General features: G+C 43.1%; 1 long non-coding RNA gene across 1 annotated transcript; it reads left to right on the top strand.

Annotated features, from left to right (window-relative positions):
• The first annotated feature begins 38,800 nt into the window (after window positions 1-38,800).
• On the top strand, window positions 38,801-106,264 carry LOC138414987 (uncharacterized). Its single transcript, XR_011247037.1, has 4 exons — window positions 38,801-39,080; window positions 39,518-39,643; window positions 42,771-42,874; window positions 105,039-106,264. It is a non-coding gene; the product is annotated as an uncharacterized lncRNA (long non-coding RNA).
• The last annotated feature ends 37,915 nt before the right edge of the window (window positions 106,265-144,179 follow it).

Genomic DNA, 144,179 nt, shown 5'->3' with positions numbered 1-144,179 from the left:
CATCTTCCATGTATTAGATGCTTAGATACTACAGCTGAATAGACTACAGTCCCTTTACGGAAATCTCTTAATAAGCCTTATTTTTCTCCTGAAAGTACAGCAAATTTTTTATGGTAGTATTTGCACTAGGTAGTCAGCTCTTTCAGGATAGAAGCTAAGTTCTGTTGTATTCATGTTCTAAACATATCAGCTTGTGTTTGGCACACGAGCCTAAGAAATACAGTACTTTGAATGTTGTTAGTTGATGTAATCAATGCAGGAGTCTTTTCAGGTAGGTAAGAGTACTAAATGGTATTGACTCACCTCTATATTTTATCAACATTTCTCAATTCCAAGTTGCCTTGTAGCCCAGGACAGGAGCGAGCAGGCTGGATAAAAACATGAATGGAAATTCTGAGTGCTGCATGCTGCTATCAACTGATCATCGATTGTTAGGTGGATTTCCCAATTTTTCTTAGCTTGAGGGCTTCTTGTTTGAAGATCTCTCTGGGTCTGTCTTATGGATTTACATGATGAAATGTAGGGGTCTGGATAACGCGAAGTGCTAAAATGGCAACAGCAGGATGAATGAATTGAGTGTACGTGCTCATGTGGTTTCTTGACGTTAATCTTTCATTCAATTATTTAACCTTTAATTCAGCAACTATTCACTAGAGCAAGAACAGGCCTGGTGTTGAGGACAAGATGCTCTCTTTTTATTATTCTTTTGATTGAAGAATAGTTGATTTACAACACTGGATTGATTTCTGCTGTACAGCGTGATTCAGTTATACATGAGCACATATACATACATATATGTGAATATATACATATATATACACATTCTTTTTCTTTATTCTTTTCCATTATTGTTTGTGTTAGTTGCTCAGTCAAGTCCAACTCTTTGTGACCCCATGGGCTGTATCCTGCCAGGCTCCTCTATCCATGGGATTCTCCAAGCAAGGATACTGAAGGTGATAGCCTTTCCTTTCTCCAGGGGATCCTGGCAACCCAGGGATTGAACACAAGTCTCCTGCATTACAGGCAGATTCTTTACCATCTGAGCCACCAAGAAAGCAGGACACTGAATAGAGTTCCCTGTGCTACACAGTACAACATTGTTTATCCATCCTATATATAATAGCTTGCATCTGCGAATCCCAAACTCCCATTCCTCCCTCCCCCCTCTTCCCTTGGTAACCCTGAGTCTGTTCTCTATGTGAATCTGTTTCTGTTTTGTGCACAAGTTCATTTGCGTCCTAGTTTAGATCCCACATGTAAGTGACATCATATAGCATTTGTCTCTCTGACTTACTTTGCTTCGTATAATCTCTAGGTGCGTCGGTGTTGCTGCAGGTGGCATTATTTCGTTCTTTTTATGGCTGAGTTGTATTCCGCTGCATATATGTGCCACCTCTTTATCTGTTCATCTGTTGATGGACATTTAGGATATTTCCACATCTTCATTATTGTGAACAGTGTTCTATGAACATAGAGGTTCTTGTGTCTTCTCAAATGAGAGTTCTGAGGACATGATGCTCTTAAATATGCCCCAGGATAAATAGAATCCAGAATTCATGTCCAGCAATGGCAGGACATTAGAAAAAAAAAAAAAAAACCAATGTGAATGGAGTTATAATCAGCAACTGGACAATTTGCTATCAGCAAGAACTGTCTTGTTTAGTGATAAAACAAGAGGGAACAAGAGGAAGCGGTATGTGCTATTTGATACAGCCTATGCCATCTGTGAATTTCCTGGTTACACTAATTTATACAGGGAATATTCTTCATGATAATTCAGCTAGTCTATGTCTCTTCCACCCCTTGCTTATTGATGCTAAAATAAATGTATTGGGGGAGAAATGACCTTTAAAGGGTCAAATAAGGAGTAAGCTCCTTCAAAGATTAAAGATCTCTCCATTTAAAAAAATCTTTCCCTCTGCAGATATCAGTTCAAAGGAGAGATATGTTAACAAAACAGACTCGTAAGAGATATGATTGAGGTGAAACTGCTTGTTCTGTAGGCAGTGGAGCAAGACGAGGATTTCAGATGAAAGAAATTCAGGGGTATTTTGGCGGATGAGTTTAAAAGAGAGGAAAAAAACAAATTGTTCCTCATTTTAGAAAATGACAAATCTTTTTTGTCTGAGTCTGTAACCTCATTAAGACGAAGAATGTTTTGAATCCTTTCAGGGTGTAGGGGTGTCAGGTCTGGCTTTGGGGACATTTTTGTGGGTACAACCTCATTGTTTGTAACTTACATCATAATCTCTCCCTAATGGTACAAAAGGGGAGGTTTTCTTAGGGTATATTTTAAAAAAATTAGTTTCTGCTGTACAGCAAAGTGAATCAGTTATACGTATACATACACCTTCCTTTTCAGATTTCCTTCCCATTTAGGCCACCATAGAGCATTGAGTAGAATACCCTGCACTATACAGTAAGTTCTCATTTGCTATCTACTTCATACACAGTGTTAGTAATTGACATATATATGGTCAATCCCAATCTCCCAATTCATCCCACCGCCAACTTCCCTCCTTGGTATCTGTAAGTTTGTTCTCTACATCTGTGTCTCTATTTCTTCTTCCTTTGTAGAGGTTTTCCTTATAGAGAAATGGAAATGCTTTCAGCACTACTTTTCAGCGTTGGCAAGCCTAGGAAGTCTATTTATCATTGAGATCTCGGTTCCTGTCCTCTGTCAGCCCTGCTCACCATTCCTCACCCCACTGCAGTGGCACCAGCCCCTCCCCATGCCTCCAGCCTAAGCATTTATTAATGCTACAGCATTTTTGATATTTCTTGCTGCTCTAGACAAGTGTGGTTCCTTTGGGGTGTTACTTTTCTGGGGTGCATGGTGAATTTGGGGATTTGTTGGTGGGGAAGAGGTTATTTTTGATTGTCACAGTGATCTGGAGAGTTGGGAGATGTACCTTCTTGTAATGCAAGAAATGAACCCACAAAAAGGATAGTTCCTCATCTCTCAATTTTTTAATGTTCAGCTGGACATTTACATTTGATGAAAGCCCAGTTTAAACTTCTCTGAACTTAGAATCTAACTCCACATTATATACAAGGTAGATTGCCACACCTGCATATATCCTGAATTCTCTAGGAAAAGAGCTACTAGGTAAGTCAAGGAAAGATCATAATTTTCTTTTAAAGAACTAGTTAACTGTTCACTATTTCAGTGACAGCGGTTTTCATGACAATTGATTTAACAACAAAAACTATGAGCCTACCCTTGTAACTGTCATGGCCAAGGTGATTCTATGCAGAGGGCAGGCATCTGATGACTATATTATGGTGGGTCATGCTTGAGTATTTACATATTGAAATGCATATTTCTCATGCAGCACTTTCAGTTTTTTCATTTCTATTACGAAAAGGTGTTCTATTGATTTCTTTGATACATGCGACGATAGATTTTATTACTTGGATAAATAAAATTCAGGAGAGTAATAGGAGTGATTACAAAATTGTTATGAAGAAGAAAGTGCTGGGTCTGATAGAGGTAAGAACTACTATAGCAGACCATAACTTCCTTGAAGATCTTCCTATCATTCAAGGGGAACATCATATTTACATCTTTATCACTGGTTCATAACAGAAGGCCTCCCGCTAGGAGACACCAATATATTTTAATGTTATTTCTTGTGTGTAACCTGCACTTCCTGTTTCTTGCTAATGGAAAGCCTTCAAATATTAATACAAAGCTACAGTCCTCTGCAAAATCATTTCCTCTCAGCTATTTCAAGGAGTTATTGGGGAGTGCCTAATGGCAAATAAGATCAGCTTTGTAAGATATCAATCACTTTTATAACAAAAACACAGCTACGTGTATCTGGGAGCTTGGTGTATGAGAGCGGTCACTTGACAATTGGATAAAGAATAAATGACTTAATAAATGTTGTTGAGAAAATTGGCTCTCCATATTGAAAAAAAGTAGATCCCTGCCTCAGACAAGGCACAAAACCCTCTCCAGATGAATAAAGACAAATCTGTAAAGCAAAACATGAAAACGATGAGAAGAACACATAGAAGCATGTTTTTATGAACTTGGAAGAGGGAAGAATTTCCTAAACAAGACCCAAAAAGTACAAATCACAAAGAAGAGACTGAAAAATTTAACCATATTAAATGTTAAGATCTCTTAATTTCAAGAGATCATCAAGTATTGCGTTTCTTAATGAAAAAAAAAATAGCAGTGTATCTAACTCAAGTGTTCAGAATATATTTTCAAGTTCCTATAAGTCAAGAAAGGATAAAAAAATGCAAAAGTAGACAAAAGACGTGAACAAATAAAAAAGAGAAAACTCAAATGGCTGGTAGATCCATGAAAATTTCAACTTTGGTAGCAATCAAAAAGTGAAAATGGTAAGCTGTTTAATGGCAAACCCTTTACCTGGAAAAAATAGCACTTCTGAAAAAAAGGTGTTAGTGAATATTCAGATTTTCAAGTGTGGTGATGAGCCTGTAAGTTGATACCCCTACTGCAGAGAAAAGCTTGCCATACTTCCTGAGTCACAGTATGTAACTCATCAAATCCATCGCTAGGTACTACTGTCAGTCTAGTGAATTTAAAACTGTTTTTAAAAAACCCACAGTAGAAAGTACCCTTTACAGGACAACTTGCACACATACATGCACAGTTGTAAATAAAATAAGACATTTCATACAGCATTCGTGACCCTTAATTACGTGTGATACACATTTGTATTTTTTTACTATAGACTCTATCATGTTTCTGCAAAAATTTTGGTAATGACTTGCTAGATTTGTTTCATAATCCCCTAATGAACTGCAACAAATACTCCCCAAGATTAGCTCTCAAACACACGCAAGGAGATGTGTAAAAGGATGACCAAAGAGAATCTCGTTCTCCTTCTTACAACCAGTTTCCACTTGCCGATTATCTACTCTCCTCTTTGAAAACTAGGAAACCATGAAAACATTGATGGTTGTTTCAAAGCCAAATATGTGACTTTTTGGCTGTAATAAAATACTTTTGCCTTGGAGCCTTTGAAGTTCTTTGAACTCCTTGGAATAAAAGTGTCAGCATAGTGAGGTGACATTGGCCCTTTTAAAGCTGAGCTCCACGTTTTAGGTGATAATCTCTGGTCCAGCTTCATGTGGGTTTCAGATCCTCAGTGTTTCTCTTATCATCCATTAGATGTTCTTTCCTACCATAGAGATCTGAACATGTACCTGAGGCCAAGCTGTAGTTGTCACTATAAATTTCTCTTGCAATAGCTCAGTTGAATCACTGGCTAATAAAATGTCTCAGCTGGCAAACTCTAATGGTGATAGAATTACACCATGAAAACAGGTCATGTGCAGCAGTAAATCCAAAGAATCAGTTGAAGAATCTGGATGAAAAGACACAGACACACAAAGCAGACGATCAGCTCAAAAGGAGGGTTGGAAAATAGGTTCAACATATAGTGTTAGAAGACTTGAAGGTGAGCAATGACTTCCTAAAGTAGAAAAGAGAAGAGAGAAGTCACTCAGTCGTGTCCAACTCTTTGCGACCCCATGGACAGTAGCTGACCAGGTTCCTCTGTCCGTGGGATTTTCCAGACAAGAATACTGGAGTAGGTTGCCTTCTCCAGGGGATCTTCCTGATCCAGGATCGAACCTGGGTTTCCTGCACTGCAGGCAGCCTCTTTACCATCTGAGCCACTGAGAAGCCCCAGAGTAGGAGAAAAGTGAAAGCGAAAGTGAAGTCGCTCAGTCGTGTCCGACTCTTTGCGACCCCATAGGCTGTAGCCTGCCAGGCTCCTCTGTCCATGAGATTTTCCAGGCAATAGTACTGGAGTGGATTGCCATTTCCTTCTCCAGGGGATCTTCCAACCCAGGGCTCGACAGATGCTTTACCCTCTGAGCCAAAGTAGGAGAGGTGAGTTCCAAATCGTTAGGAGCGCACTTCCCAAACTGCTGGGAAGTGCACCACAAACTATGGTTCTATCTATCTCTCTAGCACAAACCATCTAGCATGTCGCTAGATATCTTAACAATAAAATACATTCTGAGTTCAAATAAGGTGAACTTTGTGAACTTTGATTAAGCATTGTTAAACAGATTGCTTTAATAGCTGAGATTCTTAGAAACTCCACATTTTAAAGTATTTATTGTGGTCCCCCCAGATGACCCCTAAATGTTTTCCTGCCTTGTTTCATCATGGAATGTCTAACATATTTTTTTTTCCCCAGAGCATCCATTAGCTTCCCCTCAAACTGTTATTTTTTGCCCCAGTTGTTTTTGAAAAACATTATACAAGTTGGGGGAGCAGGGAGTACATAAGTAGGAAAATGAGCAACATAGAAAAAAGAAACATAAACAGTGAAAGCATAAAACAAAATAACAGAAGAAATTATGGTATTTGTAACATCAAATATAGATGAATAAACATCCATATTGACATAAGTTTCTCATATTAGATACATAAATTAAACAAATTTTAATTTCAGAAGACCCAAGGGAAAAAATAGTAAGTTAGAACAAAAATGAGAAGTGTCTTTATATTACAAAATATAAACTTTGTAGTTTATAAAGAAACTTTAAATAACATTTGAAAAAGAAGGAGTGGAAAGAAGGAAGGAGAAAGAAAAAAGACTGGCGAAACTGACATCAAGAATAACAGGATTCATAACAAAACTGCATTTTTAAAAAGGAAGAAAGAAATAAGCCACAATAAAGTAATCATGGTTACAAGCCTATATAACCCAAGGAACGTAGAACTGAAGTTTACAAATAAAGCTTATTACTAGCTGTACAAATAATATTATGATCAAAAGCAGAACTGTGATCATTGGACTAAACTGTTGGATTACAAATACATGACAGACACGATTTAAATAATACAACTAATAAGGTTATTTTATCAAATATGTTTATATATCATTTACACCCAAGAGAACACAATTTGTTTAAAAAATCCGTCAAACACTTTACAAAAAGTTTTAAATTTTGTTGTTGTTCAGTTGCTCAGTTGTGTCCAACTCTTTGAGACCCCATGGACTGTAGCACACTAGGCTTCCCTGTCCTTCATTATCTCCCAGAATTTGTTCAAACTCATGTCCACTGAGTTGGTGATGCCATCCAATCATTTCATCCCCTGTTGTCCCCTTCTCCTCCTGCCCTCAATCTTTCCCAGCGTTAGGGTCTTTTCCAATGAGTTGGCTCTATGCATCAGGTGGACAAAGTATTGGAGCTTCTGCTTTAGCACAGTCCTTCCAATGAATATTCAGGGTTGATCTCCTTTAGGATTGATTGGTTTGATCTTCTTGCAGTTCAAGGGACTCTGAAGTGTCTTCTCCAGCACCACAATTCAAAAGCATCAATTCTTTGGCGTTCAGCCTTCTTTATGGTCCAACTCTCACATCTGTGCTTGACTACTGGAAAAACCATAGCTTTGATTATATGGACCTTTGTCCTGGGAAAAGATAGAAAGTTTGCCAATTCAGTTCATCGGTCAACTTCATCTGTCATTTATTAAGGTGAGTTTCAAGAGAACAGGTACAAAGAACTGTGGGGACAGCTATTATCTAGAAGGAAGAGAATTGAGACAGCACGGCTGATAAAGAGAGGTTGAAAAAGCACATTGTCTGCCATAAAACTTGACTGTGAAGGGAGCCAGTGGGCTTCCCTCGTGACTCAGACAGTAAAGAATCTACCTGCAATACAGGAGACCTAGGTTAGATCCCTGGTGGAGAAGATCCCCTGGAGTAGGAAATGGCAATCCACTCCAGTATTCTTGCCTAAAAAATCTGATGGACAGAGGAGCCTGGTGGGCTACAGTCCACGGGATTGCAGAGTCGGGCATGACTGAGTGACTAACACACAGACACACAGAGGACCAAAACTTTGGGAAGCCTTTCCTGGGTCATAGTTATCATTCATGGGCCCTGTTGACTTAGAGCATTTAGGTCTCCACACACATTTTCTCATTTATAAAAATGTTCCTATACTGAGTTGCAGAGTGTAACTCTCCCTCAAAGTCATGTCCTCCCAGAACCTTGCAGACATCATTAGTTAAGATGAGGCCATACCAGATTAGGGTCAGCCCTCAACACAATGACTGCTGTCCTTATAAGAAGGCCATGTAAGGACATGGACAGCCATAACTCATCAGGGAGAGGGCCAAGCGGCCAGGGTAGGGTGGTGGGGGGCAGAAATGGGAGGGATGTAGCCACCAGCCAAGGAATGCCAGCAACCCCCAGAATCTAGAAGGAAGCAAAGTAGGACTCTTTCTTAGAATCTTCAGAGGGGGAGTGGTCCTGCCCACACCTTGATTTCAGAATTCTAGCCTCCACAACTGGGAGAGACAACATTTCTGTTGTTTAAAGCCACATCATTTTGATTGTGGTAAAAATGTGATCATTTTGAAATGGAACAAGAAGACACTATGGTCCTTCCCCCCACTTCCCTGTCCTCCGAGACTTTTGTCTGTAGAAAAACTTCAGTCAAAGAATAAATTTAATCAGAGGAGTGGGAAAATGCAGATGCAGAGGGCAGCAGTCAAATAGGACAAAATAATAATAGTTTAGTCATTAAGCAAAGTCAAAGACCTTTAATTCCTTCTCAAGAGTGGTAGATAATATTCTGAGCCATATCCTGTGAGCTATTAGTATAGATACTAAGACCCCCACCAGGTGGAAGACGTTAACTACATGATGCCCAGGCTGCAGCTCTGACGTTGTTGTTGTTCACTCGCTAAGTCATGTCCAACTCTTTGCGACCCCATGGACTGCAACACGCCGGGCTTCCATGTCCTTCACTGTCTCCCACAGTTTGCCATGACATAAGCTGCCACAGGAGACCCCAGATGAGTTCCTGGGTCGGGAAGATCCCCTGGAGAAGGGATAGGCTACCCATTCCAGTATTCTTGGGTTTCCTTTGTGGCTCAGCTGGTAAACAATCCGCCTGCAATTCAGGAGACCTGGGGTTTGATCCCTGGGTTGGAAAGATCTCCTGGAGAAGGGAAAGGCTACCCACTCCAGTATTCTGGCCTGGAGAATTCTATGGACTGTATAATCCATGGGGTCACAAAGAGTCAGACATGACTGAGTGACTTTCACTTTCAAGATGCCACAATTCTGAGAACAGGCCTCAAGGAAATGGGAATGAACTGACCCTGGAACTGAAGACTAACTGTATCTAAAGCAATCAAGATGATGTTGGTCAGACCGCTGATGATCAATTTCAAGATGACTGGCAGAGCTGACTGTGCTGCTGCTGCATGGAGCCCCCTCCTTCTGTCTATAAAATCTCTTGCCCCCTTGATTTTCATGGGTGGAGTCGGCTTTTGGGCAGGAGTCCGCCAGGGCCTCTGTGCTTTCAGGTCATAGTGCGCTGTGTTTTATTTTTTCCATTTCTAAGTCAGTGTTCTCAAGTGGTCACTGAACTTATAGAAGAGTGATAAATAGCACAATTCCACAGGTTCAAGCATAAAGTGATGCCAAAAGTAACATTTCCCCCAATTGTTCAAGAATTGTTCTTATAAATGATTTCACACATTTGGACTCAATTGACTTTTTAGAGGAATGAAATTAATTGCTCTTAATAAAATTTCAATTTATAGTCAAGTCTTGCCTAATTCATTAAAGGAGAGTAATTCTTGATCTTCCCCTTCCTTCCTCAGTAATCCTTAAAGAGAGAACTTGAAAAGATAAGTCAGCTGCGTAATGAATCCTCTCAGCTCTCTAACTAGCAAGTGTTGTATCGCTGACTTCTGTATTTACTCTCCTCTATTTACTGAATCAATAAAGTTTTCGGAGCTCTTTTTCCTTGTTCAAACAAAACCCACACATTCTCCACCCTCACACCCTCATTTCACGAAGGAATTTGCTTTAATCATAATTAAATGAAAGCTCCTGAAGTTCTTATTCCACGACCCATGTTACAAGGATTCTGAGCAAATAGTTTGCCAAAGCCTGTAATTTGTGTAGTAATGCCATCAGTTCATCTCTGGGATTTGCAGCAATGACTACTTTTTAGCTCAGCCTCATGCCTAAAAAGCATTTTAATGGGCTCAAAATGACCATAAGTGCTATTTGCAAAGGCCAGAAAATTGTGGATAATAATATTCTGTGCAGGAAATCATTCTCTTAAACTAATCCCCACATTCTGCTCATTCCGTCTGCCTAGGTTTCGCACAACTCTGCTTAGAATTGAATAATGTCTCCTGGGGTCACAAGCCAATGACATTGGTGGAATTCTTTGTGTTTTCCTGGAAGATGCTTAATACCATCTCATCAGGTAAGGCCAAGCGGAGAGTGGAATCTCTTTTCTGAATAACTTGAAACAAATGACCCATATTATTATCCTTATGCCCCACTTCACTTTAGGTGTAAAGAGCAAAAAAGATGTCTGCACATCAAACCAGCTGGATCTTGAGCTTGGTGTTGCCTTTCAGACGAGTCCACGGGTAAGTGTAAGTTGTCGAACTGCTTTGATCAGTTATTCTTCTATTAGTCAATATGACTGTTCATAGACTGTGCCAGCCTGCCATGGGATTTACACAAGGCCCCTCTTCCAGGAGATACTGTCATTGGAAAAGCCAAACCAAGCTGGGGAGTCAGAAATATCCCTGGGTGTTCATGTTCCTGCTAATTACAGACGGCAAGTGTCCTGGGCACAGGGCTTAACCTCTACAGTCTGACATGGTCAATTAATTCAAATGAGGTCCATCCAGGGTCCATGTGAAAATATCTTTTTCTTTAAAAGAGTCAACCAGGGAATGACCTTGAGGGATGAGATGGGGAGGGAGGTGGGAAGGAGGTTCAGGATGGGGAACACATGTACACCCATGGCTGATTCATGTGAATGTATGTCAAAAACCATCACAATATTGTAAAGTAATTAGCCTCCAATTAAAAAAAAAACCAAATACATAATGCATGCTAAAAAAAAAAAAAGTCAACCGGGGAAGATTGTGTGTTTGTGGAGGAGTGGGCGAGCATAGCTTGTGGAAGCAAAACCAGTCGAGTTGAGAGTTGAACTGTGAGTCTGAAAGTCTCATAAACCTAGGAAGCGAATGCAGAGTCATCATTTCCCTGCACGTACCCATAACTTAATTCCCTGATTGTTTCAGAGCCTCTTTAAGCAGAGATTAAACCTACAACTAGCTCTAGCCGCAAGAATCAACGAGTTAATTAACTGATTAGGAGGTATGCCGTTTTCTAATTTTTAGCTCATTTTAAAAGGATAAAGGGATCCCTTGGTAAGCTCTGGGACTGGTGAGCGAAGGGTACCCTCTGGCTCGTTTTGTTTATTCTTTGATTTTGGCTCAAGACTCTGCAGAGTGGACAGCGGGGCAGGTCTGTGGGTACTGGGGTGCCCAGCTGACCAGTTGACAGGTATCCCCCCACTTCTAAGGCTGTTACCAAGGAGGGCCCAGGAACTGGAAGATGTCAGTCATATCAAGTAAAGTTTCTGGTGGGGGATGGGGTAGCAGAGAAGGATGAGAATGAAGCAGCGGCATGGAGGCAACGGGATGCAAGCGGTATAAACCACGCTTCTCTTTCTTTCACCAGATTTCTCTTAGGTGATCTTGAAGTTGAAGAGTCCCTGTGAAAGTCACCAAGCCTCTTGAAGATAATAGATTCTCTCTTTCCTCCACGATCACACCCTCTGATATGGCCATGGCACTCAGTTTGAGCAGTGAGGTACCAGTGGATGCAAGGCAGGCTACCTCCACTCAGAAGCATGAGGAGCCAGTGCACCATGGGCCATGGTGCCCTCTCCTCCGCCTCTGCGGTCATCGTGTGTGTGTGTGTGCGTGCGAAGTCGCTTCAGTCGTGTCTGACTCTGCAACCTTGTGGACTGTGGCCTGCATCTCTTATGTCCCCTGCGTTGGCAGGCAGATTCTTTTCCACTGCACACCTGGGAAGCCCTTCTGTGGCTATTACCAATTACCAGCCCCACAGTTGCTCCATTGACCTGGGGCCCAGAGTGGGTAAAGGCATGGAGTAGGGTCCCCAGCCAACTTGTACTGGACATATAACCTGAGACAGAATAACCTTTATTTTTTATCCCTGCCCTTAGGTAAATCAATAGGTAATGGTACATTTCAGCCCTAGTTGATTATGATGAGGTGAACTGAGGTCAGTAAAACAACTAGAACTGGAAAGAGAAACATGCCAAAAAAAAAGTTAGATTGGAAAGGCGCATTCCTTCATTTTAATATCCTCTGATTACTTTTAAAATCAAAACATTAAAATGTGTTACCAATGGAAGCAGAAATGTATAAAACATGGAAGGAGCACAGGGTTTGCACTCATTGACCAGTGTTCCTTTTGTGATGGGCTTCCCAGGTAGCATAGTGGTGAAGACTCCATCTACCAACACAGGAGACAGAAGAGATGCGGCTTTGATCCCTGGATCAGGAAGATCCCCTGGAAAAGGAAACGGCAACTCACTCTAGTATTCTTGTCTGGAGAATCCCACGGACGGAGGAGCCTGATGGTCTACAGAACAGAGGGCTGCAAAGAGTGGGATATGACTAAGCAACTGAGCACACCTTTTGTGAAGTGATTCAAGGGGCTTGACCTGGGAGTCCAGTCAATCTTCATCATTTCAAATCTCCATGTAACACTGTCTTTTCAGTCCCTGAAAATGCTGAGATGCTGGGAGGCAGCTTCACTAAAACTCATTCATTAAAAATCTGAGGGTGGAGGCAGATTTGGTCACCTGTCTAGTCCCCAGAGCTAGTTAGAAACAGAGTCTGATCCACACACACCTCTTCCGACAGCTCTTCAGTGTGTCCATCAGAATGTGCACTTAGAGTAATGAACTTGTGTTGTTAATATTTTGGGCATGTTCCATGGTTGTAAAGAATCCCACAAGGGGAAAGTCATTGCTGAGGACAGCAGTGTTTTATAGCTGCTGCTGATTTACAGGCCGGTAAAGCCAGTTTTCAGTTGCCCTTGAGGATACAAAAGGCCAAAAAAGACAGTATGTGAAATCACCCAGACACATCTTGATCTACCCTGATATGAGGATGGGATTCAAAGCCAGTGAGCACCTTAGGTACACATATTTCTTTCTTAGGTGTCTTTAGTTTACCCACCTTATTCTTTTTTAAAAAATACTTATTTATTGGGTTGCATCATGCAGGATCTCTCATTGTGGCTCATCGGCTCCAGAGTGTGTGGGTTCAGTAGTTGCAGCTCTTGGGCTTAGTTGCCCTGTGGCATGTTGGATCCTACTTCCCTGCCCTGGGGTTGAACCTGTAGCCTCTGTATTGCAAGGTGGAGTCTTAACCACTGGACCACCAGGGAAGTCCCAACCCATGCCCTTCTAAGAGCTCATTTCTCCTGGTGCCTGCTAGGTGTGGGGTTCTGAGATAGACACAGAGCAAAAAAGGACAATAAGGACCAACATGGCAGACAGAAGAAGTAAGGGACCAGCTAGGGGCCAATGAAAGCAGTCCCATGTGTGAATAAGGTAGGGCTCCGAAAATGATCCAAAAGGGGGTCATAAAATAGAAAAAATAGATGTTTTCATGTTAAGATAGTGAGAAGGCATTCAGAAGATGATGTGTCCTTGCTTATGCTTGAAGACAGAAATCTAGGCAGGTAGGAACAGCAGGTTTTACTTGGTGAGCAGGGCGAGAAAGGAGCATCTGAATCCCAGAGTCCAGCTGACTAGGAGAGGTAGGTAGACACACTGCAAGGAGTTTGAATCAGAGAAAAGTCATCCCAAGTTAGCAGGGGACTCAAGTCATTAACCCTCCACCTCCGTTCAAACTGCCTGCTTACTGAGTGTCCAGGGCTGGTGGGAACAGTCAAACTGGCGGAGAACAAGAAAACACAGAGGACAGTGATGGGAATTAAGAGACAATTCTTCAATGAAGGGACTACATTTTTTCCCTTCCAGATTGAGTTGGTATAGTATATTCCTGGTTATCAAGATACTCATAGCTTTGGGACTTTGAAATGGTAAATATTCATGATGTGTGAAAAAGCAGGATACATAACTGTATGGTCCTGTGTGTTAGTCGCTCAGTGTCCAACTCTTTGCGACCCCATGGACTGTGGCCCGCCAGGCTCCTCTGTCCACTGTGGTAAACAATCCACCTGCAGAAATTGCAAGAGACTTGGGTTCAAACCCTGGATTGGGAAGATCCCCTGGAGGAGGAAATGGCAATCCACTCCAGTGTCCTTGCCTGGAGAATCCCATGGACAGAGGAGCTTGGTGGGCTATGGTCCGTGGGGTTGCAAAAGAATCAATCAGACACGATTTAGTGACTAAACAACAACAATTCATGTTTAATCTATAAGATTGTCTAAATATCATTTGCTGCGGAATCAAGTAGTGGGTTTAGTTTATGAAGTAAACTCTAATCCAGTGTCATTCTGGGTGCCACCTAAAGGATATGGAGATTGAGCAGTCAAATTGACCTGGGCATTGCGTGTTTTACAAGTTACTATTACAATATTTTCATCCTTTAAGTGAAATCACCCAGCTTGTTCATTTTAGTTTTCATGGGGAATTAAAGTTCTTTTTGGCATTATTCTCAGAGCCCTCGAACTTTCAGCCAGGTTTGGATTGCTTGTTTTTGCAATCTACTACGAACAATTTTTTCTAGAATTTAAAAAATTGTATCCCTGGATTTGTTTTCCCTTCACAGTTTACCAAACTCTTGATCTTACCAGTCTCCAAATTACTTTTGCCAATCTGATGGGCATGAAATTGTTGATGTTTTAATACCCATTTCCCTGATCACCCGTGAAGCAGAGAACTTTTTCATAGGTTTACAGAATGTTTATTCTCCTATTTTTGTTAATTCCTTGTTAATGTCATCTGACTTTTTTTCTTTTGGAGTATCTACCTTTTCCTTTTTCATTTGTAGGAGTTCTCTGTCCTGAATATGACTCCTTTGCTAAAGATTCTTCCCTGAGACTTGATTTTTTACCTGTTTTTGGAATCTTCTGAAGCACATAAAATTGTTAAACTTGGAATTAACTTATTTATTTTATTTTAAAATAAAAGAAACACTTTTAAAATAATGAAATTTGACAAAATCAGATGTATCAACATTTTCCTGAGTGAGTCAGTTTTTATTTCCTGTTGAAGTAATCCCTTCTTCCTTAGCATACATGTGCTGCTCTCCAAGTATCCTTTTGCAATAACAGGAAACATTCCCCTAGAGAAATTGCTGATTCCATATCCAGGGCTGAAAATGTAGAAGATGTTCTTGGAACATCTTAGACCTGAAAGCAAAGAAATTATCAAAGTATAAAGAGAGTGTGAAAAGGACATGGGAACAAACTCGAAGGGACTCTCAAGCCAAAGTGGAGACAATTTGATGATCACGATAGTACTGTGGAAAATAAAAAGCAGTTTGTTGTTGTTCAGTTGCTAAGTCATGTCTGACTCTGCGATCACATGGATTGCAACAGTTAATAGATATAAAACATATATATAAATAAATATATTATAAAAGCAGTTAAATATATAAAAATCCATGAGCCCTTAATAATACAAGCAAGTAAGTGGAATTCATGATACAATTCTCTCAAATTTTATGTATGCTTGAAAATACCCATAGTCAATATTTTTAAAATATCTAAATGGCACAAAGGACAGTAATTCTTGCAATAAATAAACAATGAATTTTTAAAAATTTATGTTACTGAAGTATAGTTGATTCACAACGTGCAGTTAATTTCTGCTGTACATTGCCTTGTTGTATGGCAGAAATCAACACAACATTGTAAACCAATTTCCCTCCCATTAAAAAATGAATTAAAAAAATTTCTACTGTACAGTGAAGTGATTCAGTTATACATATCAACACATTCTTTTTCATGTTCTTTTCCATTACAGTTTATCCCAGGATATTGAATGTAGTTCCCTGTGCTATACAGCAGGACCTTGTTCATCCATCCCATATATGACAGTTTGCATCTGCTTATCCCAAACTCTCCATCTGTCTATCCCTCTCCCATCCTCCATCCTTCTTGGCAACCACAAGTCTCGCACAACAAATTTTAATAATAAAAAGAAATCCTTTCTGACACCGCACCCCTCCTCCCCGACTGCCAATGTTATTCACTCATCAATTGTTTTACATTTTCACATTTAGAGTTTTGCTACTGAAGGAGGAAACAGACAGAGCTGGACTCCATCTTAGGCCAGGCTGCGAACATTAGGCTACATGCAATGGTCACCCTCCCAGTGGACTCTGAACTTTGTGCCCGGTGTCTATAGGAGTGGCATACCAATGGGAAACCAGACCCTCCAGATAAAACAGCTTCAGGACTTGTACCTGGACTCTCCGTTGCCTAAAAGAATATGCTAATTATCTCTGTAACAGAACAAAGTAGTAAACTCCATTATGTTTATCGGGATATGACCACAGTCCTATCTGTTCATCTAGTCTTGTGACACAGGAATCATGAGTTAACTTTGATCGTATCTTTTTCTACCTTGTCCAGATTAGTTTCAAGGAATTTGGGGAGGTGGGTTTGAGCAAGTACACTTAGGGTATATAAGGTTTTCACACAAACTGGTCGGGGTCCTTGGCTAAGAGGAGGCTCTGCCTTGGGCCCGCCAGTATAATAAACTGCACTCCACTATCTGCATTGTCCTTCTGAGTGAGTTTGTTTCCCGGAATGCGTGGCTGCAACATTTGGTGCATTGGCCAGGAAACGCCTCACTTTGAGGAGACAAGTCCCATTTGGGACTACAAGGCCTTGCGGCTTGACTCTTCTAGAGGGGGCAAGGCGCCTCACCCTTCTGGAAGGATTCTGCATCTCAATGCCCGGACCTTTCACGTTAGCAGGTAGTGGACGGCAGCAGGGGAACTGAGTGCTCAGGTGAGAAGGAACCCACCTGGCAGGGTGGAAGAGCAGGCCTGATCACCCCTCAGGAGCGACTAGAAGGAGCAGGGACCCACAGGAGCCTGGAATAGGCAGGCGGCGATTTCTTTGTACACAGGTCGATGAACATCAGGGTTTAGGAAGGAAATTTGTAAAGGTCATTTAGGAGGTGTGTCCACGCCATCTCAGGGAAAATTATTACCAAACGATCACCAGGGGATTTTAGGATAGGAAACTGGTCCTTGTATGCTCGTATTCTGTCCTCCCCCAGGAGGTGTCCCATCTGCTATGAAATTCTTGACCCTCTCAGAATTGTTAGGCTAGAAGGAAGGGGATACATAAGTGAGTATGAGCTGGCTTTCCTGGAGATGGCCTGGGACATGGGATATTTAACCCATCTGTGTTTTCATCTGCACTGATCAAGCCCACCAAGGCAGAACGGATTTTAAGGGAGAAACAGTCTTGGACGACATGGTGTTCTGGTTCGGCTGTGCTGACCAGCAGGTGAAGACACACCGATCTCCCTTCTCCCTCTGGGATCTGGCAGGTAAGGCTCTTCTCACCCCAATTAGGAAGGAGGCAGAATGGCAATTTAAGTGCCATTGAGTGGAAATATCAGAAGTACACAGGGTACTGAGAACTTCATAGAACGAAAAGGAAAAGTAGAAGAAGGTCCGAGAAGGTAAGCAAGATGGGGGGAAGCGAACCTAAGGCAACTGTGTTGGAGTGCATGATTAAAAATTTAAAGAAGAGATTAGGAGGAGACAGTGGGGTGAAGATGAAGCCTAACCGCCTCTACATACTCTGTGAGGTTGAATGGCCCTCTGTGGGAGTAGGATGGCCACCGGAGAACACCTTGAACTTAAAACTAGGGGAAGCAGTCTATACAGTAGTCACAGGAGAGCCAGGACCCATGGATCAATATCCATATATTGACTCATGGCTAGGGTTAGCTCAAGACCCTCCTACCTGGACAAGGTTCTGTATCCATAAGGGAAAAGGAAAAATATTAATGGCACAAAAATTGACGATGATAAAAAAGGAAATTCTACAGGATTTGGACGGGGATGACCTGACCCCTCCCCCATATTGGATAAAGACACACCTGCCTCCCAGTGCTCCACCAGGACCGGAGGCCGCCTTAATGCCTGATCCAGGGCCAGGTGAAGTTCCTGCAGCAGCCACTCCTATTCTTCCAGCTCTCCCGGAGTTCGTAGAGCTGCCGTTCTGGTGGACTCTGATCCCGGTGACAGAAGCCTCTGGCCAACACTTCCAGGATCTGGCTCCAGCTGAACCGCCCAAGCTATACCCACCTCTCCTGGTGAGTATTGATGAGAAGGGGAGGGAGACTTTGGAATTAAGCAGAGACTGCACTCTGCCGGAGAGCTGGAGGGAATGAAAGAGAACAGACAAGAGATTTACAATGCTAGCTGCTGCTCTGGGAAAGTCTATCTCGGGCTCTCCAGAAAACCTCCTCTGCCCCAGGGGTAGGACAGTCCTTCAACCAGTCCCAACGGAGGCTCTGGGCCCCATTACAGCCAAACCACTGTGCCCAGTGCCAAGCTTTTGGCCACTGGGAGAATGAATGCCCTAAGGCAAGGAAGGAAGAGGACGCTCCCGCAGTTGTGGGGCTTGCTGACTTGGAAATTAAATAGGGTTGCCGGGGCTCAGAGATATCAGGTCCCCGAGAGCCCATGGTAAACTTAAAAGTAGGGGACCAAAACATTGACTTCATGGTGGATATAGGAGCTGAACTGTTGCTAGTAACAAAACCTGTGGCACCACTCTCCAAAAAGACTACCACTGTAACTGGGGTATTGGGAGAAGACATGATTAAATCATTTTGCCAGCCCAGAAAATGTCAGATGGTGGGGGGGCACCAAGTGGTTCATGAATTCCTCTAGATTCCTGAGTGTCCAGTAGCCATGTTGGGAAGAGACTTGCTCTCCCAACTAGGAGCACAAGTGACTTTCTCCCCTGAGGGGAGGCCCACCTTCCGGATGGACACTCTGACTTATTTGCTCTCTCTCTCAAATCCCCCCAAGATGAGTGGAGGTTGCATGAGCCTCCGAAGGAAGAACCGGGTGGGCTGGAAGAGCATGAGAGAGAGCTAACTCAATTATTCCCTGAGGTCTGGGTGGAAGACAACCCCCTCTCCCCCTAGGCTGGCTAAACATCAAGCCCCAGTGATAATAGAACTCAAATCAGGCACCATCCCGGTTAGAAAGCGCCAATACCTGCTACCGATAGAGGCCTGGGCCGGCATACTGCCCCACATCAATAGACTGAAACAAGCGGGCACTCTGGCAGTGTGCCAGTCGGCTTGGAATACGCTGATCCTGTCAGTCAAAAAGAAAGGAGGACAGGACTATAGGCCTGTACAAGATCTCAGGCTAGTCAACCAGGCTACTGTGACTTTACACCCCACTGTTCCAAGCCCCTATACCTTACTTAGGCTCCTCCCGCTGAGGACCAAAGTTTATACTCGCCTATATCTCAAGGATGTCTTCTTCTGCGTGTGCCTCGCCCCAGCATCACAGCCCATCTTTGCCTTTGAATTGGAAGATCCAGTCGGGGGCACCAAGCAACAGCTCATCTGGACTCCCACACAAGGGTTTAAGAACTCCCCAGCCACTGGGGAAGCCTTGGCTTCTGACCTGGACTCTTTCCATCCAGAAGAGTATGGATGTTGGCTCCCACAATATGGGGATGACCTGCTGCTGACTGCGGAGACCAAGGGAAAATGCTGGAAAGGGACAAATCACTGCTCCAGCTGCTGATGGAAGCAGGTTACTGGGTGTCGAAGAAGAAGGCACAGATCTGCAAGGGGGAGGTAGGGTATCTGGGGTTTGTTTTAAAGAAGGACACAAGGTTCCAGACCCTAATTGGGTCTTATATATACTGATGGTACTGGCCTGATAAAACAAGGACAACGGCTGTCACATTAGCCAAAGCGGAAGGGGCCATCAAGACTGAAAAGGGATGGTGGGAATTGCCAAGTGGCAAATTATTGGTACCGGAGGAGCTGGCACACACTCTGCTAAGCCAAACACACTGAGCGACCCACCTAGGCCATGCTGCCTGCTCACAGGTTAATGCTGCCTCTCAGGTATTCAGGCAAAAACCTCTGGGTATTCAGCTGAAAGGCACGCTGCTCTTTGAACACCTGGGAGTGGACTTTACTGAAATGAAACCTCACTGACACTACTGTTACCTGCTGGTCATGGTATGTATGTTCTCAGGATGGGTAGAAGCTTTTCCTACCTGCACTGAAAGAGTATCAGAAGTAGCTCGGTGCCTGCTTAGGGAAATGGTTTCCAGATTTGGACTTCCTACCAGCATTGGTTCAGACAATGGCCTGGCTTTTGTAGCTGATTTAGTACAGTAAGCAAAACTTTAAACATCAAATGGAAACTGCACACTGCATATAGGCCCAGAGTTCTGAGATGGTGGAATGAACCAAGCGGACACTTAAAGAGACTCTCCAAGTGGAACATAGAGACTGACTGCTCCTGGGTGGACTTGCTTCTGGCTGCTCTGCTCAGACTCAGGATGACCCACAGTCCCAAGGCTATTCTCCATAAGAAATTGTGTATGGGAGGCCCCCTCCCATAATAAAACAGGTGTCAACAAATTTGCCTCAGGTAAGGGGGGATAGGATTTCACAGCAGATGGAACTGGGTAAGGTAATAAATCGGGTAACTAAGTTTGTACAAGAAAGGATGCCGTTCCCCCTTGGGGAACAGATTCATGAGCTTACACCTGGTGACCAAGTATGGGTCAAAGATTGGAAACATGATTTGCTAGCCCCTTGGTGAAAGGGCCCTTATGTTATTCTAACTACCCTTCGGCAGTTAAAGTTGCAGGTATTGTCCCTTGGATCCATCATACGAGGGTGAAGGGAACATACAACGCAGACCCAAGAAACGCTGAGTGGACTGCACAGAGGGACCCCGCTGACCCTCGAGAGACTAAGACCATCCTTAAAAGAAGAAAAGAAGATTCCGGACGAGTCCTTTCAGGATGAAGCCACACAATCAACTCCTGCCACTTGGCCTCATCAATGCGATTTTGAATTCAACTTCCGTTCAACTCAGGACAACGTTTTCATCTCATGGGCACATTCCTATGTGGACTTCCACAGCACTCCCAACTGCTGGGCATGCGGGGCTGTGCCTCTGTCAGTGATGAATGGACTTCCTTGGTGGGTGTCACCGCTCTGCCAAGGAGATTTTAAACCACTCTGCTCTTTTCTGGGATGATAAAAAGAGACTTTCCTCTCTCTTGTCAATCATAACCTCTCCTTGCTCTCTTGGTGTAAGACCTACAGTCAATAGACTCGGGTCATGGGGTTACATTTGATATAAATGCCAGTGTAACAAAAGCCTAACCTACAACAAGCCCTGGTAAATCTACCTTATTTACATGCTAGGTGGACAAGATCTGTGTTTCAATGGTATGAGTATATTGCTGCCTTATTTGTACCCTCTATAGGGACAACAGATATTATGATTAAAGTAGAGGCCTTGACTAATTTCACAAAACAGGCCCTCCTAGATAGAACAAAAGCCATCCAAGCCTTAAATGAAGAGAAAATCCAAATGAGAAAAGTGGTAATTCATGATAGAATGGCTTTGGACATACTCACAGCTGCTCAAGGAGGGATCTGTGCTATAATTAAGGTTGAATGTTGTGTATACATTCCTGACTTATCTGGCAATGTATCGACTGCTTTAGATGACATGAAAAGCCAGGTAAAAGCAATGTCAAATGAAAACATTCCTTCCTGGACTTTGGTCCTATCTTGGGTGAAGGGTGGCGATTCGTGGAAAACTACATTTACCAGTGTTATAGTTGCCTTGATAGTTCTGCTTTGTGGACCCTGAATTTTACAATGTATTATGAACTTTGTAACCCGACCGCAGCCATGAAATTAAAAGACGCTTACTCCTTGGAAGAAAAGTTATGACCAACCTAGATAGTATATTCAAAAGCAGAGACATTGCTTGGCCGACTAAGGTCCGTCTAGTCAAGGCTATGGTTTTTCCTGTGGTCATGTATGGATGTGAGAGTTGGACTGTGAAGAAGGCTGAGTGCCAAAGAATTGATGCTTTTGAACTGTGGTGTTGGAGAGGACTGTTGAGAGTCCCTTGGACTGCAAGAAGATCCAGCCAGTCCATTCTGAAGGAGATCAGCCCTGGGATTTCTTTGGAAGGAATGATGCTGAAGCTGAAGCTCCAGTACTTTGGCCACCTCATGCGAAGAGTTGACTCATTGGAAAAGACTCTGAGCTGGGAGGGATTGGGGGCAGGAGGAGAAGGGGACGACAGAGGATGAGATGGCTGGATGGTCACTGACTCGATGGATGTGAGTCTGAGTGAACTCCGGGAGATGGTGATGGACAGGGAGGCCTGGTGTGCTGTGATTCATGGGGTTGCAAAGAGTTGGACACGACTGAGCGACTGAACTGAACTGAACTGAACCTGAAGGTTGATGTCATTCTCCCAAACTGGCGGTTGGAGAGCCAGGGTGCAATATATCCTTATGAATGATGCTCATAATGTGAGTTAGAGCATCAAGAGAGGGGAATGAAGGAGGAAACAGACAGAGCTGGACTCCATCTTAGGCCAGGCTGCGAACATTAGGCTACACGCAATGGTCACCCTCCCAATGGACTCTGAACTTTGTGCCCGGTGTCTATAGAAGTGGCATACCAATGGGAAACCAGACCCCCCAGATAAAATAGTCTCAAGACTTGTACTTGGACTCTCTATTGCCTAAAAGAATATGCTAATTATCTCTGTAACAGAACAAAATAGTAAACTCCATTATGTTTATCGGGATATGACCACAGTCCTATTGATAAATGTCCACTGTTCATCTAGTCTTGTGACACATGAATCATGAGTTAACTTTGATCGTATCTCTTTCTACCTTGTCCAGATTCGTTTCAAGGAATTTGGGGAGGTGGGTTTGAGCAAGTACACTTAGGGTATATAAGGTTTTCACAAAAACTGGTCGGGGTCCTTGGCTAAGAGGAGACTCTGCCTCGGGCCCGCCGGTGTAATAAACTGCACTCCACTATCTGCATTGTCCTTCTGAGTGAGTTTGTCTCCCAGAACGCATGGCTACAACACTACAACTTCGGTTTATTTCTGAGGCAGGGATATATATCTACAAAACATTTATTGATTTGTCCATCGTTTCCTCCATTTAATTATAACGTCTCCTCAATCATACAACAATGTCTCATAAAGGTTTAGATCTATTTTATATGCTATCTTTGGATCCATTGATCTGTTTATCTATCCCTCTGCTGAAATTATAATAGGTCTTAGCAGGAGGTAAGTCAAGCCTCTTCTTTTCCCCCAAATTTCCAGACTATAAGAAGCAGCACCTGGAGATGGATATAGAGGCTATAGACTCTGGACTTTGCTAAGAAGCACAAATAGTTGAAACTTTGTTTTTACCCCCTTGGGGAGGGATGTGAATGTGTTGCGAGCATCATATAACTTTGGTCCATCAGCCAAAATGCTCAACAATGCCAGGAAATCAGTTTCTGTTCTCTCTTTCTTCTCAGATTTTGGCTGCGCTTTCATTTCCCAGTTTTCTTATGGTTATGCATAGCATATTTGAATTCTGGTTGATGATATGTGAGTGAAGCAAGTTTCAAGAAATGTCTCTACATGATTGCTGACATGTGATTTTGCCCTTTTTCTTTTTTGTCTATTCTTCCCTCTTCCGGCCTCCCCGCCTATTAAATTATGCTTTAATACTCTATTTTTTTAAATGTTCAGCTGATTTTTTATTTTTCTTTTATTTTTTGTCAGTCTACTTTAAAGCAAATTATTTACTGTTTTATTGAAGTATGGTTGATTTTTCTCTTCTTCCATTTTGATACCTGGAGCTCAGATATGATGGTTGGAGTTTGGGCCTTTATGTTTGATCATGAGTGCAAGGTCTCATTGAGACAGGCTGGGATCTGAGATAGATCTGGAACACTTTGCTTCAGTAATTGCACATGGACAAATGTGTCCTTGGAGCAACGAAATACAAAATAACTATGAGGGATGAAAAATAACTGCATGCATGTGCAGTTGGGGCAAATTAGGGACAAAAGATACAAAAAGACCAAAAACCCAACTACCACTTCTGAAAAGCCCAGAGTAAAAGCAGAGTACTGGACATGCCCCCTGCACCCAACACCACCAAAGGGGTGGACTAACCACCAAAACCACCCCACCCCTGGGCACATCCCTACCCTCATCTGGGTTTTAAAAAACCAGCTCAATCCCTCTTGGTGAACAAGTGAGCAAGGGAACTCGTTCTCACCCCACCCCACCCCATGGATACAGCAGGGGCTCTAATAAAACATTGCTTGAATTTCTTGTCTGGACTCTTCTCAATTTCTATTGATTAAGGAAAGCCCAAGAACCCTGACCAATAACATGATCATAGAAATTATGGACCAAAAACAGGGTCTACTAGTGACTCCCAGGACCTCCCTCAGAGCCTGGAGCTGACTGCCTCATTTACATAAGAAGCTACCTCATTTACATAAGGGATCCCCGGAGGAGCCCTGCCTTATGCTAAGGTGAGTGGGTGGGGGAGGGAAGAGAGGACTTGGGAAGGCTGAAGTGGTGCTGAGGAGTCATTTAATTTGTCCCTGACACCTCGCATCCCCTTAATTAAATCCAGAAAGCCCGGTGCAGAAACACACAAAGCACACCCTCCTCTGCGTAACAAAGTTTGCCCAGATAGACGCCATCTTCTGGGAAACCCGAGGCCAGATGCTTCGCGCGAAGGCTCACTCTAGAGAATTGAGCGAGGCAGTGACGTAGCCAGTTAGGACATCCAGCTCCAGAGCTGAGCTCCTTCAGTCTGGGGGGTCTCTGGGTGGGCTGGAAGTCGTTTTCTCCAGATGCTGTCTGGTGTTTCAAAGGCACATTTTGAAGCCTCAGCAAGTGATCAAAATGACTACTGAATATTATTGTCCATGTGTGGAAACTACAGTCGGGTGGAGAGCTGCAGGAAGCGCTCTGTTGACTTCTGAAGTTGGTCTTACACACAGCTTTCCTTCTGGGACTCTCTTTTCTAATTGCAGCCTCCTTCCTTCCTCCTTCCTTATCCACCTAACAACACCACCCCCCTCAACTCTCTCCCGCACCCGCCCCTATCAGTTCTCCCCCAAACTTGAAGCTCTGGTTCTGGTTTCCCTTGGTAGTAAAAGATTCAGAACTTCTCACTGAATACTGGTCAGAGACGGAAACAAATTCAAAATGAATGCTTGTTTGCTGAGTGTTTAAGGGGAAGAAAAACAAAAGCGTGAAAGCAGCTAGCATTGTTTGCTCTGGACTGGTCTGTAAATTATCTAGATTGTTGTCCAATTTAATATGAATTTGAGTCCCAGCTGGAGAAGGGAGACTTGCACAATGAATCCAGTATCATCAGACCATTTCAATGAAGTGTCTGAAGATTCCTCTCATCCCCACACCAGTCCTCATTCTCCAATCCCCTTGTTTATTGACTTTAATGGGAAAGGCCTGAGGATGGAATTCTATTGAGAAAGTACAGAATTTCCCATCAAACTCTCATCCAGTGGCTGAATTGCTAAGAGACCTTCCGAACTAGAGCATTCTCCAGGGTCACCGGACTTTTGGTCCATCCTCCTCAGTTCGGCTGAAATGACCTTTTCAAAATCATATATATGATCAAGTGGTTCCCTAACCTGTAAGAGAATCTCTCTGCTGCTTTCTGTGGTCAAAAACACCTTCTAAGGAGTAAACCCCACCTGCTTTGTCAGGGGCATCTCCACCCAAGGAAATCTGCACTGTAATCCACAGAATTTCTTGTCTCTCCTAAAATAAGCATACTCCTTCATGGCTCCATTTTGAAAAAAATGCTTTCAAAGATCAACTAATGTGTCCAAAGCCACATAGCTTGGAAGGGATAGAGTTAGGATTCAAATACAGGCAATGGCAGTAGATCTCACACACTTTTCCACCAGTATTTTTATTTTTTAAGCTGTGTATTGAAATGTCTTCTTTAAAAATTGAGACATTCAAGGAAGGAAATAAATGTACATCTTCTGACTTTTAGCTTTGATGCCATAGCCATAGACGTGACTCTCCTAACCTACAGTTCCACATTCTTCCTCCACGATCCTGCACAGTTTAATCCCCAACAAAGAATTTCTCGATGATCCTCACCTGGTTTTACCACTTCTCCTTTAAACAGAAATTCCGTTTAAGTAATTCTGTGTTACAATCTTTGGTACCTCTCTTTCTTTGGCTGTGTAAGAAGTAAATGAGGACTAAATCTTGGTTAAATGAATAAAAAGATGAATGTCTTTCATGAATTTCCCCTTTCTTCCCCTCCTGTAGGGAAGGCAGCAAATTAATTTTTTTCCTTCCTCCTCACAGTAACTGAGGTTGTAACTAACACTCAATAAATGCTTTTTATCAAACTTGACCCGATCAGTGATGGAAGAGCGTCTAAATAATCCGCAATTCTATCATCAAACTGTCAGGCCCAATAAGTGCCAATAAAATGGGGAAGAGGAATTCAATTCCATGGCTGAGTCCCAATGACATTTTCTCACAAAGATTCATAATAATAATCATCGCTGGGAGCCTTGGCGATTCATTTCCTATTGTTCTTTGTCGGGGGGCTGTTAGCTTTGGGTTTTGCTTTGTTTTGTTTTGTTTTTTCAAAAACAAAGAATAATACTCTGTGACTTTTGAGAAAAGCACAGAGTTAATGAAATGGTACCAAAAAGGATAGAAGAGAGGAACTACAAAGGACAAATTAAATTCTGTCCTTTTGAAACTTCAAGGGTGCCAAGTTTTGTATTTTAACAAGCATAAACCATCCTTTGTCATGTCCAAAGCAGGGAGAAGCTCACGGCAGAAGGAAAACAAAGTGATTCTTGTGGCAGAACTGAGCTCCCCTTCTCTCTTAAAAAGAGATCTGTGATCCTTGTGAAATATTAGAAAATGTATATGTGAAAAAGGGAGGAAATTTCCATAATCTTGGACAAATAGGAAAGAGGGGAAATATATATTATTTTAGATTTGGGTGGTCTCTTTTGTATTTGCGGAGAGTGGGGGGAAATGGTCTTAACAGGGGAGAGGGATTTATCCAATGGGCTAAGAAGTTGGGCAGCTAGGGTGTTCCAGGAAATGTATTACTAAACTGAGTGATATTTAGCTGAGATGATACCATTCGTCTCCCTTTTGAGGGTGTACACTGTCATGTGCCCCTGATTTCTCTGAGCTGGTCCTTATCCTGCCAAGGCTGAAGGTTCTGCCTTCTGACCCAGTGTGCACACAGTGATTAATGCAGAAGCCCTAGGCTTCTCTTATCAATAGATGCCCTAGGAATGGAGGTGACACAAAGGCTGTCTTAGTGTTGGGGGTCCATGTGCCCACGTTTTTCCTGCCTTCAGAAGAATATCCTTGCTTTCTTACAATTTCATCTTTGAATTTAAAAGGTTCCTAATAAATATTTTCTCTAGAGTTTGTATTTGGCAATGAGAGGATTTCAGGATTGCTCGTCTTTCATATTTCCAAAAATGAAAGCATTACTAGATTTCTAGAAATCACATACTTGATGCTTGAATGTCTGTCTTGTTCCCCTCATGCGTCAGTGGTAAAGAATCTGCCTGCAATGCAGGAGACACAGGAGATGCGGGTTTGGTCCCTGGGTCGATATGATCCCTTGGAGAAGGAAATGGCAACCCACTCCTGTATTCCTTACCTGAAAAATCCCATGGACAGAGGAGCCTGATGGCCTACAGTCCAAAGGGTAGCAAAGAGTCAGACATCCTGAATGACTAAGCACAGCACTTCTTCCCCAACTACTCTCATAACCAAACAGAGGAGATCGACCCAAAAAATGCCCTTTTGGAGATCAAGACTCTTTACCATTTCCACAAAAGTATCTTTCTTCTGGAAAACAAGTGGATTTATAGACAACGTTTTGTATTATTATTAAGTGAGCTGGGCAAACTGTGAGTCCCCTTAACAGAAAATGGGCTTCATAGCCGCAACCAAGGAGAAGAATAGGTCGTATCTGTAATTTCCATATTTAAAGTCTTTGGAAATCGTGCTTGCATGGTCTCATGAGCTCTTCCCTGCTCCCAAGTAAGTGAAGAGATGTAATTGTTTATAGCCACAATTTCTGCCCCAAGTAAGAAAATTGAATGAGTCAGAACATCTCCCAACTTTCAGAACAATTGCCCAGTTTCCCCCAGAAAGATCAACTATGTGGTTGCAGGAGAAAGTTCTCTGTGTCTCCGGCCCTGTCACTGAGAACTCCAAACCATCCCCAAAGCCTGATCCATTCCTGTTATGTGGTCTCCCTTTTGGCTGAAAGCTGAACGTGTAGTTGATTTCTGAATTGAATGTTGAGTAGCATTTCACAGGAGTTGACAAAGGGAATTTTAATAAGTAATAAAGGGTACCTGCTGACCAGTTAGAGACTAGTCGATGGTTTTCTCTTAGAATTCTGAATTTTCCCAACTTTTTAAGATGGAAGAGTTTAAAAAAAAAAAAAGATTTAATCCTAGAGAGGAGGATTATCCCTAATTTTTAAGGTACTGCATTCGCTCCTGTCCTTTAAATAACATGCACGTGACTTTGTGCTTGTTGATTTGTTTGTGTCTGACTCCTTGAGACCCCATGAATTGTAGCCCACCAGACTCCTATGTCTATGGGGTTTCCCAGGCAAGAATACTGGAGCGGGTTGCCGTTTCTTCTTCAGGGGATCTTCCTGACCCAGGAATCAAACTTGTGTCTCTTCTATCTGCTGCACTGGTAGGCAAGTTCTTTACCACTAAGGCCACTATACACACCAACACAAAGTAATGATCATCAGTTGCCTTATCTTCATGCCGAGATTCGTGACAAAAGGTCCAAACCCACATAAACATGTGTCTCTGGATCTGTTCCACAGCTTATGCTGCTGCTAAGTCGCTTCAGTTGTGTTCAACTCTGTGCGACCCCATAGATGGCAGCCCACCAGGCCCCCTCGTCCCTGGGATTCTCCAGGCAAGAACACTGGAGTGGGTTGCCATTTCCTTCTCCAGTGCATGAAAGTAAAAAGTGAAAGGGAAGTCACTCAGTCGTGTCCGATTCTTAGCGACCTCATGGACTGCAGCCTACCAGGCTCCTCTGTCCATGGGATTTGCCAGCAAGAGTACTGGAGTGGGGTGCCAAACATGTCTCATATGGTGCATTTTTCTCATTACAAGGGGATAATCCTGTCATTATCATTTCATCTGATCATTATGTGTAGAACATCCATGTTCCCAGTCCCTCTCTTTTCTGCAGATTTGGTTGTTAGGACAAAAGCAGTTCTCAGAATGTTTCCTCTTGTTCACCTCTGACCTGCAGTATTCTCATGTATGTCCTGGGTCCTGAGGTCTCTGCCACTGTCAGTATGCAATGCCATCACTGGCATTTTTATAATAAATGTTCCCATCTGCATGGGATAGTTATTGTTCTCTTTGGCTACCCAACATCCAAACCCCATTCTTGTCTCTATAGAATTTTGCTCCATATGAGTGTTGGTTATAAGTAATTTGCAACTAGGATTCAGATCTATGACTCAGGTTCTGTGTCTTAGAAATATGACCTTCTTAGACCAAAGAAAGGACGACCTATCTCTGTAACCAGCTCAACACTTCACAAGTGTTGGGAGCCTTCCTATTTTGTTTAGTCAAAGGACAAATGCATGTTGAAGTCAGATGTCCGGAGTTGCTTTCTGTATGGCCTTAAAATGACAGATATTCCACAGCTGGTCCTTGACATCCACTGGGCTAAGTGGCTGCCATATGCTTCAGCTAAGTTCAGTTCAGTTCAGTCGCTCAGTTGTGTCTGACTCTTTGTGACCCCATGAATCGCAGCACGCCAGGCCTCCCTGTCCATCACCAACTCCCAGAGTTCACTCAGATTCACGTCCATCGAGTCAGTGATGCCATATATGCTTATCATTCTCCAAAGATCCAATGATTCCAATCCCTCATATCTGTCAACCTTTTTCTTCCTCCTGATACTCAGTTTATCAAGTGATCCATGAAGGGCTTTGTTCCGGAGATATTACAGAGAAGGATAAAAACCAACTGAAATCTTTAGGAAGGTTAGATGTCTTTGAGTGAAGCTGTAAGATGGAAGGATGTGAATTAAAAACAGAAAGAACTGCTGCTTCCAGATCTATCGAACATGAGAAGCTGGGAGGAGTGGTATTTGACAAAGAGGAGATACTCAGAAATCACTGCATCACTTTGTGAGAGCCGCCCTCCTTCTTTGGGACCTCTGGGTCCACCTAGGAATGATGGCTGAACATTCAGATCTTTCTTAAAGATCCCTGTCCAGCTCTGACACTGCACTTTCAGAAAAAGGAAAAACAAAAGTCAACCCATGATTTGTCTTTCACCCAGTGAAAAATCCTTGAACAGAAACCAAACAACAGGGCACAGGCAAGTATGGAGCCCTGTGATCATGGCTGGGGAGCTGGGCCAAAACCAGCTAAGGATTCAGCTGCTGGAACCCTATTAGCAGCAGCTCAGATTTCCTGGTTCCAATGGTTGCAACACACTCAGGATTAGCTTTGCCCGCAGCCTGTGGTTAATGACTGTTTGTACAGTAACCGTCTGCTGTTATGCCGACAAAATGCCTGTAAAGATGATGCTCGGAGTTTTAGGAGAGGCCACATATTTCCCCATGGATGGCAAAGCCGTATAGAGAATGAAAAGCCTCTGGAATACATCGCCTAGCACCCAATCCCACATCAGGCTCTGAATATCCATCGTGACAATGCTAGAGGCAGTTGGCACCCAGCACCGTGAAACAGAACGTTCGTACCCACCAGGAAGGCCTAGTTCTACTCTCTCTGCCCATCACTGATCTCCTTTTTTATTTACTATTTTTTGATTGAAGCATAGTTGGTTTACAATGTTGTGTAATTTCTGCTGTACAGCAAAGCGATTCAGTTATACACACACACAGAGACACACACACACATGCAAATATAAATATAATATACAGTCTTTTAAAGGTATTATTTTTCACTACGGTTTATCATAGGATGCTGAGTGTAGCTCTCTGCGCTGTACAGTAGGACCTTGTTGTTTAGCCATTCTATACGTAATAGTTTCTACCTGCTCATCCTCAACTCTCACTCTACCGCTCCCCCTACTCAAGCTTAAAAAGGCCTCCTCCATCCTCAGAGGGAAGGAGCCAATCATATTCTGACAAGATTCTACACCAGAGGTGATATGGAACCTTTGATTGCCAATGAATTGCTACCAAATTGCTTCTGAAAATTTCAGTGGCTTCTTACTGACAAAAAAGAAAGTTCAAAGTACATCATTCAAGTCCCCCTTTAAATGACTCCAAGCTAGGTTTTTAGATTCATCCTTCCCTCCTGGACTTCATTCCAGTCTTGCTCCAGTGAAACAGAATGTTTTAACTCTTTTAGACCATGACTGGGATTTTTAGGTCTTGATCATCTTCACATTTCTGCTGCAGCCAGAATGCCTGTCCATCACTTCTGTTCACTGACGTCTCTGTGGTTTCATGTACAGACTAAATCTGCTTTCTTTGCTGAGTTCCCCCCAGTCTTTTACCTATTTCCTTTACATTCTGCTTGGTAACTCAATGATTTGGGTTTCACTTCAAGGAGATCCAACCAGTCCATTCTAAAGGAGATCAACCCTGGGATTTCTTTGGAAGGAATGATGCTAAAGCTGAAACTCCAGTACTTTGGCCACCTCATGTGAAGAGTTGACTCATTGGAAAAAACTCTGATGCTGGGAGGGATTGGGGGCAGGAGGAGAAGGGGACGACAGAGGATGAGATGGCTGGATGGCATCACGTACTCGATGGACGTGAGTCTGAGTGAACTCCAGGAGATGGTGATGAACAGGGAGGCCTGGTGTGCTGCGATTCATTGGGTCACAAAGAGTCGGACACGACTGAGTGACTGAGGGGATCTTCCTGACCCAGGGACTGAACCTGGGTCTCCCACATTGCAGGCAGCTTCTGAACCACCAGGGAAGGCCTCGAATGTTATTGAACTCTGTTATGTTTACGTTTCTTTTCCTTCTGATGCCAACGACAGGACCTCAGAGAGTTGCACTCAATTTCTGTTGAATCATCACTGTTTGCTTTTTTTAAAATATAAAATCTGATACTGATTGAAGAAACCAAAGGGAATTTAATGTAAACCTCTCTTGGCAGATTTGTAACTCAGGGATGCTAAAAATATATGGAATTCACTTTCATTCTTTTGACTGATACTGTGTGGGCAAACACCTCAACTTCCTTTTTTAGTACCTGTATGTATATTCAGACTAAATAAGCTTTAAAAGTAATTATGTTATTGTAGGCTTACAGTTTAGTAAGTTAGTACCTTAACGCGGTTGAGTCAGAAGCAAGTTGTGAATTTTAGAGGGGGCTTAGGTGTAAAGAAAATTACTCCTTTCTGATTGAGAATATAATTATAAATATTCACACACCGATACAGAAAAAAAGACCATGATCTTCAGTCTACTGGGGCTTCTGCCAAGCTCCATGAAAGAGAAAAGCTGACACAGTAGATGGATGCTCCTGAGGAATCAGAGAGGAAAAGGGAACCAGAGAGAGACAACAATATGTGATTCTGACTGAGAGGAACCAGAGGGACCCAGGGTGGCCACAAAAGAATTTTAACACCAATGCAGGCCACTTAAAGATCAAGGAGAAAGCTCCCTATTTGTACCTGGATATCCTCATTTCTCTACAACTGGCCTAGGAATGTGTCTTTTTCAAAACAATGTCCTTTCATTTTTATTGGTAGCCTTCTTACGAATGTTCTTTTTTCTTACCTATTGGAAAATCTGTCCTAAAATTCACCTCCCAAGAATATAAGTTTAAATGACTTGGCTGTTTCTAGAATTTGGATGAATGCAGAAATGAGAAAGGGGCTTCCCTGGTGGCTTGGTGGTAAAGAGACCCAGGTTTGATTTCTGGGTTGGTAAGATCCCCTTTAGAAGGGCATGGCAACGCACTCCAGTATTCTTGCCTGGAAAATTCCATGGACAGAGAAGCCTGGCGGGCTACAGTACACAGAAATGACAAAAGGAAAAGAGCCATCTGTGATAATATTTTGAAGATCTATATTTCCCTTTCCCCTGTAATTATGTATCAAGTGTTTAACGGAAGTGGAATTAGAACTGCCTGGTATATACAAACACATACTGGGAACCCTGTTATGGAAACATGGTGACACCCCTTACTAACAGAGATGTGTAGATGACAAAAACAAAAAAGATTAAAAAAACTCAAAAAATCCTTATGAGCCAAAATAATGATTCTAAAGGTAGAAATACTAAAGGAGGTATGTGGATCCTTTCCAGAATATCAGGAAAGGAAATACACTATGCTTCCAAGTCTTTGAGGTGAACCCAGCTGCTTTAATGTCTAATACACCTCCCAGGATACCATTACATTTGTAGGCAGCCCCTTACATCAGAGCCAATACCTCTTTCTCTCTCTGCGCTCAGTTTCTCGGTTGTGTCCAACTCTTTGTGACCCCAGGGACTGTAGCCCGCCAAGCTCCTCTGTCCATGAGATTATCCAGGCAAAAATGCTGCAGGGAGTTGCTATTTCCTCCTCTAGGGGATCTTCCTGACTCAGGAATCAAACCCAAATCTCCTGCATTGGTAGGCAGGTTCTTTACCACTGGGGTACCTAGGAAGTCTGGCCACCAGGGAAACTCCTCAAATTACCCTCAATCTTTCAGTTCAGTTCAGTTCAGTTCAGTTCAGTTCAGTTCAGTTCAGTTGCTCAGTGGTGTCTGACTCTGCGACCCCACAAATTGCAGCACGCCAGGCCTCCCTGTCCATCACCATCTCCCGGAGTTCACTCAAACTCACGTCCATCGAGTTGGTGATGCCATCCAGCCATCTCATCCTCTGTCGTCCCCTTCTCCTCCTGCCCCCAATCCCTCCTAGCATCAGAGTCTTTTCCAATAGTTAACTCTTCGCATGAGGTGGCCAAAGTACTGGAGTTTCAGCTGGTGTCCTTCCAAAGAACACCCAGGGCTGATCTCCTTTAGAATGGACTGGTTGGATCTCCTTGCAGTCCAAGGGACGCTCAAGAGTCTTCTCCAACACCACAGTTCAAAAGCATCAATTCTTTGGCGCTCAGCTTTCTTCATAGTCCAACTCTCACATCCATACATGACCACTGGAAAAACCATAGCCTTGACTAGACGGACCTTTGTTGGCAAAGTAATGTCTCTGCTTTTCAATATGCTATCTAGGTTGGTCATAACTTTTCTTCCAAGGAGTAAGTGTCTTTTAATTTCATGACTGCAATCACCATCTGCAGTGATTTTGGAGCTCCCCAAAATAAAGTCTGACACTGTTTCCACTGTTTCCCCATCTATTTCCCATGAAGTGATGGGACCAGATGCTATGATCTTCGTTTTCTGAATGTTGAGCTTTAAGCCAACTTTTTCACTCTCCTCTTTCACTTTCATCAAGAGGCTCTTTAGTTCCTCTTCACTTTCTGCCATAAGGGTGGTATCATCTGCATATCTGAGGTGATTGATATTTCTCCTGGCAATCTTGATTCCAGCTTGTGCTTCTTCCAGCCCAGTGTTTCTCATGATGTATTCTGCATATAAGTTAAATAAGCAGGATGACAATATATAGCCTTGACATACTCCTTTGCCTATTTGAAACCAGTCTGTTGCTCCATGTCCACTTCTAACTGTTGCTTCTTGACCTGCATACAGATTTCTCAAGAGGCAGGTCAGGCGGCCTGGTATTCCCATCTCTCTCAGAATTTTCCACCGTTTATTGTGATCCACACAGTCAAAGGCTTTGGCATAGTCAATAAAGCAGAAATAGACGTTTTTCTGGAACTCTCTTGCTTTTTCCATGATCCAGCGGATGTTGGCAATTTGATCTCTGGTTCCTCTGCCTTTTCTAAAACCAGCTTGAACATCTGGAAGTTCACGGTTCACGTATTGCTGAAGCCTGGCTTGGAGAATTTTGAGCATTACTTTACTAGCGTGTGAGATGAGTGCAATTGTGTGGTAGTTTGAGCATTCTTTGGCATTGCCTTTCTTTGGGATTGGAATGAAAACTGACCTTTTCCAGTCCTGTGGTCACTGCTGAGTTTTCCCAATTTGCTGGCATATTGAGTGCAGCACTTTCACAGCATCATCTTTCAGGATTTGAAACAGCTCAACTGGAATTCCATCACCTCCACTAGCTTTGTTCATAGTGATACTTTCTAAGGCCCACTTGACTTCACATTCCAGGATGTCTGGTTCTAGGTGAGTAATCAAACCGTCGTGATTATCTTTAGATAAGCACAATAACCTTGCCGATTAGCAGTGATGCTTCTTTAACCAACAGGAGCTCCTTTCAACATTTTCAAATGTCTCAGGATATGGAGGATATACACTTATGATCACATACACCAGTTCTTTCAACTGTCTCTGGACCCTCTAGACATCAATTCCCATAACCAGGAATGCCTATAGGGTCAAGTCATGGAAAGATGGCCTGTAGAAGCTTACAGTTGATTTTAAGAAAGGAGGATTTTATTAAGATATTTATTTGGTGTGAAAAGTGAAAGTGAAGTCACTTAGTCCTGCCCGACTCTTTGCGACCCCTTGGACTGTAGCCCACTAGGCTCCTCTGTCCATGGGATTTTCCAGGCAAGAATACTGGAGTGGATTGCCATTTCCTTCTCCAGGGGATCTTCCCAACCCAGGGATTGAACCCAGGTCTCCCACATTGCAGGCAGATGCTTTTACCTCTGAGCCACCAGGGAAGGCAAGTGTATTCAGTGTAGCAGTTGCTAATTTTACAATGGGAGTGAGAGCCAGGCAGCAACGGTGTTAGAAATGAACCATGAAAAGTTGCATGGAAAAACCACTAGGATTGGACTTCCCTAGTGGTCCAGTGGTTAAGAATCCACCTGCCAATGCAGAGGACATGGGATCCAATCCTGGTCCAGGAAGACCCATGTCACACTGAGCCCACGCACCACAACTACTGAGTTTGTGCTCCAGAGCCTGAGAGCTGCAACTGCTGAAGCCCGTGTGCCCTGGAGCCTACACTCTGCAACAAGAGAAGCCACTACCAGGAGAAGCCCTCAAACCACAAAGAAAAGTAGCCCCCATTCGCTGCAACTAGAGAAAGCCTGCGTAAAGCAATGAAGACTCAGCACAGCCAAGAAACAAATAAATAAATTAAATTAAAAAACCATGAGGACCACAGCACATCAAGTCAGAGGCTGAGGATGGAGAGCGTCAAGGGAGAGAGCACCCTCATGAGTTAAGAGTGATGTGAAAACGTTGGTGATGAGATCTTTGGTGACCTTGGGGAGAATGGTTTCTGTCAAGAGATGTGGACAGAAACTGGATTTTATGAGATTAGGGAGAAAGTGGGTGGTAAGGAAATGGGGGCTCTGGGGGTGCAGACCACTTAATTAAGAAGTTTATAGTGAAGGGAAGCAAAGAATGGGATAGTAGCTTGAGGGGGACAGCTTAAACTCTTACCGCTTCCATGGATATAGACATTTTAACAGGGATCAACGCCTTAAACTAAAGGGATTAAGTACTGTGGGTGGAATTTCAGGCAGCCAGAGGTGGGGGGGGGGGGGCAATTTTCTTTTTTGAACTTGGGGCAGTTTTCCAAAATCCCAGGAATCACGCTACCAGTAGGCATCTGCCTGCTCTGCTAAAGGTAAAGCAGATCCTGTAAGCCTGCAGGATTTGGGCTTTCCCCCATTCTCTGTTCTTGTTATTTCACGTCTTCACACCCCTTTGAGAGTACTTCCAGATGCAATGCTTTGCTTGAAATGATGATGCTATGGGGCAGACCCCGCAGGGATGCGAATCAAAGCCCACTGGTCTAAAAGTTCGACTTTGGTTATTTTCAGCTTCCACAAATACAAAACTGTATTAGGAAGTAACAAAAGAAAAGTATTTTGAGTTGTAAATAGCTGTCACCACGTTCACAAAATTTTAGTCCATGAAAAAAAAGAGGTGGCACTTGCCTTCGACCTCTTGGACAAAACATTTTATGTAAAATAAGGCAATCAGCTTTACTTTACTTTACTTTCTGTAACCTTGGGTCTAGATCACCAAGCAGTACCATCTTCCCTCTGTCTTCATCTGCCCCAATGTCCCCCCTAATGCACACCAGCCCGTTGTCTTCTCTGCACCTGTGGCCACCCTGCCTACCCGGTAATGACTTCTTCAGCCCCTCCCCCACCTGCCCCATCCCATTTTTCTCCATCTGGAAGGCTTGCTTTAATTCTCAGTTACTTGCAAAAGCTGTCTTGCCAACTCTCCCACATCTTCTCTAAAACCCTGCAGGTTAACAGTCTGTGCCATAGTAGTCAGTCTTGACTCACGTAGTGTGTGTGTATACTCAGTCATGGCCAACTTTTGTGACCCCCTGAACTTCTGCAGGGTTTCAGCTGAAATGTCCGAATTGTTTTCTGCCTGGTAGCCTTACTCTTTTTTTCTTTTTAAGATTTTTTTTTTTTCTTGAAGTATAGTTGATTTACAATGCTGTGCTTAATTTTTGCTAGATAACAAAATGACTCAGTTATACACATATGTATTCCTTTTCATATTCTTTTCCATTCTGGCTTATCACAGGATATTAAATATAGTTCCCTGTGCTCTACAGTAGGACCTTGTTGTTTATCCATCTTGTATATAATAGTTTGCATCTGCTAATTCCGAACTCCTAATCCTTGCCTTCCCCACCCATCTTCCCCCTTGGCAGTCACAAGTTGTTCTTCGTATAGGTCACTTCTTACAGCTTTTTATCTCCTACCGTCCTAACTTGTGCGCATTTAGTAACTGCATTTTTATGCATTCATTTAACAATTGAAGGTTAAATTAATTTCACTGTGGTAAATTTAAAGCCAGGTTTAAATTAAACACCGGGGCCTCAAGCAAAGTTTCTAAAGGTGCTGACTTGATGACAATGAACTCACTGTCTCCTAAAGATGCCCCTTAGTGACAATGCTTGTCATGGAAGGATTAGCGGGGAGTGTGGCAGGAGGGCGGTGATGGTGACCAAGGACAGGAAGACGGGTTGACAAATAATGAGCAGCAGTGTCACTCTGAATCCGGAGATCTCGGGGAACCTGGCTTGAATCAGGAAGGCTGGAATTGCTTAGTCTGTCTCCTCTCCTGTTGCCTTTCCTGCTGCAAATACTACCTATTGATTTCTGGCATGCAAACCTGTAAAAGGATTCCGTTGTTTGAAGTGGAACACAGAAATCCTGGGTCCCTCCAGCCTTCCTTGAGAGCCCACTTCTTCCTCCTTCTCCCGCCCCTTCCACTCCTCCCCATAGCCCTGGAGGGAAACTTAAGTTCAAGGCTGCGCATCATGCTTCCTAGTTTTCTACTTGTTTTATAAGGCATAGCATTAGTGGTTCCTTGAGAACACTCCCATTACAAGGTGAGGTGGTGCTCTTAAACCCCTTCCACTTGATGGCTCTGGAAGCAGAGACTCAGAAAGGTTAAGTGGTTTGGCAAGATTGCCCAGCGATTTGCTGACTGAGATGTGTTTTTAACTCCTGGCTGACGGATCTTACAGAGAACGTTTGGTGTCCACGATCCGGGACATTTCAAATAACCCAAGGAGGCAGCACCATGCACGTACTGTGCAACCGGCAATCAGCTATAAATGATTAGTGTTTACATCTCCAATCGAGGAAGGGGATGGAATCATAAGGAAAAGGAAGTTTTAAGTCTGAATTGGAAAGCAGGAAGCTTGTGAATGGGTGGCCCCACAGCCAGCTCTCAATAAATGGCACAGCACTGCAGCAAAGGGCTTCAGAGGGAAAGGTGCATGTTCCCCGTCAGGAGATGTTGGGTCCATGAGGCTTTGCAATGCACCGGCGTTAGACGTGTTAGCATTCTAACGCCATCTCCTCCTTTACGGCTCTTCACGACTCTCTGATGACAAAGCAGCTGTTTGCCATTTAAAGGTCGAATGCCAGTAATAGCGGGATGGCATTTTATCATCCGAAGAGCGCAAGCAGACGGGAGATGAAAACTTGGAGGCTTGAGCCAAGTGCAATCAAGTCCCTGGGTTGAGAATCCGTGAAAATATGGAATGTACCTTCAATTAACCTCTCACAAATACCTGGTCACCGGGACCGATTCATCTGAAGGTTGTTGCCTGGGCTAGCGAGCGTGTGCCTCCTGCCGAGAAGGAAGCAGCCTCTGATCTTATTCTCGGTTAGTCCCACAAATTAGAAATCCTCCCCCCGCCAAATCTCCCAGTGATAAAGACCCCTCTGATATTCCTGAGTAAAGAGGCTGCCAGGGAGTCATGGAGGTGGGGGCTGCTACTGACAAGCGATTTTCAAAAGGTTTTTAAGTATTAGTCTCCTTAAGGAAATTTAGAGAGAAATGTATGTTGTTGAATAGAGTCTTAATAATGACAACAGCAGAGATAATACAGCTTTATGTTAGAGGCTGCTGTCTACTTTAAAAATCTTTTTCTTTTTTTTTAATGTCTGGCCTCCTTTCAATTCTTTCAACACCAGGAAGGAGGCAGAAAAGGTAGTATTTACATGACTCAGCGGCCAAGTGAACGTCTCAGGGTCACACAGATATTAAGTGGTGGAGTTGAGATTTTGAACCACAAGGATTTTTTTTTTTTTTTAATCCAGCGTTCTTTCTGCTGTTGTATTTACCTCCCTGGATCATTAACACGGGGCAGGATTTGGCTTTGCAGAAAAAGGAGAGACCTTCCTTCCGCCGCGGAGGAAATTCCAACCTACGCTACCCTGATCTCGGTGAGCCTGTTCTAGCTCTCATCTTTATTCTTTAAAAAAAAAAAAAAAAGTGAGAAATCTAGTTGTTCATTAAGATAAACTCACGTGCTCCCCTGTGGGCTGGGAGCTGGGGTATACCACAAACACAGCCAGGGAGAAGCAATTTGCCTTATGTGAAGGGTGAGGGATGAAAAATTTGAAGTGGGGAATAATCTCTCTTGAGATCATTGCGCTGGGAGATGATCTGGGTTCAAACCTGAATTGGCCACGTCTCAAAAGTCTGCTGAGTCAGCAGGCAGGGCAGGGCAGGAAGGTCTGGGAGGGTGAGCCAAGCTCTGGGGACCCTATTAGCCCCCTTGGCCAGTGGCCTTCCCGGATGCCCAGACTGGCTTGAGCCTCAGGGTGCCTCCTGCCTTCGTGGGCCTGGAGAGTCTTTTTAAAGAGGGGTCTGGAACTATTTTGGCAAGGCTAGGGAATTCTGTCTTTGGAAAATAATAGGAGACACTTGTACCAAGTTCAAGTTGGGAAAAAGAAAGAGTAAATTTATATTCAAGGAACAGAGTGCCTCAGTTTCTCCACGTATAAGATGGGAGTAAGTATCCTGCAGAGAGCTGGAGTTGGATGAAAATTTACCAATAATGAAAGGTCTCTGAAACATGATTGAATTGTGTTATTATTCCCCATTGCCTTTGTGCCTTTTCAGCCCTGCTTGACTCTGTGACCCCATTGCCCGTCAGACTCCTCTGTCCATGGGATTTTCCAGGCAAAAATACTGGAGTGGGGTGCATTTCCTCTTCCACAGGATCTTCCCAACCCAGAGATCAAGCCTTCATCTCTTGGGTCTCTGGCATTGGCAGGTGGATTCTTTACCAACTGTCCTACCTGGAAAGCCCCCATCCCTCTCATTAAAAACTCACAAATCTGCCCCCCCCACCTTTTCTATCATTCGTTTGTAGTCAGTGTTAGGAGAGCAGGAAAAGGGTGCTTGGAGCCCAAAAGTGTTATTGGAAACGCTCTTCTTGTGTGAAACGCTAGTGGGGACAGTATTTCCTCTCTGCTGAGTTCCCTGTAACTCCAAAGCCCTCACCGCCTTAGGAAGCTTTGTTCACGGCAAACCCTCAACACTGAAGTCATTAGGCCTGTAATTTACCCCCCACTAGAACATGAGAAAATGTAATCGAATAAATATTATTGTTTTTCCTTCCTTTCTTAGCAAATTACCACCTTCCGCTCCTTGCTCCCCGTGAGCTCTAATAGTCGGGCAAGTCTGGAACTGATCTCTTGGCAGAAAATTCTTTCAAATCCAAGTGCTGCCATCTGGGAGAGGTCCCCCATCCTCAAGCCCAGAAACCCCTTCAGAAAGCAGGAAATAAATGCCAATTTGGCTCCGAGGGAAGGTGCTCAGTTGGGTTCTTAAATTCCACATAGGAAACTCACATGTGTGCTCTAAAATATAAATTACCCAAACAAAATGCAACATGATATCCCTGGAACAAAGACCGAATAATTTCCTTTTCCCTAAGGGGATTCTCCGCGATGGCACCCTGCGAGTAGCAGGAGCGAGCAGAGTCTGGAGGTTTGGGAGGGAGGTAAGAAGGGAAAGGGGTGATCCAGATGGCTCAGTAAGTAAAGAATCCAGCTGCCATGCAGGAGCTATAGGAGACGTGGGTTCAGTTCCTGGGTTGGGAAGATCCCCTGGAGGAGGGCATGGCAACCCACTCAGTATTCCTGCTTGGAGAATCCCATGAATAGAGGAGCCTGGTGGGCTATAATCCAGGGGGTTGCAAAGAGGCAGACACAGCTGAGCACGTGTGCACGGTCAAACAGTCAAGGAGGGAAAGGAAAGAAGAGAGAGGAGAGAGGGAAAAGATAGAGGCAGGCGAGAACACTGATCATGGAGGGTCTGTCTTTCCTGCACACAAGAAATAATCTGTTCTTGTGAGTGTTTCCTAAACAGAGGCCGGGGATGCTCCATTATGGTGATTAGTCACATACCTGATGCCCTAGAGACATCGGTGCTTCCTGTTTTTTAATATTTATTCCTTTGGCTCCAGGAGACAGTGAAGGACAGGGAAGCCTGGTGCGCTGCAGTCCATGGCATCACAAAGAGGCAGACGTGACTGAGTGAATAAACAGCAACAATAGATTGGTCTGGCTGCACTGGCTCTTAGTTGGAGCATGTGAGGTTTTTGCTGTGGCACATGGGGGCTTCTCTAGTTATGGCACACAGGCTTAATTGTCCCATGGCCTGTCCCATGGGATCTTAGGGCTTCCCAGGTAAAGAATAGCTTGCCAATGGAGACGTGGATTCGAACCCTGGGTTGGGAAGATCCCCTGGAGAAGAAAATGACAATCCACTCCAGTATTTTTGCCTGGAAAATTCCGTAGGCAGAGCAGCCTGGCCATGGGGTGGCAAAGAGTCAGAAATGACGGAGTGCGCACACACACACACATACGTAAGAGTAAATTTATATTCAAGGAACCGAAACTTTCAGTTTCTCCACGTATAAGATGGGAGTAAGAGTCCTGCAGAGAGCTGGAGTTGGATGAAAATTTACAGAGCTGGAGTTGGATCTTAGTTCCTTGCCCCAGGGGTTAAACTGGGGTCCTCTGCATTGGAAGGCAGATTCTCAACCTCTGGATCCCCAGGGAAGTCCCTCTGCTATTTGTGTAATCTGTCGCTCGCCTTATTTCAACTATTTCATTTTCACATTGAATATTTCTTCTTAGCTCCTTTCTATGTTCTCTTGTTCCTTTTTTTTGTTGTTGCTAACATGTAGCTAGGAGTGATCACCTAACACTTAAAAAAAATTTTTTTTTAATAGTTTTGGCTGAATTCCTGTGGTTGTGAACTAGCACGCATCTGTTCTTCTTGGTCTTTCATGAGTACTGGACTTAAATGTTTCCCTAATTTGACTCCTGAGGACTCCTAGAGCAGAAATCAAGATACAGCAGGTGAGAGGAAGGTACTTGTCTGTCCCAAGGCAAAGGCAAACAAAGAAGGGAAAGAACTTTAGTAATTATTTCCTGTTTTAGTCTTTTCCCACCAACTTGCTACACAAACACACACACACACACCCCTTAGCTCCCCAGAATTTATGACAGCTTCCTCTTCATCTTTGTATTCTCCTTTTTTGTTCTCTTCAAGATTACTCTTGGCACAGTGATCCTGCAGTCGTTCGAGCCCAGCGTCTTGGCTAGATACAGAACTGAAGCCTCAGAACAACGGCCTCCAGTCCCTTCACTTTGCAGGTGAGAACCCTAGAGCATAGAGAAGCTAAGTGATGGCACACAGCCTGTCAGTGGTGGGTGTCCGTGCCTCCTGCTCCAGAAGTCCTCTGAGGACCAAATGCCTACATTCACATGGATGCTTAGAATTCAGTGTTCAATCCATTGTTACAGCAAGTTCCGTACTGTAAAAACATTAATAAGCTATTATTAAGTGATTCACTTGGGCTTCCCCAGTGGCTCAGCCGTAAAGAATCCACCTGCAATGCAGAAGCCACAGGAGACGCGGGTTCAGTCCCCAGGTCAGGAAGATCCCCTGGAGGAGGACATGGCAACCCACTCCAGTATTCTTGCCTGGAGAAGCTCATGGACAGAGGAGCCTGGCGGACTACAGTCCATGGGGTCACAAAGAGTCAGACACGACTGAAGCGACTTAACATGCACAATTCATTTTGTCCATTCTGAAGGTGCATTAAAAAAATATTTTACGACTCTCAAGGGTATTAACCACAGCCAAAAAAAAAAAAAAATACTGGAAAAACTGCAGATACCACAGACACAGCTTTCTATGAAATTTCCTGAGATGTAATAACATACTGAAGAGTAGCCCACAGACGGTGAAATTCCAGCAACCACAGCAAGGAATTCTGACCCTCAGAAGCAGCCAAGCCCCACAAAATGCAGGCTCTGCTGTCCACAAGGATGCAACCACCTCTGAGGCTTAGAGTCTATAGACTCTGTGTTTCTGTGTATGTGTGTGTGTGTGTGTGTGCACGTGTGCGCGTGCATGCTCACTTGCTCAGTCCTGTCCAACTCTTTTTGGCCCCCTGGACTGTAACCTACCAGGCTCCTCTGTCCGTGGGATTTTCTAGGCAAGAATACTGGAGGGGGTGCCATTTCCTCCTCCAGGGGATCTTCCCAACCCAGGGATCGAACTTTGTTGAATCTCCTGAAGTGGCAAGCGGATTCTTTACCACTAGCGCCACCTGGGAAGCCCTGACAGACTCTTTGAGACCAAATCACAATTTTTTTTTTTTTTTTCCCCCTCCTGGGAAGGAAACCAGGGCTGGAATTAGATAAGTACTAATTGAAATGGCAGGAATGACCCCTTGTTACTAAGATCCTCCCGTAAGCCCTTGGAATGTTACCTGAGAGGTAACAAGGCACAGAGGAAAAAGTGTCCTGTTGTCTCAATGTCAATCAGATTTAAATACAGTTCCCATAACAAACACCTGAATTTGCCAGAGGCTTTTATTAGCATCCACTTCCAATAATGGATGTTCTATAAAACAGAAATGAGGACTAGGGATCAGATACTGCTGTTTGTTAAGGGAAAAACCTAATTCTCATCAGACAGAATGGAACAGAATGTAAACTAGCCAGATAATTTCTGTGTCTTGCAATCACCCTCTTTCTGCACCTCTGCAGAAACAAACTCTCCCTGAATCCGAGATAGGAGTCTGCCTACCTGGCCCACTCTCCTGTGTCCCGACCTATGGACTCTGACCTCCAGTTTTGACCCAACATTGCCCAGCACTGAACATCTCCCCTCACCCAACCCAATGCCAGATGAATAATAGCCCAGGGTCAGAGCCTCAGACAGAGACCCTAAGATCAGGAATCTTGGGACATGCCCACTAAAACCAACTCCTTTCAAAAGAAACAGTCATCCTTGTCCTGTTGTTAGAGCTTTGAAAGTATATGGTCAGTTTCTTTCTCTTGTTTATCCATATAAAGTAAGTTTTATAGCATCTTAGAACTGGAGGGACTCTTAGAGTTCATCTCGTCCAATCTTCTGTGTTTATGTAGGAGTAAGTGGAGTTCTGCGGTGACTAAGTCACTCATTCAAGGTGACATGAGTATGAAGAATTGGATCTGAGACTTGGGCTTACATCTACAATGATTTCCTTCATCAGATGCTCCCTCTGGTTTTTATCTCATTCCCTTATTTCTACCAATTCATCTCATCTCTCCCCACATTTCCTTCCTGCACCCCAGATTCCAACTCAGGAAAAGGCTAGGTCCATGTAAGGGCTCTGCCCACGAGGAGAAGAAATATCAACAGTTACACCCACCTGGCACTGTCTCTGTGGACTGCTGTTTTCTAGATCCACCTCTTCTGTGCATCTCCACAGTTGTGACGAATAGAGATGCAGACCATTGTCCCCTAAGGTGTCCCATTTCCATTCATTCACTTGTTCAAAACACATTTACTGAGCAATCACTATATTCTATGCACAAGGTGAGGGGCAATGGCTGCCTTTGGGGAGCTCACAAATGTAGAAGACATTCCTATGTTCTCTAAGTTTGTAAATAAAGTAAATTTAAAAGTGTCAGTAAATAAATAATGTAAACAAATGAATGGCATAGTCACACAATGAACATTGGAGTCTGGAGTCTAGTGTGCATGCTAAGTCCCTTCAGTTGTGTCCAACTCTTTGCGACCCTATGGACTGTAGCCCACCAGCCTCCCCAGGGATTGAACCCGCATCTCTTAGGTCTCCTGCATTGGCAGCCAGGTTCTTTACCACGAGCGCCACATGGGAAGCCCAATGGAACATTACCTGGCAGGAACAGAAGGGGTAACAATAAAGAAAACAGCATGAATGATTGGCCCCCAAACCCACACAGAACCAGGGAGTAGACACCCACATATGCCCAAGGGTAAAAATACTGTATCAGTCTCCTTAAATCAAGTTCTGTAACAGAAGAGGCAACCTACAGCTATAATGACCTGCAGCAGATCATGGCTGTCTTGGGAGAAGAGTGAGGGGTACCTAGGATACTGACTTGGAATGAACATGAAGAAAACTTTATAGAAAAATGGAATAGTCTCTATCTTTATTGAGTTGGTGGTTGTGCTCTAAGTTGCTTTGCATGCTTCGTCACTTGGTCGTGTCCGACTCTTGTGACCCCTTGGACTGTAGCCCATCAGACTCCTCTGTCCACGGGATTCTCCAGGCAAGAAATACTGGAGTGGCCTGCCATTTCCTTCTCCAGGGGATCTTCCTGACCCAGGGATCGAACCTGCATCTCTTATGTCTCCTGCGTTGGCAGATGCTACCACAGGCACCACCTGGGAAGCCTGGTGGTTACATAAGTGTAAACATTTGTCAAAACTCAGTGGGGAGTTTTGATATGGTCTCATCTTCCCAACTGATGTGAAACTAACCACAGGGAGGTGAAGGGATTAGTACAGTCATTAGCAATGACTCAGAGAAGAAGCCAAAATTTCTTAAGTGTCCCGTTTACACAGGGTTCCTTGACACTTGATGCCTGCAGGTCCTCAGATGAAGAAATGGAGCTCACCTGATTTAACATCACTCTCCTTGCCTAGGGTGCTGTTGAAACCGGCAGACCTTAATGCCTCAGAAACAACGTGTGACATTAAAAAAAGACCGCAGTGGAGAGATGGTCTATGTGGGGGCTCATTGTCATCCTCATGATCTTTGTTTTTTCAGCAAATAGAATAAAAACTCAAACTAGTGTCAACTGGGGTTTTCACCATATAGACAGGAAGAGCCAACACAAATACACAATCCGTTCTATTAGAACTCCCTTTTTTTTAAATGTCATCCAAGGAATTAGTGAAGCAAGCGTTCCCATGCTAAAGTAGACTTGCAGCTTCAGAGAACAAGGTCTTAGAAAATAGTAATTTAAAAAAAAATGTATAAGAAGACAGCCACACAGAGACCCTCTGGTAAAAGTCCTTATTTCAAGAATGATAGGATAGGGACTTCCCTGATTGTTCAGTGAATAAGAATCCACCTGCCAGTGTAGAGGACACAGGTTTCATCCCTGGTTTCGGAAGATTCAACGTGTCGTGGAGCTACTAAGCCCATGAGCCGCAACTGCGGAAGCCCGTGCACCCTAGAGCTGTGTTCTGGAACAAGAGAAGCCACCGCAATGAGAAGCTCATGTACACGATGAAGAAAAGCCCCCAGCCCCCGCAACTGGAGAAAGGCTGCACAAAGCAAGGAGGATCCACCACAACAAAAATAATAATAATAATAATTTAAAAAAAAAAGAATGGTAGGATACTACCTCCAGGATCTAGAGAGGGAAAAAATCTACAGAGGAAAAGTGATTATTATAAAAGTTTTCCTCCCCTGTGCTGTATTCCATAAGGTAGTGAGGTTGAGACAGTAACTAAAGAATTGTTTCATCAATTAAATCTATTATCCATGTGGAGGAAATGAAACATCGAAGCAATGGAAGCCCTCAAAGGCACTCTGTACTCTTCCCTACTCTACCTACCCATCCTCCAAATTTGGGGAGAAAAATTATCCAGCTAAATTAATAATGAATAAAAACAAGTCAATTTGGGGAAGGCATGGCATAAAATAAATCATACAGAGAAATCAAACCGGGAAAATAGCAAGTGATTAAGAGAAATATTCTGTAATAATAAAAGAGTAAATTTATCAGGAAAACATGACTCATTAATGAGTATGTACCTAATGACTGAGCTTGAAGTTACAAAAATAAAGTGATAGAATCAAAGGAGAAACAGATAATTCCGTAGTCATGCCTAGGAAGTTTTAATATCCTCTGTTCTCAGCAACAGATGGGATTGCTGTTGTTCAGTTGCTAGGTTGTGTCCGACTCTTTGTGACCCCATGGACTACAGCACACGGGGCTTCCCTGTCCTTCACCAACTCCCAGAGTTTGCTCAAACTCATGTCCATTGAGTCGGTGATGCCATCCAACCATCTCATCTCTGTCATCCCTTGTCCTCTGGCCTTCAATCTTATGTCCTTCAGGGACATAACTGTTGATGAGATAACTAGACAAAAAGCAGTGAAGTCAGAGAAAACCTGAACAACTCCTTCTCGGCTGGAAGTCTGACATTTGTTAGTGGCCTTGTGCTGAGCAGGATGGGAGTCATGAGCTCAGAAGAAAGAGTGTTTCTGTTGGTGATGTCTGCTGTGGACGCAGAGCAGGAGAAAGAAAAGCCCCTGGACCAGTCACCTCCTTAACCCTGGCTGTGCATGAGAATTGCATAGTGAGAGCCTTTTATGAATATGGATGCTAAGACCCCTCACCTGGAGACTTTGCTCTAATTCCTCTGTGGTACAGCCCAGGCATTTGTCATTTTTCTGAAGTCTCCCCAGATGATTTCAGTGAGTAATGAGGATTAAAAACCACTGTCCTAAACAGTGAGAAAGGGGACACTCGTACTCTGATGAAGAGCAGGTAAAAGATGTAGAATACATTAAGGGCCTTCAATGCATCATTTTATCTAGAAATCTCATTTCTAGGGAAATAGTAATGATGTGCCTGTATAATTTATGTTCAAGAATGCTTTTTGCAGCTCAATTTATAATAGCAATAGAAATAGACAGATGATAGATAGAAGTTAAGTGGGGCTTCCCAGGTGGCTCAGCGGTAAAGAATACCAATGCAGGTGACACAGCTTTGATCCCTGGGTTGGGAAGATTCCCTAGAGGAAGAAACAGCAACCCACTCCCGTATTCTTGCCTGGAGAATCCCATGGACAGAGGAGGCTGGTGGGTTATAGTCCATGGGGTCTCAGAAGAGTCGGACACAGCTTAGCGACTGAACAACAAGATAATAGATAGATACACAGGTATGTAGATACATAAATAGATGGCTGGAAAGAGGGAAGGAAGGAAAGGCGGGAGGAAGAGAAGAAGAGAAAGGAAACCGAATTATTCAGCAGTATGGGTAGGTAGGTAAGTTTAGTCACTCAGTTTTGTCCAACTCTTGCGACCCCATGGACTGTAGCTCTCCAGGCTCCTCTGTTCATGGGGTTTCCCAGGCAAGAATACTGGAGCGGGTTGCCATTTCCTTCTCCAGGGGATCTTCCTGATGCAGGGATTGAAGCCCAGGTCTTCTGCATTGCAGACAGACTCTTACTGACTGAGCCTCCAGGGAAGCCCCATGCAGCAGTATGGAACTGGTTAAATACATTAAATCAAGGTACAATAGATACCTTTAATAAGATGATGTTGATATGTATTTCACATCAAATATGTCCATAAAAAGCTGAGAGAATGATGTTGCAAAGTAATTTATAAACCATTCCGTTCTGAGACAATGTATGTGTGCCTAGAAAAATAGTCTTTAAAGTTTTGCTTCAAAATGTCAATCATATTTATCTCAAGGTGATGGTATTTTCGTCCATTTAGCTGACGTTCATTTCGTTCCTAATGTGTGTAAAGTGAATACATGTGTCTTAGGTAGTAAAACTAAACCAAGAATGAAACCAATCTCCCTGATGACAACTCATTCTGAAATGCGGAGAGCCTTTCATCTCATCGGTTCTAATCCTTAAAAGGGGGTCAAATGGATGATTATCTGAGCTGGTGAAGGAATTAAGAATTCAGAATAGCTCTGGGAAAGGGTGTGGGAACTGCTCCATTACCTTAGGTGAAAACAAACAAGGGAGGTTCCCTTTGATCCACAGGGGCCCATTCCTTTCAACATTTTCTGGGTGGATCTGGACCCAGCCTGTAGAGAGGATGAGGCCAGCTGGAACCTGCCCGCAGTCCTTCCCGAGGTGTGGCTGGGAAAGTGGGAGCTGCCCAGGTCTCCACCCAGTTCTCCTTCCAGCCCTAGAAGGTCACACCTGTCCATCCATCTTCTTCCAAATGGAAGGAATGTGGGGGGCTCAGCCAAAGGAATGGAAACAAAGCCTCATTCCTTTGGAGAGCTCCACCCCTCCTTCCCCCCGACACCTTCCCTCCATCTTCACGTTTATTGCTTTCCAGACCTCAGATTCCTTGAATCTGCCTGCCAATGCAGGTTTGAACCTGCCAGATTAGGTTCGGTCCCCGGGTCGGGAAGATCCCCTGGAGGAGGAAATGGCAATCCACTCCCGTATTCTTGCCTGGAGAATCTGGTGGTCAGAGGAGCCTGGCAGGCTACAGTCCATGGGGTCGCAAAGAGTCGAACACGACTGAGCAACAGAGCATGCTTGCTTTAAGAAAAGGGGTCTGAAAACTTCCTTCTTGTTAAATTATTAATATTTGCATTTTGAGAGAAGATCAGAGAAATGATATTCACAAATAAATGACTTTTTGAAATATTTTAATTTTATTGGAGTATAAAATTTTGTTGAAGTGTTTATAGTTGATTTACAGTGTTGTACAGCAAAGTGATTCAGTTATACATACACATATAGTTGTTCTTTTTCGGATTCTTTTCTCATATAGGCTATTGAGTAGAGTTCCCTGTACTATACAGCACGTCCTTGTTGGTTACCTGTCTTACATATAGTAATGTGTGGGTATGTTCACCCCAAGCTCCTGATTTATCTCCTCCCAACATTTCCCCTTTCGTAACCGTAAGTTTGTTTTTGAACAAATAAATGACTTTTTCATGGAAGAATCTCAAGCACCAACCAAGTATAGAAAGGGTGGTGATGTTGTAGATTAAAAAAGCCTGAAACACTTGTGATTCTGGACCACATTCCCAGCAGAAAGAAGTGGGAAGTACAATACCCATGAAGCCAGCTGGCATTGGGACAGCACCCTTTAAGAAAACTCATACCTCCAGGGAGTATCTCCTAATGGTTTTGAGAAACTAAGTGAACAAGACGTTTTCTAAACAGGCAGCCCAGAACCCCTGCTCTCTGTCTGATAAACCCACCTCCTCACAGTCAGGCAAAGAAGCCGGATGTTTTCAGCCCTATTCCTAACTTGTGTAACCAACTCCTTGTGGTGGTAGGATGTATCACGGGATGTATTTTCCACAAACAGGCTAAGAAACATTCCTTGATGTCAGGTCACCCAGCAAGTTTCCAAAGTGGTGGTGGTTACTCTTATCTCCTCTACTTCCATCACAAGGTAATGGTCTGTTCTTAAAAGGAGTAGTAAAGCACAGGTTACTTTAGCCCTCTCCCTGCTTCAGGGTGATGAGCGCCTGTCAATACCTCTCCAGTGACTGACTGGTTCCGTCTGCCACGGCTGTGTGGTGATCACTTATCGCGGGGCAATCTCGTAGGACACAAAATATAGCGCCCTGGTGTCTCTTCATTCTCCAGCACTTGCTGACAGCGAATGAAAATTACACTGCCTTCCAGCACCAGTCATAACTCAACCTCATTTTCCAGAAAACCTTTGTGGGGCACTACAAAATAATGAGATGTGCTCTGCCTAGAGGTTACAGCACCGCCTCGCTGCAGTATGTTCAGCTAAATCAGCCCAACACATGATCAATCCTCCAGAAATAAAAATCACTGTTTTCCTACAGATTTTACTGTGTAATTTAAGCGAATGATAAAATGGATAACTAATGAGAGCCTGCTATATAGCACATGAATCTCTACTCAATGCTCTTTGGTGACCTAAATGGGAACGAAATCCAAAAAAGAGGGGATATGTGTATATGTACAGTTGATTCACTTTGCTGTACAGTAGAAACAGACAACATTGTAAAGCAACTGTGGGTGGTGGTGAAGTCGCTAAGTTGTGTCTGAATCTTTGTGACCCCATGGACTGTAGCCTGCTAGGCTCCTCTGTCCGTGGGATTTCCCAGGCAAGAATACTGGCTTGGATCTCCATTTCCTCCTCCAGGGGATCTTACCAACCCAGGTATCGGAACCTGCATATCCTGCGTTGCAGGCAGATTCTTTACTGCTGAGCCACCGAAGCAACTATACCCCAGTAAATATTTTTTTAAAAATTAAGTAAATGAGTTCAGTGCAATGTTCCTCTTTAGCCATAACCAAGAAGGTAATAACCAAAAATGGTTTGAGAAACGAGAGAAAATAATTTTCTTTCCTAATCTTATTCTCTACCACCCTGCTTGAATAACTGAAAGGGATTTGAATCTTAAAAAACCCCAAAAAACCCAAATCACAGACTCCATGAAAAATCCACAGAGGACATTCCTACCTGTAATGGTTCTTCCACATGCTAGTCTGAGGAGGTTGTTTGGTTTTTAAAATAGTGCAAGACCTAGTTATGTGTGTTTACTCTGTGCACTTAAATAATTGAGTATCTTGTTCCACTAAACTGTAGGTTCTGTGTTATCTACCTGTTATCCCCAACAACTAGCTTAATGCCTGGCACATAATAATATTTTAAAAATTGGTGTATATAATTCACACATTATGAAATTCATGTTTGAACATGTACAAGCCAGTGGTTTTAATAAGGCATATATTCACAAATTATGCAACAGTCACCACTATCCAAATTTCAAAACATTTCCATAACCCCTTAAAGAAACCTGGGGGCTTCCCTGGTGACCCCAGTAAAGAGTCTGCCTGCAATGCAGGAGACCCGGCTTTGATCCTTGGGTTAGGAAGATCCTCTAGAGGAGGAAATGGGAACCCAAGCCAATATTCTTGCCTGGGAATTCTCATGGACAGAGGAGACTGGCGGGCTACAGTCCATGAGATTGCAAGAGTCGGACATGAGTGAGGACTAAACCTACCTGCTATCAGTTCAGTTCAGTCGCTCAGTCGTGTCCAACTCTTTGCGACCCCATGAATCGCAGCATGCCAGGCCTCCCTGTCCATCACCATCTCCTGGAGTTCACTCAGACTCACGTCCATCCAGTCCGTGATGCCATCCAGCCATCTCATCCTCTGTCGTCCCCTTCTTCTCCTGCCCCCAATCCCTCCCAGCATCAGAGTCTTTTCCAATGAGTCAACTCTTCGCATGAGGTGGCCAGAGTACCAGAGTTTCAGCTTTAGCATCATTCCTTCCAAAGAACACCCAGGACTGATCTCCTTCAGAATGGACTGGTTGGATCTCCTTGCAGTCTAAGGAACTCTCAAGAGTCTTCTCCAGCACCACAGCTCAAAAGCATTAGTTCTTCGGCACTCAGCCTTCTTCACAGTCCAACTCTCATGTCCATACATGACCACTGGAAAAACCATAGCCTTGACTAGACGGACCTTTGTTGGCAAAGTAATGTCTCTGCTTTTGAATATGCTATTGATCATAACTTTTCTTCCAGGGAGTAAGCGTCTTTTAATTTCATGGCTGCAATTACCATCTGCAGTGATTTTGGAGCCCCAAAAATGAAGTCTGACACTGTTTCCACTGTTTCCCCATCTATTTCCATGAAGTGATGGGACCAGATGCCATGGTCTTTGTTTTCTGTATGTTGAGCTTTAAGCCAACTTTTTCACTCTCCTCTTTCACTTTCATCAAGAGGCTCTTTAGTTCCTCTTCACTTTCTGCCATAAGGGTGGTGTCATCTGCATATCTGAGGTGACTGATATTTCTCCTGGCAATCTTGATTCCAGCTTGTGCTTCTTCCAGCCCAGTGTTTCTCCTGATGTACTCTGCATAGAAGTTAAATAAGCAGGGTGACAATATACAGCCTTGATGTACTCCTTTTCCTATTTGGAACCAGTCTGTTGTTCCATGTCCAGTTCTAACTGTTGCTTCCTGACCTGCATACAGATTTCTCAAGAGGCAGGTCAGGTGGTCTGGTATTCCCATCTCTTTCAGAATTTTCCACAGTTTATTGTGATCCACACAGTCAAAGGCTTTGGCATAGTCAATAAAGCAGAAATAGATGTTTTTCTGGAATTCTCTTGCTTTTTCCATGATCCAGCGGATGTTGGCAATTTGATCTCTGGTTCCGCTGCCTTTTCTAAAACCAGCTTAAACATCTGGAAGTTCACGGTTCACGTATTGCTGAAGCCTGGCTTGGAGAATTTTGAGCATTACTTTACTAGCGTGTGAGATGAGTGCAATTGTGTGGTAGTTTGAGCATTCTTTGGCATTGCCTTTCTTTGGGATTGGAGTGAAAACTGACCTTTTCCAGTCCTGTGGTCACTGCTGAGTTTTCCCAATTTGCTGGCATATTGAGTGCAGCATTTTCACAGCATCATCTTTCAGGATAAAGCAACCTATATCCACTTTCTATAACTTCCCATTCCTCTCTTCCCCCTAGCCCACGGATGTTACTAGTTTACAATCTGTGTCTATGGATTGAACCATTCTGCATATTTCCTGTAAATAGAATCATTTGGTATGTGACCTTTTGTTGCCGGCTTTTCCATTTGGCATGATGTTTACAATACCCACCCATCTTTTAGCGTATATCAATACCTCATTCCTTTTTATGAATGAATGATAATGTTCTATTGTATGGATAAAGCATGTTTTGTTTATTCAGATCCATTCATGGACATTTACATTGTTCTTCTTTTTGGCTATCAGAGTAACATTTTCATTCACACCTGTTGAACAAATTGGTGACCTTCTAAATGATAGCAGCATATGTGAGATGGCCAATAAACTATCAAACTTCATTCATCTAGCTCATCAGACCTCATTCTACTAGTTCATTCAACTACTTCATCAGAGAACTATAAACTCTAAACAATGCAAAACCATTTTCCAGTTATCAAATTTGCCAAGACTTCTTTTAAATTAAAAAAAAAAAAGTCTTTATTTATTTTGGTCATGCTGCAAGTCATGTGGGCTCTTAGTTCTCTGACCAGAGACCAAACCTGCACCCCTTACAGGTAGAAACAAGAAGTCTTAATTTCTGGACCACCAGGGAAGCCCCAGTCAAGACTTTTCTACTCTAATAGCTGTTGCCTGTGAGGATGTGGTATCCATCGTACACTTTCACTTACAGAAGTGAATATTGCTGTAAGCATTTACAGCAAGTTGGTATGCATGCCAACAGCCTTGATGTGCTCAGACAGTTTGAGTCCCCTAATTGTATCTCTGAGATACGAGACTAAAGATATAACATAAAACACAGAAATACTATATTGTGAAGATGAAAAGTGAAAGTGAAAGTTGCTCAGTTATGTCTGACTCTTTGTGATTCATTGCAAGTGGATTCTTTACCAGCTGAGCCACAAGGGAAGCCCCCAGATAATGGAGTGGGTAGCCTATCCCTTCTCCAGTGGATTTTCCTGACCCAGGAATTGAACGGGGATCTTCTGCATTGCAGAAGATCCTTATGAATAATAATGAAATCTAGAAAACAAACCTAAATACTCAATATAGTGAAATATTTAAAGAAGATCTGGTAGACACATATAATTAAATGGCATATAGTCATTAAAAATCACATCTGAAAGAGTTTCAATTGCATCAGAAAGTGAGTATTCAGTGAAAGTAGGCATAATATGGTTGATCTGAAATATTGATATATGAAAATTTCACAGAAAAATGGGAATTTGAGGAAATCTACAAAAACATGAACTTTTAGCAATGGGTATGAAGAAAAAAGGAAAATCTTAAATACAACTTCATCTATTATGTCTTAGGTTCAACAATGTTTATATTTATGTGACTTAACTTTTATTTCTTTATGAGTGAGAATTTTTATTATTATTTTTGTTATTGCCCTAATTTACATGAAGACATGCTATGCTCAGAAAAATTAAATAAGTCACAAAACTAAATAAGTGGTTAGTTCCTCTTTTAAATAGTAAGTTTTGAGAGGACAAAAAATCTATCTTTAAGTAGCATCATTTCTGTACTAAGTATACAACAGATTTTTTTATTAAAAAAAGAAATTACTTATATTAGACCTCACTTAACCCATTCAGCCACATATATGTAGAAGAGGTATTTCTGGTAATTATAATAGTCAGAACAAGGTAATGGACATATAGCAAATTGAACGATGTAAGTTTCTATAATTCTTTCAACAGGGTCATTCCAAAAGTAGGTAAAGGACTGGTGACCTGTGTTACCTATTAGGCTGCCCGCCTCAGAGAACCTGCCAGAATAAAGGGTACATGGGAATATTAAAAGCTCAGCAGAAAGTAGATGATCCAAGGACAGAAGCAAGTGTCTGATGAGTTACTTACAGGGTGAAATATGTCATGCTTTGTTCTTCCACCAACGTAGCAAGTGCGTTTTTGTTGTGTCTGCATGAGCAAAGTGGCAGGTGGGGCAGCACATTCTAGTCACTGGTAGGGAAATTGAACAGTACTGGCCTTTATGCAACTGTGACAAGTTGTGAATATCTCAAAGCCTTCAATGCATGTGCCCCAAGCATCTTTTTTCCATTATATTTAAACATTCAAATCCCTTTTACGAAAAATATACTCCCACATGGTCCTAATTCACTTCTACTCAACTTATCAAAACATTATCCTGTAAGATTCATTTTAAGTCCAGAAAATTATCTGAGCTTCTGGTATGAGACTGGTATTAGTTCTTCTTATAAACAAGTTCTTTCAATGACTGGTTTTGCATGCCCTTCAACTCTGCATGTGTTTGCGTGACTTGAGTTTAAGTCAAACTGGAATACCCTTTGAATTTGAGCTGCAGATGTTATCCAGATAATTCAGATGTAAGTATCTGAATAGTTCAAATGATCTCAAGAAAAGAATAGTCTGAAATCATGCACTTTAGTTTTTGTTTGCGGACAAAGCAAAGAGTTAATACCTTAACTCTTTCTATATACAGAGTAAAGTCATGATTTAGTTACCTGTAAAACAATAATAGATAAAATTAATTGTCAGAATTGATTATGTGCTGAGGCTCATGTTATGGCTTCACATGCACGTTTTCATTTTATCCTTGGAAGATGCTAAGAGGTTAGATATTACTAAAGGTAAAATTATATATTCACCAAAAATGTTTACACTGAAATATTCTTAGAAGCTTATTTATAGCAGCCCCAAACTGGAAATAACCCAGATGTCTACCAACAGATGGATAAATTGTGGTATATTCATGCAAGGGAATATTACTCAATGATAAAAAAAAAAAAGGATGAGCCACTACTATGTATTACAACATAGATGAATCTCAAAAACATTGAGAAAAAAATATATAAATATGAAATATAAAAATCAGTGTATGATCTATTTATATAAAGTTCTAAAACAAGTAAAACTAACTTACACTGGTATAAATTTTTTTAAAGGTAGCTGTTTATTGGAAAGGAACAGGAGGGAATTTTTACTTTGTTGTTGTTCAGTTGCTCAGTCGTGTCCAACTCTTTGCGATGGTAGCATGTCCTTCCCTGTCCTTCACGGTCTTTCAGAATTTGCTCAAACTCATGTCCTTTGCGGAGAAAGCAATGGCAACCCATTCCAGTACTCTTGCCTGGAAAATCCCATGGACAGAGGAGCCTGGTAGGCTGCGGTCCATGGGGTCGCTGAGAGTCGGATACGACTGAGCGACTTCACTTTGACTTTTCACTTTCATGCATTGGAGAAGGAAATGGCAACCCACTCCAGTGTTCTTGCCTGGAGAATCCCAGGGGCGGGGGAGCCTGGTGGGCTGCCATCTCTGGGGTCGCACAGAGTCAGACACGACTGAAGCAACTTAGCAGCAGCAGCAGCAGCAGCAGCAGCATGTCCATTGAGTCGGTAATGCCATTCAACTATCTCATCCGTGTTGCCCCCTTCTCCTCCTGCCCTGTCTTTCCTAGCATCAGGGTCTTTTCCAGCAAGTTGGCCCTTCATATCAGGTGGCCAAAGTATTAGAGCTTCAGCTTGAGCATCAGCCCTTCCAATGATTGACTGGTTTGATCTCCTTACAGTCCAAGGGACTCTCAAGAGTCTTCTCCAGCACCACAGTTTGAAAGCATCAGTTCTTCGGGGCTCAGCCTTCTTTATGGTCCAACTCTCCAACCTGACTCCTTGCCAAATAGTTCGTGAACTCATCCACAATTACATTTGGCAGCAGCCACATGCAGTACATTTTCCTAGCTGCTGCGGGGAATAAAGAAGTTCAACTAAATGAGTCAGTACATGTAAAGTGCTTGTTATGGTGCCTGGCATATGGTAAGAGCTCTAAAGTGTTAACTACCGTTATTATAAGATACGAACCTTGGCCTCAAGGTAATTATAGGGTCCCTGGGGAAACAAGCCATTAATTCATAAATCATTAAACAACAATACACGAATCATAGTTCAAGCTAAGAAATAGCACAAGGAACTATTATACTGAGAGCCACAGACAGACACTCAGTGTCCATAGAAGCCAAAGAGCTTTACAAAAGTGGCGGGGGAGGGAGGCGGGTATGGGGCACCCAAGGACACAGATCTTGTCCATTGGCACAGCCATGCAGCTGTGCAACAACCTATTGTTGCCATGTGGGGATACTCACCCCATATTGTCAAATCTGTTTTTAAAGAATCCAGAGATTTAGGTGTTTATGTGAAATCTCCCAGTTTTCACATGTTGGCTACTAATTCAATGCTTTTAAAAAGGGCATGATCTTTGGGTTATGGCTACTAAATATGTCCTAAATGCACAGTCTTAAGAAGACTCTAGAGGCCGCTGAAACATCTTTCCTATTCAGTTTTAACAAGGAAATCCAGCCTCGTGAGGGGAGGCACTTGACGAAGGTCACCCAAGAGTGGGAAGAGAACTGGACTTAGAATTGGGGCTTTAAGAAATTGCCAAATTTAAAGACTTTATGGAGGAGGTTTAGTCTGGGAAGGAAACTGGGAGAGAGCAGCCAGAATTCCGTTAGTTTCAGGATCAAGTCCCTTGTAGGTTTATCAGGTGCTTCTATTCTGATGTCTGATGTGATGGAGATAAATGATAGTTGGAGGTGAGTAAAGAGAGGGAAAGGAGAAGAAACAGAGACGATGAGTATGGACCACACTTTCAAAAAGTCTGGCCAAGATAGATAGAAATATGGGACTCCAAAAGCTGTCTGGTTTGTGTGTTTTTGTTTTTTTTTTTTTAAGTGGGAGAGATATTAAGATGGTTTAAAGCAAAAACAAAGATAATAGCCCAAGTTGAGAAAGAGAACCTTAAGAAGCAAGAGAAATAGGAGAGTTGTGAAGGGAGGTTAGGAAAGCCACAGGAAGAGGTACCAGAACCTATGGAAAAAGATGATGAGATGAGTACTGCTTGGTTGAGACTGATACCTTTCACACTGGAAACCTACAAGAGTTCCCATCTGGTGGTAAGACTTACAGACTGATTTGTTACACTCTTCCCCCATGGGGTGGACTTAGACTAAATGCCCTCTCTGGTTTCCCGCCAAAACATGTATTTGAATCCATAATTTAGACTGTATGGAAGTTGAATTTCTCTGTTCTTGAGGATCTCAGAACCTCAGAAGCAGAAATTAATGATCTTATCCACCCCTCTTCATTTCAACACATTCCTTGAAAATGTACTGGGCATTTGCACTGCCAGGCACTCTGTTAAGCCCTGGATATTCAAAGATAAATAAAACAGCCTCAAACTTAGAAGAGGTAATGGAATAAAAATGTTTATATGATTAACTATCACTGCAAACACAGCAATAGAAGGGGGGACAAAACTGCAGGTCCCCAGAGGATGAGCCAGTTGAGAAAATGATTCCGGTCTCTCAGCTCCAAGCACGATGCCTTCCTTAGGGTCAATATAGATAATATTACTGTAACTATTCTAAAAAAAAGATTAGCTGTGTAAATCTATTTATGTAACCCACAGAGATAGTATGATCTTTCAGTCTTCTTGTTAATACACCAGCGTCACTAATCCAAGATCAACATGTGTATGCACCATTGGCCGAGAACTCTATTATTTGGATTCTGGTCCAAACCACTCTTTTCCTTCTAAGCATTAGTTTGGAAACCATTAAACAGTAGATGGTCATCACCCACCAACCATCATTCACTAGAACAATTCTACTCAGCTGTGTCTATATAAGGCCACAGAATCAACCACATTTTGTTAGTTTATTTTCTCAATACTGCCATTGTTATGATTCTAACCTACTAGCTTAAAGTAGCCAAAATGACCATTTTTCAGTTCTGTGTCTTTTATCCTCTAGATTGAACCTATACTAATAGTTAAGTAAAATTTTAGTCATTGATATGTTGGCTTCATATAGAGTGAAATATGCATTAAAATGAATTCTTCCCTTCATTTTTTGGGACACTTCATCAAATATTTACAGAAGACCCACAGTTGCCTGAGATGAGGCCAAATGCATCAGGGGGAAGAAGAGACAGTTTTGGTTCTCTAAGAGCTTGTAGTATAAATCCAGAGATTCTACTTTGACCCTTTTCAAAACTTACATGTTGATTTTAAAGCAGATAATGGCACTTTCAGTGGAAGCAAAAAAAAAAAAAAAAAGCTTTCTGGAAGGAAGACTAGCAAGTTCATCCTGTTGAAACTCACTTAAATGGAAACGACTCTGAAGGGTTGAGTATCTAACGTATTCCTTCTCTTCAGAGTTTCTTCCTGCTCTGACACAGGTCCACAGTTTTTGCTTCAGTCCAACAGGGAGAAGCAAAGAAACAGGGCTTCCCAGGTTGCACTAGGGGTAAAGAACCTGCCTGCCGATGCAGCGGACTCGAGAGACGTGGCCTCCCTCCCTGGGTCGCAAAGATCCCCTGGAGATGAAAATGGTAACCTACTCCGGTATTCTTGCCTGGGAAACCACATGGACAGGGGAGCCTGGTGCGCTACAGTCCTTGGGGTCGCAAAGAGTCGGACACGACTGAGCGCACTCACACTGAACAGGGGAAGGACGGGGCGGTGTGGTGGGTTTGTTCATGTTTTCTCCTCAAATAATCCACCACCTGCCACTGAAAAGGCCTCATATCAAGGACCCTGGGAGGAATATAAAGATGAAAATGCTGTTGAGAAATGTGCGATCTTGTGGGGAAGACTAGGCTTGAAAGAGCACAGGCATGATGAAATGTATGCTAAACAGTCAACATGCTGTGGAAATGCTGGGAGGGATGAGATTTCCTCCTACTGGGAGTCGAGGAGGACTCCTCTGTAGTGTTGAGGACTACAGAATTCAGATGCTTGGAAAAGACAGAAGGACATTGCAAGCTAGAGCTTCTTCTGTCTTTGCAGAAGTTATGGAGTTGGGTGGCAAATACCACCACATAAACCCAGATAAGAATTTCACTTGCTTTCCTTCCATTTGGGAACCACTGAAGTGTGCCCATATGGATGACTGGATTTAGGAGAGGCGAAGATTATGGTTGTGTGTGTGTGTTAGTCACTTAGTCATGTCTGACTATTTGTGACCCCATGGACTGTAGCCTGCCTAGTTCCTCTGTCCATGGAATTCCTCAGGCAAGAATACTGGAGTGGATGCCTTTCTCCAGGGGATCTTCCCAACCCATGGATAGAATCTGAGTCTCCTACATCGCAGGCAGATTCTTTACCGTCAGAACAACCAAAGAAGCCAAAAATATATAATTAGGAGGGCAACCTCCTTTTGGCAGCACTTTGGAATTCACGTCTTTTTTTTTTTTTTTTGGAGTATAATTGCTTTACAATTATAAAGTGTTAGTTTCCGCTGTGCAGCAAAGGGAATCAGCTATATGCATACACATATTCCCTCCCTCTTGAATCAATTCAAGTCTTGAAATCGCTAAATTTTGATGATTGGCATCTAGTGAAGTAACTGAGACGAAAACAACATAAAATTTAGCCATAGTTGAGATGCTGGTTTGACGTGAAACTGAAGACATTACGCTGAAGTACACACTCAGGTATTACCCCTTCTTGATCTACTTATTTAGAGGCCCAGAGGGAAAGGAGGGAGAAGCTTTCATTGTGCCGATTTTGCAGGTAAAGTTGGATAACCCTCTGTACCAATGTCACAGTCATGAGCTCCAGCAAAACAATAACTCTTTTAGTTTTTCTACAGAGGAACTTGATAAAGCTGTCAACCTCCCATTCGGATTCAGTTCAGTCAGTTCAGCCACTCAGTCGTGTCTGACTCTTTGTGATCCCATGGACTGCAGCACCTCAGTCTGCAACCATTCGGATGATGGTAGAAAAATGGAACCATTCCATCTCTTGAAGTTGGTTCTAGATTGCGTATAATCACTTTTGGAAAATACCCAGCCTGGCCACAGTGATCTGGTGTCAGGAGTTGATGGGAGGAGAGTGTCTCCAAAATGCCCCCATCCATCTTAGCCCATCCAGGAAGACCAGGCTAACTCGAGTCCTCCCATCTGGGCTTTGTGCATGGTCCCCGGTCCCACCACAAGCACGACTGAGTGTCTTCACCTCTCCAGTGCCAGCTCCGCTCTATATGACCTTATCCCAACAGTGAGGGGGCAGGAAACTCTCACATCCCTTGATGTCACCAGAGACTCAGAGGGGAGTATTTACATGGGATGCTCTCTTCCTAAGGAAGCCACCACTTCATAATTCCTGTTTCATGAGATTTGGTTGCACAAGCTTGGAGAAGATCCACTGGTGGGCTCCTGGCTTCTTGGACTCTGCCTGAAACATAAGGAGTTAGCTGCTTTTCTCTGTGGTTTGGGAGCATTCTCTCAGGATTCTGGGTTCTTCTCTGGGGCTTGATTCAGCTCAGAGGCTTACCTGTGATCCCTTCCTGGAGCTGACCAGCACTCATCTGCCCATCACACACTCTGCTGCCCCCTTCTGCCACTACCCCGTGTTTGCGTTAGGTCTGGGAAAGTTCTTTTACATCACCGTGAACTGTGGTTGATGGAAGAAACTCTATCCTCCAACTTTACCAGATCCTGAGTCTTTCAGGGCTCAAGAGGCACTCCATTAAAAAGCCCAGCTCTTGCCACAGAGCGCCCCTACTTCCAAGACCGTGTCTCTATTACTGATTTGTATAAATACTCTGAAACTGAACAGACTTCTTTATTCTGGGCTGTGTCTGCCTTTCGCCTGAGGGAAGGAGGCTTCTGACTCAAGATAGAGGGTCCTGAGATGCGTGACAGTTGCAGGAGGGAAGACCTAAGTTGTGGAGGGAAGTTACATCTGGATACGGGTGTCATGAGAGCTGACTGATTGATTCTGGAGCATGGGTTTCATGCTCAGTTACCTGTCTTGCAACAAAATGTCCCAGTGTGTGACAGAGGGACTCATTTAGTGTCCTGGTGGGAAACATTCACCCCAAATGGTTCAGAGGGAGTGTCATGAAGGTCTAGGTTCAGAGGTGTGAGAAGGGAGGAGGGACCAGAAACAGATGTCAAGGTACCCAGAGGCCAGCCACAGGGAAACTGGTATCACCCTAGGGCCACCCCAGAAGAGCCTTGATCAGGAAGAAATGCCACCAGTCACTTCCAGACCCTGACCACAAAGCAGGGAGCAGGCAGAGGAGGAATTCATGGGTCTCACCCTCTTCTTGTCTTCCATCTCCCCTGCCTCCTGTGGACCAAACCCAGCCAGGCGCCAGTCCGCAAGCAAGCCTGGTGCGATTTCTCAGGCTCAGAATCCCAGGGTGCAGAGAAGAGTGGAGACTGGGTCTTGCAGGGCGTGAGAGGAAAGGAGAAAAACACAGCTGGTGAGAACAGCATTTAATGCTCTATTTTTGAAAATTTTTTATTGGACTATAATTGCTTTACAATGTTGTGTTAGTTTCTGCTGTACAATGAAGTGAATCAGCTATACGTATACACTGTCCATCCTGAACCTCCCACCTACTGCCCCACCCCACCCCTCTAGGTCATCACAGAGCACCCGGTAATATATAGCAGCATCCCACTAGCCAGCTATCTCACACACAGTAGTGTGTGTCTGTCAGTCCTACTCTCCCAATTCATCCCACCCTCCCCTTCTACCTCTCTGTGTCCAGAAGTTGGTTCTTTATGTCTGTGTCTCTATTCCTGCCCTGCAAATGGGTTTGTCAGTACCATTTTTCTAGTTTCCATACATATGCTTTAATAGATGATATTTGTTTTTCTCTTTCTGACTTACTTCACTCTGTATGACAAACTCTAGGTCCATCCATGTTTCTACAAACGACCCAGTTAATGCTCCATCTTAAATCCCTCTCTTCCTGCCTCTACTTTTCGCCAAGTTGACTGAAGTGGCTTAAAGGGGAAAGGCTGTGAACAGTCACCACTGAGCCTTCTTTCAGAATCCCTGCTTTTGGTGAGTTACTACCACCAAGAGAATTTTTTAAAATATGTATTTGGCCAAGTGCTGAGAAAACCATACTTGCCACACCAAACACTTATGCTGTCAAAGATTCCTGAAGCCCTTGAATCCCATCTGTGGGTCCCCAGGGCTCCTGGATCTGTCCTCAAGGACCTCTGCTCCAATAAGACTTACTCTAGAGATGCCTTCCCTCAAAAGGCTCGTGGAATGATTACATATTTGTCCCTGAGAGCCCAGGACCAGCTGAGTACCCTTCCCTGGTGCCTTCTTAAGATTAAGCAGAGAAGACAGTGACTGAAAATGAGAAAAAAAGCGAATCCTAGTCGATCAGTCATGTCTGACTCTTTGCAACCTTATGGACTGTAGCCCATCAGGCTCCTCTGTCCTTGGAATTTCCCAGGCAGAATACTGGAGTGGGTTGCATTCCTTTCTCCAGGGGAGCTTTCCAACCCAGGGATCAAACTCAGTCTCTTGCACTCCAGATAGATTCTTTACTGTCTGAGCTATGAATATAACAAACGTTTCATGTAAAGGCTACATGTTGTATAATTCCTAATCTATGGCATTCTGAGAAAGCAAAACTCTGCAGACATTGAAAAGATTGGTGGTTGCTAGGGATTAAGGGGGAGAGAGAGATAAATGGGTGGAGCACAGATGATTTTTTTGGGCAGCAAAACTACTCTGTGTGGTACCAAAAAATGCCATCATTTATTTGTCAAAATCCACAGAATATGTAACACTGAGCATGAACCCCAATGTAAGCCTGGACTCGAGGCGATTACGATGTGTCAGTAATGATGTGTCATGGACTCTAGCCTCATCACTTGTAACAGATGGACCACTCCGGTGGGGGAAGCTGGTGGGGAGACTGTGCGTGGTGCTGGGGGCGGGTGGTATATAGGAACTCTCTGTTCAGTGTTGCTTGTGAACCTAAAAAGGCTCTAAAAAAATAAATAAAGTCTGTTTTTTAAAAAAGAAGACGTGGTGAGAAAGAGGAGGAAAGAAAAACAAACCAGAAAGTTAGAAGCTGACAGAACTTTTACGATAATCTTGCATCAGAAAATCCAGCCGGGGCTGAGTGTTCTGCTTCTACTACAAACAGGGCCTTTCCACTGTGACTTTGGTTTTCACCCTCCAAACAGAGCCACTAGCCTGTGTCTAATTGTGTTTGTTTTCCCCCTGCAGGGATGTTGAACAGTCCTCTAACCACTGAGATGGTCCTATAAAATTTTATGACAACTATTTCTTAAGTGAAATTTCCATTCCGTCTGTTTGTGGGACCTTCAAAAAAGCCAGAGAAAGCCAGATAGATATAACTCAGGACATTTTTTCTGAGGTCTAATTTAATTATAAATCATGACTTTATGAGCCTACCATTCAAAGCTCAAACGGTTGCTCTGCGGCACAAAAATAATTTACGGCTCCTGCAAGACAGCGAGCTCTTGCCTGGAACCAGAGGGCACCCTGAACGTCATTCCTTTGAGAAACTTTACGAGTTACGTTCTGAGAATGTGACATGTGACGCGGAGAACTGGCGAGCTCAGTCCCCCACCATTTTCCTGGTTTCATCTGGGAGGGCTGTGTAACTTCATTTTTTCAAATGAGAAATGGAATATTTCCTGCCATATCAGTAAACAAGGATGTCACAGCCATCAGCAATTTCACTCGCCATCAGGCCAGTGAATATGGGCCCAGGAGAGAGTGATGCCAAGAGGCCCTGAGTGTTTATTTAATCCAAAGAGGAGAATCAATACCCACAAATGGCTGTTCCTCTCCTTCCAGGGATGGCCTATTCTTTGCATTTTTCCAGCGTTCACACCCGTGGCAGTCAGGCAAATGCTGGGCTGAACAGTTACACGACTTCATTTAAGGCAGAGGTTTTTAGAGATGGTGTCTGAAATTACTGGGCGTGAGATGCAAATAGATTTAGCAGATTTGCCACTATTTATGCAGTCTTCAGCAAGGCCTGTTGAAGCGGAGTTTTCTTGTTTTCTCTGTACATCTGCACATTTGTGAAGGACACTGGGAGCTGTGAAAGCTGGCCTCGTGGTAGAGACAGCTCAGGGCTCTCATGAAGGCAAGCCAGAATCATACTCATTCTGGGAGGAAGGGGTGGGACTTGTTACTAAGATTTATTCAGAGTTAAAAACAACTCAAAGCAGTGATTCTGGATGTTGGCAGATCCTAAGTCCTCGATCAAATGACTTACTTAACAAAAGCAAGAAACAGTAAGCTTTCTGAATTTTGTTTTCTCTTTGGCAAACAACAATAACAAAAATAATGGTGAGGATTTTAATAATTCCCAGCTATGGCACAGGGCTGTTGCAACTCAGGTTAATGAAAGAAATAAATACATTCAAGGTGGCAAAGTCTTCAACCCCGACCTGTTCCTGCAGCCTGGGAAAGGGTTTGCTGTGGAGGGTGATCACTTCTATACAGAGCAGCAAACTCCGACATTGCAGGGGCTTATCCCAGCAAAGGTTTGTTTCTTGTTCTTTCAAAGTCGGAAATGGGGCAAGCATCCTGCCTCCTCCTTAATTCTGTGGCTTCTGGTGGTCTGTCACAGCATGAAAAGAAACAGTGGAAACACACCTGCTCTCACTCAGCCTTATTACCCTCAAGGTGTAATTGGCCCCAAATAGTCACGTGATCCAAAAGAACCATGAGAGAGTGGGATGGAATATTTGATCTACGAAAGGGAGGGGAGATGGGTGTCTGTACTCATGTTTTCCCCCACCTCACACTGGAGCCTCAGAAAAAGGAAACAGTAGAAAAACCTCGACAGGTGTGGGCAAACCCAAGAGCATCAGGAGAGCCAGGCTGTAGCCTGGAGATGCTGCTATGAATGTGGCCAGGGTGGATGTTCAGCTGAGGGGATGCGGAGATAGGGAAAAGGCAGGTGGAACTACCAAGATGCAGGAGCAAGACAGAGATGCTGCAGTGAGCAGGGTGTCTGCAACCAGAAGCCAGTGGTCCAGACCATCGATTCTAGATGCAGCTGCAGACATGACACCCATCATCTCTCATCCAGAGGCAGGCCTGCACTGCCCGCCCCTCCAACCTCAACTCTGCACAGCTCTCTTGGCACACAGAGACATCATTCAGGAAAAAGAGTCAGTGAGATGAAGAAAAACATACAAAAGGCAGCATTTTCTCAAAAGAGACTGAGTCCCCTGAAAGCCTCCTTAGATTGGAAGCCTCTGTGATATAGAGCTTAGTTTCTCAGTCATGTCTGATTCTTTGTGGTCTCATCAACTGTAGCCCTCCAGGCTCCTCTCTCCACGGGATTTCCCAGGCAAGGATACTGGAGTGGGTTGCCATTTCCTCCTCCCGGGATCTTCCCCGACTCAGGGATCGAACCCTTGTGTCCTGTGGCTCCTGCTTTAGCAGGCAGATTCTTTATCAATGAGCCACCTGGGAAATCCACTATGATACCAAACCCCAGCAAAATGAAAGTTAAATTTTTCCTCTTCTTCCCGGCATGCTGAGGGGATTCTGAGAAAAAGCAGATACATAACAGAAAATAGAAAAGTTAAAATGTCTGTGCATGGCTAAGTACAGTGCAAATAAATTTGCAAGTTCACCACACATGCTAATTGAATTACTTTCCATGGAAAATTTAGAGTTAGTCATATGCATTCACAGAGAAAACCCAGTTCCCTTGCGTTCCTTAACTAGAAGGCAGAATAGCTGCACCATTTTCCTGGTTTCATCTGGGAGGGCTGTGTAACTTCATTTTTTCAAATGAGAAATGGAATATTTCCTGCCATATCAGTAAACAAGGATGTCACAGCCATCAGCAATTTCAGCCCTCCAAGGCTCTCAGGAAAGAAAATACCTGTGATCTAACTGAACTGAACAGCCATCAGATTGCAGCCACTTCCTGTGATGAGCCCAAGGGAGTTCAGGATGTGAACACACAAGACACTGACTCCAGACAGCTGAGATGCATGTGAAAGGAGTGATTTTAGTGAGCCCAGACTCTTGTACCTTCCCATACACAGAAAAGCGCTAAATGCCTTAACTTGAGATACCTGGTTTTCTTTAACTAACAATCCTCTTTTGATGTTCAGACTACCTGTCCTTTGTTGTAAAACTCCTAGATAACCTGGCTCCTCCCCTCGCTTGCCTCTTCCGAGCAGTTCTTTCAGGGTCACTTGAGATGCTGCCTCCTGGGTTTGTGGTCCTAAAAATTCCCACTGAATAAAACCTAACTTTCAGCTTTTAGGTTGTGATGATTTTTAAGTAGATAACTATTTTCCTGGTTTTATCTGTGATGGCTGTGTAACTTATCTTTTTTTTCAACATGCAGGGATTCATCAGGGAGTAATGTGAGCTATTAACTATTTGGTGGCAGGACAGGTATCTGAGAGCTGAGAAGGGCTCACTGGGCAGGAAGAGATGTTAGGACAGGTCCCTGCCTTCCCCCTCCCCGTCCCTCCCCCCTGCCACCCTGCCTCATGCCAGTGTGTGCTCAGTTGCTCAGACACATCCAGCTCTTTTGCAGCCCCATGGATTGTAGCCCACCATGCTCCTCTGTCCATGGGATTTTCCAGGCAGGAAGACTGGAGTAGGTTGCTCTTCCTTCAAAAAACAGTCTGGAAGCAGGGCTCCTCCAAGCAGATTGTCTTCATGGGTTTGCATCTTTCATCTAAACTAACCAAATAAGAGAGAGGCAATACATGCAAGGTGGCTTCCCAGGGGGTGCTAGTGGTAAAGAACCCATATGCCAATGCGAGAGATGCAAGAGGCATGAGTTCGATCCCTGTGTCAGGAAGATCCCCTGGAGGAGAAAATAGCAGCCCACTCCAGTATTCATGCCTGGGAAATCCCATGGACAGAGGAGTCTGGAGGGCTACAGTTCAAGGGGCTGCAAACGGTCAGACACAACTGAGCAACTGAGCACAAACACAAATTACATGCAGGGTACCACAGATAGGCACCCCCAACTCATCAAATACAGACGGTAGTTTGTTCACATACAAGTGGACAAAGACTTTGGCTATCAGAGCCGAAAGTTGGCCATCAGGTTTTGATGTGTATCCAGTTTTAAAGGGTTCAAAGATATATTCAGCTGCTTCAAAATAAAAAACAGAAAAACAAGGAACTTCCCTGGTGGTCCAGTGGTTAACACTCTTTACTTCCATTGCAGGGGCCACAGGTTCTAGCCCCAGCCAGGGAACTAGATCCCATGTAGTATGACCAATAAAAAGAATAAAAGAAGAATCCTAGACTCTTAACCAAGGGCTTCCCTTGTGGCTCAGCTGGTAAAGAATCTGCCTGCAATGGGGGAGACCTGGTTTTGATTCCTGGGTTGGGTAGATCCCCTGGAGAACTAACAGAATACACTAACAGTATTCTGGCCTGGAGAAGTCCACAGATTATATAGTCCCTGGGGTCTCTAAGAGTTGGACATGACTGAGTGAGTTTCGCTTTCAGACTCTTAACAAAGACAGTAAGTGTTTATGATAATTTATGCTTATCAGAATATACCTGTTAATAAAACACTAATCATGGACAGGAGATACCCAGCTTCTTCACCCATAGGTGGGGAAGCTCTGAGAGTCATTTCTAGATTGTATCCAGGAGATTAAAAGCAGAAAAGACTCCCCTGTTGCCTACCCAGTAATACGCTTATTCCCACCTGCATTTCTCTCTCTCTCTCTCTTTTTTAATTAGCATTCTTTTTTAAGATGGAAACAATTCGTCTGCCAAAGCAGGAGACACAGGAGACTCAGGCTGGATCTCTGGGTTGAAAAAATCCCCTGGAGAAGGAAATGGCAACCCACTCCAGTATTCTTGCCTGGAGAATCCCATGGACAGAGAAACATGGTGGGCTACAGTCCATGGGGTTGCAAAGAGTCAGACAGGACTGAGTGACTGAGCATACACACACAGTTAATTTACGAGTTACTTTAAGTGATTCAGTAAAGTGATTTAGTCATATACCTGAATAGATACGTATACTTTTTTTCAGATTCTTTGCCATTATAAGATATTGAATATATTTCCCTGTGCTATATTCCACCTGCATTTCAGTCTTCATCCGAGGGTCTGCTTCTGGGAACGCCCAGCCTAAGACACCACCGTGTGGAATTGCAGGTACTGCAGGGGATGGAGGATATTGACGGGGAGAGGTTGCATCCAGTTGGAGAGACACAGAGAAAAATGGGGACTGGAAGTGATTTCGTAAGAACAGCAATGAAAGAGACAAGGGACATTTAACCTTAGGAAATGACTTAAGGCATACAAAGATTTTTAAGTACCTGAAATCCTGGTAGGCGGAAGAGAGGATGGCTTGGTGAGTGTTGATCCAGGGGGTGATGGTGAACAGTGGAGATTTGGCATCTATATAGAGGCAAGCTGGGTGTCTCAGCCCTAGGAAATGGATATAGCTTGGAGATGGCAAAAAAAAAAAAAAAAAAGGCTAACAAAGCCAAGGCCTTAACAGATTTAGACTCTTCAGAGTGGAGATTAGTGTTGAGATAAAGGTTTATAAAATGTTGATGCTTTTAAGGCCAGATTGCTGATCAGGTGGCAGTTCCAAGTCTGATTTTCTTCCTCCATCATGGAGGACTCTCCCCCTCGACCTTCTGGATGGCGATTCCTAATGAATTTGGTGTGTCCCAACATTTTCAAGGGGACCACTGTCTGCTTTGCCGCCTCTCAAGCAGAGGTTGTGGGGGTGAGTGAGATAATCACCTTTCTTTCCAGAGGCCTGGAATAAAGAGGCTGCACTTAAAAGGAAAAGAGGCCTGGGCATCTAGACACACTGAAAGCAGCATTCTTAAGAACTACTGCAAACATTGGAATGTGAATCCCTTATTTGTTGCTGACATTTAATGTGTACTATGCATGAGTTTTGCTGTTGTTTAATTGTGTCCGACTCTTTCGCAACCCCATGGACTTCACGGGGAACCCTGCCAGGCTTCTCTGTCCATGGGATTCTCCAGGTAAGAATACTGGAGTGGGTTGCCATTTCCTTCTTCAGGAGATCTTCTTGATCCAGGGATCAAACCCATGTCTCCTGAATTGGCAGGTGGATTCTTTACCCCTGAGCCACCAGGGAAGCCCATGCACGAATACTGCCTATGAAAATGTAGAGTAAAATGTGAAATGTGACTCACATTCTACAGAAATTCAAGGAAATTTTTACTTCAAAAATTTAATGTTAAAGTCTTTTTTCTACCTAAAAGGATAAATTAAAATGTGCTACAGAAACTGAAATACCCCAGGTGAATAAAGCATGTCATGGGTTAGCTCCTTTCAGTGCTTTAGCAACACACAGCTCATAGAAAATTCAACTCATAGTGGTTTATTTCATGGAGACACTTAGTGCTAACTTAGCAAAGAGTCCTAGGATTGGCCCACTGGCTCAAACACATCGTTAGGATACCACTTTTCCCTTTCCTTCCACTTTTGTTCTCAGCATCTTTGCTTTCTTTCTCATTTGTCACCTCATGGTGGAAAGATGGCTGCCACTGCACCAACCTTCACCTTCTCACAAAAGGACACCACAGACTGCACCCAAATATTTGTAGTGGCAATGAGGGAGACCAGGGTTCAATCCCTGGGTCGGGAAGATCCCCTGGAGAAGGAAGTGGCAACCCACTCCAGTATTCTTGCCTGGAGAATCCCATGGAGGGAGGAGCCTGGTAGGCTGCAGTCCATGGCGTCGCAAAGAGTCGGACATGACTGAGCTACTTCACTTTGTTCATTATTACCTAAAGCTGAGAGCAATTAAAGTGTCCTTCAATAGGCAAATGGATGAACAAACTGTGGTGTATCCATACAATGGAATATTGTTCAGTGATGAAATGAGCTATGAAGCTAAGAAAGGACACAGAGGAACTGGAATGCATGTTGTTCAGTGAAAAGAGCCAGTCCATAAAGGCTACATGTGGTATAATTCTAACTATGTGACGTTCTGAAACAGGCAAGACTATGGCAACAGTTGAAAGTTTGGCGGGGGTCAAGAGTTACAGATAGGTGGAGACGGGGGCCTTCTGCATCAGGGGAAATATTCTGTATGATGATGCAGTGGTGGAGACGAGACATTATGCATTAGTCAAAATCCATGGAATGTGCAACACCAAGAGTGAACCCTGATGTACACTGTGGGCTTTAATAAAACTCTCTCAATATTAGCCCATCAAGTATAATATAGGTACCCCACTAATGTAAGATATTAATAATAAGGGAAAGTGTATGTCAAGGTTGGTGATTGGGTGAGTACATGGAATTCTTTGTACTGAGCTCAATTTTTCCATAAATCTAAATCTACACTTAAAAAAATAAAGTATATTATTTTTTTAAAAAGAAACTCCAATGCAGAAATTGAGGGAAGAAGATCAGAAATTCCTCTCTGTATTTCTCTCCTCTTATTACAGAGAAGAATCTTCACCAGAACCCCTAATATCAAATTCCTCTGATATTTCATTGTCCAGATTTGGGTTAAATCTAGCTGCAGGGGAGTTTGGGAAAGTAACCCCCCCCCCAAAAAAAAAATTAAGGGTTTTGGAGAAGACTAGGGATGGCTGTTGGGTTGGAAACCAATGGAATCTGGCACCAAACCTGTTCCTTAAGATGGTTAAGTGATGTGGTAAGAATTCTAAGACTCGGCTATTAATAACATTCATTTGAAGAGTGGGTTTGGAACTTCTAGTTTCAGTTGAAATCAGAAAAAACGTTCATAACTGAGAGTCATCTATTTTTAAATGTATGATCTGAAATGTCTTCTCTATAATATTAAACAGTAGAAGAAAATGAGGGTAACGTTCTCAGATTTATCTGGAGGAAAGCTTGTGACCTGAGAATTAATCATGCGGACTAGATGTTAACAGCAGATACTGAAGGACAGGAAGAAAGTATCATCCACACACTATTGCTTTAAAAACCCACCCAGACTCGTGTAAATCAATAATTTGTTGATGCGCCAAAATATAGAATTCAGGAATGGGAACTCTGTGGTGTTACAGCCCTGGTGGGAGAATTTTGAAACCAGTAAAATGAGAACTAAAACTAGACTACAAATGCAAAATGATTTACAAATGAACACATCAGGCTTACACCTTGTTACACAATGATTTAAGAGTAAGTCTCGGTGCTGAAAGTCATAAAATCTGACCTCAAAAGTCAGGGAAGAACTGCAGACAAGATAAGGCTGAGTGAAAGCATTCGACAAGCCCATTTTTCATTAGAGGGTAATGAGAAATGTTGCCATTTTGATACAGATCATTAGAAAAATATAAACTGAAGAAGGGTTTACATAAAATACCCTCTAGGAGAAATAGGAACAGGATGTGACATAAACAATTCAGCAAAAATAGAAAGAAAAAAAAAACAGGAAAGAGTGAGGAAAGGAAAAAGAGGACAGAATAAAATCAGATATGAGTGGGACAATAAATGGCCATGTATTGGTTAAATGGAAACAGGAGTACTCCACATGACCCAGAGCTAAGAGCAGACGAAGTTGATCTGAAGGCGAAAGGCTAGAGAGATAGCAGATGAATAAGAAAGTCAGTTCCATACAAGTCAGTTCCAAAACATCTCTTCCAGGTTTTTCCAAAGCATATGAAAACAGTGTTAATGAAGCTATAAAAATTGAAATTTTTCATAAATTACATAAAATGTTTATAAAATTTTTAAAAGGATTCACAAATATGCTCTACCCTCATTGAAAGTTACATGTTAGAGGAAATATACACTGAGTAGAAAGTAATCAGTTAACTTGGGAAGCCACATCTGAACAATCTTTGCCACAACCAATGAATCCACAGACGGCAAAGGAAAATGAAGAACGCAGAAATGTAGGACACGTATTTTGATTCACTCACTGAAATACTGTTAAACGTCTAGCATGTCCAAGACACTGCGGAGGAAGACAAAGAGTTTCTGAGTTAGGACTTTAAAGGGCTGCTTGGAAGTTGCGATGAAGTCAGGCATCTGTTTATTATTTTATGTGAGCAACCTCTTCCATCCAACAGGATTAGCTTTTTTTTCTTCTTCTTCTTTTCCATTTTCTGCTACATCTCAATGTACTTATTTTCTAGAAGGAACTCAAGACCCAAACAGCCACAAACGTTTACTGGGCTCACTGGTTAAAAATGGTTGGTGGTTTGCAAAATATAAATAGAAGAAACTATAACCAATTTCAGGCAGTCTGACGCCACTGAAAACTGATGAATAAATAATGAGAGTGTGCGGCATCTTTCATTAGCTCAGATCTGGAGCCCTCAACTGGGGTCCATCACTCCCAAATCAGACGCAGGAAACTCATGCTGTCTCTGTTTGAGGCTTTGGGGGAATTCAGTGTTTCAAAATGGTGCCCTCCTGAGAAAGAACTCCCAGAAGATGCCATCCTTCCTCAGTGGGAATTGTTCGCAGGCGCTTAATGCTGATAAATCAGCAGAGTCTCCTTTTTGTGTTCTATCCCGTCTTGTGCACCCTCTCCCTTGGAGAGCGGGTTTGCTCCTGATTGCAACTTTCAATGTAGTCCTGATGGTCCTGGCCCTTGAACGGCTCCGTGGCTGAAACTTCAGTTATAGACCAGAGTTGTTGTTGTTTAGTCGCTAAGTCATGTCCAACTCTTTGTGATCCCACGGACACAGCAGACAATAGTCCAACAGACACCTCTGTCCATGGGATTTCCCAGGCAAGAATACTGGAGTGGATTGCCATTTCCTTCTACAGGGGATCTTTCCGACCCAGGAAACCGTGTCTCCTGCGTTACAGACAAACTCTACCTCTGACTCACCAGAGAAGTCCCTATAGGCCAGACAGATCTGCTTTCTTTGCTATCAGAGACGGTCGTTCGGGCAAACTACATTGTTCACCTGTTCTAGAACTGAGCGTATGCCTTGCCACTTAGCTTGGTAGGGCATTTTCACATCTTTTAGCCAGCCTAAACCTCACAGAAACCCCGAAGGGAAGGAGGCAAGTCATGTTCTTATTACCATTTTGCAAGACTTTGAGGAACTTTCTCAAGGCCGCACAGCTTAGTAAATGCCAGAGACAGTAATAAAATCCATAATGTTTATTCTGAAATTCGGTGGCATTCCCATTCTCTCATGCACAGCTGAAATTCTGTCCCCGTTGAATACTAACCCTCATCCCTTCTCTCCACCCCAGCAATCACCACTCTATTCTCTGTCTCTGTGAATCTGACAATTCTGGGAACCTTGAGCGAAACCATATAGTTTTTGTCCTTTTATGTCTGGCTTATTTTTTTCCTTATATATGTCATTCTTTAAAAAAAAATGCTTTGGAGCCTAGTCGATTTACGATATTATGTTAGTTTCAGGTATACAGCAAAGTGAATCAGTTATTCATATACATGTAGCCACTTTTTTTAGATTATTTTCCCATTTCGGTCGTTACAGAGTAGAGTTCCTGTGCTATACAGTAGGTCCTTATTAGTTCTCTATTTTGCCTGAATTATTAGTCTTTGAGCAGAATGTCCTCAAGTTCCATCTGTGCTGCAGCATGGGTCAGATTTCCATCCTTTTGAAGGCTGAATAATATTCTGTTGTGAGTATATATTGGGCTTCCTGGTTGGCTTAATGGTAGAAAACCAACCTGCAATGCAAGAGACCTGGGTTTGATCCCTGGGTCAGGAAGACCCACTGGAGAAGGAAATGACAATCCACTCCAGTATTCTTGCCTGGACAATTCCATGGACAGAGAAGCCTGGTGGGCTACAGTGCATGGGGTTGCAAAGAGTCAGATATGACTTAGTGATCAAACAGTAACACCAGTGTATATACTAAGAGAGCTGTCTTTCATCTGGATTTTAAAACAAGGCTTGACTCATAACCTTGGCAGGATTTTAGGTACCACACAGGGGAAACTCAGGAGTTGGCACATTTTCCCAAAGTCCTGCTGGAGAAACAAGATGGGATGGAATCCATGGGCCTCACTAGGAACCCCAAGCAGTTTCCAGGCTGACCCCATTTCCTTGGTTTCAGAAAGTTAACTCTTTGCAACCCCATGGACCGTAGTTCACCAGGCTCCCCTATCCTGGGTCTCCCACACTGCAGGCAATTCTTTGCCATTTTAGCCACCAGGGAAGCCCTCCTTGGTTTCAAGCTCACCCTAAATGTTCTCCCAGTCTCGGCTTTGGTAGCCTTCACTCTCAGGGTTTTTTCTACATCCTTGTTCTTCAGAGGGGCTGTATGCAATTCCTTGGGTGAGCTTCTTCTCCAGGCTAGAGCCCTGCCCCTCTTGGAGCCTGGAACCCTGCCTTCTGGGCACTAGGCTAAGAGCAGAGGAGCCTAGCCCCAAGCCACCAACTCCATGCTGCAGGGGAACACGGCTTTGGGACAACTCTCCTCACTGTCTGGAAAAACTTAGTGGGAACTTTGTGGAAGAATCAGTCCCATTGTTCATGGAACACTTTGAAGATGAAGACAAGACAAAATATACATATTGGAAGTGCCAAGTTAAACCAATTAGTAAGGTAGTTTCCATGCAAATGACCCCAGGAATGGGGGGAAAAAGTGATTTCTGCTTATCTCATCCCTTTCTGGGTTCCTAAATTGCTCTAAACAGACTCCCTTTGAATGTTTTCCATGGCATGTCATCCTCAACTTCTGAAGTTTCTACTCTTGTTTTTCTTGAAGGCAATTTCTGATTCAACTAAAAGGTGTCACAATGAACAACAGCAGGAAAACAAAAGAATACTAAGACTTTGTTTTGTATGTTTAAAGCCAATTGATTATGAAATGTGAAATGCTAGTGGCTTTTGGAAGGGAAATTGGATGCAAAATGAAGATACCATAAATTATCACTTCTTAATTGGATACACATTATTATTTTCCAGTCCTTTCAAGTCCCTGGCTTAGGGCAGCAGCTCTACACTTGCAGTGTCCACACAGGCAAATGCATCTTCTTCCCTCACTGACCTGGGTATGAGAGGTGAGCAGTGGGAACTCTGGTGCCATGTGACCTCAGGGCTGCCCTCTCATCCCACTGTGTTTTCCACTGCAAAAGGAGCCCTGAAAACCTCCACTGAGTGTCCAGGATGAGATTCCAGCAGCATCTTTAGCTCTCATAAAGCGTCTTTTGTTGATTCATTCTTTGGTTATTTCAGGGATAATAAAGAACCTATTGACTAATGTTGTACGAAGTTAGTTTTATTTATACGTTATACATTATATACGTGCATACGTGTGTGTGTATGTAACTGAAACACTTTGCGGTATAGCAGAAATTAACACTGCAAATTAACTAGACTTCAGTTAAAAAAAGGAAACTGCCATCTATCAATCTCTGAACTTTCAGGGTTTGTTACTGCTGCATTCTTTAATTCCTATTCATAAAAGTGCCTACTATGTACAAGGTGGCTCCGATAGAGAATCCTCCTGCTGATGCAGGAGACAAAACTTCAACCCCTGGGTCGAGAAGATCCCCTGGAGGAGGAAATGGCAATCCACCCCAGTATTCTTGCCTGGGAAATCCCATGAACAGAAGAGACTAGGGGGCCACAGTCCATGGGGTCGCAAAGAGTCGGACATGACTGAGAGACTATACAACAACAAAAAGCAACAAATGTACCAGAAAGTCCAAAAACCTGGCTAGCAAAAACAGTTTATGGAGCAAAAATGATGTTTGTAAGAAAAATGATAAAGTCTAAGGCTATGTATATGTGAAATATAAATACTTAAATGTTATATATACAGTAGCATATATGATTTTTATATCTATAATTAATGTGTTGAGAGCCGACCGAGTTGCAGTAGCTATCACTCTGGTCTCAATTCTTCCCCAGTCTAATTAATCCACCCTCAACAGCATTATCAGTGGGCAATTTCTAAAAAAGAAACAAAAATAAGTTGGACTTCGTTAAATTCCTGTAAAATCATCCATAGCCTGCAGGATAAATGACTGGTTTCTTAGCATGAATGCATTGTACTTATTTATCTAACTCCATCTCATTTCTTGAAAGAATTGAGGCAGCATCTCTGATAAATACTGTGGAACTGAAGTGCGTTAAAGAATCCTCCTCCAATTTGGGAGACCCAGGTCCCGTCCTTAAGTCAGGAAGATCTCCTGGAAAAGGAAATGGCAATCCACTCCAGTATTCTTGCCTGGGAAATCCCATGAACAGAGGAGACTGGGGGGCCACAGTGCATGGGGTCCCAAAGAATCAGACACAACTGAGGGGGTAACACTTTTCACTTCATGAACAAGCACAGGGAACCAGCCTTTATTGTGCTGGGTGAGCACTTTGGGGACTACAGGGAAGAATACAGCTGCTAAGCTTGGTTTTCAGATGCCACTGAGAGAATGAAACATCACGAGGAAAATGAGTGGGGTGGGCCAAAATGAGCACAGGTCACGAAAAGAGAGGCCATCCACAGCAGCGGCTAGAGTCCACTCTGATGCCCCCTCTGCATTTATGGTTTTCTTCTCTGTGAAAAGGGGTGATGATAATAGGACCTAGCTCAGCAGATAGTTAGGGAGCTTACATGAGAGAAGACGACAGGGAAAGCTCTTAGCGTGGTGCCTGCATTCCATGGCACTCAATAAATAGCAGTATTGTTTTGTTTAATTAATTATCATGGTCCTTTAGAAGGCAAAACTGAAAGTACATCATCATCAGAAATGTCAACAAAGATCCAGCTGACAAAACAGGCCTTGAGCTGGGCCAGCTGGGGCCGGGAGAATCCGTGTGGCTCTCTGCTTCGCTAGGAACATAATCGGAGAGCATCTCCCAGAGGTGATATGGCTGATGGGGCTGGCGGGGTTGGGAGATAAGGCCTCAGGAGACCAGCTGGCCTCAGCCGGTTTGGAGCTGATCAGGGGAGGAGAGGGCTCGTAGGTCAGAGGGAGTCTGATGGGAACTCACTTTACAAAGCCATAAACCTATGCGTGGGTGAGCTGAGTGCTCTCACTGGAAATAGATGGACACATATTTTGCCTGAGAAGCAGAGGCACTTTGAATGGTTCTATGATGAGGAAGGCCTAGGGAAGGATTTGGGACAACAGGTGGAGAGAATGTGCCGCAATGGGCAGGTTCCAGGTTTGAGAAGGACAAGGGGAGTGGACTAGTTACAAAATTTCTCAAAATCCAGCATGAACCAGGTAGAGGCTTTGAAGGAGACAGAGGTGTTGGGAATGAGGAGGAACAGACAAACGTGAAGACAGATGACAGTGAAGAAGAGACACAGGGAATAAGGAAATAGAGAACTCAAAGGGTTTTTAGGGATCCAGCTTGTGATAATCATAGCCGGTCCTGAACAGAAGTGCAAGCTAGCCCTTTCTCTCTCTTCACACAGAAACAGACTCACACCCTCTCAACATCCTTATCTCTGCTTTGTGGGTGCTGACCCCTGCCCTCTGCTCCATCTTCAGCCCCAGTCTCCAAAGGAGCCAGCAATTCTATTTACCTCCTGGGGACCCACCCTTAAGGCACAATCTAGGAACTCCCCACTGCCATCCCCAGACAATAGAACCTGCTAGAGAAATAGACAAAACTGACCCTTCTGGTAACCCCTTCCCTCGGGCCCCCTCTCTGCTAGGTAACAGGGAGTCAATCTAATAAAGGTAATTCCGTTAATGCATTAATGATCCTGGCAGGTTCACAAGTTCTCTCTCTAATGTTACTCATTTGCTTGCTAATTGGGTGCCCTGAGACTGTTCCTCACCCCAAAGATGCTAGGGGCTTTGCTATGCCTATAATAATGTCATGATGTTGCTATTTTTTCTCAAGACCTGGTTTCTTCATTGGTTAGAAAGAACCTGCTATATGTGTAAAAATCCATACATGTCTGACACTGGATAATTCTACTGTACATTCTGTGTAAGACGGGCCATTTCTGGCACCTGCTTCCTGCATGGGATGTGAGGATGTCACCAAAAAGATGAGGATGGTCACTCTGGGCTGCAGGGGAGGCCACATGAAGGCCCCCAAGCATCAGGTCCAATGACCTGGAGAGTTTGCACCTGACCTTGAGTTACCAGCAGAGACCCACTTAGATGGGTGAGAAGTTTGGGAGAAAATAAAACATGTATATTATGGTTCTACAACCCCTGAGCCCAAGGGAGGCTGTCAAAGAGAAAGTCATAAACCCCAAAAAGTTCAGTGTTGATAATCTTCAGTGAATTTGTTTGTTTTTTGTTTTTAATTTCTGTTTTTAAATACTATTTAAATTGCCAGCTCATACCAAGATATTCAGGCTTGCCAGGTGGCTCAGTGGTAAAGAATCCACATGTAATGCAGGAGATATGGGCTCCATCCCTGGGTCAGGAAGATCCCTTGGTGAAAGAAATGGCAACCTACTCTAGTATTCTTGTCTAGAGAATCCCATGAACAGCAGAGCTTGGTGAGCTACAGTAAATGGGCTCACAAAAGTCAGACTCAACTGAGCACACTATAGCACAAAAATATTTTCTATTTTATTTCAAAGAGTGGTGAGATGAAAACAAAACAAAAACAAACAAACAAAAAAACACCCCACCCCCAAATGAATTAAACACCTTGAGGCTACTGGATATATTGTGATGTGTTCACACAGTGAAATAAAATGCAGAGAAAATGAATGAATAAAGCTAAGTGATCTGAGAAGGAGGCAGTAATTGAGAAGAAGCAAATCCCAGAACTGTCTGGTCTCTGGGATATAAAGCTTGATAAGAAGGAACAATTAAAAAAAAAAACACATACATACACATAAAGAAGACGTATCAGAATAAGTTCAAAATCTAGGGTGGGGGAACCTCTCTTTTTGTGCCACATCTTGGGGCAAAATGTGGAGTTTCTTATAATTGCCATTTACCACAATGTTGCTACTGCTGCTGCTAAGTCGCTTCAGTCGTGTCGGACTCTGTGCGACCCCATAGACGGCAGCCCACCAGGCTCTGCCGTCCCTGGGATCCTCCAGGCAAGAACACTGGAGTGGGTTGCCATTTCCTTCTCCAGTGAATGAAAGTGAAAAGTGAAGTCGCTCAGTCGTGCCCGACTCTTAGCGACCCCATGGACTGCAGCCTACCAGGCTCCTTTGTCCATGGGATTCTCCAGGCACGAGTACTGGAGTGGGGTGCCATTGCCTTCTCCAACCACAGTGTTAGCTGCTGGCTATTCATGGTTACTCACTGTCAGGGTGAGTTGCTTTCTATTCTTAGTATGCTGAGAGTTTCTATCATGCGTGGGTTTGACATTGTATTTAATCTTTTCTGAGTGGATGAGTTGATCATGAAACGTTTTCCTTTGTTACTGCAGTGAAATACACTAGTTTGTGAATGGTAAACCAGTTTCGCATTCTTAAGGATAAAAAAACCCTCCCTGTCTCATGATATTTTATCATTTTTATTGATATATGTTTTTCTGAATTCAATTTGTTGATATTTTGTTAAGGATATTGATGTCTGTTCAAGAGCGATATCGGTCTGTGGTCAGGATAACGTTCTTATCTGGTTTGGGAATCACAGTTAGACTGGCCTCTCGTTTTTGGACAGAGTTTATAGAAAATTGCTCTTATTTCTTTCTTAACTATTTCATAGAATTTCCTAGGAAACCCATTTTTCATGGAATTTTCTTTGAGTGAACATTTTATTATGAATTAAACTAATTAGACATATTTTGAGCTATTCACTTTTCTGTTTCTTTGTGTGTCTGTTTTGGCAAGTTGTGTCTTTCTAGGAATTTTTCCACATCAGTTAAATTGCTACACTTAAGGATATAAACTTACTTACAGTATTCCCTTATTATCTTTTTAATAACTGTAGAATCAAGACTAATGTTCCTCTTAATACCTGAGTTAGTCATTTGTATTTGCTTTCACCTTTATCAATATTAATTTAAAAGTTGTTCAACCAGAATTTTTTCAGTTTTATTGATCTTTCAAAGAACCAGCCTTTGGTATTACTGATCTTGCTCTATTGTTTGTTCATTTTGTATTTCACTGGTTTCTGCTCTTATCTTTATTATTTCCTTCATTCCTGTTAATCTGGTTCTAATTTGCTCTTTTTTCCCCCTAATACTTTAACATGGAAGCTTAGGTGATTGATTTTAAAACCATTCTTCTTTCATCATGTAAGCATTCAGAGCTTGTATGATTATATGTAGCAGTATTAAAATGTCTACATCCCTCGACTTTTAATATATTGTGTTAGCCTTTATCATTCAGTTGGAAATGTTTCCCTTATGCCTTCTCTTTCTAAGGATTATTCAGGAGTTTGTCTATTTTCTAAATAACTGATAATTTTCCAGATATCTTTTTATTTCTAATTTAATTCCACTGTAGTCAGAGAAGATATTCTGCATGATCAAATACTTTGATATTTACTAAGACTTGCTTTATGGCCGAGCATCTGGCCTATCTTGGTGAATGTTCCACATCCACCAGAAAAGAATGTGTATTCTACTTGGTTGTATGTGTTTGATGAAGTTGAATGATTGCTGTTCTTTAGTCTATAATTTGTGTCCAACTCTTTGAGACCCCATGGACTATAGCCCTCTAGGCTACTCTGTCCATGGGATTCTCCAGGCAAGAATACTGGAGTGGGTTGCCATTTCCTTCTCCAGGGGATCTTCCTGACCCAGGGATGGAACCCTTGTCTCCTACATTGGCAGGTGGATTCTTTACCATTGAGCCACCAAGGAAGCCCAAGCTGAATGATAGTGTTGTTCAAATCTTCTGTATTCAATTCTTGTACCATCTACTTATTCTATCAATTATTGAAAGAATAATATATTAAATATTAAAATTGCCAGCTAAAATTGTGCATGTGTCTATTTCTGTCTTTAATTCTATCAGATTTTATCATTACAAAATTATCTCTGATAACTCTCCTTGTCTTGAAGCTTCTTTTTTCTTTTTGATTTCAAGATTTTTATTTTTTTAAATCTTCTTGTTTTGTATTGGAGTCTGGCCAGTGGTTAACAAACAATGTTATGATAGTTTCAGGTGAACAATGAAAGCACTCAGCCATATGAATGAAGCTTATTTTTATCCATTTGAAGCTTATTTTTTCTGAGGCTGATAAAGTGACTCATGCTTTCTTACTATTACTGGTTGCATGGGTTATATTTTTTAAGAGGCTTCCAGAAGGTTCCACTTTATTTATTTATTTTAATCTAACCCAATATTGTATATTTTATTTATTTTAATTTTGGCTACATTGGGGTTTAGTTATGGTGTGCAGGATCCTTTGTTGTGTCTCAGGGACTTCATTTCCCCCAGGCATGTGGGATCCCAGTTCCCTGACCAGGGATCCAACCCATGTCCCCCGCAATGGAAGATGGATTCTTAACCACTGGGCCACCAAGGAAGTTCCCCAAAGGTTATATGTAATGTGCATCTCTTACAAGCAGTATACAGTTGGGTCTGTAGCTATCCAATTTAGAGGCAATTGTATCTCATTGGTCCTAAGAACATTGACAAAGATAAATTTTCAGTTTAAAAATGCAACGAAGTTGGCCTTCTTTTCCTACTTAGGATCTCTCAGTGGAGAGCTGCCAAAAAGCTTTATCAGCACAAAGACATGATGTAAGATTGGATCCACATCGGACCAAAATAATAATCTGTCGTACTCATCAGTGTCCAGCATGAACTAAAAATAAACTATAGACTCTACTGTTCAGCTGAAATGATACACCATTTCATAAATAAAATTAGCCAAGAATTCAATGCAGGCTAGATGTATCAAAGCAAAATATTTAGCCATCATATGAAAACTCAGTCAGCAGCTCAGCTAGATGGTTAGACACCATTTAATGACTTTTCTGAATGAACTGATAGCTTTGGAAGAATCTCAGACTTGTTCTTATTTGAACTGGAAATTTATCTCTAGACAGTGAACTACATCCAAGGGTGAACAGACCACTCAATTGTAAATTCTGTTTTAACTCTCACATAGACACCACTGACAGACTGTCTTATAATTATTTCAAAAATATATCTGGGGTGAAGGTCATGTACATGACAGAGAGCAGTGATTTATTTTTCCCCAATGGCCAGATTAGATTACTGCAGCTCTGGTCCCCTGGATCTTTGTGCTAACCCTCAAAGGAGTGCATTTGAAACAATGTTCCCATGAACTATGATCCGCTTTAAATGGTCTTCCAGGGTAGAAAAAGTGGTGAGGCAACCCCAAGCCAAGGAGACCTCCCTGAGGATTACACATCTACCTCTGAATTTAGGAGAACCTTCTTAACAATCTCAGTTCAACTGGATAGGAAACTAAAGAGCCCAAATCCTTGTAAAGCCTCTGGGGGAAATGATTGGTAAAAATCACTCTGAATCTTTGATATTCCCAAGGAGGGAATAAATCATGAACCCCTACATACAGTTTGAGGGTCAGATAGAAGGAACATGAGGAAACAGACTCTTCCGAGCAAAAGCTGATGTCAGTGGATATTTTAATCTCTATCTGAGATCTGTGGACACCAATAGGAATCTACCTAGATAATCTAATGCAGTCTTTGATTTCCTATTCTGATGCTTCCTAAAACTGGCAGAAAACCCTTGGCTGGTGGCTGTTTAGGGCATCCATTCAGCTTCCAGCTTGGCCTAAAATCCTAGAGTGGATATAAAAGAAGAATGTTATCTGTCACAATTTTTGAAGACAACTAGACGTAGGAAGACAACTTACAAGATATATAGAAACCTTCAGGGAGTGAATAGAATTTTTGTCCATTGGTCCTTCATTCCTCAGATTTTAAACTCAATCTCAAACAGATTGAGCTAAGCCATCTTCCATTGTTAGTTGCTCAGTTGTGTCCAACTCTTTGCAATCCCAAGGACTGTAGCCCACCAAGCTCCTCTGTCCATGGGATTCTCTAGGCAAGAACACTAGAGTGGGTTGCCATGCCCTCCTCCATGGGATCTTCCTGAACCAATGATTGAATCAGAGTCTCTTGTATATCTTTCACTGGTAGGTGGGTTCTTTACCACTAGCACCACCTGGAAAGCCCCTTTTCCCCAATAAATAGGAGTAATTTAGAGCAGGCTGTAATGCCTGTTAGGCTAAAGCTGATCTGATAAGGCAGGTGCACGAGATGATACAGAGAAAAAGCCCTAAATTTGGAAATCAGGACCTAGATCAGCTTCCACTTTTAATTGCATTCAATCCATATTCTACAGAGCAATGAGCCTGATCCCTTTCAATCACAAATCAGAGAGGACACCACCCGTCTGCCCGAGGGACTTCCAGCTGCTTTTATAATCCAGTCTTTCTCTTAATCTCTCTTTCTTGTCCTTGCCCCATCTGGTTCCATTTCCTTGGGATGCTCTACCTGGACTAACCAAAGGACTTTTTCTTTCTCATCACTCAAATGTCACCTTCTCAAAGAGAAAGTCCTTGAAATATACCTTGGCACTGTCACCATCATGTCCTGTTGGTTTGACTGTGTCTGTCTGGAATTCCAATGTATTTCTTTCTACATTGTCCTAAGCTCCATCAAGGCAAGAATGTTACTGTCCTGTTCTCCTAGGCCTAGAACAATACCATCATACAATGGGTGCTCAATTAACATGGGATGCCTGAATGAACACAATAATATTTAGATCTCATTCCCAGCTAGGTCTTGTCACGCCAGTGTATGTTCCTCGATTCTTTGTCTCGTCACAACAAAGATTTGGAGTGACGGACACTAAAGCCCCCTCGGCGTGTCGCAGCTCTCAGGTCTCGGATAGACTGTGTTATAGCTCTCAGGTCTCAAATGGACCATGTTATAGCTCTTAGACAAATCAGTGTTACAGCTCAGTGTTACAGCTCTATTTCATTTAGAAGATAGCAGGAAAATCCATCTTCGAGGCGTGGGGGCACATCGATCCAAAGACAGGAGGAGAAGAGTGCCCCAGTGCATGGGAGAGAGAGAGAGAGCTGGCTCTGGCTCCTCTATTTATATGCTTATCTCTCCCTGGGCCTGTCCTATGTAAACTGGGCCAGCCAGGAGTGTTGTTTGTTTTACCTGAGGTCCTCACTCCGGTCCTCGGACTTTCTCTTGTTCCATTTTTGCGGGCTTTTCCCTTCCTTGTCTTGTAGCCACCGCCATTTTGGACTCCTTTTCCCTGTTCTACCTACCTAACAGTCTCAAACTATCTGACTGTAATTGTGTAATTGTATCTTTTTTCTTCTCTGGAAATAAGAACAAATGTACCCTGTCTTGGGAATTACAATAAGTTTTTATTCCCTCTTCTTCACGACCCTCCCTCCAAAAGGCCATCCCGCCTTCCCCCCTCCTCCCCCTCCCCCCCAAAAAACCAATCAGGAAGTGAAGGAAATAAGTTTCCTGTGAGGATCACATCTTAAGATTAACACACAATGGATTGATTCCCAGATGCAATATCTTCTAGGGCAGAGAGAATAGCTTCTAGCAATTCATAATTTGTTTGAATATATTCCCATGTGTAAATGGTGTCCAAGGTGCAGTGTTGTTGGTCAGCCTTAAAAATACAGCGAAAGGAGAGACCTGTAGGTGTATACTGGCCTTGCCCATGGCAGCACTGGATAATCAGATGCCTTTAAGATCTGACTCATCAGCTTCCCTGGTTTGGGCTCCGCACTGGGCAAGCAGCTTTCTGATTAGTTGTTGTTGTTCAGCCCCTCGGTTGTGTCTGACTCTTTGAGACCCAATGGACTGCAGCATGCAGGCTTCCCTGTTCTTCACCATCTTCCAGATTTTGCTCAGACTCATGTCCATTGAGTCAGTGGTGCCATCCAACCATCTCATCCTCTGTCACCCCCTTCTTTTGCTGCCTCCAATCTTTCCCAGCATCAGGTCTTTTCCAATGAGTTGGTATTTTGAATCAAATGGCCAAAGTATTGGAGCTTCAGCTTCAGCGCCAGTCCTTCCAATGAATATTCAGGGTTGATTTCCTCTAGGGTAGACTGGTTTCTTCGGATTGATCAGACAACTTGATCTGATTGCATTTGGGTTTTCTTACAAGGAGATAAGGTGCTGATTAAACAAACTTTGAGTTTTTCAGCCTTTGTGACAACAGTCTGTCTTTGTAAATTACTAGATTTGCATTCTGGGGTGTGTTTCTGAGTCTTGTGTGCTTTTTAGTTCCAACAAGTCAGTCCCTCAGAGCTCATCACCTCCAGTCACCCAGAGAAGGAGGACTTCCCTGGGCTTTGGTTACTTGGTTTATGGATGGCTTGATTCCCTCCCATCCACCTGCCCAGGAAAGGGGGTAGTGTAGAATATGAGGTAAAGAATATTTAGTTGTATGGTTAGAACAGGGTTGGGGAATATTTATTGCTATTAAAAATGCATTAATAAAGAAAAAAGACTCTATCAGCTCTCAGAGATGTGGGTTTGATCCCTGGACTGGGAAGATCCCCTGGAGAAGGGAATGTCTACCCACTCCAGTGTTCTTGCCTGGAAAATCCCATGGACAGAGGAGCCTGGCGGCCTACAGTCTACAGGGTCACAAACAGTCAGGCATGACTGAAGTGACTTAGTGCACAGGCATGCATGCAACTCTACGATAACAAATCAGCTATGTATCTAAAAAATCAGTTGTCAATTAATGCTTTATGAAAACAGTTTACATGGGGCAAAAAAGAATTAGCAGGGGGTTTCAGACTGACATTAACATTTTATATAGGAATTTCAATAATAAAGGATTTTAAAAAATAAAAAAAATTCTAGTATATCTATTGAGCAACCTGAGTATGTACTTGAAAGTGGTAGCTGTTCAGTCTTGTCTGACCCCACAGACTGTAGCCCACCAGGCTTTTCTGTCCTTGGAGGAGGAGGAGACAAGAGTATTGGAGTGTTTAGCCACTCCTTTCTCCAGGGAATCTTCCCGACCCAGGGATCAAACATGGGTCTCCTGCATTACAGGCAAATTCTTTACCATCTGAGCCATTAGGTTCCCAGCAAAGGGACTCAGCAAAGTGAGGGATCATAAACAACAACAGTAACAATAATAGTGGAAGTAATTACATATTTTACAATGTGCTTCAAACATTCCTCATCAAAAAATTAAATTGCTAACTGTTGAAATTTTCTGCAATTGTCTTACAGTTTAGAACACTTTGCATTTTGAGTGGGTTCAAGGTGCAGAAGGGCTGGGAAAAAGCGTGGCTCCATGATAATTTTCGTGTTTATACCTTCCAAAGATTCTGTCCAGCCTCAGGAGCATCATTTCAGCGTGGTGCCTGTGAGCCCAGCAGCCTTTCTGGAGCAGAGGAGAGTGAGGCTTAGCTACTCACGGTCACACAAAACCAAAGGCAGAAACTCAATGTCTGCCCTTGGAGTTCAGGACTCTCAATCTACTGACCACACACCTGACACATCCTAGGACCTAGTTGTCCCCTCCCTTGTCCCCTCTCTCCAACTTTCTTCAGGGGCCTCTTCTGGGGGAACTCTGAGGCAGCTTCCATGTCCTGCATTCAGTCACTCAGGGAAAAAGCAATGGAGCGCATCAAGTCTATCAAATCTGACTGTCAGAGGAGAAGGTAAGCTTCCATTTTCCCCTGCTCCTCTCTGGTCCTGGACTGCACTCTTCACTCGCCTGGGGACAGGGATGAATCAGGCTGGAAAACATGAATACTTTGTAAATTTTCAGGAGGTGTTGCAGCTGCACAGTTGGGTGCTACTAAGCTGCTTTTAGAGCAACCTGAATCCCTACATTATTTAGGGCCCCTGCAGGGAAACTCCTAAAGGCAGAGTGATTAGTGATTGATCCGATTAGAGAAGAGACTCAATCGATGAAGATGCCTTTGGGGAGCCCCTTGTATGCCTGGAGTGCTGATGAAAATGATGGGAGTAGGAAAGGCAGGGAGAAAGGGGATGGGATCAAGCAAACAGAACTCCAGATGAACGCAGAGATCAGCATTCCTCTTGCTGCACCACCCAGGAGTTGGTTGAATGTGTTCGCAGCTTGGCTCAGTGCAGGCACGTGTCAGGTACCTGAAGAACATTCATTACAGGGCTAAATGGGGAAAGTGGGATTGAGCCAAGGAGTGAACACATGGTTCCTTGTTAAGGACAACACCAGGGGTTTCTTTTTCTTTGTTTATTTTTGGCTGTACCACATGTGACATGTGGGATCTCAGCTCCCCAACTGGGGATTGAGCCTGCACCCTCTGCACTGGAGTGCTAAGTCATCACCACTGGACCGCCAGGGAAGTCCCTAGTGGTTTCTTGATGAAAAAAGGCAAACAAAACTAAAAAACCCTCTCATAGCTGGATCCTTTTGCTGAGCTTTTCAGACAATATCTCCTAAATAATTGACAAATGTGAAAGTCACAAACAAATAGAACTTGGATCTTTTCCACCACGATTGTGAGTCCACTGGCCAGGCTGAGTGTGAGATAAAACTCCAGTGTCGCTGGAAACATGCACTTTGGGTCCCAGTCTCTTAAGAACACAGATGCTACCTGCAGGAAAAGGCACCTATCCACAGTCCTTCACACCAGATGATCAAAATTACCCGGACAGACAGAACTTCTGAGGAAGAGAGGAGGACCACATTGACAGGCACCTTGGAAAATCAAGTTTCTTTATGAACTGCGTGTGTGCTCAGTCGTGTTGCAATACCACGGACTATGGTCCTCCAGGCTCCTTTGTCCATAGGATTCCCCAGGCAAGAATATTGGAGTGGGTTGTCGTTCCCTTCTCCAGGGAGCCTTCCCGACCCAGGGATAGAACCTGTGTCTCCTGCTTGGCAGGCAGGTTCTTTACCAGTGGGCCACCTGGAAAGCCCATGTATATGCTTAGAACTCATCAAAACTGCATTTTCCTTCTAAAGCCAAATGCTGTGAGAGAGAAAAGCTGTTGTGTGCAATGATGCTAAAATAATCACTTCATTCAATGGTCAAGAAAATTAAAATTTTCACCTGATATGGACAGCTATGAGGGTCTCAGAGCAGGACTAATAAATCCAGGCTTCAAATCACTCACCACAACCCTCCATGAAACCCCTTAACCCACTAGGCTACAAGTCTGGGTTTCTATTTCTGTTTGCCTTTAGTGAGTGTCTTGGAAGAAAAAATCACATCTCATTCATTTTTACATCATTGGAAACAAATTTATTAATAGATCTGGATATGGAAAGGCAATCAACAAGTGTTTGTGACAATAAGTGTCAGAAAATATGGAGGGACATGGATGACTGGAGGAAGAAATGATGAGAGGAATGTGTGGGTAAGAGTGTGGATAAAGGGATGAGTCACCATGAACCAATGTGTTGCAACAGCTGACTGTGCCATGGAATCATTCTGAATCTGGAAAACATCTCCACTCATAGACCCCAGGGGAAGAGGCAGAAGAGTGGAGAAAGGGGATGCACTGATTTCGTTTTTGCCTTTCAGACTCACTTGTCCCCCCAAGAAACCCACCCCACCTGGAACTAAATTCCATGTTTTGAGGTTAACATTTCAGTAATATTCTGGGCTACCCTGCCAGCTCTCCTCCAACGAAGGGCTGTGGGGAAGTTGCCAGAAAGGCTGTTATAGTGAGATGTCGAGCTGTATTGTGCAAACAAGAGCCAGTGCTCCTCAGGGTGGGGGTGGAGGGGGAAGGGCTGTTCTCAGGCTCTGTCCAGGTAGCACAAAGCAAAGACTTGGCAACTGGCCGATTGTCAACAATATACGTTGGAGGGTCCAACTGTTATTTCAGAGTGGTATTAAAATCTAATGCATTGGGACTTCCCTGGTGGGCCAGTGGTTAAGAAGTCACCGTCCAGAAGTTCGATCAGGGAGCTAAGATTCCACATGCCTAGTGGCCAAAAAAACCGAAACATCAAACATCAGCAATATTGTATCTGATTCAATAAAGACTTTAAAAATGGTGCGCACCAAAAAAAAAAAATCTTAAAGATAAATAATTTAAAATATTTAAAAAATCGAATCAATTTATGTATATTTACAGAGCTCCAATAGATGACTCATTGCATCTCATGTTGGATGGTGAGACCTGGATCCCATCTTTACTGATGTCCATCAGTGCTGGGAAAGACTGAAGGCAAAAGGAGAAGGGGGTGGTAGAGGATAAGATGGATAGATAGCATCATGACTCAGTGGACATGAATCTGAGTAAACTCCAGGAGACAGTGAAGGACAGGGGAGCCTGGTGCGCTGCAGTCCAAGAGTCCGACGTGATTTAGCAGCTGAACAACAACGATCAGTGCTCCTTCCCATTGTCAGTGTGAAAACCAGCTCTGAGAACCACATGTCTGGCCAACTCATGTCCATTTTCGGAGGGTTTCCTTGACACACGAGGTGTCTGAGGTCTGTTCTGTTGTCACCTGGTTTGCTGGTTCATGAAAGAGCAGAAACACCGTGACAAGACCACTTGTCTTCACCATCCGTTTGCACTCCAGAATTCCTTGCCCTTTGAAAATGCTCTACTAAGATACTTCTCTTTGTTGGCATTTCCTCCTATTTTGCAATGAGGATATTATAAATGCCACTGTTTTTGGACAGAACTTCCCTTTTAAAGATTAAGTCAAACCAACAGATTAGAAATTCAGCCCAAGGGCAGCAAATGACAATCGCTTCTCCATTGTCCTCCGACTCGTACCAAAGGCTGATTCGAGAAGGAAGCAGAGTGATGTCCTGTGGTCATAGTGTACATCCCCGTCAAGTTTTAGGTGTTTTTTTTTTCTTTATCAAATTCTTTTCAGGTCTATTATTTCATTTAATCTTGTGCTATGCCTGTGAGTTAGCTAGAGTTCTCACCAGTTAAATATGATTTATGTTTGTCCTTGGGCACAGGAGAAACTAGAAAATTGGCTCTAGGATTTGTTTATAACCATTTATAAAGCATGAATCATGGCATTAGAGGAATGTTACAACTCAACAGGCCTTCGAGAGCCAGACATCATCCTTCATTCTCCACATGTGGCACCCGAGTCCGCAGAAGGTGAAATGATTTACCCAAAGTCACACAGCCAGTGAAGGTCAAAGCCTTTTCTAATTCCAGACAGGCAGTCTTTCTACCTGGAGATTCAATGACTCTCTGGACGAAGTTGGAAGACGGCTGCTAGGAATGACAGAGCGGATAAAAGCAAATCCGAGGGCCTCTCTGCTGCTGTATTGGGTTGGCTGTGGTATAGCCTCTGCTTCTTGGAGCCACATGGGACCATGTTCACCGTGCATCCCGCCATCTTGCTTCCCATGAAGTTTCTCAATCTATTCCTGCTGTGGCTAAGTCGCTTCAGTCGTGTCTGACTCTGTGCGACCCCACAGACGGCAGCCCACCAGGCTCCGCCATCCCTGGGATTCTGCCATGGCCTTCTCCAATGCATGAAAGTGAAAAGTGAAAGTGAAGTCACTCAGTCGTGTCCGATTCTTTGCAACCCCATGGACTGCAGCCCACCAGGCTCCTCTGCCCATGGGATTTTCCAGGCAAAAGTACTGGAGTGGGTTGCCATTGCCCTCTCTGAATCTATTCCTAGTCAGCCCTTTAAAAAGTCTCTTGTCTTGGTTTCACACTAGACTTTATTTTTTGGGGTAGGGCTATTAATGTTTTTTTTTTTTTTTTGACTGCACCTCCAGGCATGCAGAATCTTAGTCCTCTGACCAGGGACTCAGTTTGTGTCCCCTGCAGTGGAAGTGTGGAGTCTTAACCATTGGACCACCAGGGAAGTCCCAAATTTTATTTTTTTAAATCATTTTATTGGAAGTGTATGTTACCTATCATAAAATCCACCCATTTCAAGTGTACAAGTTTATGATTTCTTAGCAACATTTCTGATAGGTGTAACCATCACCACAGTCAGTTTTAGGGCATTTTCATCCCAAAGATCCCTCACGTGCCTTTTGAGTTAATCCCCATCCCAGATCCTGAGGAGGGCTTGGATTTTTCTAATCCAGCTAAAAAAAGATAAGTAAAACAGAAGCAGCTATTTTTTTTTAATACATATATTTTGCAAGAGTTTTGACCTGCGACATTCTCTTCCTCCAAAGAACATTTTTGCGCCCGTGAAGGTAATTTGCTTACCATGTTGGTTTATCTCCCAGGGAGTGGGGCATGGGTCGTTCACCCTGGGATAGTGACTCCACTTAACCTTTGAGATGCAAGTGAGTCTTCTTCCTGACTTCCCAGGGCCAGGTGGGCAAGACCACTAATGCTTCTGGCTGTGTCCCTTCTCTCATTCCATCTCCAGGACAACCCTATCTATCCTGCCAAGGAATTAAGACATAACATGAAAAGTTGTTCCAAACCTCCTTTCCCACTCAAAGAGCTATTCCTCTTGCCCCCCCTGACTGGCTCCATACCGAACAATCCCCATTTTTCTGGCGAGTAAGAACACAGAACGTGGGAAGTAAATTTCCATCAGATCTTCTCTAGATGGTTTCTTCAGGTCACCTTATGCATCCTGTCCCTTACTCTGTTGTATTTTCATAACCACACAGCTCTGAAACCACCCATAGACTCAATTATAAGAAAATGGCTAAACACATCATCAAATATTTATTTCTATAAAACAATTAAAAGATACATTGCAGTAGATGATCTCAGACCTGGAAAAGTCAGTGTGCTAGCACGTTAAGGAAAAAAGAGGACACACAATTTTATTTATTTATTTTTTAAATTTAACTGTTCAATTAATTTTTTTATTGAAGTATAAAGCCGATGTAACATGTTGTATTCATTTCGGGTGTGTAGCGAAGGGATTCAGTCATGCCTATACATACTCCAGTACTTTGACCACCTCACGCGAAAAGTTGACTCATTGGAAAAGACTCTGATGCTGGGAGGGATTGGGGACAGGAGGAGAAGGGGACGACAGAGGATGAGATGGCTGGATGGCATCACTGACTCGATGGACGTGAGTTTGAGTGAACTCTGGGAGTTGGTGATGGACAGGGAGGCCTGGTGTGCTGCAGTTCATGGGGTTGCAAAGAGTCAGACACGACTGAGCGACTGAACTGAACTGAACTGATACATATATTTATTCGTTTTCCGATTCTTTTCCCATATAGGTTATTACAGAATATTGAATAGAGTTCCCTGTGCTATACAATAGGTCCTTTTGGTTATCTCCTTTCTGGTTATCTATTTTATATATAGCAGAGTGTGTATGTTTATCTCAATCTCTTAATTTATCCTTCCCTCTTCCCACATTTGACCTTTGGTGCCGCACAGTTTCATGCACAGCATGAAACCTGCCTCTAGCAACGTATTTACATATGTGAACTTCAGAGTGTGTGTATCAAACAAATCTGGACCAAAAACACCCACATATTAACAGCGGTTACCTCTTCGAGGCAGGAGTATGGGTAGCATATCTTGAATTATTTCTGTCTTCCTGGGTTTTGCACACTTCGCACAGTGAACACAGATCACTGTTGGAATGAGAGGAAGAACCGGAAGTGTTACAATAAAGAGAATGAAGCTGGGCTCCTGGGGCTGAAAGAGCATCTTCCCCGTGTTTGCTGAAGCCCAGGTGCTCTGTCAGCACCAGGCTCTTGTTCTTATTAGCACTGCTGTTTGTTATTGCTGCTCTAATTGCAGTGTACAGAGCTCCTTCCTCCGTGCTGATCACCCACCACACCTGGAGGCTGATCTCGGTCAAGGAGACGTGGAACCCTGAGGAGACAGACAGTTTGGACCGAGTTCAGAGGCGAGTTTGCCTGACGATCAAGAGAGCAGGGAGGGTTGTTGCTGGCGAAGAGATGAAAGGGTCTCTGCTTTTATAGCTCTGCTGAACAGAGGCTGGGGGTGAGGGCCTTGAGAACAGCCCCCAAACACCTGAAAACTGTGAGCAATGGAGAAGGGGGAGGGGCCTGGTCCACACTGGTGGTCGGATGCCTCGGTGACCAGGAACTCACAACCAGGACATCCATGGTCTTCCCTGGACACATCCCGCCGGGTCCAAAGCAGATCCCCAGGGCAAGAGAAAATCTCCCATTCAGTAAGTAGCACACAAGACTGCCCTGTCCTGGGAAAGCCCTGGCCTCACGGAGCAGTGGGAACCTTTGATTCTACATTCCGCAAGGTGAGGAGCGGCCCTTCTGGTTAGAAGCCCAGATGCACACTACATCCATCAATCACAGACCAGGCACTTCTTCAGCCAAGCTCCTGGCAGTGTCTGTAGCCCCAGAGACCCGCCCAGCTCTGCTGCTTCAGCCTAGGGGCCTCTGCTGTTTACTTATCCTCCTCACACCAGTTCTTTGAGAAGGATTTCCTCAGAGGCCCCTGAGGCCCCATGTTGCACTGAAACAGCTGAGAAGTAAACGCAGCTCAACAAAGGAGTTGATCTTTGCCCTTCGTGAGCTTGCACAATAATCATGAGGTCAAGACGATGACCTCTCTCTCGTAGGCATGGCCGGCCAAGCTCTGGCACCTCCTGATAAACTTGGGGACCTGGGGCCTGAGGACTGTGATGACAAAGGGCAATCCCTGAGAAGCTGATCAGGGTCTGTCGAACCCAGCAAATCAAGCTGAACAAACTGCAGCGTCACTCCACTTCCCAGGCTCCCAGCCAATATCCATTCCCATCCCGAAAGGAGGAGACCTTGAATGCAAGAGGAGGGGCTTTCAACCAAGAGAATTGTGCCAATCAATCCTTCTCTCAAGACCATTCTGCAGAAAGATGGTTAGCTGAGCAGGAGACCGGAAGCGAGGAAGACCTGTCAGGACACCGCCACAAGGATGGGTGAAAGACCCCAAGATCTTGTGTGGAGCGATGGCAGAAATGCACGGAAAACAAGGGGTGAGAAACGCCGCTCCAGCATGGACCCACACACATGACATGGCCCAGGTCTCTAGAATTATTGGCCAATAGGTGCTGCTTCTAATTTGTGCTGGGGACATCAGAAAGCAAGAAGCATGGGACCAGGGGAGGCAGAGGTGTCGTTTTAGACATATTGGCTTTAGAGTTTAAGCAAAGTTTCTATTTGCTGTGGTGGGAAGTTATATATATAGCTCTGAGATCAATGGAAGGATTGAGCCAAGGAAGGTAGAATTACGAGATGACCCACACAAAAAGACCAAAACAATCCAACTGCAGTGTTTGAGGAGCCTGGAGTGAAAATAAGTAACAGGACAAACTCGAGAAGGGAACATAGCAAGAATAAAGGAAAGCGGAGAAGAAAATCCTGGAGAAATTCCACTTGGGGGAGTATATTTGGTACATGAGGGGTATTCAGAGGAAGAGCTGACAATAAAATATCCCGAATTCAAGACTTGGGCTCTAAAGAGAAGCCATAGAGTTGATACACGTCCTTTCATGATGCATTCCAAGCACTCCCTCTGTGTATGGACTACTGGGTGCATCTGGGGCTAGAGAAATAAATATGAGAGGGACCCTGACATTAGGTGCTCATGATCCAGGACAGGAGACAAGGGAGGAGAAGATGCAGGGAGAGAATGCCCTGTGATGATGCAGTCGGAGGCGGGAGTGATGGAGCTGCAGGCAAAGAGCGCCAAGTGACACAGGCTGGGACCCAGAACCCTGTACTGCAGTGCTGCCATGCCTGCACCTGGACACACCTCTCCTCCAGCAACAAAATACGGAGAAACTGTAAGGGACTATAAGGAGCTGTGTGCATGCACATTTGGGGCAAATTCTGGAGCAAAGATGCAAAGAGACCAAAATACCCAAAGTCAATTTTGAAGAGCCTGGAGCAAAATCAGGGTGTGGGGAACAAAAGCAGGGTGCTGAGCATGTCCCCTGCACCCAGCATACCAGAAGGGTGGGCCAGCCATCTAAGCCACCTCCCTGGCCCAACCCCTGGACTCACCCCTACCTACCCTCACCCCATATAAGAAACAAGCTCACCCCTCCTGCCCCACCTCCACCTCCATCCAGGAGCAAGAAAGGAACCTGTTGTTTGTTCTCACACCCTCCTGCTGCAGCAGAGGCCCAGTAAAGCTTTGTCTGGCCTTTGTGAATTGAAAGGTTTTCAGTCATATCCAACTCTTTGTGAGCCCATGAACTGCAGCCTGACAGGCTCCTCTGTCTGTGGAATTCTCCAGGCAAGAATACTGGATTGGGTAACCATTCCCTTCTCTAGGGTATCTTCCCAACTCAGGGATTGAACCCGGGTCTCCCACATGGCAGGTGGATTCTTTACCATCTGAGCCACCAGGGAAGCCCTGTGTGGTCTTCATTTTATTTCTATTGATTGGGGGAAAGTCAAGAGCCCTGGTCGGTGATGCAAGGAGCTGCAACCACCACTGACTGCTGGGAAGAGGTGAGCAAGGAGCCTACTCGGGGTCCCGAGAGGAGCATGGCCCCAATGACACCTTGATGGAGAACTTCTAGCCTTCAGAACTGAGAGAGATTTAATGTCCGTTGTTTGAAGCTAATTGGCAGCTCTTCGTTGGGCTTCCCAAGTGACGTTAGTGGTAAAGAACCCTCCTGCCAATGCAGGAGACACATGTAAGAGACATGGGTTCAATCCCTGGGCTGGGAAGGTCCCCTGGAGAAGGAAGTGGCACTCCACTCCAGTACTCTTGGCTGGAGAATCCCATGGACCAAAGAGCTTGGCAAGCTATAGTTCGTGGGCTCGCAGAGAGTCAGACGTGACTGAAGAGACTTGGCACACACGCACGGTGGCTCTTTGTTACAGCCAGAGGAAAGCCGCAAGCCCTGGTACAAGAACCCAGTTTCTGGCTATAGGTTCCACGTGCCTTAAAGATACAAGCTTTACAGGAAGGAAGATGGTGGTTGTGCCCCACGTGGCAGGGACTTGGCAGGCATGTGGACACACAGAGTAGAACCAAACAGATGAGCAGTCATTTTGTCACAGCCCGGCTTGCAGGGCCACCTGACTCCACGCTCCTCCACGCTGAGCCTCATCCTGCTGGACCACGGGTGCTTTTCTTCTGAGAGTGAAAAAGGAAGAGGAATGTCAGGTATGAGAGAGAACTCAGGAGCAGCCTAGTCCAAACCCATCTTGGGCATGAACCTCTGTGCAGGAGACTGTTACAGGGCAAACAGCCTCTGATTAAACAGAAAGAGATGCTTTGTTCTTACCCAGCAACCTGTGATTTGTTTACTAACCCAGCTGCTATTAGATTGAAAGGAACATTTTTTCTTTTTTTAATTAAAAAAAATTTTTTAAATAAAAAATTAAAGATAGTTGATTTATACTGTTGTGTTAATTTCTGCTGTACAGCAAAGTGATTCAGTTAGACATACATACTCTTTTTTTTAATATTCTTTTCCATTATGGTTTACCATAGAAAACCAAATATAGTTCTCTGTGCTATACAGAAGGACCTTGTTGTTATACGTTGAAAATATTCAACATATGAAAGAAAACAAGGAGTTGCTATAATTATTATATAAAAATTAAATTAGCTAATTTTAAATTACATCTTACTGGGATGTAATATAATATGGATATAATGGCAGTATTTTATATAAAAATATTTAAGCTCATTAATAACCAAATAAAAATAATGAGCTATTATTTTGTAGCTATCAGGATTTTTAATTAAAATATCCAAAATTTATATGAGGAAACAGCTATACCTTGCTGGTGGGTGTGCAAAATGATTTAATCTTTCTGGAAGGCAGTTTGGCAATACGTACTCAAAGGCCTTACAATTTTGCTTCTTCTTTGACCCAGCAATTTCTCTTCCAGAAATGCCTCATAAGGAAAGACATGTTCTAGGCATAAATATTTTGATCCAAGGATGTTTTTTATGGTAGAAAAAAAAATTATGCAGACTAGAATATAACCCTACATCTTAACCAGAAAAAGATCCTATTTAGGGATAACTTCTAACATGGAAAAAGTAAGTTATAAAGCATAATGTCTCATATGATTTCAATTTTTAGTTTTTTCAAGAAAGAAAGAATATGAGAAAAAAACAGAGGTAAAATACTAGACAATTATACACGTGATTTATCATTAAATTACTAGATATTTATTCATTCCATTTCTCCATGTAATGAGGTTTGAGTGATTTTAAATTTTCTTCCTTTTGCTTCTTTTTAAAAAAATGTTTCCAGAATGAACTTGTGTGACTTTTGTAATCGAAAGAATAACAGTTGTGTGGGGAAAAAAAAAAAAAGTATAGACTAGTGTATGTTACAGGAAATACCTGATTTTCAGCACCTAAAATTAATAGTTTTCCAGCATAATATTCTGTTTAACAGAGTGAAGGAAATTTTCTTCTCTCTTATTCATGGAAGTTAGCGATAGGCAAGAAACCTTGGCCACGTCCACATTCAGCTTTCATTTGATTTAAAACCTCCATTGCTTTATCCTGCCACCATTTTTTTAAATGAGATCTAGGAGCTATAAAAAAGGTGCCAAATAAAAGGCAAGTTTCCCAGTTGCCTTATTTCTGTGGATTACACAGAATATTCCAGTTAAACTAAAATTCAACCTACTTTCAGATGTTTCAATTAATAAGATTGTCTTAGCAGAGTCTTACCAAGGATGGCTGAATGAAGGAAAGAGATTCAGAATTCTCCCAAGCTGCAGAGAAAGGGTGGGCTCCAAGAGTTACCTTGGGAAGTATTGCTCAGAAACCCCCTAAAGTTGAAACTCAGAGGGAAATCGGTGTTAGCGGATTGAATTTGCTTTCTATCGCAAAGGAAGCCCCTCAGGAAAGAAAACTAGAGGTTGCCGTTGTTCATCGGTCTGTTACTCACTCCCGCACTACTCTTTGGAACCCACGGACTGCAGTACCCCATGCTCCTGCGTCCTTCACTATCTCCTGGAGTTTGCTCAAACTCATTTCCATTGAGTCAGTGATGCCATCCAACCATCTCATCCTCTGTCACCCTTTTCTCCTCCTGCCCTCAATTTTTCCCAGCATCAGGATCTTTTCCAATGAGTTGGCTGTTTGCATCAGGTGGCCAAAATATTGGAGTTTCAGCTTCAGCATCAGTCCTTCCAATGAATATTCAGAGTTGATTTCCTTAGGATTGACTGGTTTGATCTTCTTGCAGTCCAAAGGAAGTTCAAGAGTCTTATCCAGCACTACAGTTCAAAAGCATCAGTTCTTGGGGGCTTGGCCTTCTCCATGTCCAACTCTCACATCCATACGTGACTACTGGAAAAACCACAGCTTTGACTATATGGACCTTTGTGAGCAAATTGATGTCTCTTTTTAAATATACTCTCTAGGTTTGTCATAGCTTTCCTTCCAAGGAGCAATAGAGGAAACTGAAAAAAAAAAAGATGACAATGTTAGAAAATTATAACTGGGAGAAAGACAATTATGGTGACTTAAGCCCTTTAAAAGAGAAGACTTCAACATTTCAGATTTCAGATATTCAAAGAATTATGATGCAGAAGAAGAGCCAGTGGGATCTGAAGAGATTTCAAGAAAGAAGCAAACCTTCTGGCAACTTGAGGTTTATGGAACTCTAAAGCAGACTACCAATGGATGAATTACTCTTCATTCTTTTGAGAATACAAAGTGTAAGACAGAAAAGTATCTGTTCACCGTCAACCCTGATGGTGGAAAAAGATAAATAAGGGTATTTACAATTAATAGCTGTTCCCAGTACCCACCTGGGCTGTCCATTTTCCACCCTTAGGTTTCCTTGATTTGTTTACATGTGTTGTGTGGCTGCGGGGATTGTCTGAGGATGGACAGGTGCATCCATGGAGCTCTGGAATAGCCAAGAGGTCACAAAAAGGTTGAGCCATTTTGCAAATGTCTTGGGGATTAGCAAGAAGTCTTTTGACTATTTTTCAAGTGTTTTCAGATCTGCTAAAATCCAACTGTGGTTTGCCCCTGAGAACTTTCTCGTCTAAATGCTTTATGTTTGTTTATTTTAAGAAAAACATAGGTTTGGTGTTTCTGGGTCCGTGGACGCTTCACTCGTTCAGTGAGTTTGTAAGTCTGTTCAGTGTCCAAGATGCCTTGTGGGATTCAAAGGAAGTTGTCTCTCCACCGAGGGTTTGCCTTCAGTCGGCATGAAACAGAAGCCAGGCTGCAAAAGGCCTTGGTTCAGTCCTGTCCTCGACCCAGGAAATGAGACCAGAGACTGCACCCTGCAAGGGTTCTTAAGCAGCATTTGTATTAAAGCATCAGTGCTTCCTTCTCATTGTCTGGGCTGAAACCCATAGGTTTGTTTGAACATAGGACAGTATGTTAGAGCTGATGTCAGATAAATGATCTTTGCTAAAAAATATGCAGAAGTCTCAAGTTCAGAACATAAGCTTGGATAAGCCCTCATCGATAGGCTTCTGGTCTCATTTGCATCTAGTGCTAAATTGAATGGCCTAAATGTTTGTCTGGAAAGTGTCAGTCATTCAACATTTATGCCTTTGTTCCTTCCGTGTGCATGGAATTGTGCTGCCTAGAAAGTTTATGAAACAGATATAGTCTATGGTCCAAGTAACTTTAGAAGGCAGGGTTTGTAGGTGTGAAGCCATAAATATCTAATCAATTTTTGATTGTGTGGCACAAATTTCAAGAGTAATAGGAATCCACTGGAAATAAAGATCTGATTAAAGGACTCACTAAATGTAAGCTACCTTCAAGATAGCCTTAAATATACTGGAACGGGGATGCGAGAGACATACACACAGACAGACAAAGAGGTATAAACAGAAAGAACATTAATTATAGGCTCATGGCAGGATGTGGCATGGCCTATGGTCAGAATGAAGTCTAGTTTGAGTGGAATGGAGGGTTCTTCTATTTGGGAGTTGTGGAAAATAAGATTAGAAAAGCTTATTGGAGGAAGGCCAGGCAAATGTGTTTATCCTTGACACAGAAAGCCCTAAAGCACCATTGTTGGTTTTGAAACGCAAGTGTGGAAAATGCAGTGTTGAAGCAAAATTAATACACAGTGTGCTGCTGTACTGTGCTAAGTTGCCGGGCTAAGTGAAGGTCAAGGACCCTAGCTGTGTAGCTATTTGAAAGGTCAAGGTGCATAGTGAAGAGCTGATGTGGATACGAAAGGTTAGGAGTCTCATCTCAGAGAATTTCTTGGGATGTGCTTGCTGCCTTGTGTCTTAGGATGATAGGTACTGGCAATTTCATATGCTTCAACATAAAAAACCAAAAGCCTGGTGGTATGTGGACTTCAGGTACTGACTGATCCAGCAGCTCAGCAATGTCATCTAGATTCCAGCTTCTATTTATCTCTCACTTCTCTTTGCTTTTTACCAAGTCATCTTCCCTCAGAGGTTGGCTCCCCTCTTATGGGGAAAACCGTGGATTGCAACCCCTTTGAGGAAAACAAAAGAACGTTCTTTCCCAGATGGTCCTAGCAATTGTTCCTTTCAGTTCCTTGGCCTAAAATGAGTTGTTCATCACTGAACCAAATACAGCAGCCAGAACTGGATGAGGGGATTGCATTAAGCCAATTAGGAGCCACCTGAGTGCTGAGGGTGGATCAAGCCCACCTGAAGTCATATGGCTTTGAAATTTGAGGTCCCAATAGGAAGGGGGCAAGAGGCAATGGAGGAAGTGATGTCCACTAGGAAACTTCTCCTGCTACAGTGTTACTTCCGTAGGCACAGGGCAGGGAGGATCTGGTACCCGGAGACCTTCTAGCCAAGACCCAGACAATCCTTGGAAACAAAGAGGGGAAAAGGTCAGCTCTGTGTCCAGACTGTGGGGAGGGGAGCTGACTTCTACCCTCTGCTGATTGAGAAGGGTTGGTTACAATGTAGTTCAGAAAGAGGCACAGATGTAAAGTTACTGCTTGCTGACTCAAGACAAGAGTTATTCACATCACTGGAGAGTGAGGTCTTCGTGGAAATGGTGCAAATACAGCTGCCCACAGCATTGTAGCTCTTAAGGGCAGAATAAGATTCTCCACCTTGCTGCCAATACTCATCTTGATGTCGGCCAATATTTTCACGATAGTCCCTACGGCGCATTGTAGATCATTTCTAAAACCCCAGCCTGATACTGCCAGACCGCTTTCTCAGGCTGTAACCAATACCCGGAGTCCATCTGCCTGCCACGAGTGGATTCTTTCTGCCTTATTTCATTACCAGACACTTCACCTCATTGAAACTCATCCACCGCCTTCCCACCCATTAACGCAGACTCCGAAGCTTTGCCTGCACTGAATCCCCCCATCAGCCTGACCAGGCACTTTCTGGGGAGCTTTGTGCCATCTGCCAGTGAAGAGATTTCATGGTGCCTGTTTGTCTGGATCATTTATTTGGTGGGTGGGAGGAATTAAAGACTGGTGCCCACAACCCACCCGTCTCTGGGAAGAATCTCTATTTTTCCACCCGCTGGGCATCGAAGTCAGTCTTCAGTAACTGATAGCTGTTCTGTCTCTGGTGCTGTATTCAGATCCTTTCAGTGCCTTTGCACCTGGAGGTGTGGCAAATGATGCTTTTGTTTTTAAGTGCAACAGTCGCAGGCAGCTAATACTAAACAAGACAGGTGTTTGCATCATAAAATGAATCAGTGGCCTCCAGAGGGGGCTTGGTAGCCTCCCTTATATTTTTTTTTTTTCTGATTTCTTCAGATGTGTCCGCCCCACCAGGCACCACATGCTCCACCAGGGGGACAGCTGGCTGAACAGGACTAAAGGGAGCCTCAGCTGGACGCTGATTTTATGATGACTCCACAGCTCAGCAATAAATAATAAAAAGTCAACTTTAACCACTTTTTCCAAATGCACACTCCAGCTTGGGAGTGCCTCGCACTGTTTTCATATGAGTGTGTGGATCCCAAGGCAGGCTTTTCCTGCAAATGCCCCAAGAGCAATTAAAGCCTAAATAGGGTTGACAGATGCTGGTAATATGCAAGCCAGTCAGGGAAACACTCCTCTCACCAGATGTGTGGGTGGAAGGTGAGCGACCTTAGCATCTGTAAGATTGAATAGATTAACGTCTAAAAAGGGGGTAGGGTGGCCAGGAAGTGGGAGGCGGGCAATGATGGGAGGAAGCTGAGTTCTGTAGGGTTCCAGCTCCATCACTGGGCATTTGGAGGTCCAGGAGGATGGAAGAGTACCCCACACTAAGGAAAATCAGCATCTTATTTGCAATGTCATTCCAAGTACTTCTGTCACTATAGAGGAGGTGGTTTTTCACCCCAAAGAATCTGCTATTAATTCTTGTAATGGACCACCTTAAGCTTACTTCCTGCTAAGATCTGAGCTATAGCCTGACCCAAATTTGTTTATTTAATCTTTTCAAAAAAAATTTCTTTTTAGCTGTGCTGGGTGTTTGATGTTTCGCAGGGTTCTCTATAAGTGCTGGTGTACAGGGACTGTTCTTTAATTGTGGCTCTCAGTTTTCTCATTACAGTGGCTCCTCTTGTGGAGAACGGGCTCTAGGGCATGTGAGCTTTAGTAGCTGCGGCAAGTGGCCTCAGTAGTGGTGCCCTGGCTCTAGAGCTTAGTTGCTCCAAGGCATGTGGGATCCTCCCAGACCAGGGATTGAACCCGTGTCTCCTGCATTGGCAGGTGGATTCTTTACCACTGAGCCACCAGAGAAGCCCTGTTTACTTATTCTTGATGGAAACTCTAATAAGGAAAGCATTCTTTCTTCCTAATAACAAAGAAATGCAAAATTACACAGTAATAGACCTTGTTTCACCTGCTAAAGAGGCTCCTTTTTTAATAGCATCATTCAATGCCAAGTGAAATTGCTCAGTCATGTCCGACTCTGCTACTGCATGGACTGTAGCCTATGAGGCTCCTCTGTCCATGGGATTTTCCAGGCAAGAGTACTGGAGTGGGCTGCCACTTCCTTCTCCACATTCAATGCCAGAAAGGAGATAAATTGAAACTGTCTCTGGGAGACAATTTGGCAAAACTTAGCAGAAGTTTAATTCCAGTAACACGACACTGCTGAACAGAATAAAACCTTTATGTAGATTTCAGCTTGTGAACCTCCTCCAAAACCTGCATCAATGACGTTTAACAAGTACTTCCTTACTGTGGACCAGACAATGCTGAAAGGAAGGAAAGATGCATGAGATGACCCTTGAAGAGCTGCTGAGAAAGTTATGGTGTCGGCCTAGTCAATCGGATCAAAGAAGCCAACAGCATCTCTTTCCCTTTTCCACCGTTTCCCTTGAAAACTGTTATAGTTCTTAGAAGAATGATGAGAAAAATCAAGGTGAAAAGAAGACCCCATTGCTCAGTCCTTACTAAGAGCCGGGCTCTGGACTGGGCACTTTATGTACATTATTACTGCTACTGCTGCTACTGCTAAGTCACTTCAGTCGTGTCCGACTCTGTGTGACCCCATAGATGGCAGCCTACCAGGCTCCCTTGTCCCTGGGATTCTCCAGGCTATAGTCTGCTGTTCCCCAGGTTTGTCTATCTGTAGGTGTGTGCATGAATGCTCACTCATGTTCGACTCTTTGTGACCTTCTGGACTCCAGCCAGCCAGGCTCTTCTGTCCATGGGATTCTCCCAAGTAAGATCACTGGAGTGGGTTGCCGTTCCCTCCTCCAGGGCATCTTCACCACCCAGGGATCAAACCCTCATCTCCTGCATCTCCTGCATTGGCAGGTGGATTCTCTACCACTGAGCCACCAGAGAAGCCATCTATAGGTGACTGGGGGCTCTTCATAGCCTAGTTACAGGCTTTAATGGCAGAAGAGGATGCTGACCTTTTCTCTATTCCCACAGTTCCTTCCTCTGCAAGGCTATCTTCTGAGCGTGGAACAAGGGAGGAAGAAAAGATGATGGCCACTGTCGCTGCTGCTGCTGCTGCTGCTGCTGCTGCGTCGCTTCAGTCGTGCCCGACTCTGTGTGACCCCATAGATGGCAGCCCACCAGACTTCCCTGCCCCTGGGATTCTCCAGGCAAGAACACTGGAGTGGGTTGCCATTTCCTTCTCCAATGCATGAAAGTGAAAAGTGAAAGTGAAGTCGTTCAGTTGTGCCCGACTCTTAGCGACCCCAGGGACTGCAGCCTACCAGGCTCCTCTGTCCATGGATTTTCCAGGCAAGAGTACTGGAGTGGGGTGCCATCGCCTTCTCCATGATGGCCACTAAAAGTCTTTATTGCTGGACACCAGTTAACCCTCTGTTCCTCTCTTCTGGCGACCGCAGGGAGCGACACAGCCTCTTTGTCGTCGACTGTGTTTTGTCGGTTCGTTGGGTAACCTCCCCCAGAGAACCTACAGACTTCCTGGTGCAGGTAAATGCACCTCCTTCAGCTGGTCCCTGGATAGATACTTGGTGACATGTCCAGCCTCCTTCTGAGACCTGCTGTCATCCACAAATGTCCCCCCTCGGGCAGAGCCCAGTAGTCAGCCCAGCAGAGACCTTATTTCAAATCATCTGCTCACAACACCTACAGGGCAGGTGGCAGTATTTCCATTGGAAGAAAGTTAGAAGCTGCTGCTGAGCAGTGGAGAGCCACTTTTTGAGCACCTACTGTGAGGCAACTTTGGGCCAAGATGTTCACAGGCATCGGTTCGCTGATTTTACAGAGCACCTGACACGTGAGGCCAAAGCAATCCTTACACCCTCCTTAAAAATGAAGAAATGGAATCTTGGAGACTCTAAGTAAATTACTGGGTAGGTGGGGGGATCAACCCAAGTCTGATTCCTGAAGGTCCTGCTCCAGCCTCTCGATTTCCTGGTTTGGCAGGAAGGGAGGCCCATGACCTCCACCTTCCTAAAGACAAAGGAGGCTTTAAATCAGAGACAGTATGACCATTAGGAGTATCCTGATTTATTGTTGGCAGGTTTCTGCTAGGAGAAACAAGTCAACAAAAACTCAGTTCTCAAGGATCTGGTATACATTTATCTCAACTGCAATTATTATCCGTTCAGATTTTTTAGGGGACTTTTTTCAGTTAATCATTCCAGCAGTCTTTTTAGAATAAAGCCTCTCTTAACACTAAATATCCTGTGCAAGCCAAATTTAAAATTTTCCTTAATTAGATGCCAATACCACCATCCAGGATGCTCAGACTGAGATCTTCATGTGCCACCAGAACTTGGGCGGGGTGCACCATGAGGGGAAGAAATCCTTTTTGCCTCTGTGTTCTCAGCACTCAGCATCGAGGCCGGTATACAGTAGGTGCTTAATGCATACCTGTTGCATGCACTGGGAAAGAACTTGCCCCAGGACTTAGTTCCTCAGTTCTCTCTCCTACTTCTGGGATGGATGGAAGTGATCAGTCTCACTCAGAGATATTTAGTAAGTTGTAGGCGGTCACGTGGGTGATATAGCTGGCAGCCCCTGTTCCTACTCTGGCCCCCAGCTTGCACTAAAGACCCATCATAAATATCTCAGCAGAAAGAAGGCCTTGCCCCTCTGGGGCTGGCAGCTAAAACAGGCTGTCCTCCCCCTCAGCAAGACGCTGGCACAGCTATTGAGGAATTCTTCACTGTGATGGCCTAGCCCTTGCCACATGTGCACTTAGGCTGCTTGTTATTTGGGAGACGGTAGTTTGATGGGGTGAACGTGCTGTGTGACTCCCTGCTGCCCTCAGGAAGAAAAGCAGGGACTGCGCTGCCTGCCACTCACACCACACACTCTGGGTTTGGGCATTGATGCGGAGCCGATACCGTAAAACTCAACCCTCAAAAATCTCAGAGAAGCTAAGTGAGCAGCTGAGGGTCACCCAGTCCAGGGATCATAGCCCTCCCAAAGGGACTTTGTGTAACCTTGGGGCTTGATGAGGGCCTCTCAGGGACTTGGGGGGATTTTGGGGATCCCCTGGTGGCTCAAACTTTGGTAAAGAATCCACCTGCAATGCAGGGCTACAAGAGACAGGGGTTCAATCACTGGGTCAGGAAGATCCCATGAAGGAGGAAATGGCAACCCAATCCAGAATTCTTGCCTGGAGAATCCCATGGGCAGAGGAGCCTGGTGGGCAACAGTCCATGGGGTCGCAAACAACTGGACACGACTCAGCACACGCACTACTTCTTTGCATTCTTCACCAAGAAAAGAAGAAGTAAGATTTTCCCCAAGGCTCAGAAATGTGACAAAAAGCATCTTGCAATTGTGTAAATTTTGAAGCAAATCATTGTGTAGAAATCTTTAACTTTTAATTTTGTATTGGGATATAGCCAATCAACAATGTTGTGATAGTTTCAAGTGGACAGTGAAGGGACTCAGCCATATTTGTACAAGTATCCATTCTCCCCCAAACTCCTCTCCTACCCAAGTCACCATATAACATAGGACAATTTATAGAAATGTAGCAAAAAGCACTATTCCCATTCCCAAACTGGGACCCGGGAAATTAGAAACAGTGAAGTTAGCGAATTATTAACACGAATATTCAGAAAACAGTAGAGCATCCACAAATGCCTTGGGGAATTGACCAGTGCTGACAGTCCTGCATTCTGTTTTCTTTAAATAAAGGCTTTCTTTTTCTTAAATAAGTATGCTAACCCCAGAAAGGGGAAACAACACCAGACAGTAATGGTTTCCAAGGCTGAGTGTTGGGGAAAGGCCTAAAGAAAAAGCAGATGGCAGCCTCTTTCGCAGGAGCCATGTAATTTCATGGTGCATTTTCTGTTCATGGCTTCACTGAAATTCAAGCCCCGGGGGCCAGTTCTTTCTGGGAGAGGGGATAGGCTTAGGGGGAAAGGAGAAAGCAGTGAGGAGGCAGAAAGCTTCACAAAAGGTGGGCAGTTGGGTTGCTGCTTCTGGGTGAGTGTCTACTATTTCCTCAACCGGGAGCTTTCTGGATTTCAGCCCAGTCACACCAGCACCATCTCTGCCAGTCAACTGCCCTCCACGTCACCTCATTCAAATTCCCAAAAGGGTTGGTGGTCACCCATGTCAAAGGTCAGTGGCTAGATTACTGATGGATGACCTCTTAGGTCAACACCTGGTCCTTTAGGACCACAAGGACTGTGCATGGTTGGATTCCCCCTGAGAGTATGTGGGTGGGTAACGGGCCCTGCAATACATGGTGAGCAGCAGTTGCAAAAGAAATGAGCTGAATCTCCAGAAGAGTCCTTATCCAAAGTGTGGTCCCTGAACCAGCATTATCTGCACCAACTGAGAACTGGTTAGAAATGCAAATTCCCAGGTGCCTCCACTGCACCCCGCCCCCGCCCCTGCACCTAACTGAATCAGAAGCTCAATTAGTTTGAGTGGATGAGGCCCAGTAATCTGTGTTTTAATTAGCCCTTCTGGGGATACACAGTGATGTTTGAGAACCTCTGGTATAGAATAATCTCCAAGTGTCTTCAAGCTCCACGCTGTAAGGACTGAAGGAAAATGCAAGTTTTAGGCTCTTAAAAAGACTGTGGATCAAGTAGGAATGAAATGATGCCATCTACAGCAACATGGATGGACCTAGAGGTTATCATACTAAATGAACTAAATAAGAAAGAGACAAATATATGCTATCACTTATATGTGGAATCTAAATTTTTAAAAAATGGTGCAAATGAACTTATTTGCCTATGCGTGCTCAGTCACTAAGTTGTGTCCAGCTGACTCTTTGAGACCCCTTGCACTGTGGCCCACCAGGCTCCTCTGTCCGTGGAATTCTCCAGGCATGAACACTGGAGTGGGTGGCCATTCCTGACCCAGGGATTGAACCTGGGTCTCTTGCATTATGGGCAGATTCTTTACCATCTGAGCCACAGTTTGAGTGGATGAAAATGTTCTGGAGATGAATGGTGGTAAAGATGGTGCAGAAATGTGAATGAAATTAATGCTACTAAAAATATATTTTAAATAGTAAATTTTATGCCATATACACACACACACACACACAACTGTAGACAAGGTGACTCTCCCAGTCTGTCCTTGGTGAGTGGTGAGGACGATGTGCAGAAATATGACCAGAGCAACTTCTAAGAAGGGAGGCTGTGCCCATCAGAGGATGAGGCAGTGACTCAGTAACCAGAGGGGACCACACTACACCCAGAAAGGAAGCGTTCATCACAGCCGGGCACCACTCTCTCTGAGTGCGTCACTCCCCACTTCCTGCAGCCTGGGGAACTCACACACCTGAATGAAAGATTCTTACAGCTGCAGGTGAAGGTCCAAGCCTGATGTTAAGAAAGTTGTGGGCAAGTGAGCCAGCGCTGACCCACGGCAAAGCTGCCCATGTACTCAGCACCCAACTGAAGAAATGTGACCCAGACCACAGACACCCCCTGCCACAGACCACTTTCCAACACTCTGCCCTCCTCTCCCCAGGCTTAACCATCTGGTAATAATATTAAATTTTGATTGCCCAATCTTTAAACACTGAGGTGGCAGGAAATAGATCGTATACTCTTGGAACTTAAGAAATACTTGCAAAGAAAATAGGTGGTGATTTGTTGTAGTATTTTCATACTTTATAGCAAAGTTTAACCCATTCCCGAAGATTTTAAAAGATGCTCCTTGTCCAAGTAAAATTTACTTCAGGAATGCAATTGATATCTTTTGTTAAAAACTCTATAAAAGTTCATAATGTTTATAGGTCCAAGAAGCCAAAATATTCATCATTGAAAGTGCCCCCAAGAAATATGATCAAATTTAACATCCATTTCTCACTAAAGGAATACCCATCATAAATCACCAGGCAGAGTATTATTTTGTGCTGAAATATGGTTATAGGAAGATCTCTTGACAGAATTCTGAAGCACCAGTCGATGCAGTAAACGAAAAAATGTTATAAGAAATCTAATCTAATTTGTAGACAGTAAGAACCCAGAAAATCTAAGAGAATACACTAAAAATCATGAAAACTAGAAAAGAATTCAGTAAGATGAACAAAGGTAAAAGAAATATACAAAATGTAATAATTTTACCACGTTATCAACCATGGTGAAGTAGAAAGTTTACTTGAATATAGCTTAAAATATCAAGTGAGAATTAAAAGCTACAACTTCCTAAAAATAATTTTTTAAATGGCATGGCGTTATTGAAATACATTTTAAAATGAGAATATAGAAACATAATAAGGACTTAAAAATAAGTCTCACACTTTTAAAAACATCCAGTTCTTATTAAGTAATAGAAGATCTTGATAAAATCTCAATGGTCTAGCTATTTAGTAGGGCATGAAATATTCACCTTCTTATAAATATATTTTTGAGGTCATGTGACCTCTTGTGTCAAAGCCTGGGTGAGGACAAACGCGAAAGAGGGTGACCTAGTGGGAGAAGAAAACGGCATCACTCATTGGATGCCCTGCACCGTTCAGTCAGTTCAGTTCAGTCACTCAATCATGTCTGACTCTTTTCGACCCCATGAATTAAAGCATGCCAGGCCTCCCTGTCCATCACCAACTCCCAAAGTTCACCCAAACTCATGTGCATTGAGTCCATGATCCCGTCCAACCATCTCATCCTCTATTGTTCGCATCTCCTCCTGCCCGGAATCCCTCCCAGCTCAGAGTCTTTTCCAATGAGTCAGCTCTTCACGTGAGGTGACGAAAATGTTGGAGTTTCAGCCTCAGCATCAGTCCTTCCAATGAACACCCAGGACTGATCTCCTTCAGAATGAACTGCTTGGATCTCCTTGCAGTCCAAGGGACTCTCAAGAGTCTTCTCCAACACCACAGTTCAAAAGCGTCAATTCTGCGGTGCTCAGCTTTCTTCACAGTCCAACTCTCACATCCATACATGACCACTGGAAAAACCATAGCCTTGACTAGACAGACCTTTGTTGGCAAAGTAATGTCTCTGCTTTTTAATATGCTATCTAGGTTGGTGATAACTTTCCTTCCAAAGAGTAAGCGTCTTTTAATTTCATGGCTGCAGTCACCATCTGCAGTGATTTTGGAACTCCCAAAAATAAAGTCTGACACTATTTCCGCTGTTTCCCCATCTATTTCCCATGAAGTGATGGGACCAGATGCCATGATCTTCGTTTTCTGAATGTTGAGCTTTAAGCAAACTTTTTAACTCTCCACTTTCACTTTCATCAAAAGGCTTTTTAGTTTCTCTTCACTTTCTGCCATAAAGTGTGGTATCATTTGCATATCTGAGGTTATTGATATTTCTCCTGGCAATCTTGATTCCAGCTTGTGCTTCTTCCAGCCCAGCATTTCTCATGATGTACTTTGCATATAAGTTAAATAAGCAGGGTGACAATATACAGCCTTCAAGTACTCCTTTTCCTATTTGGAACCAGTCTGTTTGTTGTTCCATGTCCAGTTCTAAGTGTTTTACAGTTACAAACTGTTTAACTGTTTAACTAACACCCTTCAGTTCAGTTCAGTTCAGTTCAGTCGCTCAGTCGTGATCACAGTCAAGTGGGCCTTAGAAAGCATCACTACGAACAAAGCTAGTGGAGGTGATGGAATTCCAGTGGAGCTATTTCAAATCCTGAAAGATGATGCTCTGAAAGTGCTGCACTCAATATACCGGCAAATTTGGAAAACTCAGCAGTGGCCACAGGACTGGAAAAGGTCAGTTTTCATTCCAATCCCAAAGAAAGGCAATGCCAAAGAATGCTCAAACTAACACCCTTAGTTCCTCAATAAACTGGCGGGACTGTCCTTATAGTTTATGTTCCTGCCATATATATCTATTGGGAGTAGAGAAACAGAGAGGGTTCTGAGGGTTGGGCTCAAGGTCAAGGTGGCTACAGACTTTGTGTGCCCTAGATATACCTTCCGGAGAAGGCAATGGCATCCCACTCCAGTATTCTTGCCTGGAAAATCCCATGGACGGAGGAGCCTGGTAGGCTGCAGTCCATGGGGTCGCTAGGAGTCGGATACGACTGAGGGACTTCACTTTCACTTTTCACTTTCACGCATTGAAGAAGGAAATGGCAACCCACTCCAGTGTTCTTCCTTGGAGAATCCCAGGGCCGGGGGAGCCTGGTGGGCTGCCGTCTCTGGGGTCACACAGAGTCGGACACGACTGAAGCAACTTAGCAGCAGCAGCAGCAGCAGCAGCAGCAGATATACCTTCAGACGATCTCTACCATTTTTAAGAGGCCCAGCAAGAAACTCTGGGCTGGGTGAGGAGAATGCCACACCACGCCCTGCAGGTGCCAGAGACACCAACCAAGATCACTCTCAGGAAGGCTTATGGAATCTTGCCCAGATACATCGCAAATATCACCCCCAGGAGAAAACTGCAGTCTACCTAGAACACCAAACTTGCCAGAGTCTGCAGAAGACTTGCGGATAAACCAAAGCTAAAATCTAATATCAAAAGCCACAAACCTTTTTCCTTCCCTCAAGCTAGATGACATGGTAATTTACCTTTTTGGACATTTCACTTGTAGCTGTCTATTCATCTCACTGTCTCTTATCAAAATATTTCATCGGAGTTTCCCATACAGTAATTTAAATAACCCTTATCTGAACATCGTTGTAAAGTACATTATGCAGCACACCCTCTATAACATTCCAGGTTAAAAAAAGCTCCATCTGCTAAAAGCCTTCCTGGTGCTACTTAATCCAAAAGTACCAAATTCTTCCTTTCCTCCCTTTTAAAAGTCTTCCTCGGGGTCCTGCTCACTTTCCAAGGTTACTTCCAAACAAATAGCTTTGAGCCAGCACGTCTACCTTAAAATGCAATTTACCTCTTCTGCAAAACTGTGCCACAGTTGAATTCCTCGACTCAGTTATTTAATTTATTCTGGTATGTGTTTGGGCTTAACTCGCTCACTTTCCTAAGCTCTTAGGTTCTAGCAGGAATGTATTTTTCAAAGCAGGATGAGAGGCTCGTGGTAGTGAGTAAGCAGTAGTTTGAGGCTGTTCCAAACATGTGATTTGCCTGAGAAACAGTTTTGCTTTTTTTCTAGTTATAATGCTTTGCTCTTTGAGGGACCAAAAGGTGGTCTTTGGAGTTGAGGGCAGAGGGGAGGAGTCATGATCTCTTTAAGAAACAAAGAAAAGAGCCCAAAGGAAGGAGGAGGGAGAGAATGAAAGGAAGCAGAAGAAAGGAAGAGAGAGACAGATGGGGGGAGGAAGGGAAGAAGAAGAAAAGAAAACAGAGCTGAAATTATTCTACTTGGTTTGCTCATTCTGGTTGGTGTTCAGCCAAGGGGTAGATAAAAGGTGTCATCTCCTTATCAATTAAATATCAGCCTGGATATTTTCTATTGCATCACTGAGTCTAGGGTTCATGGTGCCAAAAAAATACTCAGTCCAGCTTGGTTTCCCATTTTCTCTCTCCCTTCTCTGCTCCATCCCTTTTAATTGATGCTTTTAAACAATATGGTGGACATTGTGTTTAATTCCCCAACATGCTTTCCGCTCTCCCTCCTTTTTGTAGCATCCATGGTGCTTTAGGAAGTAACTCCAGCTCCGGGAATGAGATGAGTCTTGATTCCTCAAAGCCAAACATGTTAACCCCATCAGATTCTTTGAAGAGCCTGCCCTGAAACCAATCAGTGTATGGCAATCTCCTAGTAACAGTTATTGGTGCAGAGCCCACACATGACCATCAGAAGGAAGAGAGGAATTTTATTTCATGACTTGGGAGTAGGCTCTTTTTTTCCTCTACCACTTGATCTTACAATTATTGGGAGGGGGTGGGGGGTGGGGCTCTGGCTTCAGCCTGAGGCAGAATCCAGAACTATGGATGACAAATGAAAGGGTCTGAAAGATTCCTTGGAGTAGGAAATGGCAACCCATTCCAATATTCTTGCTAGAAAAATTCCATGGACAGAGGAGCCTCATGGGCTTCAGTCCACTGGGGTCACAGAATCGGATGTGACTTAGTAACTAAACCCTCAAGGAAAGGGACCATCAGAACCTGTGCTCCTGATGACATTGCTGAACTTCTGGATTTACCCGATCCTAAATGCCATTCCCTGCTGTGAGGTTTACAGTCACGTGACCTCTACATTTCTTGTCACGTAGGCCAAATCGAGTGGCATCTTGCATTACTACTAAAAGTCCCATAATTGTACAAAACCAACATAAATGTTTACTTCTGATTATTCAGTGGGGGAAAAGATGTCCGTTGGAATGAAATAGTTCAGTGTCAGTTGCATAAATAGTTTGGCAACATATAGACAGAAACTGGGAGATGTATTTTGTCTATCGAGGAACTGAACCTCAAAAATGTCACTTTGTACATGGGTTAAATTAGTGTGTTTGTTTCTCTGGCCACTGGCCAACTCTAGGTTCTGTGGTCTGCTGGGACCACCAGGGGGAGTGACCAGCCATTGAGCTGTAGGCTGGAGTCCATCACTCACTGACCATGGTGTTTTGATGGTCTGTCTGGAATTTCCTTATTTTTACCAACAATAAAAAATAGAAATGAGACACGATGCAAGCCCCTCAGTAAGATGAGCAAGGATGACTTTATGGGGAGTGAGACCGCTCACTCACTGCTCATCAATTCTACCATAAGCACCTCCTCCCCGGGTTAAGCTTTTCCTTGTTAGAGGGCGAGTGTGAAAACACAGCGTGGGTTCTGCCCTCTTTTAGTCATTTGCGTCCTGCTAAGTCAGCAGTGATTTAGAGTTAAGAGTATTTTACTAGGAGAGATTTACAGGTAAACAGCTAAGTCACAGGGCTTAACCTACCCTCCCTCTGGCTTTGCACTCCCATCCTGCTTAATGCCAGCTAGCCTGCCTGGATCCTCATCCTTCAGCTAAACACAAGGCAGTACCACTCGAAAATGCTCTTCTCGGAGGCCACTTACAGTTTATGGCTCTGAGTCTGCCAAACCCCAGACCGAGGAGCAGACCGTCTTCTTTGGCATCTTCCCTCAGCCAGCTTTCACATGTTCCCTCTTCATCCCCAAGTCTTCATCCACATGACCTCACACTCAATTTGACTCAGTAAATACATCTTGAGCACCTGCCAGCCTCACTCTGAGCTCCATGTTGGGATATTTGAGAGAAACACATGTCCCTTCCCTTCCAGAGGTTATATGTCAGTTACAAGGACATACACACAAAGGTTTAAGTGTAACAAATGTATGTGAATGAGCTGCAAGGCATCTTATCAAGTTTGATTTGTTGTTGTTCAGTTGCTAGTCATGTCCTAATCTTTGCAACCCCACGGATTGTAGCCCACCAGGCTCCTCTATTCATGGGATTCTCCAGGCAAGAATATTGGAGTGGGTTGCCATTTCCTTCTCCACGACTGAACTTGATACTAGGTAAGTAAAAGAGGAAAGAAGCTGCAGGAAAGAAATAGCAAGGAAAGGTTTCCAGGGAGAGAAAGCATCTGAGATAAGTCTTGGGAAAAAGAAGAGTGAAGAAGCAGAAGAAAGAAAGGGCGTGCCAGGCAGAAAGACTGGAGTGAGTAGGAGTCATGGGAGGTATAGTGAGCAGAGATTCTGTGATCCAAGTAGTAAGACGCTAGGTCATGATTCCAAATAATTTTGAAGTTCTTTTTAAGGAAATGTTATGATTTGATGAAAATCACAGTCAAGGTTACACTAGCTGATGAACCAAATAATCCCTGAGTTTTCAGTGGATTAACACAACCAAAGTGAAAGTGAAAGTTGTTCAGTTGTGTCCGTCTCTTTGTGACCCCATGGAATAGTCCATGGATTTCTCCAGGCCAGAATACTGGATTGGGCGGCCGTTCCCTTCCCCAGGGGATCTTCCCAACCCAGGGATTGAACACAGGTCTCCCAACTCTCTTTCTAATTTCTGGTCCAATCCATTGAGGGTGCTTTTGGTTGGATGGTTTCCTCCCAGATGATCCTGGAATCCAGACTCTGGAAACCTTGTGAACTCATCCTGAGAAGGATGCTGTCTGGGAAAATTTCCCAGCACTTAACCACTTCAACCCAGAAAGACATACACACACCACTTCCCTGATTCTTCACTGCTGCTGCTGCTGCTGCTGCTGCTGCTAAGTCGCTTCAGTCGTGTCCAACTCTGTGAGACCCCAGAGATGGCAGCCCACCAGGCTCCTCCGTCCCTGGGATTCTCCAGGCAAGAACACTGGAGCGGGTTGCCATTTCCTTCTCCAAGGCATGATTCTTCACTGGCCAGTACTAATTATAGGGCTCAACCTAAATGCAATGGAGGTGCTTGCCCTGTGGGCAGCTAGAGAGAGAGACCAGTGATAAGGCTGTGGTCCCCATCCAGGTGACGGATGATGGGGCTCACCTACTACAACCACGGATCTGTGGTGGTCAGGATGAAAGAGAGGGAGGGGGTCAAGAAAGGTAGGTGATACATCACAGGGATTTGGCACCCAAACTCAGAGTCATAGAATGAGGAGCACAGAAGAGGGTGGGTTGACTTTCAAGCTTGGGATATGATCAACGGGCTGGCAGAGGCACCAAGTTAGGGGGTTTAGGAGGAAGAACAGTTTTGGAAGTGGTGAGAAGAGAAGGCAGAATACTGAATCAGCTTCCCCCCCACTTCTGGCATTAAGGATAAAACTTGCTCAGTCCTAAAAGGAGATCCATAAATCTCTATCCACTGGCTTAGGATCTGGATCTGGACCTGGAAATGAGCCACACCCCACAGCATAGGTTGACACAGAGTTACCTGCAGGGAGCTGACTCTGGGCTATGCCACACAGAGACTGGAGTCTGAACTTTTTGCACTGCGAAACAGCTTAAACATGGGTGTGGACCTAGTGACCTCCCCAAGGCTGAAGTAGACAACTTTGTAACACTTCCTGAAACCCCCTAACCCACCATATCTTGGTAATCTAGTTCACAGGTTGGACTTCTGCTGAAGATGAGCACATGATCAAAAACACACAAGGAAACACTCAATCCTAAAGGACAGGCAATGGAGAAGAAACCAAATCATATACTCTAGGAACTAGAAACAATCCAAACAAAATATTGAAGCAATATATTAAAATTGTTGAAAGCAATGAAGAAGTGAGTTTTCCATGCAATAGTAAGAAATGACTATTTGAGAAATAGTTTTAAATAAACAAAGTAGTAATCCTGCAAATGAAAAAGATAACCGATATAATTTAAAGCTCAGTAGAATTTTACCTAATAGAATATAACATACCTGAAGGCAGAGTTTCTGAGGTTTTGTTTGTTTATTGTTTAAGCCCTAGTACTTTGAATAGTATCTTGTACACATAGGAAAACAATAAATATTTGTACATGAATGAGTGAATAAACAAATAAGTGGGCAAAATAGAAATGGCAGAGGGAAATTAGTGAGTTAAAAGATAGAACTAAAAAAAAAATCATACAGAAGACATACAAAGAGAGAAGACACTGAAAAGAAAGTTGGGGGAACTGGACAAGAGAAAGCAATAATACAGTATACATTTACTCTAAAAAACACATGAGAAATAATGAGACAGAAGCAATATTCAGAGAGATGCTCTCCAGGAAGTTCTCAGTACTTAAAATGTATAAAGAACTCCTAAAAATGAATAAAATATAAAGAAGCAAAAGGGAAAAAATTGGGCTATGGCTACTGAGAGGCAGCTCACAAAAAAAAAGATCCAAAGGATTAATTAACATATGGGAAGATATTGAAGCCCATTAGTAATCAAGAAAAATCAGTTGAAAACAGTAATTAGATATTATATCTTACTCATTAGATGGGGAATAATTAAATCCACTGATAACATCAAGTGTCAGAAAATGGCAACTTTTATACATTTCAGGTAAGAGTATAATTTGGAACAATTAATTCTGACATTAACTGATCTAACTACTGATATGCACCCTGCAGTACACAAAAATTGCTTGTAGTTTTTACCCTAAATAAAGAAATGGTAGGGACCTAACAGAAGCAGAAGATATTAAGAAGAGGTGGCAAAAATACACAGAAGAAGGAAGTGACTACTGGCTAGCTTGCTCTCTTCTCTTGTGATCTCACTGCATCTCATTCCAGTTACCTCTAACTACCTCCTCCATCTTCTCTTCTCCTTATAACCCAGTGAACCTCTCTGAGTGTCCCTCAATGTGGAGAAACTTTTCATCTTTAACCTAGATGTTTTATCATCGGTTCTGTATAGATGGAGAAGTCTAGAGGCTACTGTAAAAATAAAACTGAAAACCAGAAGCAGGAGGCTTAAATCCAAAGCCTGAAAACATTAGAGAACTCTTGAATTCAGGGAACATTAAGCAATAGGAGCCCATCTAATGCCTTAATACCTACACCGAAACCAAGCTCCACCCAAGGGCCAACAAGTTCCAAAACAAGACATACCACGCAAATTCTCCAGCAACACAGGAACACACCCCTGAGCTTCAATATACAGGCAGCTCAAAATTATCCCAAAACCTTTGATGTCTCGTAACCCATTACGGGTTACTCCACTGCACTGCAGAGAGAAGAAACCCAGCTCCACCCACCAAAACTCCAACACAAGCCTCCCTCACCAGGAAACCTTGACAAGCCACTGATAGAACCCCACCCAAAGTGAGGAAGCTCCATAATAAAGAGAATTCCACAAATTACCAGAATATAAAAAGGCCACCCCAAACGCAGCAATATAACCAAGATGAAGAGACAGAGGAATACTCAGCAGGTAAAGGAACAGGAGAGTTGCCCACCAAACCAAACAAAAGAGGAAGAAGTAGGGAATCTACTGGAGAAGGAATTCCGAATATTGATAGTGAAAATGATCCAAAATCTTGAAATCAAAATGGAATCACAGATAAATAGGCTAGAGACAAAGATTGAGAAGATGCAAGAAAGGTTTAACAAGGACCTAGAAGAAATAAAAAAGAGTCAAAATATAATGAATAATGCAATAAATGAGATCAGAAACACTCTGGAGGCAACAAATAGTAGAATAACGGAGGCAGAAGATAGGATTAGTGAAATAGAAGATAGAATGGTAGAAATAAATGAATCAGAGAGGAAACAAGAAAAACGAATTAAAAGAAATGAGGACAATCTCAGAGACCTCCAGGACAATATGAAACGCTCCAACATTCGAATTATAGGAGTCCCAGAAGAAGAAGACAGAAAGAAAGATCATGAGAAAATCCTTGAGGAGATAATAGTTGAAAACTTCCCTAAAATGGGGAAGGAAATAATTACCTAAGTCCAAGAAACACAGAGAGTTCCAAATAGGATAAACCCAAGGCGAAACACCCCAAGACACATATTAATCAAATTAACAAAGATCAAACACAAAGAACAAATATTAAAAGCAGCAAGGGAAAAACAACAAATAACACACAAGGGGATTCCCATAAGGATAACAGCTGATCTTTCAATAGAAACTCTTCAGGCCAGGAGGGAATGGCAAGACATACTTAAAGTGATGAAAGACAATAACCTACAGCCCAGATTACTGTACCCAGCAAGGATCTCATTTAAATACGAAGGAGAAATCAAAAGCTTTACAGACAAGCAAAAGCTGAGAGAATTCAGCACCACCAAACCAGCTCTCCAACAAATTCTAAAGGATATTCTCTAGACAGGAAACACGAAAAGGGTGTATAAACCTGAACCCAAAACAATAAAGTAAATGGTAACGGGATCATACTTATCAATAATTACCTTAAACGTAAATGGGTTGAACGCTCCAACCAAAAGGCAAAGACTGGCCGAATGGATACAAAAACAAGACCCCTCTATATGCTGCTTACAAGAGACCCACCTCAAAACAAGGGACACATACAGACTGAAAGTGAAGGGCTGGAAAAAGATATACCACGCAAATAGAGACCAAAAGAAAGCAGGAGTGGCAATACTCATATCCGATAAAACAAAGGCTGTGAAAAGAGACAAAGAAGGCCACTACATAATGATCAAAGGAACAATCCAAGAAGATATAACAATTATAAATATATATGCACCCAATATAGGAGCACCACAATATGTAAGACAAATGCTAACAAGTATGAAAGGGGAAATCAACAATAACACAATAATAGTGGGAGACTTTAATACCCCACTCACACCTATGGACAGATCAACTAAACAGAAAATTAACAAAGAAACGCAAACTTTAAACGATACATTAGATCAGTTAGACCTAATTGATATCTATAGGACATTTCACCCCAAAACAATGAATTTCACCTTTTTTTCAAGTGCTCATGGAACCTTCTCCAGGATAGATCACATCCTGGGCCATAAATCTAAACTTGATAAATTCAAAAAAATCGAAATCATTCCAAGCATCTTTTCTGACCATAATGCATTAAGATTAGATCTCAATTACAGGAGAAAAACTATTAAAAATTCCAACATATGGAGGTTGAACAACACACTTCTGAATAACCAACAAATCACAGAAGAAATCAAAAAAGAAATCAAAATATGCATAGAAACTAATGAAAATGAAAACACAACAACCCAAAACCTGTGGGACACTATAAAAGCAGTGCTAAGAGGAAAGTTCATAGCAATACAGGCATACCTCAAGAAACAAGAAAAAAGTCAAATAAATAACCTAACTCTGCAACTAAAGCAACTAGAAAAGGAAGAGTTGGAGAACCCCAGAGTTAGTAGAAGGAAAGAAATCTTAAAAATTAGGGCAGAAATAAATGCAAAAGAAACAAAAGAGACCATAGCAAAAATCAACAAAGCCAAAAGCTGGTTCTTTGAAAGGATAAATAAAATTGACAAACCATTAGCCAGACTCATCAAGAAGCAAAGAGAGAAAAATCAAATCAATAAAATTAGAAATGAAAATGGAGAGATCACAACAGACAACACAGAAATACAAAGGATCATAAGAGACTACTATCAGCAGTTGTATGCCAATAAAATGGACAACGGGGAAGAAATGGACAAATTCTTAGAAAAGTACAATTTTCCAAAACTGAACCAGGAAGAAATAGAAAATCTTAACAGACCCATCACAAGCACGGAAATTGAAATGGTAATCAGAAATCTTCCAGCAAACAAAAGCCCAGGTCCAGATGGCTTCACAGCTGAATTCTACCAAAAATTTCGAGAAGAGCTAACACCTATCCTCCTCAAACTCTTCCAGAAAATTGCAGAGGAAGGTAAACTTCCAAACTCATTCTATGAGGCCACCATCACCCTAATACCAAAACCTGACAAAGATGTCACAAAAAAAGAAAACTACAGGCCAATATCACTGATGAACATAGATGCAAAAATCCTCAACAAAATTCTAGCAATCAGAATCCAACAACACATTAAAAAGATCATACACCATGACCAAGTGGGCTTTATCCCAGGGGTGCAAGGATTCTTCAATATCCACAAATCAATCAATGTAATTCACCACATTAACAACTTGAAAAATAAAAACCATATGATTATCTCAATAGATGCAGAGAAGGCCTTTGACAAAATTCAACATCCATTTATGATAAAAACTCTCCAGAAAGCAGGAATAGAAGGAACATACCTCAACACAATAAAAGCTATATATGACAAACCCACAGCAAACATTATCCTCAATGGTGAAAAATTGAAAGCATTTCCCCTAAAGTCAGGAACAAGACAAGGGTGTCCACTTTCACCGCTACTATTCAACATAGTTCTGGAAGTTTTGGCCACAGCAATCAGAGCAGAAAAAGAAATAAAAGGAATCCAAATTGGAAAAGAAGAAGTAAAACTCTCACTGTTTGCAGATGACATGATCCTCTACATGGAAAACCCTAAAGACTCCACCAGAAAATTACTAGAGCTCATCAATGAATATAGTAAAGTTGCAGGATATAAAATCAACACACAGAAATCCCTTGCATTCCTATACACGAATAATGAGAAAGTAGAAAAAGAAATTAAGGAAACAATTCCATTCACCATTGCAATGAAAAGAATAAAATACTTAGGAATATATCTACCTAAAGAAACTAAAGACCTATATATAGAAAACTATAAAACACTGATGAAAGAAATCAAAGAGGACACTAATAGATGGAGAAATATACCATGTTCATGGATCGGAAGAATCAATATAGTGAAAATGAGTATACTACCCAAAGCAATTTACAAATTTAATGCAATCCCTGTCAAGCTACCAGCCACATTTTTCACAGAACTAGAACAAATAATTTCAAGAGTTGTATGGAAATACAAAAAACCTCGAATAGCCAAAGCAATCTTGAGAAAGAAGAATGGAACTGGAGGAATCAACTTGCCTGACTTCAGGCTCTACTACAAAGCCACAGTCATCAAGACAGTATGGTACTGGCACAAAGACAGACACATAGATCAATGGAACAAAATAGAAAGCCCAGAGATAAATCCACACACATATGGACACCTTATCTTTGACAAAGGAGGCAAGAATATACAATGGAGTAAAGACAATCTCTTTAACAAGTGGTGCTGGGAAAACTGGTCAACCACTTGTAAAAGAATGAAACTAGGTCACTTTCTAACACCGCACACAAAAATAAACTCAAAATGGATTAAAGATCTAAATGTAAGATCAGAAACTATAAAACTCCTAGAGGAGAACATAGGCAAAACACTCTCAGACATAAATCACAGCAGGATCCTCTATGATCCACCTCCCAGAATTCTGGAAATAAAAGCAAAAATAAACAAATGGGATCTAATTAAAATTAAAAGCTTCTGCACAACAAAGGAAAATATAAGCAAGGTGAAAAGACAGCCTTCTGAATGGGAGAAAATAGTAGCAAATGAAGCAACTGACAAACAACTAATCTCAAAAATATACAAGCAACTTCTGCAGCTCAATTCCAGAAAAATAAACGACCCAATCAAAAAATGGGCCAAAGAACTAAATAGACATTTCTCCGAAGAAGACATACGGATGGCTAACAAACACATGAAAAGATGCTCAACATCACTCATTATTAGAGAAATGCAAATCAAAACCACAATGAGGTACCACTTCACACCAGTCAGAATGGCTGCGATCCAAAAATCTGCAAGCAATAAATGCTGGAGAGGGTGTGAAGAAAAGGGAACCCTCCTACACTGTTGGTGGGAATGCAAACTAGTACAGCCACTATGGAGAACAGTGTGGAGATTCCTTAAAAAATTGCAAATAGAACTGCCTTATGACCCAGCAATCCCACTGCTGGGCATACACACCAAGGAAACCAGAATTGAGAGAGACACATGTACCCCAATGTTCATTGCAGCACTGTTTATAATAGCCAGGACATGGAAACAACCTAGATGTCCATCAGCAGATGAATGGATAAGAAAGCAGTGGTACATATACACAATGGAGTATTACTCAGCCGTTAAAAAGAATTCATTTGAATCAGTTCTGATGAGATGGATGAAATTGGAGCCAATTATACAGAGTGAAGTAAGCCAGAAAGAAAAACACCAATACAGTATACTAACACATATATATGGAATTTAGGAAGAAGGCAATGACGACCCTGTATGCAAGACAGGAAAAAAGATACAGATGTGTATAACGGACTTTTGGACTCAGAGGGAGAGGGAGAGGGTGGGATGATTTGGGAGAATGGGAATTCTAACATGTATACCATCATGTAAGAATTGAATCGCCAGTCCATGTCTGACGTAGGGTGCAGCATGCTTGGGGCTGGTGCATGAGGATGACCCAGAGAGATGTTGTGGGGAGGGAGGTGGGAGAGGGGGTCATGTTTGGGAACGCACGTAAGAATTAAAGATTTTAAAATTTAAAAAATAAAAAATAAAATAAAATAAATAAAATTTGCTTTTCAAAACTGGAAAAAAAAATACACAGAACTGTACAAAAAAGATTTTCATGACCCAGATAATCATGATGGTGTGATTACTTACCTAGAGCCAGACGTCCTGGAATGTGAAGTCAAGTGAGTCTTAGGAAGCATCACTACGAACAAAGCTAGTGGAGATGATGGAATTCCAGTTGAGCTATTTCAAATCCTGAAAGATGATGCTCTGAAAGTGCTGCACTCAATATGCCAGCAAATTGGGAAAACTCAGCAGTGGCCACAGGACTGGAAAAGGTCAGTTTTCATTCCAGTCCCAAAGAAAGGCAATGCCAAAGAATGCTCAAACTACCACACAATTGCACTCATCTCACATGCTAGCAAAGTAATGCTCAAAATTCTCCAAGCCAGGCTTCAGCAATATGTGAACCATGAACTTCCAGATGTTCAAGCTGGTTTTAGAAAAGGCAGAGGAACCAGAGATCAAATTGTCAACATCCACTGGATCATCAAAAAAGCTAGAGAGTTCCAGAAAAACATCTACTTCTGCTTTATTGACTATGCCAAAACATTTGACTGTGTGGATCACAATAAACTGTGGAAAATTCTGAAAGAGATGGGAATACCAGACCACCTGACCTGCCTCTTGAGAAATCTGTATGCAGATCAGGAAGCAACAGTTAGAACTGGATATGGAACAACAGACTGGTTCCAAATAGGAAAAGGAGTACATCAAGGCTGTATATTGTCACCCTGCTTACTTAATTCATATGCAGAGTACATCATGAGAAATGCTGGGCTGGAGAAAGCACAAGCTAGAATCAAGATTGCCAGGAGAAATATCGATACCTCAGATATTCAGATGACACCACTCTTATGGCAGAAAGTGAAGAGGAACTAAAGAGCCTCTTGATGAAAGTGAAAGAGGAGAGTGAAAAAGTTGGCTTAAAGCTCAACATTCAGAAAATGAAGATCATGGCCTCTGGTCCCATCACGTCATGAAAAAAAGATGAGGAAACAATGGAAACAGTGCCAAACTTTATTTTTCTGGGCTCCAAAATCACTGCAGATGGTGACTGCAGCCATGAAATTAAAAGATGCTTACTCCTTGGAAGAAGAGTTATGACCAACCTAGAAAGCATATTGAAAAGCAGAGACATTAGTTTGCCAAGAAAGGTCCATCTAGTCAAGGCTATGGTTTTTTCAGTGGTCATGTATGGATGTGAGGGTTGGACTATAAAGAAAACTGAGTGCTGAAGAATTGATGCTTTTGAACTGTGGTGTTGGAGAAGACTCTTGAGAGTCCCTTGGACTGCAAGGAGATCCAACCAGTCCATCCTAAAGGAGATCAGTCCTGGGTGTTCATTGGAAGGACTGATGTTGAAGCTGAAACTGCAATACTTTGGCCACCTCATATGAAGAGCTAACTCATTGGAAAACTCATTGGAATCTTTCCCTGATTCTGGGAAAGACTGAGGGCAGGAGGAGAAGGGGATGACAGAGGATGAGATGGTTGGATGGCATCACCAACTCAATGGACATGGGTTTGGGTGGACTCCGGGAGTTGGTGATGGACAAGGAGGCCTGGCGTGCTGCGATTCATGGGGTCACAAAGAGTCGGACATGATTGAGCAACTGAACTGATAATGATCTACCCTAAAGAAATTGTCAGTTACATGTCCAAGGAAACACAAAAAAATGGGCTGCCATGTTATTGTAATAATGAAAAGTGCAAACAGGCAAGCTGCCTTTCATTGAAACAAATCTGATTAAATGGTGGTTTATTTATATCATGATTTTATTATACAGCAAGTAAAATAAATAAACTAGACCTGTGTGTGTCAACAGGGAAAATTTCAAAGACATGTGAATGAAAAAAATGCAACAAGGTTAAACATATTAGGACACAAAACAATACTATACATTGTTTAAGGAAACACAGATATGTAGTAAATGTATAAAAATATGACATATGTTCATATCAAAATAGTGGTTATCCTTAGAGAGAAAATGGAAAGTGAGATTTTCAGTCTATTTTACAGACTTTTAAAATTTATGAAGCAAAAATGACAGAATGTTAACTCTTAAATTCAGTTATATTATTGTTTGTACTTCTCTGCATCTTTAATATTTTTCATAATCCAAAATTGCTTTGAAAAGAATGAGAGCAGAATAAAGACATTTTTTCCAGTCTACAAACATTGAGAATTTATAATCTAGAGACCCTCGTTGACATACGTGGACTTATGCCCTTTAGTTTAAAAAAAAAAATGAGGGAAAGAGTAAAATATGAATTCAATGGTGAACAAAAAACACTACAAATCAAGTTAAAAATTTAAATAATCATGGACAGGAAAATGTACATAGAGATATATTAATACTATATGGAATATTACTGTTAATTATTTGTTATAAAACAAACTAGAAATAAAGTACTAGATAACAATTATATGAAAGATGGGAGGATGAAAGTTGGAAACAAATTAAAGCACGTTAACTTCTTAATGTGCTGGGAAAGGGAAGTGGTCTCTATGATTTCAAGTTTAGTGTTTGTTAGCCAAACATAAAGTTCAGTATAAGTGGAAATCAGTAGAAATTTTAGGGTGACGGCAAAAGGCATATAAATATAAGGTCTAATTTCCAATTGAGAAAAAAGAACAAAAAAGGAGTTACAAAAGACTTTATCAAGTCAATAGAGGCAGAAAGTATCAAAAACAAACCAAAGAAAAAGCATATTAAAAAATGCAAAATAAAAATGTAAATCAGCAAAAAAAACCACAGTCAGATTTAATTCACTCATTAGCTAGAAATTCTCATATACAGTAGAGGGAAAAGTGGGTATTATGCTATTTATGAGAGACATTCAGTCAGTTCAGTTCAGTCGCTCAGTCATGTCCGACTCTTTGCAACCCCATGAATCACAGCACGCCAGGCCTCCCTGTCCATCACCATCTCCCGGAGTTTACCCAGACTCATGTCCATCGAGTCAGTGATGCCATCCAGTCATCTCATCCTCTGTCGTCCCCTTCTCCTCCTGCCCCCAATCCCTCCCAGCATCAGAGTCTTTTCCAATGAGTCACCTGTTCCCGTGAGGTGGCCAAAGTACTGGAGTTTCAGCTTTAGCATCATTCCTTCCAAAGAAATCCCAGGGCTGATCTGCTTCAGAATGGACTGGTTGGATCTCCTTGCAGTCCAAGGGACTCTCAAGAGTCTTCTCCAACACCACAGTTGAAAAGCATCAATTCTTCATCGCTCAGCCTTCTTCACAGTCCATTACACCCCTATTAAAAAGCTGTATCTGAAGTTCTCAAGCAAGAGTGAAAGGATATACCACACAAAGAGAAATTAAATAAAGCAAACAAATGACAATGAAAACTCCACCATCAACAGCAACAATACAACAGAAAGATACCAAAGAAAAGGAAACTATTAAGCAGTAGCAACATCAACAAACTGGAAAGCAAACAACGCTAAGAATTATAGAAAGGAAAATAAAACTCATGTATACTCCAAATACTGGCAATAAGCACTAATATTACTGACACACATTTTTCCAAAATTGGAATTCTGTTCAATATGTTTTTATTATTTGTCTGAGACAAATAATAAAATTATTGGTATACTAGCATTTCATCCAGAGAAGGCGATGGCACCCCACTCCAGTACTCTTGCCTGGAAAATCCCATGGATGGAGGAGCCTGGAAGGCTGCAGTCTATGGGGTCGCTGAGGGTCGGACACAACTGAGTGACTTCACTTTCACTTTTCACTTTCATGCATTGGAGAAGGAAATGGCAACCCACTCCAGTGTTCTTGCCTGGAGAATCCCAGGGATGGGAGAGCCTGGTGGGCTGCCGTCTATGGGGTCACACAGAGTAAGACACGACTGAAGCGACTTAGCAGCAGCAGCAGCAGCAGCAGCAGCAGCAGCAGCATTTCATCATTCCTGAAAATTCTTCAGTATCATCATGTCTCTTTTCCACCTCATGAATGGTCTATAATTTATTTATTATTTTTTATTGCTGGACATTAAGGACATTTCTAAATTTTTTCTGGTATAAATAACACTGCAATGAACTTGCCTACATCTGTAAGTTGTTTCCTGCATGGTTTTATGTCTGTCTTTTAAAAATATTTTTTATATATTTATTTATTTGGCTTCATCATATCTTAGTTGCTCTAGGCCATGTGGGAGCTCTGTTCCAAGACTGTAACTGAACCCTTGTGGCCTGCATTGCAAGGTGAATTCTTAACTACTGTACTACCAGAGAAGTCCCTATACTTGTTTTCAGCAGACAGAGTATAAGGAGCTAAATATATGAGGGTGGAAACTTATTTATTCTTTGCCGTCTTCAGGTTAGCAAGTGTGATGGCTGGCATGAGAGAGTTTGACATATTTAGATTATGTGGATAAATTGATTTAACAAATGTTCCCCTAAATTCATGGCAAGACCCAGAAGGAACAAGAAAAAAATCATACTGGCTCTTTCTCCTGGCACCTGGGTGAGTGTTTGCTTTGGTTTAGCTCTGAAGTCACGGAGAAGGCAATGGCACCCCATTCCAGTACTCTTGCCTGGAAAATCCCATGGATGGAGGAGCCTAGTAGGCTGCAGTCCATGGGGTCACTGAGGGTTGGACATGACTGAGCGACTTCACTTTGACTTTTCACTTTCGTGCATTGGAGAAGGAAATGGCAACTCACTCCAGTGTTCTTGCCTGGAGAATCTCAGGGATGGGGGAGCCTGGTGGGCTGCCATCTAGAGGGTCGCACACAGTCAGACATGACTGAAGTGACTTAACAGCAGCAGCAGCAGCAGCTCTGAAGTCAAGATCTCTGCAGACACAGAGATGGAAAGACAGAAACCCTGTCCCCCTGGAGCCCATGCACTTCTCAGAAGACAACACGTAAACGTGCGGACAATTGCTGTAAGGGAGGAGCCAAACCCATATGACAAATCAATCTATTAGTACAATACAGGATTCTAAGTATCAGAAGTATATTTAGAATTCTTACCATGTACTTGCATTCTCTAGAAGCTTTGTTGATGTTCTCAGATGCTCACTTGTGTCTGACTCTTTGCAACTCCATGGATTGTAGCCCAACAGGCTCCTCTGTCTTTGAGATTCTCCAGGCAAGAATACTGGAGTGGGTTTCAATTTCCTCCTCCAGGGAATCTTCCTGACCCAGGGAACAAACCCACATCTCCTGCGTTGGCAGCTGGATTCTTTATCACTTGAGCCACCTGGGAAGCCCAAAACCTTGCCCAGTGTGGGACTCGAACCCACAACCCTGAGATTCAGAATCTCATGCTCTACAGACTGAGCTAGCTTTATTTCCATTTAAATGTCTCTGGGATTAGCGTGGTTTCTCAGATGTCAATCTGACTCTAATCTCTGACTTCCTGAGTCTAATTCCTCTGCACAGAACATAAGGGGTCAAGGGCAGCATGGCCCTAGGATTTGGTATTTCACTAATGAACTAATTCCAGGAAGTGCTAAGACCAAAGCAGGACGGGAAGAAAAGATCAAACTTTTTTGTTTCACCCTAGTGAACTTTTACAGCAATCGCATGGCCTAAAAACAAAGCAGATCCTGGAAACAAGAAGCAGTGCCAACCAACAATGGCTTCACCATAAAACACCCCCTAAAATGTGGTCCCCACGCTCGTACACCTGCCGGCCAGAGGCAGCTCCAGCCACATGTCAGAGGAGACATCGACACACAAGCAGAGCTGAATTAACTGTAACTTAATCCCGTCACTCGGGGCGTTTTTGACTCATGGAGCAGTGATTAAAACTGGCGAGCAGATGTCAGAGGATCTCAAGGAAGTGGTAATATTCAAATAATGTTCTGTAAGTGAAAAGCAAGTCAGTGATCAACCAACAGGGATTTATGAGTTTTGGCTATGGTCAGCTGAGAAAAAAGCACATGTAGGGCAATACTGGGTTATCAGGTTTGTTGGGTAAGGTTAGGAAATTTTTGAAAATCAGTGTAGTTGAATAACAGAAGACCAAAAGATAACTTATATTGAGGCTGAATCCATTCACTTGCCAGGCAAGGAGAGCTACATCACTTGGGGGAAAATTCAGTAAATTTCCCTGTATGTGTAGAGAGGGGGGTGGAGAGGGGTGATGTAGATAAAGTGGATTCTTTTCTCTAATTTTTATTTTTATTGGAGTACAGTTGATTGGCATCATTAGTGTTAGTGTCAGTTATTCATGTACATTACTTATTCTTTTTCATGTGTAAAGAGGATTCTGAAAGGTCCTCTTTGGTGGGAGAGGGAATCGAAAAGTATCCATTGGAACTGATGGTTCTGGCAGGTCCAGGTCACTGGGGCATCCAGGTCACAGGTGTGGCTCTCACGAGGTGTGGGGTGAGCTATGTAAGGTTCAGGCTGTCTTAGGGCCATACTATCTTCGATCCCCAATGCTCTGTGCAGGGATGGAGCCAAGATTTCCCTTATCTGCAAGAGGCCATAGGGAGTTACTGAAGATTCTTGAGAAGGAGAGTAAATGATAGAGATGCTGCTTTAGAAATATGACTCACCTGATAATCCACTTTGTCATAAAGATATGACCCGTATGATGCTAATGTCAATGTCAGGAATGACTCGGGTTTGCTTTACGCCGTTTCCATCTTTTAGTCGTACTTTTGATCACTCAGTATTGCATATCTGGGATGACATTTGAAAACAGGTCCTAGTCACTATACACAGTATTCTAGAGTTTCAATTTGGAAACAGAGGCATCTAGTCCACCTTCAGCATCCGTCCATTCCTGTCCTTGTCCAGGGGAGGGAGAGCCTGTGAGCTGGCTGGTCTGGCTGGGGCAGGGGCACGTCTGTGCCTGGGAGAAATGGGGTGTTGGAGCCAGGAGGGCTGAGGCAGGTTGGGGGGTAGCACCTGGGCTTTATGAAACCCCCAAGGGCTCCAGCTCCACCTAAGAGGCCTACAGCAGGGTTGAATCATGGTTACTGTACAGACTTCTCTTTAGACAAGACCCTGAACTTCCTCCAAGAAAACTTTCGCATCCCTGAGCATCTGGTACATCGATTTACAAACCTGGATCCTTGGTGCATATCACTTACATTTTATTAAAGAGCCTCTTTCTTCCACAGTCAGAAACCAACAGAGATTCAAGGTCAAGGCAGTATTTGCAGCATCAAAAGGACCACGGTAACTGCCTTCTCGCTTCCCCTTGCCATTGCCTCAATCCCCAGTCTCAGGGAATTTCAGTCCTTATGGGGATCTCTCCACCTTCCTGAGATATACACCCCGAATTTGCCTGCTGTTGGGTCCACCCAGTCTCCTCTTGGAGCGTATACTCCCTGAAGAGCTCGCTTCCTTTAAAATGAAATCTAAATCAGAATAGAACGTGGATTTATAAACACATCTCGGGTGAGCTTAACAAGGCTTTCCACATGAGATAAATGTGGCAAAGTGATTTTTCTACTTCCTCCCTGGCTTGGGGCCAGCTCTAGTCTAAGGGATGTGTGAAAGTGGTGGCCAGGCTGGGTCTGGAGGGCGTGGGGGCTTGTGAGGACAACAAGGAGAGCAGGACATGTCATCCAGTCTCCCTGTCGCCTGCCCTGTGACAATAGGAAATCATTGTTTTACTTTGACAACTTTATTGAGGTATAATTTACAAAGAATAAAATATCCCATGTTGGGACTTCCCTGATGGTCAGTGGCTAAAACTCCATGCTCCCAAAGCAGAGGGCCCAGGTTCCATCCCACAAGCTACAACTAAGACCCAGCACAGCCAAACAAGTCAATAGTTTAAAATAAATAAAAAGAATATACCTATGTTCAGTATACTGACTCAATGGACATGAATCTGAGCAAACTTCAGGAGATGGTGAAGGACAGGGGAGCCTGGCATGTTGCAGTCCATGGGGTCACAGAGAGTCGGAAATGACTTAGTGACTGAACAACAACAAGAACAAATGTTAAGAATGCAATGGGGTGAGTTTTGACAAATGTATGCCTGTGTTACCAGCCCCATAATCCAGGTAGAGGACATTTACAGGGCCCACATGATGCCTCATGCCCTTTCCTGTCCTCCCAGCTCAGCTCTGGCCCTGAGCAATCATGATCTGCCTTTTCTAAAAATTCATGCAATGAGGATGCTCCAGTATGTACTGCTTAATGTCTAACTTTTTAAACTTATTATATTCATGACTATATTATTACTATATTACATTATTAATTACTATTATATTTACCTGTGTTCTTGCTTGTAACAGTATGTTTTCCATTTTATTTTTTAGTTTTTGGCTGTACAAGACAGCACGTGGAACTTTCCTGATCAGGGATCAAACCTGTATCCTCTGCAGTGGAGTCTTAACCACTGGACCACCAGGGAAGCACCTGTTTGCTTCCTGTTTTAATCCTAAGTAGTTTTTCATGGGATGGGTGTACCAGAATTTTTGCCCATTGATGTCTATTTAGGATGTTTCCAGTCTGGACATCTTATTGAATATGTTTAGTCACTCAGTCATGTCTGACTCTTTGTGACCCCATGGACTGTAGCCCAGCAGGCTTCTCTTCTCCATGGGGATTCTCCAGGCAAGAATACTTGAGTGAGTTGCTATGCCCTCCTCCAGGGGATCTTCCCAACACAGGGATCGAACCCAAGTTTCTCACATTGCAGGCAGATTCTTTACTGTCTGAGCCACCAGGGGAACCTGAGAATACTGGAATGGTTTGCCATGCCTTCCTCCAGGGGATCGTCCTGATCCAGGACTCGAACCAGGGTCTCCTGCATTGCAGGTGGGTTCTTTACCAGCTGAGCCACCAGGGAAGCCCAGCTGTTACTGAATACAGCCGCTCTGATCATTCACATGCAAGTCTCACTGTGCACATTCTCACATTTCCTGGATAACCACCTAAACGGAATTGCTGGGTCATACACGAAGTGCACGTTTGACTTTGTAAGAACTGATGACTCTTCTCCACGATGGCTATACCAGGTACATCCCCACCAGCAACAGAGGAGCATTCCAGTTGCTCCCTCTGGTCATCAACATTTGGTATTGTCTTTTCTTTCTTTTAGCTGGTTTAAAGTTATGTTTTCTTGATGCCTAATGATGCTGAGCACTTAAAAAATGATTTTACTGATTATTCAGATAGTTTCTTTTGTGAAGTGTCAGTTTAAATCTTTTAGACAAGGCACTTTTAAAAAGCTTGGAATATAATGGGAAGATTCTGTGTTAAAGGCCAGAGGATGTGGGTGTGCGTCTCAGGTCTATAAGTGGCTGTGACTTTAAGAAGAGATTCACAGATGCTGGGACTCATGTCTTACTGTTACAATAAGAAAAAATGAATAGAATAGATTATGTTTAAAGTTCTTATTCTGCTCTGGAGACCAGGATTAGAATCTCCATTTCTTTATTATAAGGCGGACACTTTGCTAAGGCCCAAAGAAATACATAGTCATTAGAATGTGAAAACAAACAGGGAAATTGGCCATCTCACCCAGCTCCTGCCCAAATTCAGATATCAAGAGTTAGCCAACATTGCACAATTACTTAATGGCACCTGTCTTGGTTGATCAGTCATGTCCAACTCTTTGTGACCCTATGGACTATAGCCTGCCAGGCTCCTCTGTCCATGGGATTTCCCAGGCAAGAATACTGGAATGGGTAGCTATTGCCTTCTCCAGGAGATCTTTCAGACCCAGGGGTTGAAAGCGGGTCTCCTGCATTTGTGGGCAGATTCTTTACCATCTGGGCCACCAGGGAAGCCCATTTAATGGCATAGATGTGACTCAACTGGAGTCATCTGACTCTGGTAAGTATAATACAAAAATTTGAGAAATAGGCATGTATCTTGCCTCTGACTTCAGAGGAAATAAGAGTTGGGCAACATGATTTTGCCTTCGGTTTTTTTTTCACCCAAAGTAGGATGTTTTTTATTTGCATCCCTGGCATTCATGTGAGCAACAGGGGAAAGATAATACAAAGGGTCTGCAGGGGTCCTGAGGCCCGGGATCTGTCTGGGGAAGCTTCTTCACCCTGGTTCTGCAGGTGCATGCCCACTAAGACACAAACCCAGTGTCCTCGGCCCAAGCAGCCTGTTTACAGAACTGTGACTGCAATAAACATTGCAACGAAAATTACATTTGCACTCCAGCCTGTAGAGTGCCTTCTGTAAACTGCCAAGTACTTAGGGGCCAGGGTAATCACGGCACGCCATTCCCATGGGTGTTAATGTTTATAGAAGGCTAGTTAACCTTGCACAGGATCTGGGATCACAAGGCTGTGTGCACTATTCAGCTGCAAATTTAAAGAACGCTAGTCCCTGCCGGCACGTATCCTGGGGTTAGGTGGACAATCACAGCTTGTTCCCGGGCTGGACAAAGCCCCTGGACCTGGCTTGCATGGCCTTGAGTCCCTTGATTACTCAACCAAGGCCCGTGACGTCCCTTTTCCCTGAACAACTCAGACTTAATGGACTGTGATGATTGGCCTTACACGGTAACTCTGTTCTGTTACTTGAGCAAACCATGTAGTTACACATTCGTTTGTAACTTTTTGAGACCCCCTAGGAAAGAAGGGGCCATTGTAAACCTTTGAAACAGAACCCAGACATGCTGAGAGCCTCAAAGATTGTTTCCAGTAACACGAAACTCCTTTTCATCGTGCTCTCGAGGGGCGACAAAGACGGGCAAGACATGGTGCTTTTGCTCCAAAAGTTTACAATCTATAGTTTTTGGATAGACAAGGCAGGCATACATGAAATAGTCAGTGAAACACAAGGGGCTATGTGCTGAAACTCAGCTGGAGGGTGTAGAGGTTAGCTCACGAAAGATTCTAATTGCTGTGGCCTCCTGGCTAAATGGAGGAAAAAGTCAGGGAGGAGATGGGATTGGAAACAGCACCACATAGATGCTGGGCTTTGGGTAGAGAGTAGATTAAGGTGTGGAAATATACAGTGTCCAGGTTGGAGGGAAGAGAGAGGTCTGCTTAAAGCAGAGTATTAAAGCCAGGGATGGAACACGTGGGTCATGGTGGTAGGTCACCTTCACATGGCGAAAGTCCTTGAAAACCAACAGATGCTGGTGCAGAAGAGAAACATACAGGTAACCATGTGTCGTTTGCCTGTAGTACCCTGCAATGTTTTCCCAGCTCACTCACAGTAAAAACAACAACAACAACAACAACAAAATCCTACCAATGATCCTAGCTTGTCTGCTGCAAATACCCTATTACTTACTTATCTCAGCACCTACCGCTTTCTCCTTTGCTCATTCCACTCCATCTAGATGAGTTTTCTTGTCCCTCCAATACTGGAGGCAACATTTCATCAGGACAATTTTGCATTATCTGTTCCTTCCACCAAAAATGCTCTTCCTGGGCTTCCCTGGTGGTCCAGTGGTTAAGAATCTATCCGCTTTGCAAGACAAGGTTTGATCCTTGGGCCAAGAAGATCCCACAAGTAGTGGAGCAACTAAACCCATGTGCCACAGCTACTAAACCCCCACTCTAAAGCCTGAGAGTGGCAACTATGGAAGCCGGCATGCCTAGAGTCTGTGTTCCCCAAGAGAACCCCATGCACCACAGCGGGAGACTGGATCTACCTGCTGCCACAATGAGAGAAAGCCTTTGTGCAGCAACGAAGACCCAGCACAACCAAAACTAAAATAAAGAGATAAATAAAAGATTTTAAAACACAGTGTGTGATACATCAAAACATACTTTAAAAAAGAAATGCCCTTCCTGCTGATATCCACTGGATTTCTATCTCTTTACTATGTCTTTCACATAAACGTCCTCTGTCAGTCAGCCTTCCCTAATACCTTAAAATTGCAACTGCTCCTCATCTTGGCTTCTTTCTGTCCTCTTTCTCAAGTTCATTATTTTCCTGAGGCATTTCATTATCTGACTATACACACACACACACACACACACACACACACACAAATTGTGTTTATTGTTGTCACCGAATGCACATTTGTGTGCCCGACACACAGTGAGGCCAAATAAATTGAGTCATTGAAGTTTGGAGCAGAGAAAGGTTTATTGCAGGGCCATGCAAGGAGAACTGGAGTACCTTGTGCCACGCAAAAACTCCAAATTCCTCAAAGGGTTTCAGTAAAGCACTTTTAAAGGCCAGGTGAGGGAGGGTCGTGGTGAATTGTTGCAAACTTCTCCATGTTGGAATCCTTTGTTCTTGTAGCTGTCCATGCAGGTCAGATCCCAGTGATCCTGTAAACTTCCAGCAAGACAAATGCTATTCTCTGTTCTGAAATTTTTTCTCTCTCTATGAATGGACTCTTAGAGGTCAGAGCCCTGGGAATAGGCTATCCTGTACATTTCAGGATGCAGACCACATTCTTTTACAAAAGGTGCAGAGCAAACATGACTCAGCACGGGCAATAGGACCATTAATAATATGGAGTCAGATTTGTTCTTCCTTATCCTTCCATCTTCCCCTGTGAGGATGTAAACTCATGAGGGCACAGGATTTTGCCTAGTTTTTTCAGTGATGTATCCCCAGCACCCCAAACAATGCCCTAGACATTCAGTTAATATTTGATGGAAGAATGAATAACCAATTTCTAAGATGCTGATCTGGTAAAGGAGCAGTTGTAAGAGCCACAGGGGCTCACGCGCACAGCAGAACACACAGGGCATGGAAGGGGTTGGAGAAAGATAAGGTATTTTGGTGCACCCTTATAAGACAGGGTAGGGCAGGTATCAGTTAGAGCTCCTGTGTTGCAAGCAACAGAAATTAATCTGACTTAGGCTAAAAGTAATTTATTGGAAAGGATCAAGAGCTTCCCAAGTAGACAAGAGGGCAGGAGAGCAGGCTGGGAGATGAAGGAGAGAGAGCAGTCCTAGAAGGATCAGGGTTCAGAGACCATGATGTCTGCCTGTAGCAGGGGCTCAGTGCTCAGGAGGCTGCAGTGGATGGAACGTGACTGTTTCCAATTTCCTTGTTCCTCTACCTGAGAATTAAATTCCACTGAAGGAGCCTCCAGTTTGGCCTAGTCTGGATCACATGCCTGCCCTCATCCCTCCTCATAAAGATTTACTGTGTTTTGTGGTCCGGCATCCACATCTCTTCCTAACATCATCACCATCAAGAATTTCTCTCTACTCTGCCAAGGAGCTGAGTCTACTTTTCTTTTCTATGTTTCTACTCAGAAGGTATAACCCAAGGAATTGAACAAACAAGTTTCATTACAGAGATCTTTTAAGAGCTTAGCATAATGAAAATAACTCTGAAGTACATAGGACATCACTGTTGATAAAACTCTTCTACACAGCTAGTCTTACAGGAACCACGGCATTTCCATAATGTAGATGCGTGCATTCTCAGTCATTTCGACTCTCTGTGACCCCATGAACTGCAGCCCACCAAGCTCCTCTGTCCATGGAATGTTCTAGACAAGAATACTGGCGTGGGTTGCCATTTCCTACTCCAGAGGATCTTCCCGACCCAGAGATCAAACCAGTATCTCTTGTGCCTCCTGCACTGACAGGCAGAGTCTTTACTACTGAGCCCCCTGGGAAGTCCCATAATGTTGGTAGGTATGTGTTATATTCTTATTCTATAGATGTGCAAATGGGTGTTTGGAAAGTTTAAGCAATTTATTAAAATTTGTGACACTGGGACTGTTTAGATAATAGATTTTGTTACAACGATGACTGACATTTATGAACACTTGCCATGTATTCAGCACTGTTATGCACATAACATGAGTTCACAGCACTAATTCTCACAACAAACCCAGAAGTTAAGCATGGATATTCTAGTTAGAAGTAGGAGACTGAAGTAGATCCATGTAACCTGCCCATGATGACATGTTTATAAGGTGCAGGAGCTCGGCTCCTACCCCTCAGTTTGTACCCTGAATGCTATGCTAGAACGCCTCTCAAGTTTTATTAAATGTCAATTGATAGGGGTGGCATCACCAATATTTATGTTCAGAAAAATACACTTGGATCAATCAAAGAGGAAAGCCAAACACAACACTATAAAGCAATTATGCTCCAGTAAAAAAAAAAATTATAAGATAAAAAATACCTCCCCACCCCCCCAAAAAAAGAAGAAAGTTAAATGCAGGTGGTCACCAGATCTAATCTGTCCTAATCCTTCTGAAGACTTGGAGAATGGATATTTCAGCAGGTGCTTGGAAGACAGGGTCCAGTCAATGAACTAAACTCAGATTGGGTACCAAATATCACTTTTAAAAGGGCAAATTCATATGTTCAGTGTGGTTTACAGCTAAGATCAGCTCTCCTTTACTCACACATGGATATAAATTGGCTCAATCAGATGTTTGCTTTATGCTAAGGGAATGGGATGAAGAACTAAGGAAAATAAAGAAAGCAGTTTTGGAGAAATGGGCCCTGCCCTAAAGGAGGTAAGAAAATGCCGACTCTAACTCATGGTTTCCTTGAATTGTTTAGTTTTATCTTTCATGGGTAAAATTGTTGACCATAAATCCAAGTCATCTGCAGAAGGAAGTTGAATCTGAGAGATCCTTTGGGTTACCAAGTTCGTACAGAAAATAATCATCAGAACACAGGGTTTGGGTCATAATGCTCCAGGACCGTTTTACTCCAAGTATGTATGGCACTGAGTTTATTCTTAGAAAAACACATGTGTTTAACTTGGGGAAAGAACCCCCCCTCCACCGCCGTCCCGATAAGGGTCCCAGATTTTATGAGTGAACCATTCCATTCCCCAGTCCTATGGTTTCACACCTCCAACGGGCTCTCTCAACATCAACAAAAACTCCAAGGATTTGATGGGAAAATGGTGTTAAGTCTCATGTTGTTTCAGGAATTTCCCAATATGCACTAAATTAACTTTGGAGCCAGATGAGTCTGAGTGGTAGGAAATCGCTCCATTGGACACAGATGGCAGAGCCTAATGTTCCCAGCAGCTGTTGCACACACATGAAATCAGATTGGGATTAACACTTACCTTCAGAATGGTCACGCCCGGATGCGATGGCTTCTCTGTAATACACACCGAGCTTAGCTTATGTCTCTGAAACCACATGACCTCACGGGCCTTGGGAACATTTGATCCAGGAAATCTGAACCTAGGCAGAAATCATAAGGCATCAGGTAGACGTTAAGCAGGAATTTATCTGCTTTTTGTCTGAAGTGGCTTCACATCCCTGCAGCTTTTGTCTGACACGGAGTGAAATATTTATAGGCAAGCTGCTTTCTAAGGCAGAGTTACAGGCTAATTCAGGTTCGGTGTGAAATGTCTCTGCCCGTTGGCCACCTGCTGAATCCTCAATTCCAAGTGCAACCAGACCTAAGCTTGTTTGTAGCACCATAGCTTTTATCAATAATATCAGGTTGATAGGCAAAGTAGAATTTACAATGCGATCTAGCTGTGATGCCAATGTAACTGGTTATTGGCAAACAGATTAAAATTTACCAAACTTTTATGATCACTTAAGACCATTCCCAGAGCCCTTTGTCTTGTCTTGAAAAGATATATACTTCCTTTAGGGAGGCTGTGGCTCTACAACTTCTAAAATTCTCTTTGATGTTATTTTCAGAGCTGTGGCTTGATCATTCAAATATACTTACAACTGTATCCTTGGAGGATAGATTTGAATTTTAGAAAGAGCCAAGGGTTATCCAGGGCTAAACCTGATGATTTAGGAGGGGGATCAAGTTTGGCAATATCAATATATGTCAAAATGAGGTGTGACTTTTAATTAGTAAGGTGAATTTTATTGTATGGCTTATACATATGGTCTTAAGGCAATTTCAAAACTTTTCTTTTTAATAATGCCTGTGTTATAGCAATTTGAATGTTCAAATTCTGGAATGTTTGCTTTAAAATAATATTTTATTACTACTATTACAGTCTGTATGTGACCCTGATGAGAGCTAGCATATAGAAGGAGATCAGAAACCCTTTTCTTTGCGGTTAATCACAAAGAACTCAGAATTCCTAATGCTTAACTCTGATACTCTTCACTTACCAAGACTATTAGTAAAGGCCCCACATTTTCCTTACTTTTCCATCTTTGAAAGAAAAACTACTAGCCAGCTTTAAATGTTCTTCTCTTATTCCTTTTCATTATCCCAATATTTATGGTTCATCTTTTTCAACAAAGGCCAAAAGACCCACATCTAAAACCCAGCTGAGATTTAGTTCTCTCTCATTGCTTTCAAATTGAAGCATCCAAGGCTGATATAGTGACCCCAGAATTTTGGAGAATTCAGTTTTCAGAACTCAGTTCATGTACGATTCCAACTTGTTCTCCAAGATGGCAGCTCCAACAGCAGCCAACACATCCATATGCCAGCAAACTGAGAAAACAAAGAAGGAAGAGAAATCTTTCCTTTTCTTTCACGATCACAGCTTGGAAGTTGCATACACTACTCTATCACTTCTGCTTAAATTCTCCGGGCCAGAATGAAACCAAAAGCAAGGTTGGGAAATAAAGTTTAACTTCGGATCGTGTGTCCAGTCAACACTTGTGATTTTGCAATTCCAGTGAGAAAGAAAGAATAAATATCTTGGAAAACAAGCAGTCTCTGACTCACATCTTTGACAAAGTTTTATTTAATGTGATTGACGATTTTAGCTATGCCTGCTTCCCAGGTGAAGCTACTGGTAAAGAACCCACCTGTCAATGCAGGAGACATAAGAGACACAGGTTCAGTCCCTGGGTTAGGAAGATCCCCTGGACAAGGAAATGACAACCCACTCCAATATTCTTACCTGGAGAATTCCATGGACAATTCTATGGAATTGAATTCCAGAGGAGACTGGTAGGCGACAGTCCATAGGGTTGCACAGACTTGGACAGGGCTGAAGCAACTTAGCACTCACATAAGGAATTAGGAGACAGGAGATGGGGATAAGAAAGCAGCCAAAAGCCGAGTCATGATTTGACAAGAACAAAGTGCATGGGGCTCTGACTGAGGTCAGGCGGGAGAGGACAGTAAGGATGGATTTGTGAAATGGCTACTTTTGTCAGGAGATCCCACAGCTAGTTAGACAGAACTTCACACTGTCTGTTGGGACTGGCACTGTCTACTGGTGTTTAGATGCTAAAGGAAAAACAGTTCTAAGAAGTGAGAGAACACAGGGATGTCGAGGCATAAGCCAGTCCTTTATTGAAGTGAAGTAAAGTGAAGTTTGCTCAGTCATGTCCGACTCTTTGTGACCCCATGGACTATGCAGTCCATGGAATTCTCCAGGCCAGAATACTGGAGTGGGTAGCTGTTCCCTTCTCCAGGGGATTTTCCCAATCCAGGGATCAAACCTAGGTCTCCCGAATTGCAGGCAGATTCTTTACCAGCTGGGCCACAAGGGAAGCCCTATTACCTGAGAATATTTGCAGTTCTGAAATACCCACCTTTCCTTCATCAGAGCAGAAGCCCATTCTGACATGCTTGCTTCCTAACAAATGGTACCAGACCAGAAAGGGGGTGTATTAGGTGGAGACTAATTTAAGAGCATGTGCAGTGGCTAGGAAACACTTTGGAAGAAATCGTTAAACTCCCTGTAGGACTTATTCGCCAAGTCCTTTGGAGCTGGCCCTCTAATCACCCTACAAAGTGAAAAACGCACTTAATAAACCTAAGATCAAGAGACTCCACGGCATCTGGCCCCATCACCACATCTGTGGATTGATGTCTCAACTCAGGAAACACCACTTGGCTGTAAGGCAAGATATTCTCCTCTGCCATCAATACCTCAGTGCCTGTGAGAATATCTCCCACATTGCTGTGGTTCTCCAAGCCCAAATGGGCGCAGCAGCCTGAAAACTCTCCTCAGTGTGCACTTGCTGACAATCAGTGTTCTCTCTGCTTTAGAGCACCCTTACAAAAGACGCCGACACTACAAAATTAAAATCAGGAGAGAGATTCCTCGATTATACTCTTGGCAAGTACAGCGGAAGCATGAGAGAAGAATCAGTCAAAGCTGGTGAAGAAATACGGAAGACCTACTTTTCTGCAAATACTGCTGAAAAATCAACTGATGGGAGGATTTTCTAGAAGTTTGCAATTAAAAACCTCAGTTTTGCGGAAAATCGACTAGTTGTGAACTGATGGCAAGGTGTCAAGACCATCCACGATTCCCCAACTCCTGGTGAGGGAGAAATTTCTTTCTTATTAATTTATTTACTTTATCTTCATTTCCGGCTGTGCTGCATCTGCGTTGCTGTTCAGGCTTTTCTCTCGCTGCAGTGAGCAGGGGCCGCTCTCTAGCTGCAGTGTTTGGGCTTCTCATTGCAGTGGCTTCTCTTGCTGCGGAGCACAGGCTCTAAGGCGCACCAGCTTCAGTGACTGCAGCTCCCAGGCTCTAGGGCACAGACAGGCTCAATAGTTGTGGTGCACAGGATCCTCCCAGACCAGGGATCGAACCCACATCTCCTCTGCTGGCAGGCGGATTCTTTACCACTGAGCCACCAGGGAAGCCCCAAGGAGAAATTTCAAAAGAGGAGGAGAAAACAACAAAAAGACCATTTTAACAATGCTGGGGAAGATAGGGAGTCACCAGTGACTCAGAAGACCAGAGAGGTTTAGGAATTCTTTAACGACACAGAGCAGGTAGAATCAGATCTGACATACAGAAACAACAACCACCACCAAAGGAGAGAGCCACAGCACAGAATATACACAGAGGGAGCCTCATTCAGGAGACGAAGCAGTTCGGAAGGACTCTGGGCCAAGGGCCACGAGAAGCAGGAGATCCAGAGTTGTCTAAGGAGGCATGTGCTTTCACAGCTGCATTCAGGGCAATTTCTCTTCCAGCTTCCCCTTGTGTGCTCATCAGAAGGTAGCCATGGTAACTGTGTCAGGGACAGAAATACAACACAAAGCCCCAAATGCAGTAGCCCCAGGAGACACTACCATCATCGCCCCTGCTGGCAATGCTGGGGGTGGAGGTTAAAGGATGTGGGGTTTCTTTTTGAGGGGTGATGAAAATGTTATACCTACAACTGTGGGCAAGAATCCCTTAGAAGAAATGGAGTAGCCATCATAGTCAACAAGAGTCCAAAATGCTGTACTTGGATGCAGTCTCATAAATGACAGAATGATCTCTGTTCATTTCCAAGACAAACCGTTCAATATCACAGTAATCCAAGGCTATGCCCTGACCAGTAATGCTGAAGAAGTAGAAGTTGAATAGTTCTATGAAGACCTACAAGACCTTCTAGAACTAACACTCAAAAAGATGTCCTTTCCATTATAGGGGACTTGAATGCAAAAATAGGGAATCAAGAAATACCTAGAGTAACAGGCAAATTTGGCCTTGGAGTACAGAATGAAGCAGGGCAAAAGCTAATAGAGCTTTGCCAAGAGAATGCACTGGTCATAGCAAATATCCTCTTCCAACAACACAAGAGAAGACTCAACACATGGAAATCACCAGATGGTCAATACTGAAATCAGACTGATTATATTCTTTGCAGCCAAAGATGGAGAAGCTCTATACAGTTAGCAAAAACAAGACTGGGAGCTGACTGTGGCTCAGATTATAAACTCCTTATTGCCGAATTCAGACTTTAATTGAAGAAAGTAGGGAAAATCACTAGACCATTCAGGTATGACCTAAATCAAATCCCTTATGATTATACAATAGAAGTGACAAATAAATTGAAGGGATTAGATCTGATAGAGTGCCTGAAGAATTATGGGTGGAGGTTCATGACATTGTATAGGAGGCAGTGATCAAGACCATCCTCAAGAAAAAGAAATGCACAAAGGCAAAATGTTTGTCCGAGGAGGCCTTACAAATAGCTGAGCAAAGAAGAGAAGCAAAAGGGAAAGGAGAAAAGGAGAGATACATCCATTTGAATGCAGAATTCCAAAAAATAGCTTGGAGAGATAAGAAAGCTTTCCTTGGTGATCAATGCAAAGAAATAGAGGAAAACAATAGAATGGGAAAGACTAGAGATCTCTTCAAGAAAATTAGAGATACCAAGGGAACATTTCATGCAAAGATGGGCTCAAAAAAGAACAGAAATGGTATGGACCTAACAGAAGCAGAAGATATTAAGAAGAGGTGGCAAGAATACACAAAAGAACTATACAAAACAGATCTTCATGACCCAGATAATCACAATGGTGTGATCACTCACCTAGAGCCAGACATCCTGGAATGTGAAGTCAAGTGGGCCTTAGGAAGCATCACTATAAACAAAGCTAGTGGAAGTGATGGCATTCCAGTTGAGCTATTTCAAATCCTGAAAGATGATGCTCTGAAAGTGCTGCACTCAATATGCCAGCAAATTGGGAAAACTCAGCAGTGGCCACAGGACTGGAAAAGGTCAGTTTTCATTCCAGTCCCAAAGAAAGGCAATGCCAAAGAATGCTCAAACTACCACACAATTGCACTCATCTCACACGCTGGCAAAGTAATGCTCAAAATTCTCCAAGCCAGGTTTCAACAGTATGTGA

Source organism: Ovis canadensis, chromosome 11 (assembly GCF_042477335.2).
Source record: "Ovis canadensis isolate MfBH-ARS-UI-01 breed Bighorn chromosome 11, ARS-UI_OviCan_v2, whole genome shotgun sequence".
NCBI lineage: Eukaryota > Metazoa > Chordata > Mammalia > Artiodactyla > Bovidae > Ovis > Ovis canadensis.
The sequence above is the reverse complement of the archived record's forward strand: the minus strand, read 5'-3'. Positions and strand labels throughout refer to the sequence as shown.